Source organism: Sarcophilus harrisii, chromosome 4 (assembly GCF_902635505.1).
Source record: "Sarcophilus harrisii chromosome 4, mSarHar1.11, whole genome shotgun sequence".
NCBI lineage: Eukaryota > Metazoa > Chordata > Mammalia > Dasyuromorphia > Dasyuridae > Sarcophilus > Sarcophilus harrisii.
Window position 1 is genome coordinate 364,121,521 of NC_045429.1, and position 127,135 is coordinate 364,248,655.

The 127,135-nt window shown below is 35.9% G+C and overlaps 1 protein-coding gene across 1 annotated transcript; it reads right to left on the bottom strand.

The window, feature by feature from the left end:
* Positions 1-258: 258 nt before the first annotated feature.
* On the bottom strand, positions 259-70,645 carry TRIM67 (tripartite motif containing 67). Its single transcript, XM_031966885.1, has 10 exons — positions 68,692-70,645; positions 31,528-31,623; positions 30,486-30,608; positions 28,581-28,691; positions 26,010-26,163; positions 24,364-24,509; positions 17,871-18,009; positions 13,675-13,978; positions 3,114-3,276; positions 259-1,478 (listed from the first exon to the last, which is right to left on the bottom strand). Exons 1-10 carry the CDS (start codon positions 69,760-69,762, stop codon positions 1,413-1,415), a joined length of 2,373 nt encoding a protein of 790 aa, XP_031822745.1. The 5' UTR covers positions 69,763-70,645; the 3' UTR covers positions 259-1,412.
* Between the last annotated feature and the right edge of the window lie 56,490 nt (positions 70,646-127,135).

Here is a 127,135-nt window from a genome sequence, read left to right on the forward strand (position 1 = left end):
ACAGTGATATCTTTTTTTTTTTTTTCTTTTCTTAGTGAGGGTAGAGCACTACTGGTGATCAATCAATTATTAAGAATTTATTAAACACCTACTATGTGCTAGCCCCTGGGAGTTCCAAATGAGGAATAGAAGGATTCCTTGAGAAAGAACATGGACATCATTTTTGACTATTGGAACTGGGGATGAATTGATTGTTAAATTTTTAGTGAACATTTACACTTTAGAAATCAGCAAATGCTACAAATCAAAGCTTGATTTATCATTTTGTTGATTGTCTAGACTTAAAGTAATGGAGAAAATGTTAACAATTAAAGCTAAACTTAAAGGTGTTTTGTACATATATTTTTCCCTCCAGACAACTGCCTGTTAGACATTTACCAGCACATCATTAATTGGAATTCAGTTTTCAGGAAAGGATATGCCACTTGGGGATAGATTTTCAGGAAAACTTTAGTATTTACATTATAGCATTTAAATATATTTCTTTGTGGATGTGTATTTGTCTATTTTAAGGTAAATCTTAGTCAAGAAGGGAGAAGGGAATTGTAGGGACAGTTACAGGTACAATGAGTTAGGTATTATAAGTTCTAGGAAAGCCATTCTGTGAACTCCAGAATAAATCAATGGAAAAGTTAGAATACAGGATCAACTTTTTTTTCTATATGTTCATGTGCAGGGCATTGTGCTATGCAAACAGTAGGTGCTTAATAATTTTTTTAAAAAAAGCATGATTATATTAGACTGATACTACTAGATACCAGGCAGTAGACTCCTGAAGGAAGAAATTGGAGATATTATAAAGAATGATTTTCCTATACCAAAAGAAAAATCTAGCGACCTAGGTACTACAAAGATGTAGGGGAAAAGGCAAAAACAGCACACTCCCTTTAATACTGAGAATTAAACAGTGGTCATTTCCCTTTCTGGAAGTGCTGTTTTCAGAACCAGGAAATAGAAACCCAAAAAACTAATTCCCACTTTAAAATGAATTACAAGAAACCTACATGTACCACCGAGATTTGCTATCTCACTCCCCTGTTAAAATTCCCTTTCTTGTGACTTAGGAAAGGAACTCTGACCTCTGAGGTTCTCAGAGTAACAGCTTAATATCAAGCTACCCCAGTCTCCCATCCCATCCTAAAGAGCTCTGCTATGGAAAAGTGAGACTATGAGGATAAAATACACAGATCACACACCCACATCTGTAAATGAAAAGGGACTTGTGATGAGGAGACCCATTCCTGATTCTCCATAGGAAAAGTTTTGTATATGGTCTTCAGCGGCTACTGGTCTGCCCTCCTCATTTGACCATTTTGTGTTACTCAGGACAGATTCTGTGCTAAATTTGAAGGTAGGGATGACTGGGCTTCTCTCAGGGAAGATCTCATTGAAGATCATCGATTTCTGGAATTTCAGTTTCCAGACAGTTTTTGCTGCCTGGTATTCAATGGCACATCTAGTCCTGTGTGCAAAGTAACCTGGAGAAAGAAAAGGGGATAACTATGAGTGGAGCTGTTGCTCCAAAGAAGATATTTAAAACAGTTTAGAAACCGCATGGACAGAATTACTGTGATTTGTGATGTGAGCCCAGAGAGCATAGTAGTTCCCTCTGAAATTAATTTCCATTTATGCCATACATACATCTTGCTAGACAGTTATTTCCATGTTGTCTTCTGCATTGGAATTAGATAATGTGAATTCCTTGAGACAAGAAAAACCTTTTTTATTTTTCTTTGTTATTCCCAGATTCAATAGAGAGTAAGCATTTAATAAATGTTTGTTGGTTAATTGACTGCTGTGCGTGCCTGTGTGTGTCTGCCCCCTTTCCAAAGACAATTCTGAAGACTTGAGTATGAGAGGCAATTCTACTTTAACTACAGGCAGTATCAAAAAAATTGAGAGGTAGAAAGAATCCTATTGGTTATTCATGTAGTCCAACATGTACATTCATGAGAAGAATCCTTATCTATCCGCTTCTGCCATCCAGCCTCTGCCTAAAGACCTTTAAGATCAGCAAACTCATTACCTCTTGAAACAACCCATACCTATTTTGTACAACTCCAATTATTAGGAAGTTTTTTTTCCCCTCATATTTAGCCTAAATTTGCCTCTTCACAATGTTCAATCACCATTCCTGGTTCTGCTTCTCTCTCTCTTTTTTTTTTTTTTTTTTTTTGCTGAGGCAATTGGGCTAAGTGACTTGCCCAGAGTCACACAGCTAGAAGTGTTAAATGTCTGAGATCAAATTTGAACTCAGATCCTCCTGAATTCAGGGCTGCTATTATATCCACTTTACTACCTACCTGCCTCTTAAAAAACTATTCTTTATTTGTCCATCTAACCAGCTCTGACTCCAGCTGATTACAATATCATCTAATCCATATCTCTCTACCTTCCTCACAAAATTATCATGAAACGTAGTAGGAGCTATGTTAAATCTAGGTAAAGGTTGGACCCACACCCATACCTCCTTTGCCTTATTGATCCCTGGGGAAATGCTTCTAACCTTGTACCTGATGCACCTTGCCCTCCAAATGTCATCAACATTCACCTGAGGCTTGCATTCAACAGTGGAGGTCCCTAAAGAAAGTTTTCCTCCTATCCATGTGAAAGCCATAGGAAAAGTAGTATGGAAGGAGGCCACTAGGGAGAATCTCCATATATTCAAATAGTCTCCTATAATTATTTTTTCCTGTACATTACCCTCAAAGGGCAAGCACATGAAATAGAATATTAACACATCTGGGACATGCAATTAAAAATCAGGTCTCAGGAAGGTCTGGCTAACCAGGGGAGTAGTATGTATGGTACAGTCACAGAAGGGAAAATATTTTATCACCCTCTCCAACTTTTCCATCTCAACTTTTCAGGTCAAGAGCTGCAGTGAGCTAAAACACCACTGGGCTTCTTTTGCTCCCACCTATCCTATAGGCTAGCATCTTTAGAAATAAGTTTTTTCTTCCACTCCTAGGGTAAAAAACAGAATATGTTTTGGACATTATTCCTTCCGTTGTCAAGAACTTCCAAGAGGCAGGCTTGTTTTAGAGATCATGGGATGCAACAGTGGAGGACTTTATGATCAGACCAGTTTGGGACCCAAGAATCCACTATACCTGAACATTTCGATTGAGGCTCACAGCTGGCATGAAGACCCCATCCACATGGTCAAAGGCAGTAGGACCCTGTTGTTGCCCATTGATATAGAAGGTTAGGGTATGCTTATTCAGATCCAGAAGTACACCAACTGTAGCTCCTTTAAACACACCACCTTCAGTCCTAGGGGAAACCCAAAAAGCCCAGTTACCAAAGGTGACCTTACACTGTTGATGAAATAGGTGATCACAGGATTTATCTTAGATTTAAAGTTTAGGGACCTCAGAGTCTATCTATAACTTACTCATTTTACAGATGAGAAACTGAGGGCCAAAGTTAAGTAACTCTACATTGTTTATAAAGCAATACAGGAATGTTGTCAGTAAGTGTTTAATATTTGGGCTGCAGAAGGGGGGGAGGGGATGTACACACACACCTTCAAGTTTATATCCACATTATTAATACTTTGTTAAAATTAGACAACAAAACAGTAAATCAAACCCTGATTTGTAGCATTTACCAATTCCAAGATGTAAATGCTTACACTGAAAATTTCACCATAAACTTTAGCAAGACAGTTAGTGATGAAATCCCAGGATTAAAGATTCAGTCCTTTGGATTTATTCAAGTGAAATCAGTTTAACTGATTTGTAAGTGCTTACTGTGCATAAAGCATAGTATTAGGTAATGGGATTAAATTTTTTTTAAGTCACTGAATCTTGTTAAGGACCATGCCTAGGTGAAGGGGCAGGTCAATTCTCAGAGAGCCTGAATCTAGAAAATAGCACAGTTTAAATAACAAGGTCTAGAATTAGGGTATTGACAATGTGAGTAGAAAGAAAGGCATAAGGTATAAAAGATGTTTTAAAGCAGAGATGTCAAACTATGGGAAGCAGATTAAAATGTACTTGAGAAACATTTAACAAAATAAATTAAAATACAATACAACATAGATAATGTTAAAAATGCCATTTCTGGATTATCACTTGTTGGTAGAGGGGCTTATGTAATTCAATTAAACCATGAGTTATGCTATGCAGGGTTCCCAAGATGGACAAGTCTTAATAGAAAGTTCTGACACAAGATGATTTACTGAAGAAGAAAATAGTACATCACTCCATTAGCTTTGCCAATAATAAACGATAAAATGATTTAAAATAATAAAAGATATGACACCAGAAGATAAGCCCCTCTAGTAAGAAGGTGTCCAACATATTACTGGGGAAGAGTGGAGGACCACTACAAGTAATTCCAGAAAAAAATGAAATAGATGGGTCAAAGCCAAAAGGAAGTTCAGTTGCAAATGTGTCTGGTGACAGAGGAAAGCCTGATGATATAAAGATCAATATGGCATAGGAACCTGAAATGTAAGGGCTATAAACCAAGATAAACTGGTTAGGGCCAAAGGCAATGGAAAGCTTAAACAGTGGCATCTTGGCTGTCAGTAAACTTAATGGATGGGAATGGGTGGATTTAATTCAAATGATCCTTACTATACTACTGTGGGCAAGAATATCTTAGAAGAAATAGAGTGGCCTTCATAGTCAATTGAAAAGGTAAGAAAAGCAGTACTGGGATATAATCTTTAAAATGATAGGATGATATCTGTTTGTACCCAGCATCAGAGTAATGGAAGTTTATGCTCCAACCATTGATGCCAAAGAGGTCAAAATTGATCAGTTCTATGAAAACCCATAATATCTTCTAGAAATAACACCAAAAGAAGATGTCACATTCATCATAGTGGATCAGAATACAGAAGTAGGAAATCAAAAGATAATTGTAAAAACAGGCAAATTTGGCCTAGGAGTACAAAATGAAACAGGGCAGATACAAAGAATTTTGTTAATACAACTCACTGGTCAAAGCTAACACTCTTTTTCAACAATACAAAAAGCAATTTTATACCTGGATATCACCAGATGGTCAATATGAAATCATACACACACACACACATACACACACACACACACAATTTTCAGCCAAAGTTGGAGAAATTCTATATAGTCAGTTTAAACAAGACAAGGAGGTGACTGTGGCTGAGATTATGAGTTTCTTATTGCAAATTCAGGCTTAAATTAAATTAAAGAAATTAAATAAAGTAGGAAAAACCATCAGACCATGACCTAAATCCCATCCCTTATGAATACATGAAAGTGACGAATAGATTTAAGTGATTAGATCTGGTAGATAAGAATACCTGAAGAACTATGGACACTGGTTCAAAATATTGTACAGAAGGCAGCAACAAAGAAACATTCCAATGAAAAAATAAAAGCAAGAAAGCAAATGGCTATCTGATGAGGTTTTACAAATACTTGAGGAAAGAAGGAAGGTGAAAAATAAAGAAGAAAGAAAAAGATATACCCAACTGAATGCAGAATTCCAATAGAAAGGAGAGATAAGAAGGTTTTTAAATGAATGATGCATGGAAGTAGAAGAGAAGAAAGAAAAATAGGATGGGAAAGATGATATCTACATTTCATGCAAAAATGAGCATGATAAAAGACAAAAATGGTACGGACTTAATAGAAATAGAAGAGATTAAGAAGAGGTGGCAAGAATACACAGAAATACTGATCTTAACATCACCAATAACCATGATGGTGTGATTACTGATTTAAAGTCACACATCCTAGAGAATGAAGTCAACTGGGCCTTAGAAAGCATTACTAAATATAAAAATAGAAAAGGTAACAGATTTCCAACTGAGTTATTTAAAATCCTAAAAGATGATACTGTTAAAGTGCTGCACTCAATGTGCCAGCAAATTTGGAAAACTCAACAGTGGCCACTGGATTGGAAAAGATGCGTCCATATCCCAATCCTAAGAAGAGCAATGCCAAAGAATGTTCATTACTAAACAATTTTGCTTTTTTCACATTCCAACTTATGATTCTGCAAGCTAGGCTTCAGCAATATGTGAATTGAGAATTATCAAAGCAGGCTATTTTGGGGGGAGGGTGGAAGGAAAAGGTAGAGGAACTAGAACCAAATTGCCAAATTTCTGGATTATGGAGAAAGTAAGAGAGTTCCAAAAAAACTTCTGCTTCTTTTACCACACTAAAGCCTTTGACTGTGTGGATCACAACAAAATGTATCCTCAAAGAAATGAGAGTATCAGATCATCTTCTTTGTCTCCTGAGGAACCTGTATGTGGGCCAAAAAGCAACATGAAACAACTGATTGATTTAAGAATGAGAAAGGAGAATGACAATGACAATAACTTGTATACAGAGTACATCATGCAAGATGCCAGGTTGGATGAATTAAAAGGCAGAACTATAATTAATGAGAGAAGTATCAACAATCTGAAAAACATTTTTATGTATAGTTTCTGAGATAAAGATCTCATATCTCAAGCATTTAGAGAACTTTGTCAAATTTATAAGAATACAAGCTATTCCTCAATTGATAAGTGATCAAAAGCTATGAATAGGCAGGTTTTTTCATAAAGAAATTGAAACTGTATGTAGTAGTAATAATATCAAAACAAATACCCTAAGTCATAATTAATTGGAGAAATATAAATTAAAACAACTTTGAGATATCATCTATCAGATAAAATCTATCAGATTGGCTAAAATGATAGAAGGGAAAAATGATAAATGTTGGAGGGGATGTGGAAAAACGGGAGATACTAATACACTTTTAGTGTAACTGGATTGATCCTACCATTTTAGAGAGCAATTTGAAATTATGCTCAAAGAGTTATAAAACTGTGTATACCCTTTGACCAAGATCTGTTTCCTAAACTGATTAACAATATTGTTCAAAGAATAACTATGAATGACTAAAGTATTCTAAGTATCATAAATATTCAAAATATTCAATTATAGCTATGCTGATATTTGTTGAGAGTTGTGTTGTTGGGGTGAATGAATAAGGTAGGAGACCTAGAAGGTTAGTGGTAGCAATAAATAGGATGAGGGTTATAAGTATAAGAGCTCATGTGCGACCCAGGTTATTATATATTGTTATTATTTGTTTGGTGATGAGTCGGATAAGTCAGATTTGTAAGATTGGAATTTGATTGGGAAGTCAACGTTTAGATGTTGTGAAGATAAGACAAGGAAAAATTATAATAATTGGTAGGGTGGAAATGCCTATAATAGTAGGGCAGATGAAAGGGGCAAATAGATTTTCGTTCATTTTTTCTCTCTCAGGGGAATGGAATTTCTGGGAGTTTGAGGATTTCTTCTGGAGGATAAATATAGATTATTTCAATACCGATGAGTTGTAGTTGGAATAAGCAGAAAATATTAATGATGGTTAAGTCGGCAATGTGAAATCATGCTGATGTTTCTAATTGAGGTATAGCTTTGAGGGAGCGTTAAACTCTATAAATACTTAAGTAATATGTTGGTTTCTCAAAGATGTTTGCATTATATGCGACCAATTTTCAAAGTATGGAAGAAGTCAGCATGATAGAATAAGTAGTGGGCCTGATAAGGAATCTAAGGAGAAAGAATTGTTGTAGTTGTAACCCAAATCAGAGTTGTGATAGAATAAGGTTAAGCTTCAAATGCTAATAATAAAGCTGTGTGTAGTGGTATTAATTCATAGTCAGGATTTTTTGGAGTATCATGTTAGGGGGATAAGTATGAAGGTTGATGTGAGAATTTTTAGCATTGTAATAGATTTAAATTTTGGATGTAATCATTACCATGGGTTGTTGAGATTTTTACTAGCAGTGCAAGACCTACCCCTGCCTCACAAGCTGAGAAGACCAGTAGAATTAATGGGGTTATAGATATTGAGAATATATGGAAGTGGGTAATTAGTAGTGTTATAAGGATGAACAAGGACAATATTATCCCTTCTAAACATAGAAGGGTTGATATTAAGTGTGATCGATAGATTAAAACTCCTGTGAGAGCTAATTTTGCTCACTTTGGGGCCCTATTGGGGTGAGCTGACGGTGGCGGTATATAGACTGTTGAGCGAGAAGGGGTGAAGGTGTATCAGGGTTTATCGATTACAGAACAGGCTCCTCTAGGAGGGTCTAGGGCACCGCCAAGTCCTTTGAGTTTTAAGCAGTTGCTAGTAGTTCTCTGGCGAGTAATTTTGTTATTTAATTACCTAGGTTTACGGCTAAGCATAGTGGGGTCTTTAATCCCAGTTTGTACCTTCGCTTTAGTGTCTTCAGCATTGGTAAAGTCACGTAAGTTGCGTATTTTAATATCAACTAGGGCGTATTACAGCGTAGTTGAGTTTTAACTTTATTTGTTGGGTTATATGCTTAAACACCCTTTACGCCGTTTTTCTGTTAATTCGGGTTAATCGTATGACCGCGGTGGCTGGCACGAGATTTACCAACCCTTATTTATTATGATTTAGTCAAACTTTCGTTTATAGCTCAGTGTTAGTCACTGCTTTAACCCGTGGGGGTGTGGTTGAACAAGGTGTCATGGGCTGCTTGTTCAAGTGTGCCTGATACCAGCTCCTTTATACTCTAGGGAAGTTAAAAGGGCATACTCACTGGGTTGTGGAAACTTGCACTATAAAGGAAGATGCTATCCATCTCCAGAGAAAGAATTAATAAACAGAAGTATGTATAGTATGGTTTTACATATACTTACATATGTATATGCATATATGTCATATATATAAATATATGTAAAACCATACCCTTATATATGTATATATATGTGTGTATATCTATATCTATATTAAATGATATCTTTCTCTAGCGCAAGGGGGAAGAGGGAGGAAGACAGTTTAGAATTTTAAATAAATTTAGGAAAATTTAGGAAAAGAAAAAACAAAACAGAAAGGAATATCAACAATCCAAGATATGCAGATGATTCTACTGATGGCAAAAAGTGAAGAAGAATTAAGAAGCCCCTTAATGAGGGTGAATGAGGACAGTGTAAAAGCTGGCTTTAAACTTAATATAAAAAAATTACCCTTTAATGAGGGTGAAAGAGGAGAGTGTAAAAGCTGGCTTTAAACTTAATATAAAAAAACTACAATCTTGGCAACTTATTCCATCATTTCCTAGCAAATAAAGGGAGAAGAAATAGAAACAGTGTCAGATTTTATATTCTTGGGCTAAAAAATCACTGCAGATGGTGACTGCAACTTTGAAATTAAAAATGATTGCTCCTTGGAAAAAAGCTATGGCAAATATGCACAGCATACTAAAAAGAAGAGACATCATCTTGGTGACAAAGGTCCATATAGTCAAAGCTATGACTTTTCCAGAAACAATGTAAGGACTACAAGCATGGATGGAATTTACACTTTCAAATTGTGATGCTGGAGAAGACTTTTGAGAGTCCCTTGAATAGCAAGAAGATCAAATTAGTCAATACTTAAAGAAATTAATTCATACCATTCACTGGGAGATCAAATACTGAAAGTAAAACTTAAATACCTTGACCATATACTGAGTCTCATTGGAAAAGACTCTGATGTTGGAAAAGATCAAAGGCACAAGGAAAAGGGGAAGGAAGAGAATGAGATGGATACATAGTGTCATGGAAGCAATAAACATATACTTGGACAGACTTCAAAAGATAGTGGAAAATAGAACTGCTTGGTGTGCTAAAATCCACAAAGGGCTGGACATGACTAAATAACTGAACAACACAAATATTAATATGTGGTTTTCTAAGTTAACTCATTTTCTCAAGGGATCCTTATCTATGGTTTAGTGGCCCTCTTTTTATTTGCCTTTGACACCACTGCTATAGAGTTAATAGGACTTAGCAAGTGATTGGATTTAGAGAGGAAAAGGGAGAAAAGAATCCAAGATAATTCCCAGGTTTTGAGACTGGATTTTTGGGAGAGTGGGGAAGACATTTAGAAGTGATAAATGTTAAATTCATCTGAGGACATAAAGAGGCTGAGGTCAGGGCACATAGACACAGATGTTTCATGGAGAGCTATAAATTCAGTGTTTATCTAGTGGTTTGGTTTAAGAAATACAAAACACTTTTGTGTACATTATCTCATTTGACCTTCATAAATACCCTGTAATTTGGTGTGCAGTGGCTAAGTAAGAGTGCTGGAATTGGAGGCAGAGAATCTTTGAATCCCATTTGAATCCCTCCTCTGCTTAAGAAAGTCACAATCTCTCTTTGACTTAATTTCCTCATCTTTAAAATGAGATCTGATGATCTCTAAAGTACCTTTCAGGCCCCCTATGATGTCTATTGGCTAATAGCCTGGCATTCTCAGGGGTTCTGTTATCTTCCTTTTTTAGAAAAGGAAGTTTAGCGAGATCTTGACTTAAACTCTCTAGAGAATTTAAACTCAAGATTCTCCTGGAATAGCCAAAGATCATGTTTTATGCAATAACTAATTTTTTTCCATCAAGACTTCATTAGGATGTGTTTGTTGACTGATTTGGGTAGTTCAAAGTGAATCTTCCCACCAGCCTAATTCCCACCAATGATATCATCTAAGACTCCCACTTAGAAAAAAGATTCTGGTGCTTGAAAACATATTAAAACTATTTCAGTATTGACATCTATTAGAAATTCAAATCCAGGGACAGCTAGGTGGCACAGTGGATAGAGCACCAGCCCTGAAGTCAGGAGGACCTGAGTTCAAATCTGATTTTATCCATTTAACACTTCCTGGCTGTGTGACCCTGGGCAAGTCACTTAACCCCAATTGCCTCAGCAAGAAAAAAAAATTCAAATCCTTTCTTGAGAGGTGATACTTTAAGAATTTATATCTTTGTACAAATGACTTTATCTTTTATCTGAAAGATTTTTTAATTTGGTTGGGGTAGGAAAAGGAAAGAGGAATGAATATAGGTTAGAATGAAAGGGGAGAGAAAGCTTTGAAAGGGGAATTGGATGCACCGAAGATAATTTGTTTCATAATTATTTTTCCCCAAATATTGACTATGAAAAGACTATCAGAACTTCTGATACTGGGAATTTGGGGTCCTGCACCAAACACTGAGAACAGAATAACAAAGTCTGACCATACCACAATCAGAGCTACTGCTATTCTAGCATAGACCATAGTGTGGCACTATAGGATAGGGAAAATGTCAGGTCACTTTAGTAGATGAAGCAGCTTTTGTCCTGAATAGATTCAATCGGACCCTCCTAGTCTCCTTCCTGTTCTCAGAAAGCCTTCTTCAGCATCTTCCGTAAGCCTGTAACCCCAGCTACTGGACAAATCCCGACTGCCTCCCTCTCTCCACCTTGTAGAGTCTTTCAGTAGACCTGCTGCCAATTACTCTATTTGGCTCCATCCTCACGGTTTAAAGACCTTGAGAGGGAGGAAATTGAAATCAGTGATGCTCATGAGGTTGTTGGTTCTCTGCAAATTACAGTTCTGTAAGTTTTCCAGTTTCTATTTCCTTTCTGAAGGCTAAGGGCCTAGCTAGACAAGTCTCTCCTATCTACAGAAAACAGGGAAGAAAGTGACTTGTGCTTAAGAATCTGGGCCAGAAGATGGTTGCCCAGTTTGTGGGGCATGAGCCAGAGGGTATAGGAATAGACTGAATTGAGATAGCCCTTCCCTAAAAACGGCCCCATGCGTGCCACTAGGAAAAATGCAATTCTACCTAAAAGAGATTGGGGAGGGGGTTTCCACAGTTTTCAGTTCTTTGTTTTTTCCCCACTTAATAGTATTTTGTTTTTTCCAGTTACATGTAAAGGTAGTTTCTAACATTCATCTTTGTAAAATTTTGAGTCCCAATTTTTCCCCTTCCCTCCCTACCATCCCCAAGACAACAAGCAATCTTTGGAAGGAAAGAGGAATGAATTTAGATTAAAATGAGAGGGGAGGGAAAATTCTGAAAGGGCAATTGGACGCACTGAAGACAGACCCTGTCTGTTTCACAATTATTTTTTTCTCCCAATATTGATTATGAAAAGACTGAGTGAAGAACAAGGATGTGTCTGAAACTGGGAATTTGGCTTCTTGTACTAAATTAATTCTCTTTTCCAAGCCTAGGTTTCCCAATAAGAAAAGATGATTTTCAGATCTGAGAGGTTTATCAGAATGAGCCAAGCAAGTCAGAAGAAATCAAAGAATTTCCTTTTGAAGATTCAGTTTCCAGCCTTGCCTTTGAGATTTCTGTAACCCACTCTGTCCTTTCTGGTTGAAGAGAGAGAATCGCATATGGAAAATCTAGAAGCATAGTATGGCTCGGGGCATTCTTTTCCTTTTCTAGGTTTCTCGGCCAGAGGAGAGCACAGATGATTTCAGTGATTTTCCATCTCTTGCACACCCTGGCAGAGGGTAAAGATGAAATCTCTCCAGAGAAACAGAAAGAGGGCACTGAGTAGAGAAAGGAGGAGTTAGGTTGATGCTGTCACATTCACTGTGGTTAAGGAGAATGACCAAGGTGATCGAGAAATACTGGAGGGAGTCCAAGCATTGCAGGTATCTCTCTCTAACCAGGCTAAACAGACAACACTCTCACTTGCTGCAACCTACTTTAGGTTGATCAGGTGTTAACCCTTCCTTTACTCAGGAGGTTGCAATCAGCCTGTTAACTTAATTCACATAATCTTTTTTATTTTTATTTCTCTTTGATTAGAACACTATTTATTGAGAGCTTTCTATTTATTTTGTTCATATAGCATATAAAGAAGCATTATTCTCAGTGCTAAGGGATACATAAAGATGAATAAAACATTCATTTTAGGCCTTTTTATCTTTAGTAATTTGCTACTGTTGCCTTATTCTCAAACAAAAGTAATCGGAAGACCCCAAGATGGTACAGAAGAAAAAAAATTCTCTCCAAAATTACAAAACCTGGGTTCAAATCCTGCCTAAGACACAATCTCTGTGATCTTTGATACATCACCTAAGTAGCCTCAGTTTCCTCACATGCAAAAGGAGGTTGTAGATGGTTTTTGAAGTCCATTCCAGCACTACATCAATGATCTTATATGCAAAGTAGAGAGATGGGGAACCCTCCTCTGCTGGATAACTCATACGGCAGGAAACACAAGAATAAAGCTTAGAGGGCAATGAATATTGAGCAAGACATGAACATCTCAAAGCCAGTGAGGAAAATCATCAGAAGATAGATAGAATAATATAGAGGCATTAGATCCCAAAGAAAAGAAACCAACTAGTATCTAATGGCACTTGTTTGTGATAGTCATTAATAAAATTAATATGTTATAATAATTAAAACAAATTCAATTAAATAATTAAAAAACTGTGAATTTGGGGAAAATGGATTTTGGGTTAAAGTGGAAAAGTTTCAGGAAATGAGGAAGTTCAATTCACAAAAGACTTTTTTAAGGTCAAGGCACAAGTCCTTATCATGGCTGACTTTGGGGAGACTGAGTAGGAAAAAAATAAAGGAAGATGTATGTGGTCATTTTAGCTTTTTCTCAACTCATTTCTTGCTCCTAGTATCATTTGGTACTGAGGCAAATGATCACTTCCTCCTACTTAAGTTCTGAACCTCCACTTTTCCCTTTTGAAAATAGAAAACAAGAGTAACCAAATGTCTTCCAACATCCCAGATGATGATGATGATGATAAAACAAAAGAAGAGAATGATACAACTCAAATGGGAATGCTCATTTAGAGGGACCCCAGTGATCCCAGGTCATAAGGGAGAACTGAGTCAAAGCCAGGACCACTCACCGATTGGTGTGGGAGTTGCAGTGCATGAACCAGCTTCGGTTATTGTCCACATACATGGCCCAGGCCTTGTCATCCTTGCCCAACATCATATCTTTGACCACATTAACTCTGGCTACACCAAAAGCTGGATCCGGATGGTTATCGTATCGGTCCACGTGGAATTCCCAGTAATGGACTCCCTTGGAAAAAGCTGCTGTTCCCAATACTACCCGGTCGTCATAACTGCTACATGTAGCTGTCTGGTTGTCATTTGACAGGACGATGTCCCGGTGGCCAGAGTTGGGGTCGAATGTGAACCAGGCCACTGTACCAGGAGACAAGAGAGAGAGAGTCAAAGGGAAGGAAATTAAATAGCAGAGAGGGTGGTATAGTGGATGGAATGATGTATCTAGAATCAGAAAGATTAGTTCAAATTCAGGGCCAGATATTTACTAGCTGTGTGATCCTGAGCAATGCATGCAATCTGTTTGCCTCAATTTTCTCAATTAGGAAATGGAGTTAATAATAGCACCTACTCTAACAGGTTGTTGTGATGATCAAATGAGGTAATTTTTACAAAAGGGACTTAACACAGTGCCTGGCACACAGTACGCACTATAAACCCTTATCTCTTCTCAGGCTGATAGGAAAAGGGCTCCACATGGCTGACAAAGTGATTTTTTCTAAAATATTAATCTGACTATGTCACTTTCCTACTCAATAAACTCCAATTGCTTCCTAGAAGTCCTAGAATCAGTTTTAGGCTCCTCTGTTCATCATTCGCTAACTGGTCCCAACTCCTTGCACATTATTCTCTACCATCCAGCTATACTGGACTGTAACTTGCTGCATTGACTCTCCTCCACCTTATCTCTAAATCCTTGTTCTGGCTTATTCCTCTACTCAGAAGACATTCCTTCCTCATCTTTGTCTCTTGTAATTCCTAGTCTCCATCAAGAGTCAACTCAAATCTCTACCTTCTTCATGGCTTTTCTCAGCTCTTTCCAGGTACTAGTACTTCTGCTTTGCCTCCATCTCCAATGAGATTTATTTCCTTATTTATAAATACCTATTTATGTGCGTGTTGTTTTCCTTAGCTCAATTGTCAACTCTTTGAGGGCAAGAGTCTTTGTGTTCCCAATGCTTAGCATAGTCCTGGCACTTAATAGTAATACATAAGTATTGGAGGATTGAAAAATTTATTATAAGAGGGAAGTTGGCCTTAATTTTTAAGGGAATTGGGCTAGATGATTTCTAAGGTCCTTCTCAGGTCTAAAATGCTATGATTCTCTAAGTTATATTTAATTTTCTATGGCAAGTCAGAGACCAAAACTGACTATTCTTCAGTTCAATTCAATCCCCCAAAGCACTTATTAGATACCTATTATGGAACAGGTAGGCAGCTAAGAACTCAGTGGGCCTGAAGACAAGAAGTTTCATCTTCCTGAGTTCAAAGCCAGCCTCTGACACTTACTAGCTTTGTGACTGTGAGCAAATCCACTTAACCCTGTTTGTCTCAGTTTCTTCATCTGTAAAATGAGCTGGAGAAGGAAATGACAAATCACTCCAGTATCTTTGTCAAGAAACCCCCATGGAGTCACAAAGAGTTAGATACAACTGCAAATGACTAAGCAAACATGTAGAACAGGTATTAAACTAAGGACTAGGGATAGGAGACAAAACCAAAAGATTTCCTTTGGGAAATAACACAAAAAGAGATAAATAAATAGCAAAATATGTATGAAATAAACACAAAATAATTGGAAGTGATAGTGGTGGTGGTGGTGAGATGGGAGAAGCATTGGGGGAACAAAAAAAGACCTCTTATAGAATATGATCTTTTGAGCTGGGCCTTGAAAGTAGGTTTTTTGAGAAAGACAAAAGATAAACAGATACAAAGACACAGAGAGAAGAGAGAGACACAAAGAGAGACAGAGACAGAGTGAGAGAGACAGAAGAGAGATTGAGAACATTACAAGCTATGAGGTATACCTTGTACATCTATGTGGGAAATGGAACCTGAGGTTTAGAGCCACGAAAAAATTTGAACAAGGTTGTACAACTATTTGTCAAAGTCAGGCCTGCCTACTCAATCTATAGGACTATGAAACTTCCTAGTTATCAGAGCAACTGAGTTGTGGGTAAGTAACAATAGCTAACATTTATATAGTATCTTAATATTTGCAATATTATCTCCTTTTATCCTCCCAACAATCCTATGAGATAAATGCTGTGATAATCCTCATTCTTATTTTTTTATTAAAGCTTTTTTATTTTCAAAACATATGCATAGATAATTTTCAACATTTACCTTTGTAAAAACTTGTTTTCCAAATTTTTTTCCTCCCTTCTCTCCCTCCCTCCCCCAGACAGCAAATAATCCAATATATGTTAAACATGTGAAATTCTTCTATACAAATTTCCTCAATTATGCTGCACAAGAAAAAATAGATCAAAAAAGGAAAAAAATGAGAACGAAAACAAAATGCAAGCAAACAACAACAAAAAGAGTGAAAATATTATGTTGTGATCCATATTCAATCTCCACAGTCCTCTCTCTGGGAAGATGGGTCTCTTCATCACAAAACTATTGGAACTGGCCTGAATTGGGACTCATTTTTGAAAACAGTCAAGTCCGTCAGAATTGATCATCATATGATCTTCCTGTTGCCATTTACAATGATCCCTGGTTCTACTCACTTCACTTAGCATCAATTCATGTAAGTCTCTCCATATCCTCATTTTAAAGATTGGGGAAACTGAGACAGTCAGAGGTTAAACACTTGCCCAGAATCATTGCTACTGAGGCCAGATTTGAATTCAGTTGTTCTTGACTCCAGGCTCAGTTGACCCAGGTTAAAATCTTCCTTTAAAAGAGTGACTATACATTCACCATAGGAATATTGTCTAGCTTGGGTTATTGAGGCCCATTGCTTTGAGGTGTGCCATGCTGCTAGCATCATAGGGTTTAAAGATGCAAGGGAATCGACTCCAATCCTGCTCATTTTATAGATGAAGAAACTGAAACATAGAGAGGTTACTCTGTTTTTCCAGCTTCTCACAGTACAATATAAAACCCATAGGTAAGTGTAAGGGAGGCTGGTGAACATTTTTAGAGTTTTATAAGCTGGCATCTTTTAAATATACAGCCAGCAGGCCGATCTCCTACCTCTGACACATTCTGGCTGTGTGATCCCCAAAAGACATTTAACTCGAGCACCAGTAGACAGCTCTCTAGAGTCTAATGCTATCTATTGCAGAGAAGGTGCCAAACTTATGCACTGGTTGAGATAGTTTGTTAAAAAATACTCACTAGTTTTCCCCTTTATTGCTGCTGCTTCTTAGGTTCTTATGTTCTCCTGGGAGCTCATGCACCTGGGTTACAATCTGGAGCTCTTAATTCTTTATTAACAATAAGCAGTGAACGGGCAATAGGGAATAGGACACTGGGGCAAGGAAGGGACAGCAGCTGGGGAAGTGGGGAAACTGTGACCTTGATCTAGCAGAAGAAAAATATCCATGGATTTTGATTCTCTATCCCTGGTATTGTTTCCATCTACTGGCATGGAAAATCAAGATCTGATTATCTATAAATGTACTCACACACCACCTAAAAAACCAGATGGGTGTTTAGGCTAAATAAAGCCAGCTGTCACATCTGAGCCCTTCTCACTTTGTTTTTGATGAATGTGTTAGTGTGGAGAGAAAAGATTAAAGCCCTAGAGACTGCAACCCATTCAACTTTAGAATATCAAATGCCATTCAGAGGTCATCACATGCAGCAAGCAGCAGCAGCAATAATCACAACCTATCCCCAGGCTGCTTCACCCCTAGCCCACCAACATGGCTTGGACCTCAAGGGAAGAAAGGGTTTTTATCAACTTTCTAGGACTGCTGGACTTTTACTTTGTCTCATGCGGGTGACTAGAGAATGACTATTCTAGTTGCTACATGGGGTCAATTACAGATGTGGAAGGGGATATTTCTATGGGGGATGAGGTAGATATTATATTATGTCAGAGCAACATATTAGTTCTGCATTCTTAGCTACTGATATTGCCTTTATATTATGTGTTTGCTACTATCTGGCCATCCCACCTTCAAGATGAAAGGTAGTTCAGGTCTGCATCCTTTAGGAAATAAATATTCCATAGAAAACCAGGAACATGTGTGGTCATAACTATAATCTTTGGAAGAAAAATGTAAACAAGACTCACCATCAGAAGTCTGGAGAACAACAGTTTTGCTGTAAGGCCCAACTCCAGAGGAATTGAACGCCTTGACTCTTGCATTGTAAGTACTGTTGAAATGAAGGCCATCAATGGTGCAGAGGGTTTCCTTGCCAACATAGACTTCCTAAATGAGAGGAAAGACCATTAAGTTGTTGATTTTTCCTCCATTTGTGAATCTAACTTAGGAAATGACACAAGAGCAGTAAGTAGATAATAATTCAACAACTTAAGATTTTCCTTGGGGATGGGGAATAGGAGTAGATTTAATGATATCTAAATTCCCTTTCATTTATAAACCTTATGATCCCATAACTTTCATAGATCTCCATAGTAGCTCTCATTGGAGTAAGAATCTTAATAATAAATGATCTCTTATGGCTCTGTGACACCTCAAACCAGAGGATTAGTCCAACATTAAAGTTAGTAAATTTAGAATACTTAATAACATTAGACTAGTTCACCTACCCTGACTTTATAATCTCCTCTGGCTAATAGTATCCATTATCAAATTCAATTAAATTCAACCCAACAATAATGTATTAAACACCTACCCTGTACCAGAAACTATGGTGAGCATTAAGAATAGGACAAAATTTTACTAAAAGGTTTTGCCCTTTTCATATATAAATATGTTGGTAACTGAAAAGAACAAAAAAAGAAAACTGACAAAATCAGTTTGAAGAAGAAAACAGTCTCTCAGATAGAATATCGAAGGGAGACTCATGCTCCTGAGCATCTGAAAAGGAACTGCCTCTCAGATAAAATCTTGGTAAGAACTATTTGAAGGCAGATTCAGAGGTAACTGGATTCAGGTCATTATGGTGTATTAGTTCATTTGTACATTACTATTTTCAGGATTTTGAAAGATATAGTTGATAAATTATGAATCAAGTAACTGGGGAAGATGAGATAGTCATATGAGAGCTTCTGGAATCATAATTGAGAGAAAAAGTACAATTGTTGATATTCCTGTCATAAGTTGCAAATTGATCATTTTTATGAGTACTAAATTTGCAGATTAAAAGCTAGGAAGAAGAAGGAACTGAAAAAAGGAGAAAGACGATCAGGTAAAAATAGAAGTAGGAGAGAGAATCAGAGACAGAAGATATAGAAAGTCATAAGAGCTGCTTATCAAAAATAGAGTACAGGAGCTTATCAAGAATGATAGCAAGAATCTGCAGCTATTTTGCCGGGAACTGTGTGGATCAGAGACACTGCTTTGTTGAGAGTTGATTGGCTGAAGAAATGCAGTATTATTATCCTGTAGTGTCATCTACAATCCAAGAAAAGTGACATTTCTCAAGTGTTTGCCTGCATTGCCCTTTACTTTCCTCTGCAATTTGGTTTAAGAGAGAGAAACAGAATGGAGAAGGCAGGCTGGCAGACTTTGCAGTTTTTTGTTTTTTGATTTTTTTTTGCTTTGAAAAGAGGTGTACCTTTGTTGAGAGATGATTGGATAAAACAGAATTCCATGCTATTTGATGAGCTGGCTAGAGTAATGCTCTATAATCATCTGAAGCTTGAAAGGGAGAAACTCCACAGAGCCAAACTCGGAGAGCTTGGTCTTTCTCCAATTTAAGGCAATTGCTTGCCACTAAAAGAACATAATACTTTTTCAGCACCCTGCTAAGGTTGACTGTTGGAAGGTGGAGCTTATCACTGCTTTCACATCCTAAGAGCAGTTGAGAAGCAATTTTGTCCAGCAAGAAAGCTGTGAGGACAAGAGCAAAAGCAAATAGAGAAGCACTCTTTCCTAGAATGTGACTAGTGGCACAAGTTATTTTCCAAAGAGACCAAAAATATGGCAGACATCCCGAGTTATGAAGTGCCCTGGATACCTGGGATTTCTCTATTATTCCATGGCTTGAATTTATACAGTATCATGAAAAAAATATTGAGATTTTAGGGAGAAAGTTGAGGTCTTTAGGAACATTATGCCAATTCTAGGACTAATTCATTGTCTTTATGCAGTACCTATCCATATCCATATATATATATATATATATATATATATATATATATATTTGTTCTCATCTATATAGAGACAGACCAATAGCTTGTTAATGCAAAGCTCAAAATACTTTATATATATATATATATATATATATGGATAGGTACTGCATATAGTACCTATATATATGTATATACACCTATACACACACACATACACACAATACATACATACATACACAGTCACACACATACTAGTAGATCAGATCTATTACTTACACATCTAAATGTATATTATAGTCTGGACAATTAACTATCCACTTGTGCCCTGAATTGATGGGTCAACCCTTTTGATTGAATAAATAGGAGATTATGCAATGTTTCAGGGCTTCCTATAATCAGCACAGTGTCATCTGAAAGCACAAGAATCTGGAAGACCTCACTATCTAAGGAATGCCTCTTTAGTTTAGTCTCTTATCCGACCTCCTCCATGGCAATGGCAATAATATTTGGTGAGCATACATTTCCTGATTTTATGTTTCTTTTGCATTAATTATCAGGAAGTTACTGAACAAAGTTACCTGTTATTTTTTCTTTCTTAGAATCAAATATAATTTTGATCTATGCATGGTAGTTACCTTGTTGAAGAAGAGCTTTTAAAGTAACATTTAACTTTATAGTGTAACATTTTTTTTAATAGTCAGTCAACAATAAGTGAATAGGTCTGCCTCTACAAATGTTATTTGAAAAATTGGTGAGCCCAGAATAATGTATATCATGGCCATCTGCAATAAGTATAATGGGATAGGGTATTCTTTGCACATTTCAAGGTAGTCATTAGTAATTGATAAGATGTAGTCTAAAGTAGGTTACAATTTGTGAAAATTTACTTGTTCCCTTCTCAAGCTTTCATCAAGGATGCTCTTAACACATGTTTATTATTCTTATAAAAGCTAATTTAAAGAGTTTGGGGGGGATGGAAAAATTTTATATGATAGTAATTATTGATGCTTTCCTAGTCACTTTTTGGAAAGTAATAATAAAATAATGATTATTCACGTTGCCCAATACTGCTATTAATAATAGACAGGGAAGTTTTGATCTTTTCCTTTTTTTCCCTGAGGCAATTGGGGTTAAGTGACTGGTCCAGGGTCACACAGCTAGGATCTTTTCCATTTCTAACACTGGCTGATTTGCCTTTCCTTGGGCCATACATATGGTGTTCCTCTCCCCCTACCACCTTTCTTGGGGCGCACTAATTTTTTTTCTATAAGTTATTTATATCTGTTCTTTTTTCCAGATAGTTTAAGAATTAATTTTTCATTGTTCTCTAAACTCTGTTGTTTTCAGCACAGATCTCCTCAGTATATACTTGGTCTCATTTAGCTGTTTTTCCTTTGTTGTCTAGTGACTTCTTGTACAGGACACCATTGGCTGTGATATTTTGCTTCAAGTATGAAGACATCTGTCATTTGTGTAAAAAACAAGTTTGCTATAGAAATTCCTATTTGCAACCAGAATTCAAGCTTCCATCTATGTGACTCTGAGTTCTGATTGGTGAGCCTCATCTTGCTTGTTCTTAACCTACCACATTATTTCTTAGAATTTCTATGCCATGTTTCCATATTCTCTACCCCCAATTCTCAGGCCCATCTTCAACTCTTTTCTGTGAAAACAGTAATCAAATGAACAATATCATTCCGAGGAAACATATGCCAATCATTTGACGTTAGTTGCTAGCATCATTCTTCTGATTTCCTGGTCCAAAATATTCTTTCCTCTGTATTACCTTCTCCTATTAGAATATAAACTCCAGAGAAAGAACTTGCTTGCTTCTATTTTCAGTGCTTAACACAATGTATAGCATATAGTAAACATTTAAATTTTTTTCATTCATTCAGTTATCTTTTATTGATAGATCTTTCCCATTTTTCTTCTCTGTCTCTCTCTGTTTCTCTCTCTTTGTCTGTCTCTCACTCTTTCTCTCTGTCTCTCTCAGATCTCTAACTTGCCAAGGTTGGAAGTGCAATGATTATTTCCATTGCTCAATACCTCTATTAATAATAGACAGGGAAGCTTTAATCTTTTCCATTTCTAACATTGGTTGATTTGTCTCTCCTTGGGCTGTATGGTGTTCCTTCCCCCAACAACCTTTCTTGGGGCTCACTATATTGATGCTAGACTTAATGCAGACATCTAATCGATTTCAGCCCTACTGCAACTCAGAGCTCCAGAACTCAAGCAATCTCCTGATTTCATCCTCCTCAGCAGTGTACTAATGTACAGTGTACCCAATCTTTTGTCTATTTTCCATCTGTTCATTATCTTACATCCAATTTCATCTCTAAATGTCTTATGGATGCTGTAGCATAATTGATCGTCTGGACAAGTGATCTTTATATAAACTTTTCTTTTAATATGCAATTTCTTGATAATTTACAAGGCAATTTGGTCATAATCTTCTATTACCCTTTTCTCTAAGATTTTACAAATGAGTTCATATACCAAGCCAGGTTTTTTGGCTGCCATCTCTTGATTTGACAAGAAAATCAAATGTTTTCTGGCTTACATAGAATCTATGCTTTTAAAATTTCCTTGTTATGGCCATTGATTCATATCATTTAAACTCTCTTAGGAAATGGCAATGATCTATATAGAGATGTATTTTTAAAAATCAATTTCTTACTTAACAGCTTATTTCAATAGTTCAGGTCGGTATAGCTTCAATTGTATTACATGCTCTCTTCTTGTTGTTATCCTTTCTTCTATTTTGGAATTGATTTTGAGCTTTGCATTAACAAGCTTTTGGTCTGACTCTACATATATGAGAACAACAGCAGAAAAAATAGTTTTTATTTTGTCTCTCTTTCCCTAGTAGCCCATAGCCTTTTTGCATATAATATGCCCTTAACAAATGTTTTTTGGAGTCAAATGGATAGTGACTCTTACATTGGCAGCCAGTCATTTTATGTGTGTCAGAATATAAACAATTTCTTTTTTTACGATATTTAGGATTTATTATGTTCTAAATAGTCTGACTCTCTTATTAAGAAAGTATTCATGATATGTAGTCATAATGTTTATTTCTTTGGGACTCATGGAGTGCCAAATTCTATGTTGATTCAAATTGAAAGGTAGTAATGAATTACTTGTAGAAGCCTGGTTTCCTTATTTTCTGCAAAAAAAAAATCTTGCCACATAAACTGCAATTATCTTCATAGTAGCCCTTTTGCAAAGGCTTACCATGAGCACTGTAAAAAGAAATGCCCCAATATTCTGTGAAACATTGTTTCCTTTTGCCTTTAGATATATTTAAAAGCCCATAGTGCCTGCTTCTTCATTTGCCTTTCCAAAGAGAATTTGTGAGCTATTTTGCCACTTAGCTAAAACTTATTTTGGACATCTGGCTTGATTTGGATCAGAAATATCAACATTCCTATAATTCAGTTTCTTTATTATCATATCTACTTGTTGGTCATTGGACAAGGATCTTGTACTTTGCTAAGTTAATGTCTCTGAAGAGCTTTGAAACTTTGTTATTTTTGACAAATTTTATACTCTTTTAAGGGGCTTGCTCAAATGTGAGATTTGAACATTGTCTTCCTGATTCTGAGTCAAGCAAGCACTCTATCCATTATACCATGCTTTCTCCCCTGGGCAATATTAATAGTACATATAATAAATGCTGCAGATTCAGAAAAAGATACTATTTAAGTAGACTGGCAAAGGTGACACTCTATAGAATTAGCATTTGGAGAAATAGAGGGGAACAGAATTATATATGTGCAAATCCTCATATACCTGATACTGTTTCTGGGTTTGTGTTATCTCTTAAAAATGATATTAAACCACATACCTTATTTAGTCCTTTCCCCTGTTCTAAGCCAATTTTATTATTATTATTTTTTATTTTTATTTAATAGCCTTTTATTTACAGGTTATATGTATGGGTAACTTTACAGCATTAACAATTGCCAAACCTCTTGTTCCAATTTTTCACCTCTTACCCCCCACCCCCTCCCCGGATGGCAGGATGATCAGTAGATGTTAAATATATTAAAATATAAATTAGATACACAATAAGTATACATGACCAAACCGTTATTCTAAGCCAATTTTCAATCAGAAACTGGTTTTCCTTAGTCAGATACTGCCTTTTATTAGGATTCATCCTGTTGCTAAAATCTCAGATTAGTTCCCTTTAGATAGGATAGTATTTTTAGAGTAAGGATAGGATTATAGGCCATTGGTTTAATCTCAATTGTATAGATAAGAAAACTGAGGTTAACCAAGAGGTTAAGTAAATTGTTCAGTGTTCCAGATAGATAGTATCAGAACTGAAATGAGAACTTGAGCCTCCTGACTTCCAAAAACTGAGGTTCCTGAGGTTCCAGGGAGAAGTTTTTGGGTAAAAACCTTGTTTTGCTAGCACAAAGAGGAAAGTTATCTAGATTGTCGTCATGGTCATCATCATCATCATAACCATCAGTCTCCATGCCATTCAGAATCTAAGAAGAGATGAGCTTACCCGAAACTGCCCACCATCTCCATCATCCAGTTCCAGGATATAACCCTCCACAGGGCTATGGATAAAAGGTGGCATCCTCCAGGCCAGAGTAACACTGTTATTTCGAGTGCAGCACTTCTCCAGCTGCAGTAAGGGGACAGGTGGCACTGCGACAGGAACTGAGCACAGGTTAGTGTAACCCTATCCTTCCCCATCTGACATCCAAAGGAGGCATCCTAGAATCTGTCCCGTCTCCCCACCCAAGTTATATTTCCTACCATTGAGTCATGGCCACAGAAAGATCTGGTTGGGTTTTGAATTTCTCCTTGACAGTCTCTAAGTTAGCATCCTCAAGGAACCTATCAGGAATCTCAAATATGCATTTGCACCTTTGTCCAGGCACTTCATATTTTAAGGTTTATCTGTTCTGACATCCAAATTTTAAAGATGAGGAAATTGAGGACCAGAACAATTAAATGATTTCCTCAAAGTCAAACAAGAATTAAGTGGCACATTGAGACAAAAACTCAAGTCTTCCAACTCATAGTCCAGATCTTTCCAGTATATTATTTTGAAAGATATTAATTTAAAAAGATTTAAAATAGTCTTTTAGCAGAAACTTGGTCATAGGGTCGGTGAACTAAATATAGAAATAGCAGTCATAACTAGGAATTCTGGTGGCCAAGGCAAATTCAATCAGGATCAACAGTGATAGATTGTGGTTAGGGAACTAATTTCTAGCCTACCACTTATCCTGAGGCTGTGTAGAGAGCCCTGTTCCAAGTCTAAAACTCATTTTCTACCTTCCAGCATAGGCCTTGCTAGACCCTTGTCCTGAAGCTCTCCTCCAAAAGATGATTATGGTCAGAATGACTTCTTATCAAACAAACACTTTCCCCTGAGGCTATCTGGGAGTTGCATTGCTTTTTTGAAGTTTTTGAAGATTCCTAGAGTACCCTGCCTGTATGGAGATGGGAGGTACCCAATGAGCCCCTTTTCTCTAATAGAAAGTGGTCCAAAGAATCATCCTCTAGTCTGACATCCCCGTCTGTCTAACCTTGTGCTGACCTTGTGATTCTAGATCAGCTGATTCTAGGGATTAGCTCATTTTTTCAGGAGATGCTATCTCTGCTCAGTCCTTTTCTCAGAACTAAGCTGCTTCAGGCTTGATTTTAAGTATCAGAATATATTAGAATTGGGGATAGGAATGTGATCCCTCAAGTATGATTGAGAATATATTTTAATTCTCTTCCCCATTCTGTTAAATTGTTTTTGTTTTTAAGAAAATACATGGATTCAAATAAATTAAAGCTACTTCATTGGGAAATTGATTGACTGAAACAATAACTTCAGCTCAGTTCGGGTTTTTCAGTTGGGAGTTCATGATTTGTTTGCTTATGGCAGCTCTATTAAGGCATTCTTATTTCCTTATTAATCCAAAATAAATCTCTCCTTGGAAATGGTCTTTTGTCCTGATTGAATCTAATAGTATCTTCCTATTCCCCAGCACCTCCACACTATTTTTTTTTTTAAACAGAAGACCTTGGACCTAAGAGAACTGGGCTTGGTCACTATCATTGACTTGAATATCATTTACAATGCTGCTATAGAACAAATGTTCACTAAAAGAAGCACTGAACATATGTTCAACCAAAGCTCACCCCTACATTTCATCTGGATGAAGTCCAGCTGATGGATAGCTTGCAGCAGAGGCTCACTGTCCAAGGTCAAATCGAACTCTGCAGACACTTTGGGCTCCAAAGCTCCTTTAACCCACTGCTCTTGAGACACCTGGACACGCTTGATCAGGGCATCTGAAATCTTAAAAAAATCATTAGGTTTGGGCTATGAATCTTCAAAGAAAAGGTTAAATGGAAAATTGCGACAACAGGATTATTTATAGAGTTTAGGGTTGCAGGACAGGAAGGCATTAAATAATTTGTTTAGGCTTACACACTCAAAATACTTCAGAAATAGAAAGACAGACAGAGAGAGATGAAAACAGAAATAGACAGATGCAGAGAATGAGAGAGAGAGAGAGAGAAACAGAGACAGAGACAGAGACAAGAGACACACAGAAAGAGAGAAGAAAGAGGAGAGAGACAGAGACACAGAGTCCTGTAAGAAAATGTGGCAGTCAGTACAGTGGAAAGACTGCTGCATTTGAATTCAAATCCTACTTCAAATATTTACCAACTGTGTGACCTTGGGTAAATCAATTAATCCAATATGCCTCAGTTTCCTCATCTATAAAATTGGGATAGTAATAGAATTCACCTCACATAGTTGTTGTGAGGATCAAATGAGATAAAGCTCATCACAAACCCTAAAGTATTACATCAATGTTAACTATTTTGCAAAAATTATTTGTTATTATTTTGCAAAAAACTATTTAAAAATGGAATTAAATGTGAGATGTAAAATTTGGTATTTAAAGGAACTTTGCAGTGAATCTTATTGTGAAATTTTAAAAAATTTTATGAAAAAGATAATCCTTATTTCAAATTTTTGAACAACAATGTTTTGTCAATTAGATTTTTAAGAGCAAAAGAAAACAAACATTGAGTTACTGTTAATCTTGGTGACATTTTGTTTTATTTGTACAAAATCTTTTTATTTAGGATAATGAAATTATCCATTTTATATTTTCTTCTGCTCTCTACCAAAAGAGTGAATTTTAGAATTAGAAACATAATTACCAATGAATAGAAACATTTCAACATACAAAAAACAAAAACCAGAATTTTATGTGAAATTATGAATTTCTATATAGTTTCTTTTTTAAAGTATGTATTAAATTTTATTTGTAGTAATACATTTGTCCTGTTTGTCAAAAAAAAATCTATAAACATGAATTTATTGACTTCCTAATGAGTACTAGGTATTGTGTTCTTTTTAGAAATTCTTGTTCTATTCTGTTCTTCTGTGCACTTTAAAATGTTTTATTTATGCCATTTTCTTTTTGCATCCTTATTACCATCCATTAACTTACCTTCCCACTTCTCTATAGAAGCCTTTACTTGAAAATAAAAATAGCCAAGAAAAACAATTAAAAACATGGCCACCTCTTAAAATGTCTTGTTCCACAGTTGTAATCTATCTCTATGCGAAGAAGAGGGAGAGTCTTACCTAAGGTCAGGATAAGATTCCAGGAATCTTTGGTTCCTGGGAACATGGATAAGGCATTAGTAGCTTTTATGAACTTTCAGTTGTCTCTGCACAGCCCTTAGGGAATAATCAAGGTAATTAATTATTCTTTCTATAGAAAGAGGATTAAACTTTCATCTGCATCATTATTTTATTCCAGAAATTATACAATTCTGAGCTAGTGTACTGTGCTAGGAATCAAATTCTAAGACTGGATTACCCAAAGGACAAATGGAAAGTTGTTCTGTCTTGTATATTATTGAATGTGAGAAGAAATAACAGCATTGACTTGCCATGAGAGGACACCTTGTTAAGCAGCCTGACATCACTGGACTATGTCTAACTTGCTTTACAGAGGTCACTTTACCATGATCCTTGACTTTTCTATAGGGGATTAGGTAAAAGAATAGAAGTATGGTTACTAAAACACAAAAAAGTAGAATCACGCTATGTCAGAGCTGGGAGGAAACTTAAGACTCTTTCAGTTCAATAACCCCTTTTGTCAAGAAAACTGAGGCTCATAGAGGTTGAATAACTTTCTTAGATGCATTACTTATCAGAACAGTCAAAACAAGTACCCAGTTCATTTAATTTCTAGGCTAATGTTCTTTCCACCATTATGAAGGGAGAAAAGGGAATAAGCATTTATATAGTACCTACTATGTGCCAGGAATTATGCTAAGTACTTTACAAATATCTCATTTGATTCTTCCAACAATTCACAAAGTAAATACCATTATAATTCATATTTTACAGTTAAGGGAATTGAGACAAATAGAGTCTAAGTTGACTGAGGCAAATAGAGGCTAAGTTGTGTGCCCAGGGTGAAATAATTATTAAGTGTCTGAGACTGGATTCGAATCCAGATATTCCTGACTTCAGGCCAAATCCTCTGTCTATTTGCACCACCTAGCTACTTCTATAATTTTATAATTTAATGTTCTCCTAATAACAAGCAAAACAAAATCAACATAATTCCAAATCTATGGGAAAGGGTTTTATTTTTAAACAAATATGCATGGGGGCCATGCTAGCAGAAAAGAGAAAAAACATCCTCTTTCCCCCAGCAAAGACATGATGAAGATACTCACTTGTAAAAATCCAGAAGGGTCATTTTCTTTGATCACCTCTAGGCAGTACTCCATTAGGCCCGTTGACTGACGTAACTTTAATGTACAATGATTGATCTGGTCCCAAACCACCTGCAAAGAAGAGAAGAGTTCCCAGTGGGGCATCATCATTACTTTCTGCCTTTTGAAGAAAATTAAATAAAAGACCAGGGGCAGCCAAGTGGCAAAATAGATAGAATTCTGGATCTGAAGTCAGGAAGGCTCATCTTCCTGAGTTCAAATCTGGCCTTAGACATTTATTAGCAATATGACCCTGGGCAAGTCACTTAGCTTCTCATCTGGAGAAGTAAATAGCAAACTACTCTAGTATATTTGCCAAGAAAATCTCAAATGTAGTCACAAAGAGGAGGATGTGATTGAAACGACCTAACAACCACAAAACAAAGGCTGAAGTAGGGACAGTAATAATTAGCAAATTAAAAAAAAAAATAAGTGATGAGATCTGCTTGGAGGTCTCTTTGTACCTGAATTCTGCATGTCATCTATGGTAGGAAACAATGTTGAACCATTGTCCAGTGATCTTAGATTAGGCACTCAACTGTAACTTCCTGACCCCAAATATGGAAAATGCAGAATTGAAATGGTCCAAAGTAGTAGTGATTGGTTCCCTATGTGATCCATGGGTAGCTCAATGGACTTCATTTTTTTTTCCATCCATGTATGAAATTACAATAGATTTATAAAGCTCTAAAAAGACCTTAAAAATTATTTACTCCACTTTTTTTCCCCCCAAGTAATTTAGTCACAAGATCCTTTTGGTCTTGAAATATGTTGACAAAAGGGGCAGCTAGGTAGTGCAGTGGATAGAGAACCAGCCCTGAAGTCAGGAGGACCTGAGTTCAAATCTAGCCTCAGACACTTCTTAACACTTCCTAGCTGTGTGATCCTGGGCAAGGCATTTAACCCCAATTGCCTCAGCAAAATATATATATATGTATAGATAGATAAAGATATATAGATATCGGGAGTTACAGAATATCCCCAAAATAGAGACTTGAAATTTCTAGACCATGGTCACATGGGAAAACCAGATGTAGAACTCAGGTCTGCAATGACCAAGCAGGCCAAAGTCGAACTTACAAGAAAAAGACTTTGTCAGAACATCCTCATACTTGTATCTTTGTATATATCTTTCAAAATTTCTTATATCTTTTTCTTCTTTTGATAAAACTTTATTCTGTAATATTATATGGATTCCGTAATCTTGTGTGGATGACCGGGAAGTCAGTTGCAATCTCATATACATATATTATCCCATGTTTCCTGGTTGGAAGCTAGGAGCCAACAAAGTAAAAATATTCCCAATGGTTCCCTGACTCCTTTGTATTCTAAGTGAGTCTCCACCATAAATCCTATATACATTAAAAGTAGTCCCAGATCACACTCTTAAACAGCTTGAATTAAATAGTCAAGATGATAGCCTTCTAGTTAATTAATAGAATCACATGTAAATACAGTAACTGAAAAAAATAGTAAGAATTTTATGTATATTTATAAGACTATATAATGGGGCAGATAAGTTTGACAATAGATGAAAGCTTCCTAGATGACATGAGCCTAAAGCATGTCGGCTCTAAAAGAGAAAAGATATGCCTCTAGTATATTCATATGAATGTTCTGTAGAAAGAGCAAGTGTTTAATGTGATATTTTCTATTAGCTAAGAACATTAAATTGGAGAAAGTAATGGCAAGCCACTCTAGCATCTTTGCCAAGAAAAACCCAAATGAGGTCACAAAGAGTTGGGCATGACTGAAACAATAACAAAGAACATTAAAACGCTATTCCCTAGAGACTGTGAATGGGTACTGAAAGACAGATTATTTCTAGATGACAACTTCCAAGGAAACAGGCCTCCAGTCACTCACCTTCAATTTGTGTTCCCGCTCTTTAGTGACCTTGGTGAGTAATTTGGCTTTTTGTCGAGTTAAAGCATCAACCAGGGCATCACACTGAGCAACCAGGCAGGCCTCATAGTCCAGCCCATTTTCCTGGAGGAAATCAAGATTTATCAAGCAGAAAGGTTAAGATGTAATGCTATTACTATAAGGTTTTATTTCTCTCGATTCCATTATGCCCCTTATACCACATCTAAGTAGATTCTGACTATCTTATTTCTTTGTATTTCTTCCCCATCCTCCTTTTTAACTTATAGTCTGAAATATTTCATGACTACCTACTTCAGCTTATTAGTCTTTAATGAATCTCCAACAACTCAGTGATTTTACAGTTTATTCCTTTTTGAAAGCTTGATGGATTAATGCTTAGCAAGATTCAAGATCTAATTATATAAACATGACTATAAATATATTGGAGGAAGCTGTGATAGAGTGAAAAGATCAATGAACTCACCGGCCTCTTGACCTTAAAAAAAATCCCTTACTAGCTATGTGATCTGGTCAAGCTGCTTAACCTCTCTTAAGGAAACTGCTTTGTATAACTATATAAATACAAAACATATTATATTATGCATGTGATATATAACAAAACATATTAAAGTATCCTTTAAATGTGAATAATTATTGTGCTTTTTGTTTATTTGAACTTCTGATTTCATGGCTGTAGGGAACTATATTATGGAAACTACTTCCACTATTGTAGATTGGTGACTGATTGTAAATTGTAGTCTAAGAGAGTTTCCTTGGGTGTTATGAGATTAAGTGACTTTGGGAAGAGGGAGGCATTAGTTTTTATTTAAATAAATTTCCTTTCTTTTCTTAGCTGTCAGCTAATTGTCAATATCTTGCTTTTATCATATTTACAAGGGTCAACACTGGAGCTTAATTTTATAACTAATACAATCCTCAAAAATGAACTTGTTATTCTATTCCTGACTGATCACTTTATAATTCTCCTCTCAGAAGATGGTTTGAATGGAGTCATCCTCAAATGGCCCCAAGATATCCTTACCTGGATCTGCTGAAGTATGTTCTTGAGCTGAACTAGGAACTCTTTAGCTTCCTTTGCTTTATCAGAAACACCATTCAATGCTTGAGATAGCTGTGCCTAAACCATAATATACAGATAGGGAAGAAAAAATTAGAAAAAAAGCAGAGGGCAAAATTTACATTTAATAACAACTTCTTCCATTTAAAGAACATATCTCTGCAGACAGAGCCCAGACAATGTTATAGATAGAATCACACTAACAATAATTGATCTCTATATAGCACTTTAAGATCTGCAAAGAACTTAGCATACATTATCTCATTTAGAGTAGAGGTACTACTATTATTTTTAAAATATTTATAGATGAGGAAACTGAAGGTTGTAGAGACTATGGGACTTGCCCACAATCACACAGCTAGTGTACAGAAAAAGGCATTTGAACCAAGTACTTAAATTACCTACCTTACAAGGTAATTGGGTAGGTGGGGGAAGAAATGTGCTATAAGCCTTAAAGCTTCATAAAATACTAGTCATCATTTCTCTCATGGTCATATCAACAATGTTCACCGTTCACTGGAGGGGACATAGAGTTGAATAGGCTATGGGCCCTGCCTTCAAGGAGCTTACAATCCAATAGGAGGTATATAACATATACAAAAATGATAAATAGAAATAATAAAATTAAGTGGTTGGATATTATAAATTTAATAAAAATTTGTAGTTAGAAGAGGGAGTGGTAAGGGGACCTATTTGGATATGCTACAACTGTCCCATCTTGCTCTTTTTCACTTGTCCTTCCCCCAGGACTTTAAGAGGCACAGCTTAAACACAGTGGAAGTATGTGGCACCAGCTGCTTGTTAGTTTGCTGCCAATCTTTCTGATTCTCATTAGTCTTGAGGATGAATAAAATTTAAAATAATAGAATTTTGGTATTGGAAGGGACTAGAGGTCAGAAAGTGTAGGACCATGAGTGTTCTTTATGGTTATTTATACTGAATCCATACGTCTCTAAAATAAGTATTAGCAAAGAGCAAAATATTAATAATAATAGTTTTTGTGATACAGAGAATGGGAGGAAAAGTAAGTTTCTATAGATTGTGGAATGATAAAACAAATTGGGGCACGTGAACATAATAGAATATCATTGCATAGTAAAAAAAACATGGCAAATATGAAAAATTTAAAAGAACATGGGAAGATTCATAAATTAATGTAGTAAAGCAAGAAAGGCAAAATCAGGAAAACAACATATGGAATTACTGATTAAATCAAATATTTTATGTGTTTGTAAACTCCTTGAGGAAAGAAATTGTCTTTTGTCTCTTTTTATATTCCCAGCACTTAGACAGTACCTAGTATATATTAGGCACTTAATAAATGCTAATTGAATTGAAAATTTGAATATGAATGAGTTAGAATACTACTGTGCACTACTGTGTGCTATTGTGAAATGAGGAAATGAATGCTTTCAAAGAAGTATGGAAAAACTTGTGAATTGCTACAGAATTAAGAAGGCAGAATCAGAAAAACAATTCATATTATCAATTACTAACAATTCATGTATCAATATTATAAAAATACACAATTTAAACTTATAAATAATGAATAAATTGTATAAATTTGTTTACCTATAAATATGATAAATAGTTAAATGAACAGATTTGGAGAATAATTTTTCCAAGAACAACTTAACACTTAAAAACAGCAACTTTGAAAGCATCTCAAACTATGATCAATGCAATGATATCCAGAATTCTGGAGGACTAAGAAAGCATGATACTACCTCCTCACACAAAGATGACAGACTCATGTATAAAATAAGGCATATTTTTTGAGCACAGCTAATGAGGCAATTTATTTTACTTGATTATGCGTATTTATTGTAAGAAACTTATTTTTTCTTTTTTCAGTAGGATGGGGGATGAGAAGACGATCAAAAAGGTTTCATTTAATGAAAAAAATATAATAAATATGTATAAAAACAACACAATGTAAATTTGGGAGATGGTGGTGATAATACCCTGACAAGTGAGGACTGGCAGGACTGGAGAACAATCTTGTGGTTCAGTGGGTATTCTCCTGCTATTCATAGCTTTGCCATCTGACTTGTTAATACTATTTTGTGGCTTAAAAGTGGCTTAGGTTCTAATAAATCTGAAAACCAGTCTCTTGAATATCATAATATACATTCCCTAGACAGCTTATTCTCCTCATTGATGGTCAAGTGGAAGAGAAGTAGTAAGGGAGGGGAAGACTTTGACTGGAAGTGGGAAGATCTTAACTGTTTTTTCAGCCTGAGAAGTCATTTTATTTCTTCGTATCATTGTAGGTTCGGAAATCACAAACATGTCAGCCAATATGGTAGAGTTGTGGGGAAAACAATGGATTTAGAGTCAAAAAAGTTTGGGATTATACTCTGGTATCTATTATCTATGTGACCATGATCAAGTCATTTTACTTTTTAGGTCTCTGTTTTCTTTGAAAGTTGATTTTACTTCTAAGATCTTACACAGCTCTAAAACCTATAATAATGTCACAAAACATTAGATGCAATGAACTATGAGAACAAGGAAACAGAGAAACACAAATGAAATTTATGTGAATGAGACTGCTTTATCAAGCTGTGCTCAATAAAAGAGGACACATCTTTTCTTCACCTTCCCTGAGGCAAGTCAGGTCAAGAATTGAAATCTAACTGAGAGTCTTCAGAATAACATACAGAAGAGAGGAACTTAAAATTGTCACATGAGGTCAAACCAAGGACCTCTTTAGTTACCCCAGGCTTCAGTTTCAGGCAGGGGTCCAGAGGAACAGTTTGTTGGATAGCATGGTCTCTATCTAGCATTACAATATCCTCCTAGCTTAGCAAAAAAGACCACATAGACTAGTTTTAGGTCCCTTTTTAATAACTCTTGATCGATTAATCAACTATGGATTTTGTCATATTTTTCTGGAACTTCCTTATAGAGACTTGTCTCTTGTATAACTTCATGGTGAAATAATAGCATTTTAGACTTAAAGTCAAGAGGATCTGCATTTGAAACCTTCCTATCTGTATAACCATGGTTAGTCACCAAATCTCCCAGCCTCATTTTTCTTTATCTGTAAAACTGGGATAATTAGCAAAGTACTCACTTTGTACCAGGCACTGTCCGCAGTGCTGGAGGCACAAAAGCAGCAGTGTCTCTGCTCTTTAAGAGCTTATAGTCTGTTGCTACTGCTGCTAGTATGGAAATTGGGGAAAAACATGTAAAATGATAAAAACAATTTGGGGAGAAGAGATTCTAGAAGCTAAGAGGATTAGGAAAGGCTTCATTTGTGAACTGGAGCTGGACTTTTAAGGAAACTAAGGATTCTAGGGGGGGGGGGGAGGAGTGCCTCTCTCCCAGCCCCCAAACATAAAGAATAGTTTGTACAAAAATGGAATAGCACATATAAGATATAGCTAAAAGGTCATTTGAGCTAGATTATAGAGAGTAATATGTAATAAGCTATGAAAGATAGCTTGGAGATTTTAAATGCCAAGCAGAAAAGTTTGTATTTGTTCCTAGGTAATCAGGAGCTACTTGAGTTTATTGAACAAGGCAGTGACTATGAAAGACTTATTATAGAAGGTGGGATTTTAGGTGACACTTAAAAGAAGCCAGGGAAGGTGGGACACAGAAACCAGGAGGGTCAGTATTCTAGACAAAGGGAATAACCAGTGAATATAAGTGGAATCAGGTGATGGAGTGTTTTGTGTAAGAAATAATAAAAAAGCAACATCACTGGAGAGCAGTTATGTGGCACAGTGGATAGAATGCTGAGTATAAGTCAGGAAGACTCATTTCCTAAGTTCAAATTCAATTTCAGACATTTACTAACTGTTTTGTGATGCACAAGCCTCTTAAGCTTGTTGGCCTCAGTTTCTCATCTGTAAAATGATTTGAAGAAGAAAATGGCAAATTATTCCTGTATCTTTGCCAAATGGTGTCAAAGCATGGACATGACTGAAATGTTTGAACAACAACAAATGTCTCTGGATTTTAGATTTCATGGTAGATAGTAAAGCATAAGAAGACTAGAAAGGTAAAAAGAGAACAGGTTGTAAACAGCTTTAAAAGTCAAATAAAAATTTTTATACTTGATATTATAGATGATATAGAGTTGATGAATTTGTTTGAGTAGGAGGAGATGACATGGTCAGACTAACACTTTAGGAAGATTACTTTGGTTAGTAAAATATAGACTACAGTGGGAAGAAGCTTGAAGTAGGGAGATGACTTGGAAGACTCTTGCAATGATCTAGGTATGAAGTGATGGGAGTCTGTATTAGGGTGGTAGCAGTGGAGAAAAGGGACTGTTATAAGAGATATAAAGGTAAGACAGATAGGACTTGATGACAGATTGGATATGGGGGATGGTGATGAGAGAAGTAAAGAGTCAAAGATAACATCAAGCTTTTGAACCTGGATGTCTGGTAGGATCATGATGCCTCAACAGTAACAGAAAAGTGAAGAAGAAGGGAAGGTTTGGAGGAAAGATAATGATTTCAGTTTATAAGATTTGAGATGTCCAATAAGTAATCCAATAAGAAGCAAGTCTGGAAGCCAGGAGAGAGGTTAGAGATGGAAAAATAGACTGGAGAATCATCTACATAGAGATGATAATTAAACCCATCAAAGCTGGTAAGATCACCAAGTGAAATACTATAGAAGGAAAAAGAAAAGAGAGTCCAGAATAGAGCTTTGAGGAAAAGCAATAGTTAGGATGTTAGTAGGCTCAACCCAAATGAAAGCCCAGCAAAAGGGATTGAGAAGGAGAGGTAATATAGATAGGAGGAGAACTAAGAAAGAGCAATGTCTCAAAAACCTAAAAAAAAGAAGAGAGTATTAAGAATAGGGTGATTAACAGTGTGAGAGGTTAAGAAAGATAAGGACTGAGAAAGTCCATTAAATTTCAAAATTAAGAGACCATTGGTAATTTTTGGAAAGAGTAGTTTGATTTGAATTATGAGGTCAGAGGCCAGACTGCAGAGACTTTAGAAGAGAATGAGAAAGAAGATAATTTTCTCAAGGAGTTCAAGCATGAAAGGGAACAAAAGATTGAGAGAAAAATGCAATCTGGGTCCCTCAAAAACTATTCCTCATAAATCCATTTCCATAGTTAAGATTTTCCTTGTTGGGAAATAATGCAGGTTAATGCAGTCTCCAACAACTTAATGAGTTCATAGTCATTTAATTATATTTGTAGGGTATATTTGAGTGGAGGAAGCAAGAGTTTTATTCTTTGTAACATTTTTCATATGTTCTAAAGAATGATTGTCTTTGATTTTATAGCTCATAGGTAAAATGAGAGTTCAGATAATCTTTTCAGGAATTACTGATTTTATTTAGAAGCAACAATAATGGTATTGGAAGTAAAGAAACTTGCTTTCAGGATGTACCATCTGTTTGCGCCAGATTTTGCCTAATTAATTCCTTTGAGGTTCCATCCCTCCAAACCCTTCACACTGGACAGCATATGAATGGCCATCTGACTTCACATAATTCAACTTTTCTAGGACATGGAAAGCATGTATGGGAACAAGATTCAAGTTCTGTTGACATACAGAGAAATGTGATATGTAGAAAGATATTGAAATGGGAATCAGAAAGCTTGGATTCTAGTCCCTCTCTTCTACTAATTGGCCCTATGATCAATTGTTTAATCTCTCTTATCCTCAGACTCCTCATCTGTAAAAATAAACTGAAGATGTTAAATTAGATTAGAATCCTTAATATCCAGTCAATTCTAGAATTTTATGTTTCAATTCATAAAATCAAAGAATCATGAATTTATAACTAGAAGGAATATTAAAGATTATCTAGTCACATCCTCTCAATTTATACATGAGGAAACTGAAGTCTAGAGATGTTCAGTTAATTTAATTCTGTTCACTTTCAAGTAAATTTAATAAAATTTCATGACTGTATCACATCTTTCCTAGACTATTGTAATGGCCTCTTAACTGGTCTCTCCACTCATTATTTTTTCTTTCTCCAATCCCATCCTCTATAAAGCCACAAAAATGATATTCCTAAAGTATAGGTATTACTCAAGAAGTTTCATTGGCTCCTTATTACTTCAAAAGTCAAACTCCTCCCTTTGTTTTTTTTCTCAAATGTTCACAATCTGGTGGTAGCCTACCTCTTAGTTTTATTTCATATTATCCTTCTTCATGTAGCCTATGTTCCAGTAAAATTGATCTTTTTTCTGCTTCTTGTGCAGAATATTCTCTCTCATGTTACCATGACTTCCATATTTGGAATATAGGCCCTCCTAATCTCAGCCTATTGGAACTTCTGGTTTCTTTCAAGTCACTTCAACAAAATGAAATATTACTCAAAGGGCTATACAAAACTACATTTGACCCAGCAATATCACTATATCTCAAAGAGATTTTTTTTAAAAAAAGGAAAAGAACTGGTGTGGATAAAAATATTTATAGCAGCTCTTTTTGTAGTGACAAAGAATTAGAAATCGAGATGATACCTATCAACAGAAAAATGGCTGAACAAGTTATAGTTTATGATTGTGATAGATACTATTATGCCATAAGAAATGATGAGTAGAACCCCTTCAGAAAAACCTGGAAAGGCTTATATAACTGCTGTAAAATGAGACAAACAGAATTAGGAGAGTACACAATAACTGGCAATATTGTAAAATGATCAACTTTGATTGATTTAATTATTCTCAACAATATAAAGATCCAAGGTAATTTCAAAAGACCGATGAAAAATGCTATCCAGCTCCAGAGAAAGAACTTATGGAGTCTAAAGGCAAATGAAAGCATATGATTTCTTACTTGCATTATTAAAAATAGTTTTTGATCTTTCTGTGATCATATTTCACAGAGAGGTTGGCAATTGAATTGAGACAAAGTAAGAGAGACATTGCCTCCTCCATACCTCTACTCTACAAATATAATTAAATGACTATGACTTGAAGTTGTTGGAGACAGCTTTAACATGCATTATTTCCTAACAATGAAAATATTAACTATGAACAATGGACTTATGGATAACAGTTTTTGAAGGACCCAGATTCTACTTTTCAGTTCTTTTCCTTTTAAAAAATCTCTTTGGGATACAGACCTAGTAGTGATATTGCTGGGTCAAAGGAAGTTTTATATAGACCTTAGAGTACTGTTTCACATTGTTAAGATGACTCGAAAGTAGTCAGAGGTTCCAAGAGGGTGAGATTAGGAGGGCCTCTATTCCAAATAGGGAAGTCATGGGAACATGAGAGGGAATGACCTGTACAAGAAGCAGCAAGTAGGTCAATCTGATTGGAACATAGGGTACATGAAGGGGGATAATATGAAATAATATGGCTGAAACGCCACAAGAAGCTTATCTTCATCTCTCTGGTTATATAAGCTTTCTCTCTCAAGAACTTACTCTGCATTTATTTCATATTTCTGCATACATATGCACACATATATATTGTTTCCCTATATTAGAGTATAAGTTCCTTAAAGACAGGAGTTGTTTGCTTTTGTCTTTTCATCCTGAGTGCCTACTCACAATGCTTGGCACTTAAGAAGTACCTAATAAATGTTTGTTGAATGTTTAGTGTTACTTTTCTCTGGGTAAGGTGGGTCTGAGGACATAATTCACAGAGAGGTTGACAACTGAATTGAAACAAAGTAAGAGAGCCATTTCACTAAGAAGAGGAGATTGGGGTAAAGGAAATATAAAAGATTCATTTCAGGAAAGTGAGACAACATGGATGAGGGCAAGAAAGGAACAAAATGATTAATTTAATTTGGCTGGAATAGCTGAAGGAGATTCTATGCCTTTCAAGACCTTACGGGGGTTTATCACTCCCAGGGGAGTTTTGGGGGTTAAAAAATTCCAAGCTCAACCTTAATCCAAAGAATCTCTGTTCCCTCCTCATCCTTCACTTTAATTCATGGAACTAAATGATAAATCCTAATAATTCTCCAAAATTTCTTTTTGGGGTAACTTGCCCCAGTTAGCAAAGTTAGCAAAGCTCTTTCCCTAAGCAGTTAAGGTTTCATTTCCCAATGTCTCTCAACTGGCAAGTCAGCTGGGGAACTGATTTTTTCAGTTCCTAGTAACCAAAGAACCTAGTAACCAAAAATTACATAATTTGTTACACAAATCTTGACAGTGATCTTTTAATAGCCCTTATTACTGATGAAGACTCAATAACAGACTTCTTGGAGAGCAAAATAGTACTCTACAGGACTCATTGAAGATGGCTCACTGCAGGTAGTGGAAGCCTAGGGAAGGGGTAAGTACTGAAATCTCCATTGTTCAAATAGAAAAAAATTGAGGCACCAATGGAGTCATGATTCAGTCATACATGACATTACCAAGCCTTCCTAATTCCCAAGCTCAAGTCATTTCAGCAGCATAGCATTTTCCCTTAAGTGATCTCTCAGGTCCCCTGGGATAAGAGAGATGAGAAATTGAGAAGGAAAGTAGTTAAAGACTGTGATAGCAAAAAGAATTCATGATGATTATTGTTATCAAAAGCTCACATTTTATTGTGTGGCTGCAAGCCATGAAATACTACAGTCTTTGTAGAATTAAAGATAAATATTAGACCATTTATTGTAGGCTTCCCCTTTCTTTTCGTCATTCCCAACCCCCTTGATATCATCTCTCACTCTTGTCCTCCCTCTGCCTCCCTCATAGTTGAGAATCTTGCTTCTTTATTGAAAAAGAGGCCACTTGACAAGCTCCTTCTTTTCCCATTCTCTTCATTTCAAAACCCCTTAACATCATCTTCTACTCTCTTCTCCATTGTTCCAGTCTCTAATAAAAAAGTAGCTCTTCTTGCCAAGGTAAACTCCTCTACATATATTCTTTTTAAAATAATCACTTTTTATTTTCAAAATATATACAAAGATAGTTTTTAGCATTCACTCTTGTAAAACCTTGTGTTCCCAAATTTTTCTACTTCTGTTCCCCCAACCGCCCCCAGACAAGTAGTCCAATATATGTTAAATATGTGCAATTCTATACATATTTCCACAATTATCATGCTGCACAAAAAAAGATAAAAAAGGAAAAAAATGAAAAAGAAACAAAAAGCAAGCAAACAACAAAAGGTGAAAATACTATGTTGTGATCTATATTTAATCTACATATACTCTTGATTTTCTTTCCTCTTACCTTTATTATACTTCAATAATCTCCCCTTTTCTTATCTTCAGTCTCTCCTTTTGTACTTATTTCTTTTCTACAAATAGCTCCTAGTCTTCCCATCTTCAAAAGAAAATGACTTTACTAGACCTTATTCCCTCAAGTTACCATTCTTTGTCTTTCCTTCATTTCTCAAACTCCTAAAAAAAAAATCAGTCTATACCTCCTTTTCTCTCACTTCTCAACCCTTTGAAATTTAGCTCCTTATCACTTAGTCCTCATCACTCAACTGAAACTGCTGTGTTCAAAGTCATCTGTGATCTGTCCAAGGTATCTCTACTGTGGAGGAAGAAGAACGTTTAATCTTGGTTTAAACTTGGTATAGTTAATTTAACTAATAATAATGCTAAGCACATTTGTTTCTATGCTGCTGATGCACTACAAGTAATATCGATACTCAATCAATTTTGGTGCTTTTAGATAAAGCCTTGTCCTATTTATGGCTCTGTCAAATATTGCTTCCTGTTATTTCAAGAAACAGGATATACACCGAAAAGACCAGTATCTCCATGTTATCCTTTTCAGCAACATTTACATATCTGACTATTGCCCTTATATTTGAAAAGCATCCAAATACATATTGAATAAAAACAGTTGGAAATAATATATTGCCCATACAGAAGATATAATAATATGTAATAAGCAGTCAGACTAAAAGTTGGGTGAAGGCAAGAACATTTTGAGGTAGAATACCTGAGCCCTATTTCTTGGTCAGCTCACTATGGAACATGGGGAGGAACAGCATTGTCCCAAATCTAAAAACATTATACAAGGCAAAAGAGTTTTGGGAGGCATCAGGTCAGCTGCCCAGACTGGATATGGCATTTTATGAATGGCTGAATTGAATCTATGTTCAGAAGAAGAATATGAGTCACCTACAAGTTTGTCGAAAAGCTACTTGAAAGAATAATCTTTTGTCCATATATCCAGATGATTTTCCACCTCCCTTTGCTGAAAGGGATATATCATGTACTGGTTATATTCCCCAGTACAAAGTAAGCTTTTTGAGGGCAGAAATTGTTCTACTTTTGTCTTTATATCCCCATCTTCTTGTGTGGTTCCTTGCAAAGAGTGGTGTTCAATAAATTTTTGCTTATTAGTTTGTCATGGCTTTATTTATTATGAGGATACCCTAGGTTTTTCTTCTATAGTGTTTAGAGTTTCTCCTAAAATGAAATTTTACTAGTAGCTTTCTGCCTTAAACCTTAAGTGAAATGCTTTAGAACTTGTGAAAGGCTTTTGGAGACTCTCAGTGGGTGGTCCCAGTGATCAAAATTTTGAGAAGCTCTTGCTTTATAATATAATGGGGGACTGACCAATGAAAACCTTGTCTTTAAAACATATGCACATCTTTTTTCCTGATAAATTATATAGAGCATGTTAAATATTCTTTGTCCACTGTTAATCTAACTTATACAACTTTGGAAGCAAGTTTCTGAGCATGAGTGACTAAAAAAACAAATAATATATGATAGTTGGCTGAGAAGCCAGGAAACTAGTGATTTGGTCAAAGTTGAGCCAGAGCTGAATGTCAGTACTAAAGTTTCAAACAGCTGATCTCTTGATCTCTTTTCTGTTGGGTTTTATATGAGAAGCATCAATTAACTTCAGATAGCTTTTCTGTTACTAGAGGAGCAATAGGCCCTCTCTCCCAATCAGCCAACAAGTGTCCATGAACAAAAGGTGAATGATTGTTTTTATTTGTTTGTTTTGTATTTTTTGTATTTATCTCCTGATCTTGAATGAATATGTATGTGCCTGTAGATGGACATGATCAGGGTATATCCTTGTGAACTTCAAAATGTCAGAAGAGTCACTAGAGATCCCTCCAGCAACCAGAGTCAGTAGCAGAGACCAATAAAGCCAGTGGCAGCATTGATTACACCCAAGGAGGCACCTACGTAACAACTAAGTGACCTGAATCACCCAGTCCAACAAAGTTGGACTTAGCAGTCTAGATATCAGACTTCTGGCCTAGGGGGAGTCATAGGGACCAAACTCCTGAGGTAATAGTGATAATCTATTGGTCAATGAGAACCAAGTTCTGGGCCATAAAATTAGCATGTCAATGATAGAAAGCTGGATAAAGGTGTCTTCTCTCTCTTAACACTTTGCTAAATTCTCTTGGAATTTTGTCTGCTTGTAATATCATTACAATTGCAATAAATAAGGAAATGGATTCAAGCCTATAAATTTTTTTGAGATACCTTCCGATACCAGTCTGTAATCCCAAACTTTTGGGGTCCCTTTCCCAACCTCAACAATACCTTTCAGGATAGTGTAGCTTTCTTATTTATCTTTTAATCAAATCTACTTTTCTGAAATCAAAATGTTTACCTATGGCTTTTTTACTTTAGCATAAATATAGTAGACTTTTCTTTAGCTTCTCATTTTAACACTGCATGAATCTTTATGCTTCAAGTATATTTTTTGCAAATTGTATTTTGTTACATTCTGCTTTCTAATTCATTCTGCTATCCTCTTAATTCCATTCATTTTTCAAAATTAGTATCATTAATTGAATGTTTCCCTCCAACCTATTCTGCTGTATTTTTCTTCCTGTTGATTTCTTCTTCCTCTTTATAAAGAAGGATTGGGTAATAATGAGAAGTGTACTTAATATTAGTATTGATGCAATCTGCTTCCACTCCTCTGACCCTCTTGTCTTTTTAAAACTCAGAGCCCAATCATATGTTCTTTCCTTTTTTTCTTTTAAATCTTTACAGGTGATCCATTCTTTATGAGTATTTTTCTCTGCTTATGATGATTACTTTCCTGAATATCCCTCCCTCTTATTTTCCCCTTCTGGCTCTTTATCTATTTCCTCTTATTTTCTTGTTGAAAGAAAGATATTTTTTTCATTTAATTATGTACACATACACATATTTTAGTCACCTTTGACAAGTTCAGATGAAAGTAAGGCTTGAGTGTTACCTACTTCCCCAACCCTATCTCCTTGTCAGTCAGTCAATTAACACTTATTAAATGCCTATAATGTGTCATACATCATGGTATTTGTTGGGGATACCAAAAAGTAAAAAGGCAAAAACCATTATTGCTCTCAGGAAACTTAGTCTAATGGAAGAGAGAATATTCTTATTTTTACAGTCTTCCACTTTTCTGGTTCTAACTCAGTCTGGTCCTTTTCTAGGTCATTATGAAGTAGTTATCAGGATGGGGCAGGAAAGTGAATGAACTGTATTATTTCTTCTTACTTCACCACTCTGTCAGGTCTTTCCTCTAATGCTTTTATTTTAAAAATAAGGAAACTGAGTCCAGAAAAGCTATCCAAGCTTTGACATAAGATCATAATGTAACACATAACAGAGTCAGAATTCAAACATAGGTGCCCTGATTCTAAATATAGCATTCTTCCCACAGTACCCCTTCCAGATCCAGCTCCTAGGAATGTGCCTGTTTTATCCCCTGGGATCTATCACCTAATTCTTATAGGGTTTTCTTGGGTGTAGTTTTGTCTTTCTCTGAGGACTCACTGGGGGAAGATAAAGAAGAAATGTTTTGGAAAGCCCATGTACAAGTATGACTACTCAATATTCTCCCATAGCAAACCCCTTCCCATATTATTCAATGGGAGCAATTCACTGTAGCGAGTTTGACCAAGGCAAGAACGGGTCAATGAAAACTAAGTCTGAGAGATAAGTAGAAAAGGATACACAAAAATAGAGGACCAGAGAACTCATTACTTGGGCTCAATCAATAACTAACCTTTATTAAGCACCTATGTGCCAGCCATAATGCTTGGCTGTATGGATCCAAGGACAAGTTTGACATAGTCCTTTTCTTCAAGAAGCTTACATTCTAGTGGAAGACCTAGCTTTTTGTTCTTACTATGACACTGAATGACTGAGTTATCTTGAGCAAGTCACTCCATCCTTCTAAGGCTTAATTACTCTTAGGGATTATATAATATTTGTCTTTAAGTATTTAAAGGAAAAATCAAATGGAAGGGGGATTAAAATTGTTCTATTTGGCCTCTGATTGTGTACTTGGGAACAAAAACAATAAGTCCTAAGGAGAGGTAGATTTAGATTCCCTTAAGGGAGCTGTACAATAGTGCAATAGCGTGCCTTGAGAGATAGTGGATTCCTCATTTTTGAAGGTATTTGAGTAAAAAGTAGATGACAATGGGTTAGCAATATTATTGAAAGTCTTCCTATTCATAAAAGTGTTAGATTCAATGTCTGCTGCTTAACTGGATTTGAGTGATAAAAAATAATTGTCCAAAAGGTACACTCATTCTCTAGACCAGTGGTTCTTAAAGATCCAGAGAATCCTGGGCTCTCTGAAATCTTTCAGAGGACCCAAAAATTCAAAATTCATTTTTATTTCTAATATTGTAAATTATCAATAAATATAACCCACATAAACAAAACCTCCTTGGACAGATCCTCAATAATTTTTAATACTATAACGATAGTAAGAACAAAAGTTTGATTACTCCTGCTCTAGACCTTCCTAAGTTACAAAGAAGGAAATAAGTAAAAGATATGAATATCTACATGGGGGAGGGAAGAAGAAATGTACAAAAAGAAACATGAAAGAACTTGCTTTCAGCTATGAATGGCACAGCCAATAATAACTTGTTCAGTTGAATTCCCTTAATTTTTTAATCCCTACTGATTTTCAATTTGGAAGTATTAAGTACTTGTCTGCATGAAGTACTACATAAAATGTGCTAGTCTGCAGGGGGTTTCCAACTAAGATGAATGATAAAAAATTTCAGAAAAAGGATTCAAACACTTAAACAAATGTTAACAAATATAGAAAGTAAGACAAGTATATAATATTACACAGAAATATAAGGGGAAATACTTATCAAGGTGTGGTGAGTAAAGAGAATCTTTCTAGTTGGGTTGGAGCCTCTGAGACTTTCTCCCAACCCTTTTATCCAAGGGGTTTTCAATAATTATCAACAAAATATAATAATAGCTCACATTGGCAAAGCACATTACATGCAGTGTCTCAGTTGATCCTCTTTTAAAATAGATATTACTATTATCCTATTTTTATAGATGAGGAAACCAAAAATTAGAACAGTTAAGAGCCTTGCCTACAGTCACACAGTTAAGTATCCAAGGCAGAATCCAAATCTGGATTCCTCATTGTAAATCCAGTGCTCTATTTTTCTACATCACCTTGTTTTATAAATAGTGGTGGGACATTTTTTTTAAAGTATCAACTGATTGCAAATTCCTATCTGAATCTCTTAATAGAATTAGAATGTGTTTTTTCATTTACAGAATTGCACCTTGTATTCCCAGTATGTAGCACTGTGTTCCATATATATTTTTTTAAATCCTGATTTGTGACTTCATTTGTGCATTAAGCATCAGATAAGGAAATCCCTTAATTAATGCATATTTCTAAGAGTTCTGTAACCTATTTTCTTAGACAGTTGCCTTGGGCATTGAAAGATTAGTGACTTGCCTAAGGTCACACAGCTGGCATGTGTCAGTAATGGGTATTGAATCCAGGTCTACCTGATTTTGAAGCTGGTGTTCTATCCAATACACTATGCTGACTCTGATTTCCATGTGATAAATTTTCAAAGAACTTATTGTTTGTTGAATGAGATGATGGGGATGGGGGTGGGGATCATGTATGAAGAACAATAGTAATTCCTAGAGATGTTTTCCACCCACCTACTGTGACTATTTATTCCCAAAGAATAACAACAAATACCATTGTTGAAAAACTGTAAGGTGCTGACCTAGGTTACTACTTCATCTCCCTGCTGAAAACCAAATAATCCTGGCATAAAGGATTTACTTTTGTGTGTGTTTCTCTGTTTGGCATTGGGGGTGGGTGGGTGAAGGGAAATGGTGGGAATAGAGAATTGGAAAGCTTTTATCATCCTCCTTCCCAGTGAACTACATATGCCTTGGGGAGGCAGAGGTAGGGCCACAGCAGTTTTCTTTCTTGAATTCCAATTTAGGGCCCCTCCTGCAGTGTAGGAGATGGGGAACTCAGCAGCTAAAACATGAACAATAAGCACAGCTGGGATCCCCTCCCCACTGTCTGGCTGCCTGGGCAGCCTCTGGGCTTTCTGTTTTGAGATTTATCTTCTGTTTGTGATTTATATATCATGAAAGATTAGCATCCTTCATAGCCTAAAAACTCTATATAGATTAGAGACCATGGGTGTTATGGAAATATATAGATTAAAAAGACTTCAGCAGGATAGACACAATTCAAAGAAAGAGTATGAACATTTATGTTTCTTCACCCAAGTCTTTTTTTCATGTTCTTGGTTCATCTTTTTTTGTATCCCTAGTGTTTAGCACAGTGCCTGGAACACAGTAGGTGTTTAATAAATGTTTATTGACTGATTTGACTATTAAGAAGTGAGAAATCACGTGAGAACATTTGAATTCTAAGAGGTCCGATTCAAATACTTTCATTCCTTGAACATGATCTCAGGGCAGAAGTTAAAGAAAAATGAGCAGATGTTCTAAAGAATGAATAAACCTTGAATTTTATTTCCTATATGTTTGGCATTGTGGTCTCTCATTAATCACTTTGTCTTCACTAGAATATATTACTGTCATTTCTATTCCCTAATTTCTTCCTTTCCCACACTGGAGTTATGGGGCTGTAATTCCTACATATCAATTTTGTATTATAATATGTTATAAGAGGGTGATATTTGAAAACAGGGATCATAAATGGAGATTGGAGACTCAGTTTCTTGGTAGTACTTTCTATAACATTCGGACTTCGACTGTTTTCAGGATTTGGGCATAAGTCACAGCTTTAATAAATATATTTTTATATATACATATGTTTCCCTGATATCTATACACTTTAAATATATACATGTAGTAAACAAATTATCTATGGCATATGTGTGTGTTGTTGTTTTTCAGTAATTTGAGGTATATCCAAGTCTTCATCTCCCCATTTGGAGTTTTCTCGGCAAAGTTACTGAAATGGCTTGCCTTTTCCTTCTCCTGCTTACTTTACAGATGAGGAAACTTAGGGAAACATGCTTAAGTGTCTTATCCAAGGTCACACAGCAAGTAAGTGCCTCAGGTAAATTTTGAACTCAGGAAGATGAGTCTTCTCATCTGTTTCTCTAATTATCAGCATCAAGCAAAGCATAAATCAGAGGAAAGACTTCCCAGAAGTATACATCACTGCCATTGAGAATGTCCTGAGTAGAGTTCAAATGGGAGAAAAATTCCTTGTAGGTAGCAAAGTCTTCTAGATGCTAATTTTTTAGCATTAAAAATTAGTGCTTATTATACCAATGTCCAATATACTGCAGCACTTTTAAATTGAGAGCTATGGCTATGCAGAAAAGGTTGGCCATGATGGAAAATCTCAAAGGATAAAGAATGCATATTGTCCATACTCTGACATATATTTGAATGGGCAACCCATTGAATTAATACATCAGTACATTTATTCTGGACAAGCACTGCAGATAGACAATGCATAGAGCTTACAATTGAATAAAAGAGTAAGCTAGACTGCATTTAGGAAATTTAGTGTCTTCAGCAATTCTAAGCTTTTAAAACTGCATGTTGAAACAGTATTTTACACCATTTGCCAATAGTCAACTAAAATAGAATATTAATGGTCACCCCATGAAAGAATTAAAAGAAATTCAAATAAGTTAACTTTTGCAACTATGATTAGATGAAGAAATAAGGGATAAAAGTTACCACAAAAAAGAAAATAGATCATTTTGATTACGTAATTTAAAAATTTTTTTGCAAAAATAAAATCAACACAACTAGAAAAGTGACCAATTAAAAAATATTCACATCAAATATCTTTAACAAGACTCTAGAACCAAAGATATGCAAGGAATAATTAATAAATCAACAAGCATTTATTAAGTGCTTATCAAATGCCAGGAATTGTGCTATTTGCTTGAAAACTAAACTAACATAAACTATAGGAACAAAGTGATTTTCTAATAGATAGATAAAGGGTTTTGATTAAAACTTCCAAAATGACTTTGGATTGTTAACAACCATATGAAATATTATTTCTAGTTTCTTCTAAGAGAAATAAAAATCAAAATAATTATGATATTTTAACCTGCACTCAACAAATTGGCAGAGATGACAAAAGATGGAAATAATCAAGGCTGAACAGTTGTGGAAAGACTAAAACACTGATACACTGTTGGCAGAATCATGATTTAGTCATTCCAGAAAGAAATGTAGAATTGTGTTAAGAAAATGACTAATATATCCATATACTTTGTTTTGGAGATTTTGTGGTTAGACAGACATCCCAAGAAGGTCAGTTATGGAAAAAAATGGTCTTATATAACCAAATATTAACAGCATCACTTTTGTAGTACTAAAGAACTGAAAACAAAGTAAATACCCAGCAATTGGAAAAACAAATTGTGGTTTGTGAATGTAATAGGTATTATTATACCACAAGAAATTATCAAAATGATGAAAGCCTGGAAAAACCTATATAAATTAATGTAAAGTGAAGTAAGAAGAACCAGGAAATAACATACACAATGATGTTGTTATTGTTCTGTTATTCCAGTCATATTTGATTCTTTGTGACTTCATTTGGGATTTTCTTGGCAAAGATACTGGAGTGATTTACCATTTCTTTCTGCAACTCATTTTACAGATGAAGAAACTAAGAAAAAGAGGGTTAAGTGACATGCCCAGGATCACATAGCTTGTAAATGTCTGAGGTGAGATTTTAACTCAGGAAGAGAAGTTTTCTGATTCGAGGTCCAGAACTCTATCCATTACATTAACTAGTATGCAAATGGAGGAATAGCTATAATAAAACAATAAAAATTAGTATGTTGAATAATCACTAAATTTGACCTTCAAGAAGATATATTAAAATGTAACTTCCATTTTCTTTACAGAGGTAATGATCCATGGAAGTGGAACAATGAAAATAATTTCATATGTGGTTATTGTTGACTACTTTTGGCAAACTGATTTAAAATATTTTTATTCTTAATTATATGGGATGACATTTGGAAGGAAGAGAAAAGTGAATATGTTGAGAAATATAAGTAATATTTTTAAAGAATGTCAAGAAAAGTAAATAAAAATAAAGCCCATTAGGTCAAAAAAGAGCTGCATGTTGCTATAATATTTATGAATGACCTACAAATATATCAAAAGCATCTCTCATGTTGTCTGACACAAAAACCCATTTAAAAATCAATACTCTACAAACAATATTATACAGTTATGAGTAAAGAAACACAAAAATTACCAAAGAATTAAAATAATTAAAATATTTGCCAAAAGAAAATGGAGGGACTGACTCTCCAAAAATAAGGGTTCTCATTTGAAACAGTGGGAAGGGGGGAGGAGAGGGAGAGACAATAAGCTATATTTCATATACATTCACACACCATCTTCAATTACTAATGTATGAGAAGTGATTTGAAAAATATCATTCAGGAAATATATTATGAGAAAAGTGATGGTCATTTGGTGAGAATGAGGGATAACAAAAAAAGAGTCTGAATGCTACTCTTGTGATGCCAAAAGATTAAAAGACCAAGAGGAAGACTTCCTGCAAACTGAGTAGATCCTTTATGGAAAATTGATGTTGGCATATTAACAAGAAGTGAACAGAATGAAAAAGGTGTGTATGGGCTTTGATTTGTACTGATGTAGAGAATATATATGTTGATTAAATCAAATATCCATCAATGCTTTAAAGTATTCATTCTATCAAGTCAAATGCACTTTTTTGGTAGTAAAAAAGAGGGAAATTTGGACTCATTTATTCCCCACATTGCTGTGCTAGGTATTGCAGTAGATAGCGTGCTGGGCTTGGAGTCAGAAAGACATCTTCCTAAGTTCAAATTTGCCCTCAGACACTTAGGAGCTGTGTGATTTTGGAGAAGTCACTTAACCCTGTTTGCCTCATCTGTAAAATGAACTGAAGAAGAAAATGACAAACTTTGCAAGAAAACCCAAATGGAGTTACAAAAAATCAGATACGACTAAAACAACTGAACAAAAAAATGAACAAAATTCCCTAGGCCTCTCTGACAATTTGTGTGACTGTGAAGATTGCTCTACTGTAGAGAATCATATGGGAAAGCCTGCAGGTTCCCATCAATAATTTCATCAAAGAAACCCTCACTATGTGTATAGACTAGTCTCATAAAAGATTTATAGTAATGAGAAAAAAATCATACCAACGAATAGTTAGTTATTTCTTCCTCTTTGTTATTGTGGGAGGTGGGCATGGGGAAGGGCAATAATATTATCCACAAACTCTTCTGTTGTTTTGGAATGTTTCCCCAGCTTGAAATATGTTGAAAACTAAATGTATTGCCCTATCTTTCTCTATTAGATTGTAATCCACTACCTTGAGTTTTTTTTTAGCATACTATCTGACACCTAGAATGCACTTAATCAGTGTTTTTCATTCATTCATTCATTTTTGTCACATCAAGTTTAAATTTCCCATATTACAACTTATGCCTTGTTTTCCTAGTGCTGACCTCTGGCTCCCAGAAGAACAAGTCCAATTCCTCTTTCCTATAGCAATCCTTCAAACCCTTGAAGAGATTTTATATTTCCTAAATCTTCTCTCTTCAAGAAGCAACATCCCTTATTCCTTCAGATGATCTTCATATGATACAATCTTTAGTTGTTTAGTTCTCTCCAATTATGTATCAATTATTATTGAGGTAGGAGAACATCATTATACCCTGTACCATTTAGATTTGCTTTTTTGACTTTACCAGCTGATTGCTACTAGAGGGCATAGAAGCCACATCTAGTATTTCTTCTCCCCAAAAGCTTCCAAGTCAGTGGCAATTTCACCTAATAATTCAGGCTCTTATTTCAGAAGAAATTGCTGCATCCTCACATCTGTTTTGCTGCATTCCCTTATTCACTTTCCAGAGAGGTTGCCATTGAGAATACAGCCCTTCCCAGTATTTATAAGCCCCAAAACTCAGGGAGTAAAGGAACAGCTGTATCATACTTCTTGTTTATTGTTGACCCTTTAAAGCTACAGCTCTTGAAATATCCCTGTGGAGATAGAAAATGGTAAGAATAAATCTCTTGTTTTCCTATTCATTACTCAGTAGAGGATCTCCTGGGTCTTCTCCAGTTCTAATTTCTGTGATTTTCAGAATTGCTGTCCCCAATAAATTGTTGCCCTCCACATGTGCATGGTGACAGCCTGATCTGACAATATTTATTTTCAAGTTGTTAATATTGATGTATCAGAGCCAACAACTATTCTCAGTTTCAACTTAATAGTGGGGTAGAAAATGAAAGTAGACAAGCCTAACAAGAACTACAGGCAGGAACTAGCTTCTCATCTTTAGACAAAACACACACACTAGGGCACTCTGATCCTCCGATCTGGAGGCAATTATTGCTAATTGTACAAAGCACCTGGTTGATGGCAGGGGCCATCTCATTTTTATTTTTTATTTTTTCCCTTTTGTCTTCTCCAAACTCTTAGCCTAGTACTTGCATATAACAGCTGCTAAATAAATGATTATCGAATGAATGTGTACAATTATATACAGAGCAAATAAACAAAATCTCATCTTTAGAACTTAAACCACATATAAATATGTATGTGTGTGTGTGTGTGTGTGTGTGTATGTAGGTATGTATATATGTATGATCCCTATATTCTACATAGCTAATTGCTTATTCTGCCACCACAAAAAAGGCTAGCTCCAAGCTGGTTCTGTGGCAAGGTCAAGGTGCTATATCATTTAAAGAGAGGTCTAACCTTCCCAAAGATAATTTTTTGAGCCTTTCCATTTGAGGGAAGTGCAATTGCTCCATGACAAATGGGGAATGCTCCTGAAGGTAATTGAAATTAAGACTATTCTGAGATAGGGTTTTTTGCACGTTTATCCCAGACTGATCATATCTAGAGAAAATATTTATTTTGATCACAGCAGGATTTGGAAATTCAGGGCTAGTACCCTAGTACTTCAACTTTAATTCAAATTTTCCTTTTTCTAGTGCTGCTTTCTAACACATTAGAAACTTTATTTTTCCTTATCTAGTGAAATGTTACCTAATTTATTCCACAGACAAGCACTGGGTAAGATACTAGTAATGTTCCTATGCTGTTTTGAGTATAAACTGGAGTCTAAGTCTAAATAAAATCCATTGCTATTTATTCCACCACTTCATAAATGATATGATCAAAACAGTCAATAGTTATGGTTTTTGTTTTTCATCCTTTGTTTTTGAAAAGCACTGATGTCGCCACATAGTGAAGTCTTGATATGCATAAGAATTGGACTTAAGTGAGACAGAGTTGCAGAGTCATCAATCTCATTTTCTTTTTCAAAGTCATGGTAGTTTAATGGTAAGACAAAAATAGGTATAACTGACAATAGACTAGGATGCAGTGAATGACTTTTGTATTTTGGATGTCTGACCAAGCTTTAGGCGCTCCACAGTGCCTGCTTCAGCTACTTTCATGGCTATCAGAATTACTTGTTTTCATCTATCCATTCTTCTGGGGGAAATCTTCATATGTTTGGGATAGCATGGGATTACCCTAAATCACGGATGGATTTGAGGCCTGTTAGTTACCTTCAACTAGGTTTAGCCCTTCTGCCAAGACTTTTCTTTTTTTCTTTCTTTCTTTCTTTTCTTTCTTTTTCTTTTTTTTTTATTTGCTGAGGCAGTTGGGGTTAAGTGACTTGCCCAGGGTCACACAGCTAGGAAGTATTAAGTGTCTGAGGTCAGATTTGAACTTAGGTTCTCCTGACTTCAGAGCAGCCCATGAGAACCAAAATAAAAAATGCTTTCCTTATTCTTCTTTCTTTTGCTACTGTGCTGCTTCTTACGCTTTTCTACTTATCATAATCCTTTCTGATTTCAAAGTAAATGTAATTTCATTTATCACCTTGTCCTTAACTTCATTACCAAAACACTTATGAAAATTCAAAATGAATAAGGCATTGAACAGACATGATACTAGAAAGCCCTCTCTCCCCAAGAATATAGTAGATGTTGAGCTAGCAGGGACTTCCAAGGTCATCTTATTTTCTGTTAACTTATGAATGAAAAAACTGAAGCCCAGAGAGGCAGGGTGATTTGTTGAAGGTTAAAGAGATAAAAGGCACAAAACCAGAACTTGAACTCATGCCATTTAACTCTAGATCCAGCATTTATTTCTATATACCAAAGATCATCTATCTCTGTGTCTACTCAGTTTATTCTTATGAAGATTAGCCATTTTTCAACAATAGCCTTAAACATCCTAATCCAAACTGGAACTTTAAAAACTCTACCTTCCAGAGGAGCAGTTTTGTTTAGCAAAAACGACTTGAGAAGCGACCTGGCCTTCCTATAATGTCTTATTAGGATCTTCTTTTCCAATTTGTCTACTTCCTCCAATCTTTCCTGTTTTCAGTCCATCCTCCACATTGTTCTCAAATTACTCTTCCGAACATGAATGTCTGATGATGTCATCCTTCCTGCTCAAGTAACTGCATTATCTCTTTACTTCCTCCAGGATTCATTTGGTTTTTCAAAATCATTTATGATCTGAATTCTTTCTGCCTTTCCAGTGTTATACTAATTCCTGCCATCTGCATTGATTTAATAACACTGTTCTACTTGCTGTTCCTCATGTCATTTCCGTCTCCTGCTTCTGTATTTTTTCATTGAGTTTACTTTATATCCTGGATTCTTTGCTTTTTCTAGACTCAGTTCAAGTCCCATCATTTACAAGAGGTTTTTCTCATACCCTTTTGATGGCTTCCTTCCAAGATTACCCATCTTTTGCACTGTATACATATTTTATTATAAATAAAATTATTATTATATATAAACATATATTCTACTAAAATCATTATATTATTATAGGTGATTGTATGTTGTCTTCTTCATTAAGGTATGAATTTGCTGAAGTCAGAGACCCTATTTTTTATTTTCTTTGCATCCTCAGGTATTAGCATATTGCTTGATACCAAGTAAATATTTAATAAATACTAATTGATTGTGTCTTCTTTTCAGCAATCTTAAATTTTTGACATTTTTATAGTGGACACATATTATAAGGATAGAATTTTGTGGAGGGTGAACAATTTGTTAATGTCAGTATGTCAACTTAAATAAGAAGTTTAAAGAAACTAATATCAAGGACTTGTCTAATCACACCCTACAGCTTCTTGATTGGGATGATAGGATGTGATTGGTATGGTCATAAAAAATCCTTCGCTCTCTTGTCCTATCTTCCCCTTGCCAAACTCCAACCTTGAATTGCTACCACCATCTGTATTCATCACTCTTATTCCCCTTATTCAGCAGGGCTGGAGGAAATCACAAAACAATGCTGACTGAGTTCATTGTAAATTTATATTGTTTAATCTCAACTGGGCCCTCATCACAGCAAAGCAAACACTCTATTTCCCCTTAATCAATTTGCTTTCCCAATCTCCAAAGCCTTGTCCCAAACTAATCTTTCATTAAGCCTTCCCCAGTACTCCTTCTCACCCTCCTAGCTGAAGACTTTATGTATGTGCTTTACTGGGAAAAAAATAGAAGCCATTTCCTAAGAGTTTCCCTATTTCTCTTTCCCTCATCCCCCATTACTCATATAACATCATTCATCACTAGTTCTTCTTTTGCATCTAATCTTACCTGAAGAGGTAGTTCTTCTAGGTAACGTCAACTCATTCCAATGCATTCTTGATCTCATCCTTCCTGACTTTTCTAATAGATTGTCCTATCATTTCTATTCTTGCTTATCTTCAATCTTTCCCTTTCTTCTGGTCCTGTCTACAAATATGCCTATGTTTTTCCCATCTTCAAAAAATCTGCACTTGATTATACCATTCCTACTAGCTAATGTCCTAATATCTACTTCTTTTCCTGACCAAATTTAAAAGAACCATCTATAGGTATTTTCACTTGCTCTTCTAATATTTTCTTTTAAATCCTCTACATCCTGATTTCTGACCCCATTATTAAAATGAGCATTATCTTCAGATTTGAGTGATTTCTTAACTACCAAATCTGATGACTTTAGAATTCCTCATCCATCCTAAACCTCTCTACACAGAATCTGCTGTTTCTCCTCCAGGATACTACCTCCTCACTGGGCTTTTGTGATGCTATTTTTTCCTGATTTTGCTTCTATCTCTTCAATCACTCCTCAGTCTCCATGGATGATTCTTTATCTGTCATACCCAATGACTGTGGGTATCTTCTAAGGCTCTATCCTGGGCCTACTTTTCTTCTCTCTATATACTCTCTTGCTTGCTGATTTCATCAGTCTCCACAGATTCAATTATCATCTATTTGTAAATTATTTCCATCTTTTTCTATATGGCTCTAGTCTCTCTCCTAAGTCACAGGTACACATCTCCAATTGCTTTTTGGAAATCTCAAACTGGATAACCCATAAGCATTTCAATTTCAACATGTTCAAAACAAGAGGTCATTAGCTTTTCTCCCTTTTTCTGCCATTGTTGATGGCATCACTATCTTCTCAGTGAACCATGTTTGCAGTTTTGGTGTCATCCTTGACTCCTTGCTTTCATTTATCTCCTATTTTCAATCTGTTTATCTAATCTTGTCATTTCTATCTTAACACATCCATCCATCCATCCATCCATCCATCTAATTTTTACTTTTTTTTAACCTTTTTAATCTATCTATCTCTTTCTCTTTCTATTCATAAACCACCACTCTTGTTGAGACCTTTATCATCTCTTTACCACATTCCTAAAATAGCTGTTTTCCCTATCTCAAGTATTTTCACTAACAAGTATCACACTAATCATCCTTCATTCAGCTGCCAATTTTCTAAAGTATAGATCTTCCCATCTCCCTGTCAATATCTCTGTCTTTTTATCTCTGTCTCTGTCTCTCTCTTTCTCTGTCTCTCTCTCTCTCTCTCTCTCTCTCTCTCTCTCTCTCTCACACACACACACACACACATACACAAACACAAACACATATGCACGAGCACAGTAAACTCTAGTAGCTCCTTATTGCCTCCAGGATCAAAATCAAATTTAAACTACTTCAGAATTTAAAAGTCTTCATAATTTATTCTCTTCCCATCTTTCCAGTCTTATACTTCTTATATACACATTGCATTCCAGCAATGCTGGCTTATTTGTAGTTCTGTACAGGCTATCTGCCATACTTTCATCTCTACCTCATAGTTTCCCGAACTTCCTTCAAGATTTAGCTCAAATCCCATCTATTGTAAAAGGTTATCCCTGCTCCTCTGTCTTCTAATGCCTTTTTTTTCAGATTGCCTATTATCTACATTCTATAGTATATATGTATATATATATATATATATATATATATATATATATATATATATAAACCTAGTTGTTTACATGTTCTCTTCCCAATTAAAATGTAAGAACCTTCAGTTTTTATATTTCTTTGTATCCCTAATGCTTTAGTGTAGTCCCCAGAAGACTATGCATATTTAATAGCTTGAAAAAGAGACAATGGCATGGTTATCTGAATTGGATAAAGTCTTATCTTCATCTTATTAGATATATAGGAATGATCAGATCATTAGTACACCTTAACATCATTTCTTGAGGGATTGGATTCTCTTGAGGGATTGGATTCTCTTGAGAGATTAGATGTTTTAGATGAGTTTGAAATTGTTTGGGGATATGCAATTTAGGATGTCCAAGAGGCAGTTGGAGATAATGTGGTTGTAGCTCAGGAGAGAGACTTGGAATGAATATGTAGATCAGGGAATCTCTTAGATGGACATTATAATTGAACCCTTGGAAGGTGATAAGATCAACAACTCAGGAGGTTCTATACCCTAGTCAGATCATTTCAGAATAGGACGCTATTACAATAATTAGGGGCTATGCCTCTTACTACCTGTGTATCCTTAGGAAAGTAACTTCACTTCTCACCTCAGTGTACTCATTTGACAATTTAGCCCTGGAAGAAATTTTGTATATGTCACTATGTCATTTTTTTTTCTTTTTTTTCAGGGAGTTCAACATCTGGATCACTATTTTTCCTCTCACCAATTTTTGCTCTTATACTAAGAGTCTTCAACATCCACGGTGATGTTTTTTCATACTCTCTACCCTCCCATTTCCTCAATCTTTAAACCCATTGTGATACCCTAATAGGATTAGAAAAAGAGCTTCATTTTAATATACATTGTTAATATGTCTATATGAAAAAATGGCTTTTAGATGGTATTCAGACAGGAAATAATGTAGTATAGATGAGAAAACTTAAATCCTTTTCTCAACAATATATAGTGATGTAAGATTGTACTGACATAGTTTAATGTTATAAAGAGGGAGAGAAAGATATTTTTATTGATTTTTAAAAACTAGAAAAATTTAAATGTAAAGAAATATAGTTTCAAGGGCACTAAAGTGGTAAAGAAACCTATTCAATTGCAGAGCTGCAAAGGATAATGAGCAGTAACTAATTTGTATACATTGTTTTATGATGAAAGTGAGTAAAACTAAAAGTGAGAAATTATAAGGGAAAAAAAGTAGACTAAAGTATGATTTTTTTAAAAGGACCTTTGATTTGATGGGAAAATTTGGGGAGTGGTGAGTTTTAAAGTAAAAAATAAATAAGTAAAGGTGAGTCCCTGAGAATCAGAAGACTCTCATTTAAGTATAGTTATTTAAGAAGAAATATTAGAGAAAACTGAAAAAAAGAATCTAAACAGAAGAAAAAAGGATGAAAAGGGGAAAGAGACATAAAAGAAAGCTTTGTCAGAGTTGTGGCAATTAAAAACTTTCAGCTGATAAATATCAAGTAAGCTACTCTTGATTGGTAAGAGAGAGAACTGACTTCACTGACTCCAGTAATCACCACATAGAACAAGATATATAACTTTTCATAAGGACTCTGCTACCTTGTTTGGCTTAAGAAGGAAAGGCAGAGGTGTCTTTGCAATTGCTTTGGTATCCTGGTGGGTTTGCTTAAAGAGTCAACCTAAACAATATAGTTGTTCCCTACCAATTGAACAAGACAAACCAAATGAATGAATGACTAACTGTGTTGGGACTGGCTTAATAGCAAAAAAGAGTCAGTTTGATGAACTTTTCAGTTATCTCACTTAAAAATAATTTCAATTTACATTAAAAGCTAAGACTTCAATATTCTTTTAAGAGTAATGGTTAATGAAAGATATTATAAATGCTATGTTATAGTATGGAAGATAATTTCCCCAGATAAAAGATGACAAGAAGTCAAGTGGTAAGTAGTGAAGCGGTTTCAAATAATACAGATATTCTTGAATGGACTGATAACATTGAAACCTGTAATTCAGAGTTATGTTATTCTAAACACATAAGCCTTTCTCCCTCCTATGTTTTCCTGTTGGTTTCCTGTAGGTGTATGCTTGCACATCACCATAGATGATCCTGAGTGCATTGGTGAGAGAATGTGATCTGCGTTATGATGAATTTTATCATTTATTTGCATAATATATTAATGTAAATAATTTTGTTAAGAAAATAATAATATTTAAGATCTATGAGTGACTATGTAAATATCACAGAATATAGATGCATTACCTTTTGAGTGACTAATTATATACATAGAAAAGCTCACAAGCACTTTATTAATTCTTTACGATGTCAGATGGAATAGTGTTAAATAGGAAAAAATGAATATCTGTTAAACAGAGTTACCTCTAGGATCCTTAGAGGACTTAAATATAATTGTGGAGGTTGCCTATAAATGAAAACTTAATGGACTGAATGAATCAAACTCAGAAAGTGGGGTTTGGAGTTACTCTATTTGAGGAGTGATAGAAATAGACATCTCTTATATAGCATTGTAAAGATGTTTATATTCCAAAATATTGAGCCTCAATATTTTACACTCTATTGCTATGTTAGGACACTTTTGATCTACATCAAGGGCAGGGGATGAGCATTTACTAAGTGCCTGTAATGTACCAGGCATTACACTAAGTGCTTTACAAATATCTTATATGATCTTCACAACAACTTTAAAAAGAAAGTGCTGTTATCCCTATTTTACTGTTGGAACAATTGAGACAGAGATTAAGTGATTTGTTAAAAGTCATACAGCTAGAAAATATCTGAGACCAAATTTGAATTCATGTCTTCCTGGCTGCAGGTCCAAAGCTCTAACCACTGCAACATCTGGCTACTTGTAATTATCAGACTCCTAGAAATTGTCATACCCTGAATATCATTATTTCCATAAGTGTTCTGTGGTGATCTTCTTCTTTAAAATATAACACTTTGTAAAGATTACAACAGTGTTCCATTCCTTCATTAGAAACTGCAACATTCCTACATCTGACCATCATCTTTTATCATTCTGTCTCTCTCTGCCTCATCTCTCCTAAATGTATTCTCTACCTTCATTTAATCTTCTCATTTCTCTACCATTTAGCATGTTCTCAGCCCTGTTCTGACTCACTTTCCTCCTTCCCCTATTGTTAGTCAAAACTCTATAATGTCATCTACTCCCGAACTGCTGGTCCTGTTCTTCCATTAAGGTTTATACTTTGCCAATTTACCCCAAATTTTTCCTCATGCATCATTTCCAATGCTACCCACATGCTAGTGAATAGATCTGTAGGAAGTCACACAAGTATGCTGTCTAGTTTCACCACAAATTCACATTATATAACCTCAACTAGGATCTTTTTTTTTTTTTTTTTTTTTAATTTAATAGCCTTTTATTTACAGGATATATACATGGGTAACTTTACAGCATTAACAATTGCCAAACCTCTTGTTCCAATTTTTCACCTCTTACCCCCCCACCCCCTCCCCTAAATGGCAGGATGACCAGTAGATGTTAAACATACCAAAATATAACTTAGATACATAATAAGTATACATGACCAAAACATTATTTTGCTGTACAAAAAGAATCAGACTCTGAATTATTGTACAATTAGCTTGTGAAGGAAATCAAAAATGCAGGTGTGCATAAATATAGGGATTGGGAATTCAATGTAATGGTTTTTAGTCATCTCCCAGAGTTCTTCCTCTGGGTATAGCTGGTTCAGTTCATTACTGCTCCATTAGAAATGATTTGGCTGATCTCGTTGCTGAGGATGGCCCGATCCATCAGAACTGGTCATCATCCAGTATTGTTGAAGTATACAATGATCTCCTGGTCCTGCTCATTTCACTCAGCATCAGTTCGTGTAAGTCTCTCCAGGCCTTTCTGAAATCATCCTCTCAACTAGGATCTTACTGCAACAAAGCAATCCTTTTATTCCTCCATCATTGATTTCTTATCTGATTCTCTGTGGAAAACTATTTCAAATCTTTTCTTCTCACCTCAAGCTTCCCACACCTCTGTTTCTCACACTGTCTCAGAGGAAGACCTCACCTCTTACTTTTCTGAGAAAATTGAGACTATGTGCTATTAACTCCTTCTTCTCCCTTTCTCTTCATCTTGAAACCCCTTGACACCATCCCCAACTCTTTCCTCCTTATTTCTGGTCTCTGACAAAAGATGGCCCTTCTCCTTAATAAGGTTAGCCTCTTTACATGTGCCTTTGATCTCATCCTCTCTTGCCTTTTCCAAAAGACTACTCCTTTTTCTAACCACTAATCTCTTTCAATTTGCTAATTTCTTCAAATGTGCCTTCACATATGACCCAGTCTCACCCCTCTAAAAAACTTGAAGACTTTTAAGATCCTGCCATCCCCTCAAGTTATTGTCCTCCATATTTGCTCCCTTTCTCAGATATATTTAGAAAAAGTCTATACTCACTGACTCTATTTCCTCTCATATCACTCTTCAGTCCTTTATAATCTTTCAGCCCTATTATTCAACTGAAACTGTACTATTCAAAGTTAGCAATGAACTCTAGGTAGCCATATCTGATATTTTTTTCCTCAGTTCTCTTTCTCTTTTAGCTTTGGACTATATTTGATATTTTTGACCACCATTTCTGCTGGATAATCTTTCTTCTTTAAGTTTTTGGGACCCCAGTTTCTCCTAATTTCCTTCCTAATTACCTGACAGTTCCCTCTCATTTTCTTTTGCTGGTCCATCATCTATAGTATATCCCTTAACAGTAGATGTCCCCTAAAGCTCTGTCCTAGACCTCCTACTCTTCTCTTTTATATACACTGTCTTAGTGACCTAATCATTTCCTATAGGTTTTAATTATAATCTCTAAGCAGATGATTGCCAGATCTAGATATTCAGTTCCAGTGTCCTCTGAGCTTCATTCCACACAACCATTTACCTATTAGACATTTCAAGTTGAATATCTGTTGGTGTCTCTAACTCAGTGTGTCTAAAACAGAAACAAATTAGCTATCCTCCTAACCCCATTCTTCCACCAAACTTCTGTATTTCTATTTTAGGTAAAAATTATTCTTTTAAACTTTCAGATTTGTAGATTTGGCATTTTCCTCAACTCTTTACTCTCCCTCATCTCACATATTCAATCAATTGCCAATTCATATTTTCTACTTTCTTTACAATATTTTTCACAATCATTCTCTTTTTTCTACTTATAAAGTTACCATCTGGGTTTAGACCTTCATTATTTCTTGCCTAGATTATTGAAATGGTCACTTAATTGACCCCCCTTCCAAGTCTCTACCAACTTCAGTCCATCTTCCACATTGCTGTTGCCAAAGTGATTTTCCTGAAGTGCAGATCTGACCATAATACTTATATAGTCAATAAATTCCAGGGGGATCCTATTGCCTCTGTGAAAAGGTATAAACTCCTATGTGTAGTTTTTACAATCTATTCCTGGCTCAATTTTCCAGCCTCATTGTACATTACTCTATCTTCTGTAGTCTGAGATATAGAACTGGTCTTCTCATTGTTCCTCATAAATGATACTTCATTTCCTTCTTTTGCACTGGCCATCTCCCATAATTAAAAAATATTCATCATATCTGCCTCATAGAATCCCTGTCTTCCTTCAAGATACAGCCCAAATATCATCTTTCTACATGAAGCACAGTAAATAGGAGGAGGAAGAAGAGAAGGAAGAGGAGGAAGAAGAAGAGGAGGAAAAAGAAAAATAATAAAAGAAAAGAAAGTAAATTTTAAAAACCATCACAACTTAGCCCATAATTGTTTATTCAATTCATCTTTAGCTAATTTAGCCTTAACTCTCAATCAATGACAAATTGAACAGAAGCTATTTTGAGCATTCTGCTTCCCAGAATACACAGAATATACACAGAATACACGATATCAGCCTCACACTTCTTCAAGCTCTCAGATAAACAAAAAAAATGGATTATCCTTAAATCTGCCCTGCCACATGCTCTGCAAGTCCAGACAGGTTTCTGCCCAATTTTATGGTACTTGTAGCTGACTTCTGAGGTAACATGAAGCAATCAGCGTGGCAGGTTAAAATCCCAAATCTCTCAGCAAAATTGTACAATGAATATATCTTTTTCTTCCCCTGAGAAGTATCCATTGCTGTATGCCTAAAGTTTCAATTTTTTCATAGATCTGTAAGACCTACAAGTGCTGTCAGAGAGTAATTTTGTCCATGGAAAGAAATTTCATGTGGTTCCTGAGAATCTGACCCAAGCACTGGTAAACCCAGGAGTCCAGATATAAATTAATAACTTCACTGTGGCTCATAAAAGTTTTCTCATGGAATTTAAAGATTATTGCCATATTCCTTTTAATAGAGAAGGCAACAGAAGTGCAGAGGCCAAATGCCCCTGGGCAGAGTATCGAAACAAGTCTGTGGCAGAGGTCCTGTCTCTCCAGATCCTGTTTTCTAGGACATACACTCTTTTGTATCTGTGCTGGCTCATTGGGAGCAGTAGTCTCAGAGCTATGAGACGGCAATTAAAAATATACCATCTGCTATTCTCAATTTATTCCAAAGAGCTCCCAAAGAAGCATTCATCTAGAATTTTGTAACTATGTTTCAAATATCAATTCCTATCTCTTTCAATTCAGGGTCAAAGTAATTTTACTTAGCAGACCAGGCACAAAGCCAAGCTGTGAAGTGTCTGGGTGAATTATAAAGAAATTTATGATATTCTATGAAATATCACAACAGGGCTGGAAGTTTCTAAGTACCTCTCCTGAACCCCTTGGTTCCTAGAGCTATCCTGGTGTTGATGAAATAACTTTAATGTTATTTATATTTGTTTCTATGTGTCCACATTCTCTCTCCCCAACTCCTTCCTTCCCCATCTCCATTAGAATGCAAGTTCCTTGAAGTCTGGGATTTTTTTAATCTTGACAGTACCTATCAGAGTGCTTGGTTTAAAGTTGTTATTTAATAAATGCTTGTTGTATAAATAAATCATTGCTCATCTTTACCACCATAAAAGTGGGGTTCCATGTCTAAATGTGCTCTAAAGTGGTTTGTCCCTTCATTCCTAAATTTTTTTCAATTTTAATTTTATTCAAGTCAGAAGTGTTCATTGGAATTGCTAGGTGTTTGTTGACATCAGCAGCTTTTTTCCACTCCTTTGGAAAAATGTGCTAATCAATCTCTCCTCAAAATAGATACAAGTGCCAAATATGGGCCTCATCTGTAACCTCAGGATTATACTTAGCAGAATCAAGTAAGTGAAATTTGAGTAGTACTTGAGCCAAAGTCTGATGAAAGTTTTGTATGACAGACAATTGAGGCCTGCCAGGATTTTAATCTTCCATTCCTTAAATTTATAGAAGCACATATGAAATAACTATGTTTAATATAATTTTAGTAGTGACTCTGAAGGTTTTTATCAGATTGTGGGAGGAGATGGCACCTGCTAGAGGAAATTAAGTTTTTCTAATGAACTCAGCTTTCACAATGGATATTTGGTTAAAATTCTGTCTTCTAGTATGCAAGAGAAGACATCCTTAGAGTTAAGAGCTAAATTATGTACACTTATATTTAAAGCAAATAAAGCCAGTTGTGAAAGGATCTAGGAATGTTTTCATTATGGAAAAGGTATGCTTTCCTTAATGCAATTAATTAGCTCAATGAGGTAAGACATCAAAGCATTATTTCCTTGCCCTCTCAAGTGTCTCATGTTATGGAAATGACCTTGGGCTCTTTTAAAAATTTTTTATTTTATTTTCTTGCTGAGGCAGTTGGGGTTAAGTGACTTGCCCAGGGTCTTAGTGATAGCTAGGAAGTGTTATCTTCAAGGCCAGATTTGAACTCAAGTCCTCCTGACTTCACGGTGGGTGCTCTATCCACTGCACCACCTAGCTGCCCCAACCTTGCACTCTTTTAAAGAAGAACTTAAGCTCTAGAAGGTTATCAGAATGGAAAGATTTTTACAAATATGGCAAAGGACCATATATCAATCATCCAATGACCTATCACAATGACCTCTCATCACAGTATATTGGCCACCAGGTACTGAATTTATAGGCATTGAAATAACTTTCCCCAAGTCATAGAAGCCTCTCAAGCCATGTCCTTTGAAATACTTCATGAACTTATTTAAAGAGCTTGAAGCCTTTGTAAAGTATAACGCTCTTTTGATCACATTGTTACTCTTTCTCTCCCACCATTCTTTTTAGAAGACAGCACTCAGATTTACTTTTAGAGGGAAGTATGAATTTTACACTCTCCAAGAGAAGATGGATTTAGAACTCAAAATTTCTTGGGCTACTAAATCTAGAAAGCCTACCTATTTAATCATGTCATCTGATCATAGTTTTATCTGCTTGTTGTTTCTTATTTGTAATACAGAGAAGAGAATTTCAGCCACTTGTGTTCAAACAGATGGATATATTTTTAAAATAGTGATTGTTGGTTCCATTCCAGAGCATGCATAACATACATAACTCTTTTCTTTTTCATTTGCCTCCTGATTCTCCATTCTACTCTTCCTCTAACTCTACTTTCTCTTCTTTTCCCCTTTGTTTTTCTATTCCAACTCTTCATGTCTTTCCTCTCTGTCATTCTCCTTTTATTTTGTTCTCTTCTCATATACTTCTCTCCTATGCCAGTGCTATTCAACGGCACATGCAGACAGTTTTAACTCTGTTTGCTGAACAAATAAATGTTACTGTCTAGACTAAATATATAAGTAAAATGAAGACCAGAAGATCAGTTCAGAAAAGTTAGTAATTAAAAAGTAGTAATTAGTAACAATTACAGTAAAGTATTCTGTGTCTAAAACACAAATTCACTATAGTTTAGATGTTTTACCCAACACAAAGCTATTTTAACATTTCTCAAATAAGTATGCTAAGCTTACCAACTTGTTCTTTCCCTGTGCTAAATGATCAATTAAAGAAACATTTTTGCCTCTGATTCATGGTTATTTTTAAGTCTGGCACTATCATCTTTGGGAATGCCATTGATATAATTAAACCAGATATTAACAAAATATTTAACAAAATTTCTCGAGGACATTGAGATTACAAAAACAAAAGATTATACTTGTGAAAAAGATGGAAAGAAGTAGGCAAGATATTAATATAGTTAGGTGGATTCACAACTTGTTGGATGATTGCTAATTCAAAAAAACCTCATTTCTACAATTTTAAGGAATTCTTTAGACGAGTGCTTGGCTCTACTCTATTTAATATTAATAGCTTGGATAAAAGCATAAATCACATACTTGTCAAATTTCAAGATGGCATAAAGCTGGGAAGGATAAATTAAGTGACAGAATGAAGATGCCAAATGATCTTAGGCTAAATCACTGCTGTGATTCAAATAAGATGAATTTTAATAGAAATAAATGTAAAGTCTTAATTTGAGTGTAATCAATTTCACAAGCATACCATAGGAAGGTGTGGTTAGAGGCAATCTGAATATATATGGAGCTGAATGTTATAGTAGAAAGAATTCTGGATCTAGAGTAAGGGAATCTGGGTTGAAATCCCATTTCTGATACTTCCTGTGTGATGTTGAGTAAGTCATTTTTTTTAGGCTTTATATTCCTCATCTGTAAAATGATGGACTTAGATAAGAGGACTTTTGTGGTCTGTTATATCTCTAAATCTATGATCTTTGTGTGCTTTGTAGTAAATCACAAGCTCAATAAGAGTTAACATGTGATATGGAAAACAAAAGATTATGACAATATCAGGTTGCATTGGTAGATATGGAGGGAATAATTTCATTATACTCCTCCTCCTCCAATCTGACTCACCAAATCCTGAAAGCAATCTTGTTTGGGCTGGTCATGGGATTTGTAGGAGAAACCTGGAGAAAGTCTTTTTAATAAATGTTATGAGATCTAATTTTTTTTTTTAAGAAGGCATTTCCCTGACTGGTTTCAACTGATTGAAAAAAAATGTAATTGAAAAAGCATTAATTATGCATACCTTCTATGTACCAAGCACTAAACAGTGCTTGAGGAAAACACAAAATTTAAATAAGACATGGTTGATTCTGTCCTCATAGAACTTATAATCTAGTGGGAGGCTGAAACAGAGATAACAATAGTATTATATCCTGTATGATACTGAATTAGAAAGTTAAAAAAAACAAAATGCTATGTGAATTGTGAGTAGTAAGGTAAATAACTCAACAGAATGATGAAGGGAGGGTTCATGGAAGTGGCTTTTAGGAAGTATGAAATTGGAGTTTTTAAAAGTCTTTAATTTTTTTTTTTACTGCTATCTTCCCTTTCTCATTGAACAGTAAAGTTTTTTTTTTTTTTAATAGTCTGCATCTGTGATTTTATCACAGTATAGAAAATTCCTGGTATATAAATTTTCTTCACTACTGTATATTGGCAATTAATCTACATTTTACTCTTGGAGAATTGACTGGAACCATGAGAGGTTAAAAACTCCACATATTATAGAATTATTATGTTTTAAAGGTAGGGCTTGAACTCTATTCTTATTTTTTTCTTTTTGTTATTTATTTTATTTAATATTCTATTTTTCCCAGTTACATGTAAAGATAATTTTTAACATTTGTTTTTAAAACTTTGAGTTCCAAATTCTCTCCCTTTTCCCCTTTCCCCCTCCCCTCCTCCATTAAGAAGATAAGCAATTCAATACAGATGATATATGTCTAGTCATGCAAAACATTTCCAATATAGAGTGTGAAAGAAAGCATAGACCACACCTTTCCCCCAAAATACCTCCCTTAAGAAAAACAAAGAAAGTTTAAAAGTATGCGTCACTCTGTATTCAGACATCATCACTTCTTTTTCTGAATAAAGAGAGCATTTTTTTAAACCATAAATTATTTCAAGTTGTTTTGGATCATTGTATTACTAAGAATAGCTAAGTCATTAACAGCTGATCTACTCTTTCGAACTCTACAAGTTGGTCCTTTATCCACTAAATAACTGATACTTTTTGAGCTCATCATTGATTAAAACATTTTATCCTCTCCCTTTAGATGTCTGAAATGTCATCATTTGATACTTTCCCTTTATCTGTGTGTTGTGAGAGCCACATATCACCCAATTAGGATTCTCTTTAGAAAGGCAGTGAGGAATTAGCTATCCTCTTTTATTTCCTTTATCATTGTCCAGAATTACTAGGATGAAGAAATGAGTACTACTTGAGAAACTTAACATTCCACAGAAGAAAGGATTAGACATTCAAATTTCCATAATTGCAGCACATGACTTTCCAAGAGTCATAAGAAAATGACTTTTCAGAGAGTCTAGGATAAGAAATTTACTAGTACAAGTACTAGTAATGAAATATGTAAAGCAAGTTTAAGATGAAGGTAAAAACTTTATAGGGAGCAAGTTGGAAGGTAGTGTTCTACAGGTAGGAAAAAGAGTTAACTCTATGGGTCTATAGTTTGAGGAAAAACTAAGGAATATTTTTTCCCCCAGGGGAGCAAGGAAAAGTTAGGCATTTTCTTGGTGTTATATGAGGAAATTTGAATTCGGTGACCCCACTTCAGAAATTTAGAGATCAGATTTAGCCCTTTCTTTGTGGAAACTAGCTTTCTGTGGATACCACGAATCTCTGCCCTCACTCCTTATTTCATTCTTGCAAGTAAGAAGTGAAGAAATTCCTCTTAGCATTCCACCCCCATCCCCAAACTCTCCTTTTCATAACCGTTCATCTCTCAGTTCTATATTGGCCCCTATTTCGACTTGCTGCTTACCTTGTGCAGTTTCCACATGGCTCCTAGAGGTTTGACTTCATGCTTGCCGTGCCTGCCTTCCTCCAGACACTGGAAGCAGACTGGGGTCCGACAGCTCACACAGTACATACTGTAGTTTTCCAGCTCATGATCTGTGCACGTGGGAAACTTACGGACCCCAGTACCCCCTGCTGCTCCTGCCCCCGGGCCTGGGCTTTTGCTGCTGCTGCCGCCGCCGCCGCCGCCGCCGCTGCTGCCGCTGGGGGCTCCTTGAGCAGCACCTAGAGGTGCAGAGGCCGCCGGCTGTGGCGGAGGCGGTTGCACCAAGCGGTGCTTGGCAAACGGTCCCCTGGACGGATGGCATTTGATCTGGCAGGCAGAGCAATAGAGTACATCGCATTGCTCACAGAGCGTGACTGCTGGCTCTGGAGGGGTGCGGTCACAGAGCTGGCAATGGGCAACTAGAGCTGCTGCAGTTGCTCCAGTACCACAACCCCGGCTCTGCTGATAGCGATGTACAATGGCCTCCAGTAGCCGGTTGCGCTGGAAGCCACGGAGGCCGCGGTGGTCCAAAGAGGCGCTGCGGTGGCATTGAGGGCAGGTGATGGAGCTGGAGGAAGAAGAGGATAGGGAGGAACAGGCGGCTCCCCGGGCAGCTGCGGCTGAGGAGCCGGGGGGTGCGGGCACCATGGGCAGTACACGCACTCCATTAGGGGACTTAAGGCTGGGAGTGTAGGAGCCATAACCGCTGTCCGTCTCGCTGTGCAGGCTTAGCTTATCAGCGTGATCCCCTCCCCCAACGACACCACCTACCCCGCCGCCGCCGCCGCCGCCGCCACTACTGCTGGTGCCTCCACCACTACAGGCTGGTCCGGTCCCAGTTTCATATTCTGGTGGAGGACCTGCGGTTGAGCCGGTGGGCAACGAAGGGCCCCGAGAATGCAAGAGCGGCGGAGGCAGGTGTTGCTCGCTGTCGGGAGTCTGTACAGCTATGGTGCGGGCACAGGGCAAGCAGACATTGTGAGAACAGGGCAAGATGATGGGTTCTCGGAACAGAGACCCGCATACCGGGCACTTCAGCTCTTCTTCCATAGCGGTTCGGGCGGCGTCAGTTGCTCAGAGGCTGGCGGGAAGGCTCGAAGCCCTGGGAGTTTGAGGGGGGCGGGATGATGATTAGCACTGTGTAGCCACGAAGGTAGCTGACATCAAAGAGGCATGGTTTCCCGCCCCGCCCCCACTTTGGGGTCCACACTTCTTTCTATTCTTTTGCAGTGACCGCCCTTAGTAGGGCTCCTGCACCCCGCTACTTTCAATCCCACTGCCCGGGCCTGGAATGAGTACCTCGCTGTTCTCGGGGGAAAAGCCTCGAAGTAATATGCGATGAATCAGCAAGAGCGCCTCCCAGAGTTGCAGAGCGTTCTCTTTAACAACCCGACTAGGGAAGCAGGCAGCCTGCCTCTCTTCACTCTCCCTCTTTTGCTGCAGCCCCTTGACTCTTGTAGGTAGCTGTCAAGGCCCCTTCACCGAGAGAAAGAAGTGGAAGGCATAGGGAAAGAGTTAGACTTGCCTTGAGGCAGAGCTGGATTCAGCACCAGGACCCTGTTGGACAGCGCCCTACTAGCAGACAACGCTTCTATCCTTTGGAGATAAACGAGGCGCGGTCTGGGAGGTGGGTGGCGGGTGGAATTGCTGCTGTTGCTGCTGTTTTTGACTGATAGATCGCTGCTTGGGTGGGGATGATCCGGCTACGCCTCCTAGGGTTGCTGCCGCCGCCACTGCTGTTGCCGTCAATCCCAGTTTGGGCAATCCAAGCTCTCTTGGTTTTCCACCGTTACTCCCGAAGCGCCGCTGACCTTGATCTAGCCGAGGATGGCAGCCGGCAGGCTGAGGGCGTGATCCCAGATTGCACGGGAATTCCCCCCCTTCCGCCTCCTCCCTCCTCTTGGTCTAGGTGCTGGTGCATAGTGGAGTTGTAATTTTCGTAGCAGAGCGTAATAGGGAGGGGGGGGGGGGAGGAGGGAAGAGAGAATCTGCTTAGCAAATAAGTACTTGCTTCACATGGCCGACAGGGCAAAGAGAAAATTTAAAGGGATTCGCGGAAATTGGATCATTACAAATTACAATCCGTTATTTAGAGAGGGAGCACATTTGGGAAAGAGCACCGCCCTATCCTCCCATCATCCTCACACCTTCCCTACTTCCTCCCCCAAAATAAACAAATGAGGAAAAATAGAGCTGTCAAAAATGTGTAGTTTAAAAATGTATTAAAAGCACAGGAAGAGGATTTCTTTTCAAATCTGTGATGGAGTTAAAACGTTGGTCACAAAATGTCGGACAGCATTAAACCAAAGGATGAAGCTTTATAAAAATATTTAGTATGAGACGTTTTGTTTCTATTATACACACAGCTTCTCAGCCATGGCCTGATAACATAGAAATAGCATGGATCTCGGATTAAAAGGGAGGAAGTCCCAGTGACCAGTGAAATGTAAGAAAACATTGTATTAGCACGTACCACTGTCAAGAATTAAACACCAAGATCACGTATAGGTTGTGATGGAGGGGGAACCAAGGAGACTAAAGGTGTCCAAGGAGAGCAGGGAGCAGGATTTTAAGTTTTGTGAATGGAAAATTCATCACACCCTCAAATGCAAGCCACTAGCAGGGGGGACAGCCTACCCACGCAACCCTCGAATCTGTCTGCTTTGCAGATCTTTCAGATTTCTATGTATTGTGCTGCAGACAGAAGGAAAGAGATCACAAATAGGAAGCAGTCTGCCTACGGAAGTTTCTCAGTTGCATGAATCAGAAAAATATTTAGATACTATTTATTTAGAAGCTACACGAATATCCAATTCCCTCCTTCCCATTGCTTCTGAGAATGAGGAAACAAAAGGCTATAAAGACAGAGTAATTGCATATAGCATCTAAATCATCAATACCTTAGTGTCGGTGGCAAAGGTGATTGTGTTTTTTCAGCTGGTCAGCAGAAAAAGGAATCAGTTTCTTCAGCTATCAGTATGGCATTCCAGTCTCCTGCCAACCACCCCACCCTCTTTCCCCTTTGGCTTTCCAAAAAAGACAGATCGTTTAGGAAAAGAGGAAAATCTGAGGATAAATGAGTAGAGAGCAGGTAGATGGCATCTCTTCCCAAACCTCACTTCAGTGGTTTTTTTAAACTACTTCTGTGCATTAATTATCAATTAATTATTTGAGACCTGACATTTGAAAGCTCTGTTTTGTTCATTGTTTATCTTGTCTGCTTCCAGTTTGCTTGACACATCTGTTATAGGAAGAGAAATGGTAGAGGATACCTTTATGGACTTCATACAATTATCAACAAACATGAGTCTAAGCTATGTTCAGAGCAAAGTGTTAGGCTAAGTACTAGGAGGGGGAGGAGAAAGAGATGAATTTAATTAAGAGAGCATATAAGTAAATAACTATGATATACAGTGTGTCTTACCAAGATGCCTTAACAATGATACTTAAAAATCAGAGGAGGTGGTTGTTCCTTACAGAAAATATTAAAAAAAAAAAGGCTTCTTGAAACAGATTTTTTTTTTTTTACTTAAAGAATAAGTAGGAATTTGTCAATCAATGAGTGAGGACTTTCCAGTTGCAAAGAAAATGTGAGCAAAAGCAAAGAAATAGAAAAGAAAAGAGTTAGTGGTATCTACACCAGTGAGAATCCAAGTTTCTTTGGAGCCTTTCAAATATGGAGGGGAGTGATATGAGAGAGGACTGGAAAGTAGTACCAGATTGTGGAGAGATTTGAAGACCAGGCAAAGGAATCTGAGTGTGAAATTAACTCACAAGTCAATAAGAAGCCATAGAAATTTTTTTGAGCAAGAAAGTCCAAGGTCAGATTCTGACAATGTCTGACAATGATATACAATATTTATTGGGAAGTGAGGTCAGGGAAGCCTATACAAGTCAGGAACCGAATCTTGGAATCTATTTCCTTTTTTGCTTCCATTAGGTGATTTATTCCCATCACTTTAACCAGACTTCAGCAGGGAAGAGTTTACTTACACTGACTCTGGAGTCAAAAGATCTGAGTTCAAATCCTAGATACTATTTACAAGCTATGTGCTTTTGAGCAAGTTACTTAATATTTTGAATTTAACTTTCTTTATCTGTAAAATGAAAGTGATAATGTCTGCATTATTTGCTTTACAAGGTTGTAGTAAGAAAAATATAGTATTACATAAATGTGAATTATTGACTGACAACTTTTCTTAGCGAAAGATAAAGCCTGAATCAATTGGATTCTGTCTGGAGAAACTAGATCATCCTCCCCAAAACTTGCCCACAGCAACCTATTCAGTGTTTTCACACATGATGTTCTGTCTTTTGTCTCTATGTCCTTACTTACACTACTTTTTGACTATTTCTGGAATGCTCTACCTCCTTATTTTGGGGTTACTCTTGGAATCTCTAGTTTTCTTTAGTACTTAGTTCAGGTACCATCTTCTGTGAGAAGCATTTTCCAGTCCTGCCAGATGCTATTGTTTTTCTCATAAGGCTACTTTTTAATTATATTGCATATATGTTGTAAATACCTATGTTTATATGCATTGACTTTCTTATTAAAATGTGAGCTCCTTAAGATCAGGAACTTTATTTTTACCTTGCATCTTCAGCACTTAGCACAGTGTGTGGCATATTGTCAACAATTTATAAATGCTTGTTTATTAAATAACTAATATAAGAGACTTGGTAGCATTTAATTAAATTTCCTTAAAGATGTATTTCAGGATTATTGACTAAGGGCCTTCTCTTTTCCCCCCTTTTCCAATACCTTTCCTCTTCCCAGTACACAAAATTTTCATTTTTATTCTGTTGCTGTGGCAGATGCCTGAGGCTGATGATATGAAATCTTTGAACAACATTCCAGATTTAACAAAATTTCAGTATTAGAAGGGACATTAAAAGCCATCTAGTCCAACATGTACCAGAACAAGAATTTCCTCTATTCCTCCCTGTCTCCTAACCATTGCTTGAAGATGAATGTTTCCTCTCATAATAAATCTGACTCCTCAATATACACCCAATGTTCCAACTTTGTCCTCTGAATCAAGAAGAACAAGGATAATTTCTCCTCTACACAACAGAGAGCTCTTCAGACTCTGGAAGACAGTTATCATGCTCTCCCTTAAAATTTTTTTTCTTGGTAATATATCCCTGATTTTCATATGTTCTGATCTCAAGGCCCTGTAGCATCCATATGATTTTGTAGCTCTCTAGTTTGTTGATGTTCTCCTAAAATGTAGTGCTTAGAATTGAACATATTACTCCAAATAGAGTGGAGGGTGTTCTAGGTCCTAGCAGTATGTCTCTTATTGTAACCTAAGTTCACGTTAGTTTTTTTCGACTAATGCTTGCAGTATACTCAAATCTCAAGATATTTTTCCATATGAACTGCTTTACAGTCATAATTCTTAATCTAACCCAGGTTGTATTCACATTGATTTGCTGGTTTGTATTTAGCCTGGAAGGAAATGAAATCATATACAGAGGGAGGTGTGATTTCTGATTGGCAAAGAGACATGTAACACTGAATTTAGTGTGTAAAAAATGACTTTGGATTGGTGAATTTTAAAGCAGGAGAGAGAGAGACATAGAGAGGCAGAGATAGAGCAACACACATACACACACACACACACACACACACACAGTCACACACAGGGTGGGGGGGGTGGAGGAGGGAGAGAGAGAATGAATTTAGAATGGAGAATTTCCCAATGCCATACTCATTTGAAGGGAAAGCTTTCCAATATGTCCATAAATTTTCATTACCTTCTTTTGGTTAGAAGATGAGTCAGAATTGAGAGCGTTTGAGACAGGCCCAAGTGAAACATTCAGTTTCTTTCCTTCCTGTTGGCCATGAAGTATAAAGAAAGAAGAATTTCTAAGTTTCAGAGGACCAATGGGGGAGAATGTCACAATAGGCCAGGGAGCACATGGCACTACAATCAATCTGTGTCTAGGGCAGGGATATTATCTACTTTTTGTGTTTCTTTCTTTTAGTAAAGGGTCATGTGAGATTTTTAAGAATCCAAAAACTAGCATTCATAAGAGAATTTTCAGACAACCAAGTCCAGCCAGGATCAGAGTCATGAAGACTGTTCTATGGAACTCAGCCAAGAAGCAGTCAAGACAAAGTATTCTACAAGCATGATTTTTTCCCCCTTCAATAGTGTTTTATTTTTCCAAATACATGAAAAAATAATTTTCAACATGGAATTTTGTAAGATTTTGTGTTCCAAATATTTTTCTCCCTCAGATATAGATTATACCTGTACAATACTTTTAATCATATTTCCATATTTGTCATGTTGTGCAAGAAAAATTAGACTATAAGGGAAAAAAAAAACCTATGAGGAAGAAAAAACAAACAAAAAGGTGAAAATAACTATGCTTCACCATTCCACATTAAGTCTCTGTATTCTGATGACATTTTCTATCCCAAGTCTATTGAAATTGTCTTGAATCATTGTATTGCTGAGAAGAGCTAAGTGTTGATCATCACATAATCTTGTAGTTATTGTGTACAATGTTTTCCTGGTTTTGCTCACTTCACTCAGTCTCAGTTCATGTAAATCTCTGCTCATTATTTCTTATAGAACAATATTACATTTACATACCATAACTAATTTAGCCATTCCTCAACTAATACATCCACTCATTTTCTAATTCCTTGCCACTACAAAAAGAGCAGATACAAACACTTTTACAAGTGGATTCTTTTCCCTCTTATTTGATCTCTGGGATACATACCCAGTAGTGACAATTCTGTATCAAAGGGTATGCACAGTTTTATACATGCAAGAATGATTATGCCATATTTGGAAATGAACTTGGTGAGATCAATATTTTGCAGCAACTACTTTAAATTTGTGCCCATTTTTTTTTTCCTGTGGTGGACTGAAGTGGCAGAAGGGAGAGTATGTTCCCTCAGTTTTGGGGAAGGATGTGCTTATATTCTTTTTCTTGTTTTATCTTCTCAACAAATAGCCCTTTGTAAAAGCTAATTGATATTAATTGGCTAAATGTTTTATTAAAGTGCTAATGAATGAGTCTATCAATGATATAGAAAAGTTTCTAACTATAATTGGTGACTGAAATTAGGGAAAACAGTAAATTGGGGACTTGTGTCAATAACATTAGAAGAATAACTGCTTTCCAGACATTCAGAATTTCCCTTAGAACTTTGAGAAGGAAAGTGGTTATTTGTCTCCTGGGGACATGACTTACTATAAGTGAGTACAAGGTATCAGTACAAGGACTCCCGAAGTTTCTATGGGCTTTAGTGGTTTACTTAACTAGAGAGAATATTAAGCAAAGATACAGTATTGTTTCAGTTGTTTTCCTGGTTCAGCATTTGTCATAGTGGATCACTAGTAGAAGCCTGTGTTAAGCCTAAAGTAACTAACTTCTTGTGCACTCGCTGGATTTTCTGCTCAGGTGACCAGGAAACTATGTCAATGATTATCAACTTAAAAAAATTTACTAATATCCTTTTTTGTTGCTGTTTATTTTACCAGAATTTCTCCCAGGATTCTTCCTTGCTTACTTTCTAGTGAGCAATTTCATATAATAAACAAGTTTATAAAAGAAAAATAGGAGAAGAAAAAATAATCAAAATTGAGCAACATGCTTAGGAAAATGTTTGAAAATATGTGGAATGCATAATACCTACAGGTCTCTCACCTTTGCAAAGTAGGTGGGACTGTTTTTTTTCAAACCTCTCAAACAGAGCCATGCTAGTTCTTCTTAGCTTTTCAACATATATTTTTCATTAGTTTGTGCTTATTTTTCCATTTATATTGTTGTAGCCATTGTATGTAGTTTACATAGCTTGCTTTATCTCAGTCTTCATCAGATTATGTAAATCTTTTCATATTTCTCTGTATCCACAATATTAATTATTTATTACAGCACATTATTATTCCATTGCATTCATGAGTTGCAATGGTTGTGCTTCACATGTAACATGGAAATATTATTGTATGACTAAAAGGGAAGCAGAATAGACAGTTCTAGGCTCTCTCTCTCCATTCTCCTCCAAAAGAGACTAACTCTTCTCAGAAGAGAAACGGGAGGTTTGGGTCAGAAGTTTGGCTACTATGTTCTTCTTAGTAAGAAGGAGAATAGACTAGAACTATACACACACATGTCTATGTATGTATATATGTAAATATATGTATATATAAAATCTGTTCCCTTAAATTTTGTTAGTCTGAGGTATATATAATTTTTGATCACTGTTCATTTAGTGGGGGGAAAGAGATGGATCTCAAGCTTTAAATCTAAGGCTTTACTCCCAAAGACCAGTTTCACAATGAACACATATAGGAATTATCAAAGAAATTCAATTATTCAATTTAATAGCAAAACAGAAATCAGAGAAAGTATGTATGAGAATACCAGATAATGCATAGTAAGGGACTTCTCACCTCAATCAAGTGACAGTATCCTAGATTTTACCCAAGGAGATTATTTTGAGTAAAATTGAACGAAAGGGTAAAGTGAGGCAAATTTCTGAACAAGGTAACATTTATTAACAGAGGTGTGCTTGTCTCCATTTGTGCTAAAATCCTTGAGAAGGCAGAAAACTTGTCTTTTATAAAGTTTACAGATTGCTGAACAAAGAGTAAAATAGGGTAGTGACATCATAGGGTTGAGGGCAACATGATTGATTACAGAGCTGAGGTATAGAGAACAACATGATTAGATATAAGTTTGGTAATAAGGTTACTAATGACTCCTTCCTTCTCTACTGAGACTAAGAAGTGCTCATTGTTTGAGACCAAGTAAAAGATAGTTAGCCAATTGTTTTTTGGATAGCAAACCAGACAGATTTGAAAGATAGCTTGGTGGTACAAAGAGATTAGATTGGCCTCCCTTGTATGTTTATACAGCGTCCCACAATGTCAGCTAAATTCTTTGAGGCAAGAATATATCAGTAATTGGCAGGAAAGCTAGATTTTTAAACTTAACCCATTAAAAGTCAGTTGAATTCTGAACCAAATTCAGAGAAAGAGAACCATGCCTTAAGAAGTTACAGGACTAAAGCAATTAAGTGTAAATAAGATCAATAAGAAAATGATACAGAATTTTTCTGTATAACAGAAATACAGAATTAATACAAAAATACAGAATTAATATTGTTCATACAAATTCTCCCTTTGATTAATAAAATAAAGTGAAATAAAGCAAAGTCTAAAAAAAGTTTAAAAAAACTAATTAATTATGACACATACCATACTAAATTATGGATTAAATTCAGAGAGGAGATTTACAAGTCTCAAAGTAACTAAGAAAATTCAGCACATGGATATGATATAACAAAAGCAGGACAATAACATTAGCTAACATCAAGTCTCCTAGTTTCCCACTTCCCAATTTCCATTTAATGAGCATGCTTCATCTTGAGTCCCAGATGTCCCATATAGCCATTTGGCCTTGGAATAGGACTTGTTCTCAGGTACCTCTGATGTAATCTTCTCTCTAGGAGTTTTGCTTTTTCTAATTCCATGTTGCTTGTAGAAATTCTTAAATGTACCTGCTAAAATCTTTCACAAAACAGATATCAATTCACTTGAGTACACTATTATAATATTTTTACCTGGTAAAAAAATCAGGTGAAACCTGATTCTGATCTTATTAATAGAGCTACAAAAAGTATTAAATTAGGAACCCATAGTTTAGTTAAAACTTCAGAGAATTTAAATTCTTAAATAACTCCTTCTTGTTTCTATCTTTATCTAAACCTTAGACTTGCTATAATTACTGTCAACAACAGACTGTAGAATATTAAAAAACATGAGAATGTGACCTATAAAATGAGCCTTTCTAGTTCAAGATTTAATATTTACCAAACTAGGCATATAAACTAGGGTTAAGAATGCTTTTCTAAATTATCTTTCACTTCATTATCATTTAACTCCCTGTGATGTGACTTAGCAAACTGTTGCAGTGATACATTTATAAAATTCAAATTCCAACTGAAAAGTCAAAAGCTAAATACTTTTACAATATCCCAAAAGATAAAATTCCTAAAACCTTTGAAATTTCTGAAAACCTTTTAAATTACACAAGTAATCACTTGATTTTGTTACTTTCATTAAAATTTTTACTCAATTTTTTTTTACTGGAATTATTTAGAACTTCATTTAAAAAAAATTAATTACAATTCAATTTCTCCCTTAGGAGAAATAGGATATAATCCTTACATGAAAGCATAGACAAAAATATTTTTTGCAAGTAGGTGACTTCTATTACACAAATGAATTTACTTAAAAGTTGCATATTCTGGTTGTAGCAAAAGATCTGGAATGAAAAGGGTAAATATACTAAACAATCAATTTCAAATTGTATATATAGTATATATCAGATAAGTTGACTACAGTAAAACATGTTTTCACTTAAGAACATGCTTAAAACTCAGGTGGTAATTCCAAATTAAATCATACACCTTAAAAAATTGGATTTCTCTTAAAGTAGCATAAGATAGTCCACAAATTACTCTTCACAAAGATAATTGGTGACAACGATATTTTCTTCTTTAAAAAACACCAGAAGATATTTCTGACAATTTTACTAATTAATTTGCATCTGCAATAGTCGAATTACTTCCATATCATTTTTAAAAAATTAGGAACTTTATTTAATACATGAATATAACTATAAACAGGCAGATGACAAGCCCAAATACCCATCTCCCAGGTGTTCAGGATATGGAAATGACAACAATCTCAGAGTAAAATAGTAAGAGGTGCTAAGGTATTGAACTAATAAGATTCATAATAAAAAGCATAGCTTAATTTGCCCTGGTTAGAGAGATTTATCATGAAAAGAAAAAATCAGGACATGCTTATAACAATATCAATACTGTTCCTTCAGGCCTAAGACCAAGGGCACAGAGTGCCTATACATAAGTATAATATGACAAATTACCTTAGTTTCATTTCATTTCAGGTAAGAAATGGTATCAACTGCTAAGTATATGACAGAATACCACAGCCATATAGAATTAGCCATATGGAAAGATTTCTTGTATGAGAAACTGAGTCAAGAGGGTCTTACATTAGTTTTCCCAAAGTTGCCCTCACCCCCAAACTTTTCTCCAGAGACAAATATTTTCTGGACAAGGATCACAGACTTTGAGCTTCCATCGAGCTAGAAGCATTGTTCTTGAAGTGGTAAAACCTTAGCTCAAGGACACAAAGAATCTGAAAATGAAGCTCAAAAAGAAAAATCATGGTCTCAAAAGGTTTCAATTCAAACATCAGAGTCTCACTGATCACAATAGAACTGAACATAATTATTATAAATTGTTCTTATGTTGTTGCAATAATTTAACTAGCAAATAAAAAGTTATCAGTTCATCTTAAAACATACACACAAAATTTTACTTAAAATACTTTTCTTTTATTGCTTTTCTTTTTCAAATACAACTTAAAATTCACCCTGATTTAAAGGGTAAACATCAGACTTTAACAAAACAATACTATTACATAAATTCACTAAATACATAATAGTTTACTCAAAAAGAGGCTTTCAGAATACACTAGTTACTAGTTTCTAGACTGACAATTATCAGTCTTCTGAGGTACTTTATATTAACCTCTAAAACAAAAATAACACCTTTAAGTATAGGGACAAAGATGTAACTTTAGTACAGACTATTCCAGATATAACTTCATAATTCACAAAAATTAGTTCAATAATATAAATAAATTCTTAATTACTTCCCCTTTACATTGAGGAGTGTTTACAATGAGGGGGTGGAGATCCTGTTCTCTAAACAAACTAATTTACAAATTCTTTCACAGGGCTGATAAGGTTTTCATGACCTTGCTCAAGAAACTTTGCAAATTAGCAAATAAGACTTTTTTTAACAAGATTTTTTCTTACCCTCCTTTTATTTTTGCAAACAGTAAGCAATTATTGTTCTTTCCTTTTAAAACATAGCCAATTAAGTGCTTCACAGATCTTAGCATGCTGACAAGAGCCTCTAAGAATTCAATCAATATCCTACAGAATACAAATTTAAAAAGAATTAAATTTCCCAATGTTACATTACTATTTCCTTAAAAATATTTCTTAATCAATGATTTCCCATAATTTACAATACTGGAAAATTTATAAAAATGACAATAACATTCACAATACCATGAATTTAAAATATGAAACAAGCCTCTGAACTAAGAAGATTTTAATTCAATCAGATGCCTGTCCAAATTATATTTATGTGGAAAATCATTTATGTTACTACAAGTAGCTTTTAAATTCACAATCCTCATAGTTTGGAAGAGGGATCAGTTCAAAACACATTTCATTATAGACCCAGTTAGCAAAAATGATAAAATATACATATGCCAAATGAGATCTTATAAGAGAAATGAATATCACTGTAAAATTATTAGGAGGTACATAATAAGACTTTACTGATTTAAATTTACAAGTTACTGTTACATCAGTTCAAAACATGCATTAGAAGCCATTGTTGTTTAAATTTCTTGCTGTACTTCAAGAGTTTGTAAAATCTTAGAACTCTTCATTTTACAAATGAGGACATCTTAAATAAATTTCTTCTTTAAAAATTCACAGCAAAAACATTATTATTACCTATTACACTACTCAATGAATAGTTTTAAACAATTTAAATCATTCTTTTAACAATTGAATCTATAACCCTAAAGAATACAGATTAAAAAGAATTATTTTTTTTGGTAAAAAAATTATCATTTTAATAATATTTCTAATACCATGAATTAGTTATAATTCATTGTATTATAATACAATGTTAATTATATTAATATTGTATAAGTTATAATATTATTGTAATATTGTACTAAGTTAATGTTAGGTATTATCTTTACCCACATTACAGATTGATAATTTGAGGTAATTTGTTTTAAGATCACACAATTAACAAATTTTTTGACTCATGAATTTTTCCAACACTTTGTCTTTATACCAAGTAGTAGAATAAATTCTAACTTACCATAAGTATTTTATTAGGAGAGACATATCTTAGTTAAAATGAGACCAAAATAAGTATAATTACACCTGGCTCCATTTTTCCTAATGGTATCACACAAAATCTCAATTTTATAAAATCCATTTATTCCAAGCATTTCATATTATTGGGGGCACTATTTCCAGTGAATCCACTACCAAAGATTTGAAAGTGAGTCTGATATTAAATTCTGCTCTATCCCAGTTATCCTGAAAGGGAAGAACATTTAAGAGCATATTTTTTTTCTGGTGTTAGAAGTGGGATTAGCTGGAACTGGGTCAGATGGACATTCTGTACTAGGTGCCACCAGAGATTTCTTCAGAATCTGGCTCCCCATCCCCTCTTCTGGAAAATGTACTGTACTTTCTTAGCACCAATCCTGCGCTCATTCTTTGGTTGAATTCACCTTCATGAAGAAAATTTCAGGTCTCATCCCTTGACCAGGTTCATCTCAGATCACTCTGATAAAGGTATCTTTTCTTAAATGCTCATCTCTGTTAATTAGCCTCTCTGCACACATCTCTAAATTTGTGACCTCATACCATAATTCTGATCATTCAGCATGACATGGCTCCATGGAGGGTTGGCAGGAGGCACAGCACAAGGAGGGAGATATTCAGACCATGACCATTATCACTGTGATTCCTGTTGGAGATGTCCCCTTGTTCATATAAGGGCAGGAGGTGACCACCTTTGTTGATGCTAGTGCCATACTCTTGTTGGTTTGTTTTTTTAATCTCCTGCCTTCCCCACTCTCCTCTCCCAGAATCATGAGTGTATCTCAGTTGAGGAAATTGCTAACACAACCATTATAGGCCATGTTTCAGAGTCCCTTTCCATTTTTTATTAGAGGGTTTAGCATCTTTTCATGCTAGTCTCTGAGACCCCTAGTTATTAAAAAGGCATTATCTGATACCTAAAGGGAACCCCTTCCTTTTACCTTTTGTCCCAGATACTCTTCAGCTCTGAAAGTAGAATGATGGTTTCCTCTATAACTCCCCCAACAGAGACCCTCTTCTTCTTTCTCTGCTAACTCTTCTTATCTCATACCAGATTCCTGAATACAGTTGTTAAAAGAGAGAGTGTTGAGGAATGTAAGAAACACTGAATTAGGTTCCACTTGAGCCTCTGGGCATTGCTTGGATCCCACCTGGGGGAGGCCATGCAGCAGCCACTCCTCCATATAACTAGCAGTGACCTGTCTCAGACTGGGGCTACAGTTGCTAGGGCAGAGTGAGCAGGATGTACTATTCTGTCTCAGAGCAAGTCTAGCTCTTGATAAGACCTGTCCATCTGCTGCCTGGGAAAGTCCTAGTGCCCCTGGTCATGTCTAGCATAGAAATACAAGATAGGAGGAAGGGTCTGCCAATCTCAGATCTGGGTGAGTCCAGTATTCTCTGTTACAGAAATTTATGGTTTGTAAAGAGAAAAATAATGATACCCATCTCCCAGATTGTTGTGGGGATCAAAATAACATAATGATTGTAAAGTCTTAGCACAGTGACTGGCATATACCAAGTATTATATTATTTCTTTAATTGAATGTAATTGTCCCATGCCTGATAACTCTAAAGAGGTTTTAAAATACCAAAGGTAATAAGATCAATGATTTTTATGGGATAATTTGTAAATGCAACTGATGATATCATCTTAAGTTTATTGTATTATTTTTGTATTTCTTAATTGTCATATTGTGAAAGTTGAGAGACCATTGTAATAGAAATGCTGTTAGACAAAACAACTTTTTAATCTGGATGCTGTTACACATGAATTGGGCTTTTAAAAGAATGTGATAAAAGAGAGATATTTGAAAGTAATTAAAGATTTAAGGAGGTATATTTTGTTATAAAACAAATGACACGATTAATCATGCTTACTATAATTCTGTAATAACTTCATTATTAGAGAGAATTTTCATTTGAAAATTTTTGGCTATCATGAAAATGAAAAGAATGCTTTAAAGATGTAGCTTTACCATATTAATGATTATGAATTATCAGGTATTTGCTGTATGTCTGAAGCCAAGAATGGGTGATTTCAATTTATAAATAAAAAAGATTAATGAAATGTTAATTATTAGAAAAAGTCAGGGAAGATAGTCAAGGCTTGAGTTATTTAAGGTAAAAATTCCTGGGAAGGTAATTTACAATTGTTTTGAGCTTTGATTACAGTGATAGTTGTGTAAACTGTCAAGAAGCCAATAGTAGAAAATGGTATGTGCAGTCTGGGAACTGGATATCCATGCCTAAAAATGTTTGGGGGATGACCTTGGACATAGCCTATGTAGGATATTGTGATATGGGAGCCACCTGCCAGTGGTTGCTGGAGGTCTAACTCAGACCTGTAGAATGGATCTCTTCATGTTAGAGGACAATGATGATACAAGGAGACTAAGAAGCACTTGCATTCTCTGACCTCTCTCCTCTTCCCTTTTGCCTCCAATTTATTTCATTTCCAATCCATAAGCAATATCTGTGTCAGTAAAGGCTGCTTTGCAACTCCTTCAAGTGTTATGATTCACAGCTGTGGAGGCTCTCAGAGAATTGACCTGCCCCTTCACTTAAGCATGGTCCTTAACAATTCCCCATTTTTTGTTTTATGGAAACATGATTGTTTTCCCCTCATAGCATGGTCATAAGTTTGCGCCTTAGCTATTATCTGAGTCCACACACTGAGGAGTGCAAACAGCACTATCAACTCTGGATGGTTGTAGGATGAGATATTATAGCAGGTGTTGAATCTTGTGAGATGTCATGGAGGCAAATCAAACAAAGAAGAGGATTATAGTCAGAACAGGCATTTTCCATAAGTCTCTCACCAGTCTCCTGGTTCGGCCTTTTGATATATTGGCCCATTTAATTACCCCTACTGAAAGTCTTACTAAGTCTCTTCTTCCTTTCCTTCCCCATGGGTTACCGAAGGAACTCTGGGAGGAGCTACTCACGAACAGCTCTCAAGCAGTGCTGCTTCTTTGTTTTTTATATTTCTTGTGTCTCATGTTCGGGTGCTAATAAGATCCTCCTGATTTTATTTCCATATTATTCTATTTCCTTTTTGCAAAGGGAAATTCCCCCTGGTTAATCATGAGCCTTGTTTTTAATACTCTGTGCCTACATGATTGCCTCTCAGATATGACTCATGGCAAGAATCAAACAGAGCTAAGAGAGATTTTCTTCTTTGTATGGTTATATGACATTGATATAACTGTACTCATCTTTTTCCCTTTATAGCAAATTTTATATTAAATTTATAGCAAATTTCTATAATCAAGAAATTTTGTTATGTTCTTTTCAAAATCAAGAAGCTTTGTAAAAATGATATTAAATATATTAAATAACAACTAGAAAATTCAAGTTACTATTATAGAATGTAAGTATGAACATCTTACAATTTTAGCCTATATCTGTACACAAATTTTAATACAGAGATCCTCCAAATTGGGAATTGATTAGAGAAGGTAATAATAAGACAAAGATGCAATATAAAATTTTTCTAGTTAAATGGAAAGTGATTTTTGAGAAAAGCAACAAGATCAGGTTATTTTGTCTAAGAATTATATTTAGATGTATATGATTGACTTCCAAATTTATCTATCATGAATTTTCAGACTTTGAGTATGTTTTAGTAAAAAAATTCTCAAAATTGGACTAAGGATTTATTATAAATCCTTAAGTGGTTAATTAAGGGTTAAGAATCTTACGCTAATTTTATTGATAATGATAAAATGAAATTATTTTCCCATTTTAAAAAATCTGATAATTTTTTTAAAAAGCAGACTAGGCCATAAATGAACTGCCTAAGAAAAAAGCATTAGAACAAATGAATCCTATCAAATATTTAAAGATATTTGAAATATTATTCCTTCTGTGCCTATTATTCCAAATAATTTATTTAATATTATAATTAGTTGATCTTTAAATATTCACAATAATATTTCATTTAGGAAATGAATATAATACTAACACCTAAAATCAGGAAGAGTTTTTAAAAAAAGGAAATTACAGACCAATTTCATTGATGAATATGGATGTAAAAATCCTCAATAAAATACTATCTAAAACATCACAACAATATATTACAAAGATTATACATTCTGACCAAGTGGATTTTATATCAAGAATGCAGGGATGACTTAACATATAAAAGTTATTAATAAAATTGATTATATTAACAATAATTTGTAAAATTATATATTAGTATCAATAGATGTGGAAAAAAATCTTTTGATAAAGAACAACATAAATTCCCATTAAAATCATTTTGAAAATATAGGTATAAATAGGTTTTTTCCTTAAACTGATAAAAAACATGTATATATAAAACCATCAGCAAGCATTATTTGTAATGGGGATAAGTTAGAAGTCTTCCTACTAAGATCAGGTGTGAAACAAGGATGACTACTATCACAATATTATTCAATATTATATTGAAAATTTTTGCCAAAAATCACAAGTCCCTCTTCTCAAGGAAAATTCAGTTTGCAAACCTGTTTTTATTACTTTGAAATTAAATTTCTGTTTGATTCCTGACAATTTTGGCTGCAACCTGCTTTGTTTGACTCTGGCCACCCACAGATTGGAGGCTAATGCTAGAATGGTTGACACAGGTGAAGTTGTAGTTATCCATCAGTAAAAAGTAAAAAGTAAAACATTTACTTTTACTGCTAATTTACCTCCTCTGCACAAAGACATATTTTACTGGTTCAATTTAACTAAATGCCAATGACCATCTTTACATATTCCCTTATTAGTTTGAGTGATTCTCTCTCTCTCTCTCTCTCTTTCTCTCTCTCTCTCTCTCTCTCTCTCTCTCTCTCTCTCTCTCTCTCTCTCTCTCTCTCTCTCTCTCTCTGTTTCTCTCTCTCTTTCTCTCTCTGTCTCTCTCTATCTGATTGTTTGTCTCTGTGTATGTGTGTGTGTGTGTGTGTGTGTGTGTGTGTCTGTCTGTCTCTTGCTTACACACTCACACCTCATTTTGGCAATAAATTTGTTTTAATTCAAGATTCTAAAGTATCACCAACTAAAGTCCAGTTTTATTAGAACCAAAGTTTTCAATGATGTCAGATTGGAGAGACATCAAAGGAATTGTATAAGATTAGTGCCTGATTTCTAATTTCAGTCCCTACTATGATCACTGTGTCAAGGACTTTGTGTACAATTTTTGTTGTTCCCCATCCTATTTCAAAGAATCTTTCTCTCTAACTTTATATCTAAATAATTTCCAGATTCAAAAACTGTAATTATTTATACAAATAGAAACAACCAAAACATAAATAAAACATACAATACTTACCTTTCCGGAGATCTGACTTTTGTAAATAGGGAAAGAGCCTATCCACAGCCATAGAACTCCTAACAGAAGCTCTTTCTTTGTGACAAATTGTTTCATGTAGGCCCAATTAAACAGGGAAGATTTTGATAAGGGTATGAGGGAAGCTGTTATTCCTATTTCACTATTGCCACCAAATTTTCACAAGTGAAATTGAAGAGGGTAAACTGAGGCAATTTTTTTGAGCAAGATAACATTTATTTTTTTTCCAAATATATGCAAAGATCATTTTAAACATTTATCTTTGCAAAACCTTGTGTTCCGAATTTTTCTCTCTCTCCCCCAAGATACCAAGCAATCTGATATAGATTAAATATATGCAATTCTTCTAAACATATTTCTATATTTATCATTCTGCACAAGAAAAATAAGCTCAAAAGGGAAAAAAAACATAAGGAGAAAAAACAAGCAAACAAACAACAACAACAATATAAAGGTGAAAATACTATGCTTTGATCCACATTCAGTCTACAAAGCTCTCTCTCTCTGCTTGTGGATGGCACATTCTATCACAAGTTTATAGGAATTGCCTTGAATCACCTCATTGTTGAAAAGAGCCAATTTCATCACAGTTGATCATCACATAATCATTTTGTTACTGTGCATCATGTTCTCTTAGTTCTGCTCACTTCACTTAGCATCAGTTCTTGTAAATCTCTCCAGGCATTTCTGAAATCAGTCTGCTCATCATTTTTTATAGAACAATAATATTCTATTACATTCATATACCGTGACTTATTCAGCCATTCCCCAATTGAAGGACATCCACTCAATTTCCAGTTCCTTGCCACTATGAAAATGGCTGCTATAAACATTTTGGCACATGTGGATCTCTCCCCTCTTTTATGATCTCTTTGGGTTACAGACTCAATAGAGACACTGCTAGATCAAAAGGTATACACAGAGTCATAGTACCAAATTGCTCTCCAGAATGGTAGGATCGTTTCATAACTCTCTCAGCAATGCATTAGTATCCTAATTTTCCTACATTTCCCCCAACATTTATCATTTTCTTTTCCTGTCATCTTAGCCAATCTGAGAGATGTGAAATGATACCTCAGACTTGTCTTCATTTGCATTTCTGTAACCACAGTGATTTAGAGCATTTTTTCATATGACTAGAAATAGCTTTAATTTAATCTGAAAATTGTCTACTCATCTTTTGACCATTTACAGAATAGCATTTATTAACAGTAACATGTTGCCTGTCAATGCATAGGTCAATGGATTGTTTCCATTTATACTAAAGACCTTGAGATAATAGAAAGCTCCCCTTTTATAGGTTTTGGGGAGTACAGGACACAGAGAAGAATAGAGTAGATGACATGATAGAATTGAGGGCAAATGATTGGTTAAATAGGTGAGGTAAAGAAATATATGTTTGGTTAGAAGTTTGGTGATGAGAACTACCAAAGATTCCCTCCTTGTAATGGGCTGAAGCTTGAATTGATGCACTGAGGTCCCAAGCATGTGAGGCTAAATAGTAATTGGACCATACTCTATTAATATATATGCTTGGAGAAAGAATCCCCCCCCCCCCCACTCTTTGTGCAAGTCCTGATATGTTGTATAGGAAATGACGATTTTGGTGGGTAGAGTCAGAGGGGAGGAAGAGAGGCGGGGAGAGACTGGTGGTTGGCTTCCTGTCGCAGCTGCACACATTGCGATGGTGAACCCCCTTCACCTCTGATCCTTCTTCACTTCCACTAAGAATAAAGATTGAAGATTTTCCCTTAACCTGAATTCTTTATTCTGGCTGATTTTAAATACACGGTCATCACATTTGGTGCCTAAGCGTGGGAACCAAGAACCCTACTTTCAATGAAGAAATTTTCAGTGACCAGGAACTTGGGTGAGTATTGTAATAGACAAACAGGGAATTTATTTTCTTAAAGACTAAACTAGTAACCTTTTTTGGCTGAAATGGGACAGATGCTAGCTAAAGATTCTCCATCCCCTCCCCCAATGCCCCCACCTCCCACCCAGGAGTGGCGCTATAGAAAGCATGCTTAAACTGATAGAAGACCAAGGCCTACTTATAACTTGGGAACAGATAGCTAGACTTCTGGGTACATTAAAACGCACCTCCCCTTGGTTCTTAAAGGAAGAGCAAATCTCTTGAGATAATTGGACATTAATTGGGCAACAGCTCTCTGCATATTACTACGAAAACAGTCCTCATTCAATTTCCATTGAGGCATTCTATTTATACAATATAATTCAGTTGGCCTTAAAGAACCCTATGATTTATAGAAGAAAGAAAAAAAAAGCTCTAGGAATAGCCAAATGAGGAAGCCAGAGATAAAGGAGGAAGACAAAGAACAGATTAATGACCATATCCCCACAGGGCATGGAGACTTAAGTGAGGCTCAAGAGTGTGGTGAATCTGAGGCAGCTTCAGCCCCACCTAAGGAGCAGGTAATTGACTCTCTTCCATCAACTCCACCCTCCGGGATGGAAGGAGGAGGGGTAGTGGGGGGGGGCAGTGACAGCAACAGCACCTCCCCCCAGCATCCAACTATTCCCATGACTAGATTGCAAACAGGACTAATTTGAGATTAAGAAATGTTCATTGTTTGAGTCCAGTTAAAAGACAGTGAGTCAGATTTTTGGACAGCACACAGCTGTTCCCCTTTTGTTCACACAGCATTCCCCTTGCTAAATTCCTTCAGGCATAAATAGAATGATGGTAAGGAGGAGAGATAGATTTTTAAATTTAACATATTACAGATCAGATAAATCCTGAATCAAATTTAGAGACAGAGAACAATGACTTAAGCACTTACAGAACAAAAGCAGTTAATTATAAATAGTATCAATAAGAAAATGATACAAAATTAATATTGGTCATTTCAAGATATTCCCCAAAGTCTCTAGTATAGCCATCTTAGGATAGGGACATAATAGATACCGTTAGCTTCTTTACTGTCAGTTTGTTCCCAAAATCTTTTCCTTTAGCAACCTGAAGTGGGGTTGGTATCATCCATCTTTTCTCTTGAATATGGAAGCCAAAAGTACCTGAAGCCTGAAGAGATTGAAGAGATATAAAGAGACTCTTGACCTTAAAGAGACTGACTCTCTCTTTTCTACTCTGCCAACTCTACCTTGTTCCTCACACAGGCTCAGGGTACCGATGGTATATTGGTATATTGAACACCATCATTGAGGAGAATCCTATGCCAATGAACTTTGGGACTCAGGTTTCACATATTTGATAATTTGTTCAGCTATTCCTCAATCAATAAGTATCTACTTTATTTCCAATTCTTTACTTTCATTATATTTTCAGGAGTAAATGTTTTTTAAAGGGGTAAATGTTGCTTTTATGACATCCTACACCTTGGTGGGAAAAATCCCAAAGGTCTTCTAGAAGATCTTTTTAATTAGCCACTTAATGACCTCGGGCAATTACAAAACAGCCTTGACCTTGGGGATGTGAGAAACTTGGTGTAGGTATACTGAAGGAGGTTAAGAAAAAGAAAATCAGAAACATATTAACAAAGACACTAAACAATTTAACAACTGCAGATTATGGAATAGAATGAAAACCTGAAATTCCAAATTTTGCCTCTTTGCTTCAAAAGGATTAAGTGTAGCTAAGGTAGCTGATGTTAAATCTTTGTAATTACCTCTATGTCTCCCAAGACAATATGGTGATAATGAGCAGGAGCACCATAAGGACTATTAGGGTCAGAATATAAATAATGGCACTTCCAGAACAGTCATTGATCCTTATCATGGATCAGGGGTACCTGTAGTAAAATAACTAAGAGGTCATTACCCTCTTGCATGTAGCTTTTTCTGTTGCCCAGATCAATGCTAAGACTTGTCCTATACCTAAGGTTTGCTAAAGCAAGTTCAACATCATATTTGATTGTTAAAATTTCAGTGTGAGCATTTATACATTGGAAATTGGCAAATACTACACATCTAGGGCTTAATTTATTGTATTATTGATTTCTACTCTTAATAAAATGATGGGGAAAATGTTAAAAACACCAAATTAAACTCAAAAGTGTTTATCTTCCCTTCATTATTAGAAAGTAAAGCACCTTGCAACAATTCCAACACCTGGCCATCCAAACCCTATTTGAGAAGGTATTCTCTGAAGATTGAGTACTACACGGAAATCAATGTGTAGGAGCCCCATCAGTTCCAGATTATACTAAGAAGAAGCCTACCATGGACATGGTACATGCAGCTCATTCTGCTAAGACCCATTGCTGCTGCTCATTCTACTGTTGTTGGATTCTAGGTGTTGCTCTCCCATGTGAGAGGGCTGAATCCTCTTCTAGCTGAATTCTCCTTGTCTTATTCCATGCTAGGACCTGTGAGTTTCTCCAGGGGTTGAGAATGCCCCTAATGTTCTAATTAATTTATGGGATTATTAAATGAGGGCAGGCATGATTGATTTTTTTGGGTACTTAGTAGGAAACATCATGATGGTAGTGGAGAGTAATGCCTTGATCACACATGCCTTGTTAGGCACAGAAGGTACAGGGACAAATGACACAGAAAGTCCAGAGACAAATGGCACAACAGGGGCAGATGTACAGAGTCAGACAATATTGAGATGGGATGGTGAAGAAAGACAGGTAGGATAGGGAAGAACATGAAGATAGGAATAGTCACTTATATAACCACAGATCAGAATTAGGAGAAATCAAAAAGCATGGACCTGAGGAGATGGAAGATTTTTTTTTGGAGGGACAGGAATTTGGGATCTCATTTTCATAGAGTTTTAGTGGGGGATAGAGTAATTCTTTAGGGTCAATTCATTACCATATCCAAATCTCCTCAAGGTTATCAGTAAAACTTTAGCATTAGTTGGTTAACATAAACACATTTATAGCATCTAAAAGTTGTCAACAATATTTGGTGTTCTCTTGGTCTGCAGCTTATTAGAAGCTTGCATAGTATGGACAGTTATCAAAACTAAAAAACCCTTACAGCAAGGACCATTTGACTTTACCTGATTTAACATATATGGTCTGGCAATGAACTGCCATGTTCCCTTGATCTATGGGACAGTCTGTAAGTGATTTCTAGGTTACCCTTTGCAATCTAACTTCCTGCTATTGTTACTTTATACTGCAACTTATTAACTTTTACTGTTCTAACTAGAGTGGGAAGTGGTCAGGGACCAAAACAAAATACAATTTCTTTTAACATTGTCACCTTTCTATGCCTGAGTGTAAGCACTGCAACCTCCTGGTTGGGCTAGGATCCAAGCCCCACTAAGCTGAGGCTGTGCCAAATCAAACACTTCTACAGTTATTACTACTCAAGCTCGATGCAGCCTTTGACACTGTTGATTATCCTCTTCTCCTTACTCTCTTCTAAGTTTTTGGAAGACCATTCTCTTGGTTTTTCTTGTACCTCTCATGTCCCTTCTTCTTAGTCACCTTTGCTGAATCCTCATCCAGGTCAAGCTTTCTCACTGTAGGTGTTCTATAAGGCTCTGCCCTGAACTTTCTTCTATTCTTTCCCTATATTTCTTTTCTTGATGATCTCATCAGTTCCTGTGAATTTATCTGTGCACTGATGATTCTCAGATTTACCTATCCTGCCTTAACTTTTCTGTTGACTTCTAGCTTTATATCTCCATCTGCCTTTTAGATAGCTCAAACTAGATGTCTAACAGACATCCAGTTAAACTCACTATCTTAATATTAAGTCTATTAAACCTTCCTCACTGTGCTTTCTTCCTTCGTCTTCTAAAGGGCAACACCCCCCGCCCCAGACCTCCAATTTTTCAACCTAGTCTAATTCTCATCTCTCCATTTTCTCTCATTCTCCACATCCAAATCGTTTCCAAGGCCTTTTAATTTCATCTTTGTAACATCTCTTAAATATTCAATCTTTTCTCTTCTGATACTTTTGCCATTCTATTGCAGGCTCTTATCACTTCACACTTATACCATTTCAATAACCTACTGGCAAAAGTCTCTCCCCTAATTTAATATATCCTCCATTCAGCTGCCAAAAAGATTTTCCTGAAGCATATGTCTACCATAGTCCCTCTTACTTCTTCATACTCAATAATTCTAGTAGTTCCCTATCACCTTCAAAATCAATACACAAATCTCTGTTTGGCATTCAAAACCTCGGTTTTCCTTTAGTCTCAGCCTTTTTACTCTTTATTCCAAGGCACATGCTTTAAAAAAAAATTTATGTAGTATTTTATTTTTCACCAATTACATGTAAAACAGTTTTTGACAGTTTTTAAAAAATTCTTGAGTTCCACATTCTCTCCCTTTCTCTCTCCCTACCTTCTTTATTGAGAAAGCAATAAATTTGATATAGGTTATCTATGTGCAGGCATGCAAAACATTTCCATATTAGTCATGTTGTGAAAGAAAACATAAACCCCCAAAAAACCTCCCAAGAAAAATAAAGTAAAAAAATATGCTTCAATCTGTATTCAGATATCATCAGGTCTTTTGTCTAGGAATGGTTGGCATTTTTCATCATAAGTCCATCAGAGTTATCTTGGATTATTGTATTCCTGAGAATAGATAAATCATTCACAGTTGATCATCTTACAATATTGTTGTTACTTTGTGCAGCCTACATTTCACTCTGCATCAGCTCATGTAAGTCTTCATAGGATTTTCTGAGAGCATCCTACTTATCATTTGTTAAAACATAATACTATTCTATCAAATCACATACCACAATTTGTTCAGCCATTCCCCAATTTATGGTTATCCTTTCATTTTCCAATTCCCTACCACCAGAAAAGAACTGTTATAAATATTTTTGTACATATTGGCCCTTTTTCTTTTTTTAAAAAAATCTCTTTTTTTGTATACAGATCTACTAGTAGCACTGCTAGGTCAAAGGTATGCACAGTTCCATATGCCCTTTGTCTCATTTTCTCCCATATCCCCTCCAACATTTATCATTATCCTTTTCTGTCCTATTTGCCAACCTAATAGGTATGAGGTAGTATCTCAGAATTGTTTCATTTGCATTCCTCCAATTAATAGTAATTCTTCCAATTTAAAGTAACTTCTCATATGGCTACAGATCATTTGATTATTCATCTGAAAACTGTTCATGTCTCTTGATCATTTATCAATTGGGAAATGCAAGTCATATACTCTTAAATTCAGTAACAGTAGCTTTCTTGATGTTCCTTAGACAGAATCCTCCATCTCTCAGTATTAGGCAATTTTTCTAGCTTTCCACCATGCTTGGAATGCTTGTCCTTTTCATCTCTACCTACTGGCTTTCTTTTAAGTACCAACTAAAGTCCCATATTTTACAATCCATGTAAATTCTGGTGCCTTTCCTTTGAAACTATTTATCCTGTATAAGGCACACACACACACACACACACACACACACACACACACACACACACTTGCTATCTATTGCTTCCCTTTCCAGATTATGAGCTTCTTGAAGGTTTTTTGTCCTTGTAAAAATATATTCCCTAAGTTTAGCACAGCATCTGATTCATGGTAGGTATTTAATAAGTACTTATTGACTAAGAAACTGCTTCTGTCCCTTTGCAATGAGCCATAAGACCTGCCCCTTCTTCTGGGGTCAAGCTATCCTCTCTTGTGCCAGGACCTGAGTGCTGTTATCAAGACTTAATGTTGCTAAACAATCACTAAGCACTTTCTGTGTGCTAAGATCTGAGGGAAAAAATGATCCTTGCTCTTAAGGAGCTCACATTTTATTGAAGGAGAAAACATGTAAAATGTTGTATATAAGACACATATAATATAAATGAAATGTAATCTCAGAGGAAAAGCACTAGAGAATAATTAGGCTTTGAGAAAATATAGAAATGTAGAATTGTAGGAAATAGAATTTGAGCTGAATCTTCAAGTTAGTCAGTGAAGCCAGGAGGCTGAGGTGAAAAGAAAGGGCATTCTAGATATGGGAGAAAAACAGTGAGAAGATATGAAGTCAGAGATAGAGTTTCATGTGTGAGAAATAGCAAGAAGGACAGTATTGCTAAATTGTAAAGCATATAGAAGGGAGTAAAGTATAAAAAGATTAGAAATGTAGAAAAGGGTCTGGTTATCAAAGCTAGCATCTTGGGGTCACTATTCATTTATTTATGCTCAGCAAAAGAGATAAAAAGATGGTCAGACAAGATAGGCCATCATGGCTCTTGGTACCATATGTGAATAGTTGCTATTTCCACTGAGTTAGGACAAAGTACCTTCAGTCTGCATTGGAACCCTTTCAGATAAGGAATCTCACCTACTTCTCACTTTAAATTTCAGAAAGAAAAAGATATAGTTCCCAGTTTTAGAATAAAAAAGAAAGCTGTCTTTCCTTTTAGCCTGAGACTATAGTTCTTTAAAAGTTTGATAGAATTCTCCTATGAATCCATTCGAATCAGGATTATTTTTCCTTTGTAGCTCCTTTACAATTAGTTTTATTTCCTTTTCTGAGATTGGATAAGTTAAAATCTCTGTTTGGTCCTTTGTCATGGTGTATTTTTTTTTTTTGAAGGTATTGCTTTATATCTGTTCTATTCCTAAATTTGTTAGCACATTACTTTACATAGTAGGTTCTAATTACCCACTTCTTTTATGTGCTTTGTAAATCCCTGTCTCATGACAAAATATGTCATTACAGCTGGTGTTCAATGCAAAAAATGAATTCCATGGAGCTTTTACATTATTCAAATTCATACTAATTATTGCCATTGGATTAGAACCAATTACCCTATTTATAACTTTGAATAATGCAGATTGAATCATGTTTTACTTTATGAAATTCATTATTTGCACTAATTGAGACTTAGGTATATTGATTTTTTCCACTTCTGTATTGACATTTACTGCAAAATGTTCCTTATGTCCATTATTGGAACTAATTCCTAAGCTGAGATCAGATCCTTGGTTGGGCTCTAGGAAGAGAGAGTGACTCATTGATCCTTTGTTTTTGAGAAGCAGTGAGGTACAATAGAAAGTATATCAGATTGGGAATCTGAAGTCTTTGTTTCTAATCCTGGCTCCAATAATTTAGGCTTTCGTTTCCTAGTCTGTAATCTCCTATAAAAGGTGGGTGTGAGACTCACATGAGCTTGTAGATATGAAAATATATTGAAATCATAAAGTACCACATTCAAGTCACTGAGGGCTCTGGAAGAGAGCCATAAATTTTGTGAAAATAAGTAGGGGATTAATCTCTATTAGTACTAAATGTTACTGATAGTGATGAAACTGCCCAAAATTCAAGGAACTCCATCTTCCTATAAACATATACACTCCTTCTCCTTCTCCTCCCTTTCCTTCTCCTTTACCTTTTCCTTTTCCTTCTCCTTTTTATCTTGCTTCTGACCTATTATTGTTGTTCATCCTTCATTTTTGAAAGGACCAATCACATCATAATGTGATGGGTAATGTCTTGACTTGCATGTGAGTTGGATTTAAGTAAGGCAGAATTACACAAAGTCTTCAGCCTCACTCTCTCTTCCACAGTCATCAAAGTCCAATAGCAGTACAAAAGTCAAGATGACTGGTAATGTCCCTGGATGCAGTGGATGAACTTGATGCTTTTGTTGTCTGACCAAGTTCCAAGCAATGCTCCATAGTACCTGCTTTAGCAGTCTTCATAGCTTTTTGAAACAAATTGTTCTCATTCATTAATTCCACAGCAGGGGAAGTCTTCACATGGTAGAAGTAGGAATCTCCTAACTCACTGATAGGTCTGAGGCCTATCAGTTACCACCAATGTGCTTAAGCCCATTTGCTGAGACAGTTTACTAGGGTGTAGTTGTTGCATATTCAGTGTCTTAGAGTCACAAGCGAATATATGGAATGTTCATAAGAGAACCAGTGCCTCTGGTGTGAAGGCTTCCTAAACCCCTTTCAGAGCTGTTTATCCACCTTTGGTGTCCAGCTTCTGACTTATAGTGGACATATAATCCCCTCATATTTCTCAGTGTTTCAGGGATCTCTCTAAAACTATAAAATAGAAAAAAAAATTGAGTTGCTTCTTGCCTCAGGCTTCATGTATAATAGCAAAGCCAACAATAAAATTTCTACATTCTTAATCCCATTGTTTTTCTAGTACTCTACACTTCCTCTTACTCTATTGCTCCTTAGTATTCTATATGGTACTAATCTAATTACTTTATTGATATTGGTCTGTTTTACTACTTACCTCCTTGACTTATCCCTTAATTGGATTCTAACACAAGCTTTGAGTCATCTTCTGACATTTAGATCCTTGTGGCTTTTCCAGCTGCAGACTGAACTGGTTTTTCAGTCTATTGTCCTTGCTTTGCTTTTTTTTTTTTCCTGCCTTTAATCTTACTGATTCTAATGGGCTATTCATTCTCATCTATTTATTTTGTCATCTTATTTATTTTGTTTTCTTTCCTTGGCCACTTTATTAGCCATCTCTCCACAATGTCTCACTCAATATTTTATTCTATTCCATTCAATATCTTATTTGATTGTAAAAACAAGAAACTGTTAGGTTATAGATAGCAATAATACTTCCAGAATTTTTTCTGTTGTGTATCCTGGGCCATTCTGTTTACAAGAAAGTAACATCTTCTTCCTTTTTGTAATCAGATAAAAATGTTCTGATCTAGATTTGCTGTATTCTTCTTGTTGTTTTGAAATCCCAGTTTTGTGCATTTAGGGAAAAAGTATTTCCTGCCTGAAAAAGCAAAGCATTAGACAATAACATTTATATAGCACTTTAAGAATTGAAAAGCACTTTACAATATTATCCCATTTGATCCTTACAACAACCCTGAGAGTTAAGTACCATTATTATCCCCACTTTACAGATGGAGGAATTGCCACTTATAATTATCTTAATGTTCATATGCAAAACAGCTTTGGTCTCAGGAAAAAGTTTGTTGAGCTCACAGAAAAGGAATAGAAAGTCTGTATATGACCCAGTCAACGAAGGGTAACAAACCAAGACTTTCTTCTAACATTAAAAACTGACAAAATGAAATATTGATAATGCAAGTGGTATCCGCATTTCTCTAACTCATTAATTTATTTTACTTTATTTTTTTATTAAAGGTTTTTATTTTTCAAAACATATGTATGGATAATTCTGCAACATTATTCCTTGCAAAACTTTGTATTCCTCCCCTTCTCTCATCTCCCTTCTCTAGATGGCAAGTAGTCCAATATATATTAAACATGGCAAAAATATATGTTGAATCCAATATATACATACATATTTATACAATTTTCTTGCTGTACAAGAAAAATCAAATCAAACCAGAAAAAAATGATGAAAATAAAATGTAAGCAAACAACAACAAAAAGAATGAGAATGCTATGTTGTGAATCACACTCAGTTCCCACAGTTCTCACTCTGGGTATAGATGATTCTTTTGATCACTAGATCATTGGAATTGGTCTGAATCATCTCATTGTTGAAGACAGTCACTCTGTCAGAATTGATCATCATATAATATTGCTGTTGCTGTGTACAATGATCTCCTGTTTCTGCTCATTTCATATAGCATCAGATCATGCAAGTCTCTCCAGGACTCTGAAATCATCCTGTTTATCATTTCTTATAGAAAAATAATATTCCATAGCACCCATATACCATAACTTATTCAGCCATTCTCCAACTGATGGGCATCTACTCAGTTTCCAATTTCTTGCCATCACTAATTTATTTTTTTAAAAATCTCTTCAAGCACTTGAGTCTCACATATAGTGTTATACCACTGAGAATTCATCAGTAAGCCTCTGAAAGGCTTTGGGTTAGAGAATTCAAACCTACAGGAGTATTTTGCTTCCCAAAAGAACATAACAGAGTTGGTGCTGCTCAATTTTTTTTTCATCAAAATGAGTACTAATACTCCAAGATGGTCCCAAAAATAATTTGACACACTTTGTTCTGACAAGCAAAGCCAGGGACTTATTTTAGGGAAAAAAGACACAATGTCTGGGCCGAGATGATATTGACCATCGATTCTTAAAAAGCCTTTTTAAAAAGCTCTGCCTTAGTCTTAAGTTTGTAAATATTTAATCTTAACTATTAGCTTTAAAACAATCTGTGACTCATTTCATACAATATAGGCATATCTTTCAATAACCCTGATAGAATATTAAAAATAATAATTAAAAAAAATCTATCCTACAAAATTGGGACAAAGCATTTATGTGCCCAAGGCAAAGTTTGAAAATTGTGTTCCTTCTCTACCTTCTTAATGAAAGACAGAGACTTGTTATATAGTCATCTCTTCTAACAGTCCATGCATCCTGTTGTATATTCCTGAAGGTATGCTAGTTTCTACTGAAAGCTTTGAGGCTTCTGTAATACATTACACTTGCAATATTGTAATACATACAAGATGATTCATCACAAAATAAATGTGCCATGGAGAATCAAGACAAATCAACAAGCATTTATTAATGTGCCAAGCATTATGCTAAAGGTTATAAAATAGAATAGCTCCAAAGCATGGAATACATAGCTGACTTTAAATCCAAGAAAATTCAAGTTCAGATTATATCTTTTACATAAATTGATTGGTTCAGGATAGGAAGAATATAATGAGACTTTGATGCATGCCCAAACTACCTAAAAGAGAAGGATCCAAGTGGAAAATAACAGGGAAGACTTTCTTTATTGCCCTGCTATGAGTGGGGGTAATTATTTCTATTGGCTTTGTAGCCAGAAAGGTTGTAGCTTTAAAATTCCTAAACTGGACTAGTCTTTATGGCATCACCCTAAAGGTGTGAAGATTCTGCTCACCCACAACATGACCTCTATGAAGTAATCTAATTGCAGAAGAGGAGAGGACTACCTTACCTTCTCCCTTTTTTAGGTCCCGCGGCTCTAAGAATCAGACTCTTGGGGTTTAGTCTATTTGTCCTTTTCACTTCTAGGCTCCCAGACTTAGAAGATCTAATTATGATGGATTAATCCTTAAAGGCAGGATTCCAGGCTGGATGTTTCCAGTCTAGCAGGAATACCCTGAATGGCAAAGGTCCTAGGGTATAAGTCCAAGGAGCTTTTGTACTTGGAATATGGTGGGACCAAGCTTTGTAGGACAGCAACCAGGAACCCAAAGTAATTCAAATAAATATTTCTCAGAGCCAGAGCAGAAAATGGTTTATTCAATTTCTGCAAAAACAAACAAAAAAGGCATCACCTCCATTAGCATATCTAATGGAGTGAGGCAAAGGACAGGCAATAGAGAACAGATTTTATACCCTAAAACAGTTTTTTAAAATTCCATCTTGGGCCCCAGCTGTCCCTAACTTAGTATCAAGGCTCACAATCTGTCATGGAAATCCACTCGACCCTCAAGATATAAGAACAGAGGGACTATAGATTACAAAGCGGTTTGTGTGAGATTAAGCAAGGGTACAAGGAAGGTTTTTTTTTTTTTTAAACTGGAACTATAGCCCTAAATTATGGCAGGGATCAGTTCTCTGAGAAAGATTCATGTCCAGCCCACGTAAAACTAAATCTCTTTTTATGTCCCAGAAACTGAGGTGGTACTAGAGAGAATTCTGCTCCTCCAAGGTATTAGGATAGAGTAAAGTTGTTCTTGCTCTACTTTTGAAGTAAATGCTCTTTTACAAAAGCTAATTTGATTCTTAAGTGGTTAAAAAAGATACAGAAGACCCTCTAAAATTGGAGGAATACCATGGATTGGAACTTGAGCCAATGTCAAAGGGACCAGACTGCCTAAGCATTAAGGAACTGGTAAAATACAACATATCTGACCTTCAGATAGTGAGGGTCTGGTTAGTCATTGTAAGAATAAAAACATTGTAAGGACAACAATCTTCGAAAAATTTAAGACCTCTGCTGAACAAAATAACCAACTAGGAAGTAAGCATGCTATGTACTGAGAGACAGAGACAGAGACAGAGACAAAGAGAAACAGAGATAGGAAGACACAGAAACAGAGACACAGACAGAGAGAGACAGGCAGAGAGAGAAAAACAAACAGACAGAGACAGATCCACAGAGAGAGTGAACAGACTCAGGGCAAAAAAAAGAGACCAACATACAACAACAAAAAACAACCCAAAATAGATTTTTTTGGATCTTCTCTGAGCTATATTCAGTACTTTTCCCAACATCTCATAGCTCTTCATACTGAAACCTCACTCTAGCTCTGGAACGTATCCATCATAAGTAACCTTCCACTGCTTCAGCCTTCTCTCTCTGTCTGTCTCTATCTATGTCTCTCTTTATTTCTTCCTCTGATTCAATGACTCCTTCCCAAACCCCCATTTAAGATGGTTACTCATATATTGGATTACTTGCCATCTAGGGGAGGGGGGAGGGGAAAGGAGGAAAAAATTTGGAACAGAAGGTTTTGTAAGGGTCAGTGTTGAAAATTATCCATGCATATGTTCTGAAAATAAAAAAAAAAAACTTTAATTAAAAAAAAAAAAGATGGTTACACAGACCAGCTATGTCTTTCATTCCTATCTAGATTGCAACCAGTAAGTTCTCTCTCAGCCTCCTTTCCTCTTTTAGCTTACTTTTATGGATGTCTTCCTCCATAAGAATGTAAGCTTCTTGAGAACAGTTCTTCCTTTCTACTTGTATTTATATTCCTTAGCACAGAGCCTAGCATGTAGCACCCCATTTAATAAAGGCAATTGACTGACTGACTAACAATCTCCTTTTTATCATATACTTTAAAATACCTAATTGAATTCTATCTATCCTTCAAAGCCCAGCTCAAGTCTCACTTTCTATTTGACTCTTGCTGCCTACTCTAAATTTTTGTAGTATATACTATTCGGTGTGGCAAATGTAGTGATTGGTTCTTGTCCTTCATTTTCAAAGACAACCAAAATGTCATCACAATGTTAGAGTCGAGTTATAATGTGTCCGATTGTGACCGATCAGACCAATACGAACTTGGAATGTTCTGTCACAGGTTGGACACAAATAGTTCCCATGAACATTTAGAGTGGACTCTTTAATTTTGTGCATCTCATGTTTCTTCTGAGCTAATTCAATTCTGCTTTGCTCAAAGAGCACAGCACCTTCTCTGCTGAGGGCTCACCACACTGAGTGGTCCTGCGCTAGTGTCTCCCATGTCATACAATCAAATCTGAAGTTCTTAAGAGAAACCTTGAGACTGTTCTTGTATTGCTTTTTCCTTAGAGTTTTTATTTTATTTTAGGGTCTTTTTCAAAAGGTGTTCAATGAATTCTTTCAATGCCTATTTTCCCTCTGATTCTATTACCTCTGGACAGTTCTCTTTGATGATTTCCTGTAAAATAGTATCTAGGCTCTTTTTTTCATCATAATTTTCAGAAAGTCCAATAATCCTCAGATTTCTCTCCTAGATCTATTTTCTAGGTCTGTCATTTTTCCAAGTAGATATTCCATGTTTTTTTTTTCCAATTTATCATTTTTTTGGTTTTGCTTGACTGATTTCTTGCTGTCTCAATGAATCATTGGTTTCTATTTGTTCAGTTCTGATTTTTAATGAGTTATTTTCTTTATTAACTTTTTTTTACTTCTTTTTGTATATGTCCAATTGAGTTTTTAAATGAGTTGTTTTGCTCTATGGAATTTTTTTTTTCCATTTCACTAATTTTTTTTTAGTGAATTATTTTCTTTTTCCAATTCACAAATCCTACTTTCTTGCGAATTCTTTGTCTTTTCCAATTCACAAATCCTACTTTCTAGTGAATTCTTTATCTTTTCCAATTCACAAATCTTACTTTCCTGAGATTTTTTTACTTTTTCCAATTCACAAATTATATTTCCCTGTACTTCCTGGGAATTTTTTTACCTTTTCCAATTCATATTTCAAAGCTTCTCTTTCCTTTCTCTAGTTTTCTTCTAACTCTCTTTTGAGACTTTTAATGGTCACTTCTATGAGAGTGTTATGTAAAAGGGGACAGATAACATTTCTCTTTGGGATATTGTCTGGAGACTGTTTGCTATTAGTCTCTTTGGGGTTGCAGACCTGCTCTTTTTCTGTATAGAAGCTATCAATTGTCCTTTTGATTTTTTTACTCATTTTTTAAAGCCTTTAGGGTCTGCCTTCAGGGAAGGGGGTTACCAGCTTCCTCCACAAAGCAGGCTTCAGATCGAGGTAAGGGAGTGCTCTGGTAAAAGTTCCCCCTCCCCCAACCAGAAGTGATTCATCACGGCAGAGCTACGGAAGTGCCCAGTGGAGAACCTCGCTGTGTGGTTTAGCGACTGCTCTAAGGCTAGAGACTAAGCAGTGAAAGTGTCACTACCTGAGGTCAAAGGCCTTTGGGGTTGTGGGATTAGCAGCTGATCATCTAATAGCCCTGCTCATACTGGAAGTGTCTCTGCCCTGAAGCAAATCAAGCTAAGAAAATTCTATTGCCATTAGAGGCTGTCCCAGCTGTGCCCCTCTGCCATGCAGGTATGCAACAGCCCCAAGGAAAAGCCCCTTACTGTGGGTTGGGGCTGCAAGGCTATGTTGTGATCTGTGCTGTCACTTCCCATTGGTTTTGGGTGGGTACAGCCAGATCCTGTTAGGCTCTGGCTTTTTTTTTTTTTTTTTTTTTTAAGAGTGGCTGTTTTACTGTTTTGCAGAGCAATCAGTCTATGCCAGCATCATCTTTGTAATTTTCTAACCACAGAGACCACTCCCACCTGATCTGCACAATATGCTAGCCTTTAGTTCTCTCCCTGCTTGTGCTGACCTATAAAGGAAAATGCTATCTACCTCCAGAGAAAGAACTGATAGGTAGAAGTATGCATAGTATAGTTTTACATATGTGTGAGAAATGGTGACCTCCTTAAGTGCAAAGAGAGGAAGGAGGGTAGAAAGGAGAAAAGGGAAACAATTGGGAACTTAAAATATAGCCCAAAAAGAAATTTTATTTAATTAAAAAAAAGTCTTCCTTGCAACAACCTTGAGAGGCACGTTATTATGCCAATTTTACTGATGAAAAAACTAAGGCAAGCAGGGGTTTAAGAATTGCTCAGTCAGGACCAGGAGATCATTATATAGTTCAACAACAATACTATATGATGACCAGTTCTGATGGACCTGGCCATCCTCAGCAATGAGATCAACCAAATCATTTCCAATGGAGTAGTAATGAACTGAACCAGCTACACCCAGAGAAAGAACTCTGGGAGATGACTAAAAGCCATTACATTGAATTCCCAATCGCTATATTTATGCCCACCTGCATTTTTGATTTCCTTCACAAGCTAATTGTATAATATTTCAGAGTCTGATTCTTTTTGTACAGCAAAATAACGGTTTGGTCATGTATACTTATTGTGTATCTAATTTATATTTTAATATATTTAACATCTACTGGTCATCCTGCCATCTGGGGGAGGGGGTGGGGGGTAAGAGGTGAAAAATTGGAACAAGAGGTTTGGCAATTGTTAATGCTGTAAAGTTACCCATACATATAACCTGTAAATAAAAGGCTATTAAATAAAAAATAAAAAAAATAATAAAAAAAAAGAATTGCTCAGTGTTCCACAGCATTTAAATGATTGGTATATGACTTGAATTTAGAGCTTCCCAACTCCTGGTCTAATGTTCCATTCTATTTTCCACCTATTTGGCAAGCAGCTATAAATTTTAGATTTTAGTAATATAAAAGCCCAAAGCCCTTGATATAAATTTGTTTAATAGTAAAGATGGAAAGGCCTCCTTTTTGCCCTTTCTCTGCAACAAAAGAGAAGGAAAACTGTGCTCTGTGAGATGTTTTCTAACTAGGAAAATCAGAGGTACAGATTGGTTAAGCAGCTTGCCTCCAGTCACACACATGGCAGGGATTAGAACTCACAGCTGCCTTGTGCTAACTAAGCAGCTTAGCTCCTCCAGAGCCCAGCCACAGTTGCTGCCTTCTCAAACTCACTGGCATTACAGTGTGTTCTGCTCCAGCCCTGGTACAATGGCCTCCTGTAACTTGAAACAAAATAAAAGCTTCTTTACTGTACTCGTGTGTGCTACAGGCTGTGCGTTTTTAAAACATGGCCACAGTCTGTCCTAGAACTGACTGCATTTCAGAGATGAAATGATTCTAATATTTATAGTTCCATTGAAGGCTTGGGGGTTATTGGTATGGAAAATATTATGTAAACTACTGCTCTTGGAGTAAAATTCCATTTTAACATTCCTGCATACAAAGTGCATTTTATGGGAAATCCTGACCCAAAGCCCATGTGCAAAGTTTCTTTCTGTGGCCCTTTATGAAGTTTATTCCCCTAAAAAGCATTCAAAGAAGCTTCTTAGAATTTATCCTCTAAGTTTCATCTTATTAGGGATAAATTCGCAGCAGTAATACTCTTTAAAACTCACCTTTTACAGTGCTTTAGGGTTACAAAACATTTTATCTGATTCTTTCATTTTTTTCCCGGTAACTTTTGTTGTTGTTGTTTAGTCCTGTCTGACTCTATGTGATCTCATGGACATTATTTTTGAGTTTTTCTTGGCAAAGATACCAGAGTAGTTTGCTATTTCCTTTTCTAGCTTATTTTACATATGAAGAAATGGAGGCAATCAGGGTTAAGTGATTTTCCCTGGGTCAGACAGTTTGTAAGTATCTGAGACTAGATTTGAACTCAAATTTTTCTGATTCCAACTCTGGTGCTTTATCCACTGTATCACTCAGCTGCCCAAACATAATTTTACTAAGTATTACAAAGAGAATATTTTCTATTCTAATTTTACAGATAGGGAAACTGAGTCTCAGAGAGGTTAAGTGCTAATAAGAAGCAGAGCCAGATATTAAAACGTGTCCTGAATCTGAGTCCAATGTTTTCTTTTAATTAAAGACAAGATTTCTGTATGGTAATATTCTAATAGTGTTTTTTCCTCCCACCTTTTAATCCCTAATAGTGTTTTTCTAAGAAGCTATGAAAACATTTCTTAATCTTCCTGAAACTCAGTTATCTTGTCTATAAGATCAACCTAGAAATTACTTCCTAATAGCACTGGGTTTCACTAATGGATAGGAAATGGTTCATTCTAAGTGGTAAACAATTTCTCCTGCAATGGCTCATTTGTTGCATGAGGACAAAAGAAAATCAGAAGAATTCATTGAAGGTGTTGAGACTGATAAAAGAGACCAAGATGGCAAACAGTCTTTGAAATGGTTGGAACTGAAAATGTTTGATATAGAAAGAACTTTTAAAAAAATATATAGTCGAAAGGAAATAAAAAGTTTTTTGGTAGTTGGAAAATAAGGTCACAGAACAGTGAGCTAAAGGCATTGATGCTTTAACATGCGTGCATTTAAGGAAGAGAAAATAATGATTCGTTTGGCTAATGAGTGCTTCTACCCAAGATTGCAGAAGAAGGAATGACTGAGATAGAAAACATTCAGAACATAAAATATTATTGTAGTAAACTTGTGGTAGTGACTTCCTGGATACTTAGAATTAATTCAAAGCTTATACTTTGAGAATCAGCACAATTTAAGATTGGTTTTGTCTTTTGAGGATTTTGTCTGGTCAGGGAATAGCTCCAGGGATCACAGGTATCTTGGATATACGAATAATAGTTGAGAATTTCAGGTGTAGTTCAGATTTTACTGATAAAGGGGGGTGGAAAATCTCCTAGTATAGCCAGACATCAGAAGTACTCCCAGCAGCAAGTAGTTTTCTAAACTAAGCAATCAAATCTTATCTGTCCCAGAGGAAATGCAAATCACAGAATTTAGATAGATTCATAATTGAAGGAGATCATTTAGTTGGATTCTCATTTTATAGATTAGAAAACTGAAGCTACGAGAGGTTAAGTAATTTGCTCATGATTATACTAAGAGTAAATAAAAATGTCAGGATTTGAATGTAAATTGATTCCAAAACTTGTATCTTTTCTCCCCTCTTTGGTTTCTAACAGAGAGTTCAGGTACTTAACCTGAACATCCAATAGAAGACAATGGGACGTTATCATACAATGGAAGATGAAAGCTCAGATAATTTTATTATTCATTTCATTTATTACTCATTTTTATGATGTATGTTCTTTAATATTACATCTGAAACTTGATGACTCTCACCTAATATTAAGTCAAAAGAAGCTTATTTGAAAACAGAACTACCTCCAAAGAAAACCCATTGAGAGAAAAGGGTGGGAGAATTGAGAAAAGCCACCACTATTTTTATTATCTTCATGATTTCCTGGGAGGATTTATTTATTTTTAAAAATATTATTTATATATTTTAATATTCTTTTCTTTTAAAAATTTTACTTCCAAATTCTCTCTCTTTCCTATAACCTTCCCCACCCAATAGGAAGGCAAACAATATGATATAAATTACACATGTGAAATCATGCAAAACATATTTCTACATTAGCCATATTGCAAAAAAAAGACCCCAAGAAAAATAAAGAAAGTAAAAACCCTACATACTTCAATTTGCACTCAGAGTTCATAATTTTTCTCTCTGGAGGTGAATAGGATAGCATTTTTTCATTATGAGTCCTTTGGAATTATCTAATATTTTTGTATTGATCAGAGTAGCCAAGTTTTTCACATTTGATCATCATTATAATACTTCTGTTATTATGCACAATAATGCCCTTGTTTTTTTCATTTTACTTTGCAACAGATCATATAGTTCTTGTCATGTTTTTCTGAATATAGCTTCCTTGTCATTCCCCACGACACAATAGTATTCCTTCACAATCATATGCTACAACTTGTTTAGCCATTCCCTAAATGATGATCATTCCCTCAATTTCTGACTCTTTACCACCACAAAAAGTCTTTTAACTTTTTCTTGGATCACTTTGGGATACAGACCTAGTAGAGGTCATATTGCTGGGTCAAAGATTCTGCATAGTTTTATATTCCCTTCAGCCTAAATCCAAATTGTTCTTCAGAATGATTGAATCAGTTCATTACTCCACCAACAATTCATGAGTATACCTATTTTTCCCTTATCTTTTCCAGCATTTGCTATTTTTGAAAGGTGTTATTTCTGAAAGAGTAATTTTTATCTACTTTTTTCTAATCAATATGATTTAGAGTACTTTTCATAATACTACACATAACTTTGACTTCTTTTTCTAAAAATTGCCTGTTTATATTCATTCTTTCACTATTTGTCAATTGTGGAATAGCTCTTATTTTTATAAATTGGATCCAGTTCTATACTCAACACTTGATTGAGAAATGAGATCTTTATTAGAAAATCTTCCTGCATTTATATTTTTTATATTTCTTCATTATCTATGATACCTTCTTACAAATGTAGTTTCCCTAATTATTCTTTTTAATGAGGTCTATTTTTGCTTTTGGTTTGTTGAGATCATGATTGCTACCCTTACCTTTTTTTTTTTTAAGTTTAGCTGAAGCATATAATATTTTGTGTAGTGCCAGAGAAATTGAGGCAAAGCAGAGATTAGAAGTTTTCAATATTTTATTAATGGAGAGCTTGGACCAGTCAGCTGAATCAGACTCTTGTCTCAAAACATTCAGACGAACAAGGGATTCCAGAGACTCTTATAGGGCTCCAGCAATCAGGGGAAACAGAGGCAAGGGTGGGGCAGAGCACTGTGGGGAATAGAAGTTCCAGGATAGGACCATAAATTCAGTTCTGACAGGTTGGGGGTCCGGAGAAAGGATCATAAATTCTAATAAGTGATGAAGCTAGAGACAGGAAGTCTGAGACCAGAAAGATAAGGAGGTCATCTAGGTATTAGAGCTAAGCCATCTACAATTTTATGGCTCTTTTGAATGTAGAGTAGCCAGAATTCTGAGGCCCAATTCTCTCAGTCCTAATGGCCAAGAAAGGAGTAGGGTTTGGATTTTCATACTAACTCAGGGAAGCTGAGATATTATAATTCAGGGAAACCAATGCAAGGAAACTGAGGTAGGACATTTCAGGGAAACTGAGGCATCACATCTGCTCCAGCTATTTATTTTTAAGTCTGTTTGTGTCTTTTTGTCTCAGGTGGATCTCTTATAAGTAATATATTATTGGATTCTGGTTTCTAATCCATTCTCCTATCTGTTTTATGGGTGGGTTTATACAACTTATATTCACAGTTATGATTATTAACTGTATATTTCCCTCTATCCCATTTCCTTTTCTCACTCTTTTTATCCTGTTCCTCCTCAAAAGTGTATTTTTCTTCTAACCACTGCCTTCCTTAATCTGACCATTCTTTTAATATCCTTCCTTTCTCTTCTTTCTTTCCTATTTTCTTACTAAGCAAGTTACATTTCTCTATGTAACTAAGTACATATATATATATATATATATATATATATTATATATATACCTTCACATATACCCATACCCATACCCATATGCTTTGAATCAATTCCAATGAAAGTGAGGTTCAAGGATTATGTCATTTCCCCCTCCACTTAAAAATTTTTCCTTGCATGTCTCTTTTATGTTAAAAAAAAAAAAATTCCTACTCAACCTCTCCCTTCCTCTTCCACTAGTGCATCCCTTATTCTCAGTCTTTCATTGGCTTCAGAGATTCTTCCAACATAATCCACTCATATCCATGTCCTCTGTTTAAGTAAACTTTTTTTTTCAGAGGCAATTGGGGATAAGTGACTTGCCCAGGGTCACACAGATAGGAAGGTAAGGGTAGCAATCATGATCTCAACAAACCAAAAGCAAAAATAAACCTCATTAAAAAGAATAATTAGGGAAACTACATTTGTAAGAAGGTATCACCTAGCTGCCCCTAAGTAAATTCTTTTTAAGTGCTCTAATAATGATAAAGTTTTTAGGAGTTGCATGTATCAACTTCCTGTATAAGAAGGTCAACAGTTTAACTTTATTGAGATCCTTATGATTGATCTTTCTTATTTAACTGTTATGCTTCTCTTGGATCTTGTGTTTGAATATTTAAATTTTTTCCATTCAGCTCTGGTCTTTTCATCAAGAATGTTATTTCATTAAATATCCATTTTTCCCTTGAAGGATTTACCCAGTTTTTCTGGGTAGGTTATTCTCGATTGTAATCCAGCACTTTTTGACTTGAAACTGAGACCAGGGTCCCTGCTACCTTGGAACCAATTCTCGGTGTTCCTCTCAACCCTGGAATTGGGACCCAGAACTGTGTAGGGGCAGTAGAGTTGCCAATCAGTGCCAGCTGTCCCTAGTGCCAGTAACAGGTCCCCTGTTATCGCTTTCAGACCAGTTGTCTGACCCTCTTACTGTCTCTGAGCTGAGAAGCTACTGTTGCTGCTGTGTGGACTCCTGATAAACTTCCAGACAAACTTCTCTTGCCAGCTTCCTAATTCTTGGACCAGAAAAATGTCTCACTCTGGCATTTTGCTAGTTCTGTCGCTCTAAAATTTGATCTGAGTCTTTATTTTAAAGTTGTTTGAAGGGGAATTTTGTGGGGGTTGATCTGGGTTGCCTCTAACCTGCCACCTTTGAATTGAATCAACATGATTCTAAGAACAGTTCAGGGATGACTGAGTGTACTTTGGATTACATCTATCTATCTATCTATCTATAGTACTTTGGATTACATATATATATGCATGTATGTATGTATTTTTTTTTTTTTTACTTTGCAACCCAGAGAACATTCTGCAAAGCAATCATTTTCAGTGGTGATTGATGGTCCATGATCATTGGTATTATGAGGCCAGGATAAGTGCAAAACAACTCTCAGGCAGGTGATTTAAAGGTTTATGGACTATGGGATCTAATTTTATGTTATATCTCAAAATAGGAGATTGGATGTGGGGTCCTGTATTTGAGTGTTTGTACCAGTTGGAGTTTATATTGGATGGGATTTCAAAAGAATTTAGCTCCCTTAAGGAAGATAGCAAAGAAAGGTATTAAATCTTCTGTTTTCTTATATGGAGAAAGGAGGAATCTAAGAGTTAGAACAATTTTTCCCACAGTCCTCTCTCTGGGTGTAGATGGCTCTCTTCAACACAAGATCATTGGAACTGGCAGCAGTCATCTCATTGTTGGAAAGAGTCACATCCATCAGAATTAACCATTGTATAATCTTGTTGTTGCCATGTATAATCTCCTGGTTCTGCTCATTTCACTTAGCATCAGTTCATGTAAGTCTCTCCAAGCCTCTCTAAAATCATCCTCCTGATCATTTCTTATAGAATGGGCCAGTGTTTTTTAATGCAGGATATGTCTTTAGACTTCAGCAATTTTGATGGTGAAGGGAAACACAATGACAAATGTGAAACTTGAAAATGAAAAATAGTAAGAAAGCAGTCCATAGATCATTTACCCAAAGTAAAGACTGATCTCAGTGCCTTATTTTCCCATTGATTATTTACTTAGACCAACAGAACTTTGGGGTTACTAGTTGGACACCCAGAACTCCAGACCTGTTTTGAGATTATTGGAGAAATGTAAATTTCCTTATTGTGGCTTAACCAGCAGAGATGAGGATTTGTGATGTATTAATTAGTCACTATAAGTAAAATTTCTCACTAAAAACTAGGAAGGATGGGTCTAAGAAAGACTTAGAGTCTGATGAAGGAAAGGTTATACTCTCTGTACTGCCACCTGATATTTGAAAGAGATGGTTGATGTAATAGGCAAAGCAAGAAGAACCTTAAAATTCTGATCCCAGGCTCTAGTTTAGAATCAGGGATCAACTGAGAAGCATGCCTTTTTAAAACAGAGAAAGCAAGATTGACAGGTTCCTTTAAAACTTGGTGCCACACTGGCCCAAGCACTGGACCACAGAAATCCAACCAGGAGGTCAGAGGGCCACCAGAAGCCTCCTGGGATCTGGGGGCAAAGAAGGAGCTGGAAGGCAATAAGGAGAAGGGAGCTCCACCAGCCACCCAGCCCCGGGAAGGAGTACTTAGTAATGTCCTCCACCACTTGATGGGGAGCTGGGCCTGGGCAGGGCTGCCTATGGCAGAAGGGGATGCCTAAAGGAGGCTCCGGGGGCACAGGGAGCACTCCCTACCTCAAAGACTGCCCTGGGGAACTGAGCCAGCCAAGTTTTGGCTTCTCACACAGCCCACTGTGGGGCCAGCTCCACAGGAGAGCCTTTTGAGTCCCTGGGACCCCACACAAGCCGGGAATACTTTTTACGAGGGGGTCCCTGGTACCCAGGGTTACACCCCTTCACCCACTGGGTAAGTCATAGAAGGCTGCTGGTTCTAGAATGGAGGCCATGACACCAGATCAAAGGCTGTCCGTGTCACCATGGTTCTAGAATGGAGGTTGTTGGCACCAGGGCTCCAGAGTGGAGGTTGTCTGTGATCCAGAGTGGAAGCCATCCGTGGCACCAGGGATCCAGAGTAGAAGCCGTCCATACCACCATGGCTTTAGAGTGAAGGCTGTCTGTGGCACCATGGCTCCAGAGTGGAGGCTGCTTGCGGCTCCAGAGTGGAGGCCTTCCATGGCAACATGGCTTTAGAATGGAGGCCGGCCGTGGCACCAGAGTGGAGGCCATCCAGATGTCTCGTCTTCCATAGCCTCATGATCCAGATGTCTTGTCTTCTGTGGCCTCATAGTCTGGATGTCTCACCTTCCATGGCCTGGTGGTCCAGATGTCTTGTCTTCCATGGCCTTGTAGTCCGGATATCTTGCCTTTTGTGGTCTTGTGGTCTAGATAATTTCTCGTGTCTTCGTGTTTCAGATGTCTTGCCTTCCATGGCCTTTCTCACATCTTGGTGTTCCAGATGTCTTGCCTTCTGTGGCCTGTGGTCCAGATGTCTCCTCTTCCATGGCCTGGTGCTCTAGATCATTTCCCACATCTTGGTGGTACAGATGGCTTGCCTTTCATGGCCTCATGTTCTAGATAATTTCTCGTGTCTTCATGTTCCAGATGTCTTGGCTTCTGTGTTCTCATAGTCTAGATCATTTCCTGCATCTTGGTGTTCCAGATGTCTCACCTTCCGTAGCCTTGTGGTCTAGATCATTTCTTGTGTCTTCACGTTCCAGATGTCTCATCTTCCATGTCCTCATGATCTAGATAATATTTTATGTCCAGATGTCTCGCCTTCTGTGGCCTCGTGGTCTAGATGATTTCCCGTGTCTTGGTGGTCCAGATCTCTCGCCTTCCTTGGCCTGGTGGTCCAGATGTCTCGGCTTCTGTGTCCTTGTGGTCTAGATCATTTCTTGTGTCTTCGTGTTCCAGATGTCTTGCCTTCCATGACCTTGTGAGCTATATGATTTCCCATGTCTTGGTGGTCTAGATGTCTTGCCTTCCATGTCTTGGTGGTCCAGATGTCTCGTCTTCCATGACCTCATGATCTGGATGTCTTGCCTTCCATGGCCTCATGATCTAGATAATATTTCATGTCCAGATGTCTCGCCTTCTGTGGCCTCATGGTCTAAATCATTTCCCACATCTTGGTGTTCCAGATGTCTCAGCTTCCATGGCCTGGTAGTGCAGATGTCTTGTCTTCTGTGGCCTCATAGTCCGGATGTCTCACCTTTTGTGGCCTTGTGGTCTAGATAATTTCTCGGGTCTTTGTCTTTTAGATGTCTTGCCTTCCATGGTCTGGTGGTCTAGATCATTTCCCATGTCTTGTTGTTCCAGATGTCTCGCCTTCTGTGGCCTCATAGTCTAGATCATTTCCCATGTCTTGGTATTCCAGATATTTTGCCTTCCGTGGCTGGTCATTCAGATGTCTCACCTTCCATGGCCTCATGGTCTAGATGATTTCCCATGTCTTGGTGGTCCAGATGTCTTGCCTTCCATGGTCTGGTGTTCCAGTTGTCTCGTCTTCAGTGTCCTCATGGTCTAGATGATTTCCTATGCCTTGGTGGTTTAGATGTCTTGCCTTCTGTGGCCTGGTGGGTCCAGATGTCTTGTCTTCCATGGCCTCATGGTCTAGATAATTTCTCATGTCTTCATTTTCCAGATGTCTCACCTTTTCTATATTTTTCTAGAGACCCAATCCAGAAAAATTGCTTTCTAGATTTTCTAGAGTTCCAATGTAGAAAAACGCTTTTCTAGCTTTTCTAGAGCTTCAATCCAGAAAATTCTTTTCTAGAGCCCCAATGCACAAAAAAACTTTTCTAGATTTTTCATTCAGAAAACATTTTTCTGGAGCCCCAATCCAGAAAAACACCTTTCTAGGTTTTTCTAGAGCCTCAATCCAGAAAATTCTTTTTAGAGCCCCAATCCAGAAAAAACCCTTTTCTAGATTTTTGTGGAGCCTCAATCCAGAAAATTCTTTTCTAGAACCTTAATCCAGAATAACTCTTTTCTAGATTTTTTTCTAGAGCCTCAATCCAGAAAAAAAAAATTTCTAAAGCCTCAATCCAGAAAATTCTTTTCTAGATTTTTCTAGAGCGTCAATCCAGAAAAATTCTCTTCTAGGTTTTTCTAGAGCCTCAATCCAGAAAAATTCTCTTTTAGGTTTTTCTAGAGCCTCAATCCAGAAAAAAACCTTTTCTAGATTTTTCTAGAGTTCCAATCCAGAAAAAAAGATTTTCTAGATTTTTTTCTAGAGTCTTAATCCAGAAAAAAATTTTCTAGAGCCCCAATACAGAAAAACCCTTTTCTAGATTTTTCTAGAGCTCCAATCCATAAAAAACATTTTCTAGATTTATCTAGAGCCTCAATCCAGAAAATCTTTTCTAGATTTTTCTATAGCCTCAATCCAGAAAAAAAATTTTCTAGAGCCTCAATCCAGAAAATTCTTTTCCAAAGCCTCAATCCAGAAAAAATTTTTTCTAGATTTTTCTAGAGCCTTAATCCAGAAAAACCCCTTTCTAGATTTTTCTAGAGCCTTAATCCAGAAAAAAAAAATTTCTAGAGCCGCAATCCACGAAATTCATTTTTAGATTTTTCTAGAGCCTTAATCCCGAAAAATCCTTTCTAGATTTTTCTAGAGCCTCAATCTAGAAAAATTGCTTTCTAGAGTTCCAATCCAGAAAACCCTTTTCTAGATTTTTCATCCAGAAAACATTTTTCTGGAGCCTCAATCCAGAAAAAACCCTTTCTAGATTTTTCTAGAGCCTCAATCCAGAAAAATTGCTTTCTAGATTTTCTAGAGCCCCAATGCAGAAAAACCCTTTTCTAGGTTTTTCTAGAGACTCAATCCAGAAAATTCTTTTCTAAAGCCTCAATCCAGAAAAATTCTTTTCTAGATTTTTCTAGAGCCCCAATCCAGAAAAATTGCTTTCTAACTTTTCTAGAGCCCCAATGCAGAAAAACCCTTTTCTACATTTTTCTAGAGCCTCAATCCAGAAAAATTGTTTTCTAGATTTTCTAGAGCCTCAATCCAGAAAAATTCTTTTCTAGATTTTTCTAGAGCCCCAATCCAGAAAAATTGCTTTCTAACTTTTCTAGAGCTCCAATGCAGAAAAACCCTTTTCTAGATTTTTTTCACCCAGAAAACATTTTTCTGGAGCCTCAATCCAGAAAAACCCTTTTCTACATTTTTCTAGAGCCCCAATCCAGAAAATTCTTTTCTAGACCCTCAATCCAGAAAAATTCTTTTCTGTATTTTTCTAGAACCTCAATCCAGAAAATTCTTTTCTAAAGCCTCAATCCAGAAAAATTCTTTTCTAGATTTTTCTAGAGCCCCAATCCAGAAAAATTGCTTTCTAACTTTTCTAGAGCCCCAATGCAGAAAAACCCTTTTCTACATTTTTCTAGAGCCTCAATCCAGAAAATTCTTTTCTAGAGCCTCAATCCAGAAAAATTATTTTCTAGATTTTCTAGAGCCCTAATCCAGAAAAACCCTTTTCTAGATTTTCTAGAGCCTCAATCCAGAAAATTCTTTTCTAAAGCCTCAATCCAGAAAAATTCTTTTCTAGATTTTTCTAGAGCCCCAATCCAGAAAAATTGCTTTCTAACTTTTCTAGAGCCCCAATTCAGAAAAACCCTTTTCTAGATTTTTTCATCCAGAAAACATTTTTCTGGAGCCTCAATCCAGAAAAACCCTTTTCTACATTTTTCTAGAGCCCCAATCCAGAAAATTCTTTTCTAAACCCTCAATTCAGAAAAAATTCTTTTCTAGATTTTCTAGAGCCTCAATCCAGAAAAATTATTTTCTAGATTTTCTAGAGCCCCAATCCAGAAAAACCCTTTTCTAGATTTTTCTAGAGCATCAACCCACAAAACATTTTCTAGATGTTTTTCTAGAGTCTCAATCAAGAAAAACCCTTTTCTAGATTCTTCTAGAGCCTCAATCCAGAAAAATTCTTTTATAGATATTTCTAGAGCCTCAGTCCAGAAATATTCTTTTCTAGATTTTTCTAGAGCCTCAATCCAGAAAAAACCTTTTTTTCGAGCCTCAGTCCAGAAAATTCTTTTGTAAAGAGTCTTAATCCAGAAAAACTCTTTTCTAGATTTTTTTCTAGTGTCTCAATCCAGAAAACATTTTTCTAAATATTTTTCTAGAGCCTCAATCCAGAAAAACCTCTTCCTAGATTCTTTTTTAGATCCTCAATCCAGAAAAACCCTTTTCTAGATTCTTCTAGAGCCTCAATCCAGAAAAATTCTTTTGATGCTATCCATGGCACCAGAGCTCCAGAGCAAAGGCTTTCTGTGGTACCATTGCTCCTGAGTGGAGGCTGTCCATGGCACCATGGCTTCTGAGCGAAGGCTGCTCATGGCTCCAGAGCAGAGGCTGTCTGTGGCACCACAAGGTAAGGAGTACTTTTTTTTTCTGATGGAGATTACAGGATAGGACTTGAAAGAAGAAGGTCTGTGTTTGAGTACCACCTCTGCCATTTAGTGTTTGTGTGACAGGGGACAAACCATTTAATGTCTGGAATTCTGTCTTATCATCTGTAAAAAGGAACTAATAATACTTGCACAATCTACCTTGAAGAGTTGTTTTTAAGGAAAATACTTTATAATCTATGAAATGCATTATAAATGTGAATTGTGATTACTATTATGGCTTTCTCTATCAAAGTTCTATCATCTTATGGAGGTGCCCTTTGGTTTCTGAAAGCCGTGCTAGGTGATTGCAAGTTCTAGGAGGTTCTAGAACAGTTTCATATATGATCTTAGAAACACACTATATGCCTGTTTTCTGAGAATCAGTCCAGCTAAATTTAAGGAGGCCAGATAGCTGGCCATAGAGGCTTATAAAACTGTCTACTAAGATGTAGAGGCATTGAAATCTGTATGAATGGAGGGAGTATTACATAAATAGTAATAAAGTAATTTATTATACTTTAGGTCTTTTTTATAACCATCTGGGAACCACCATTTTGGGTGTCTTCCTAATTGCCCAGAGCTAGTAGAGTTCCTGCACCTTCAAAGAACAGAATTCACAGTCACCCTCTGTACTACAGGAATGACTCTGTCTTCTCACAAACTTTATGAACAGTGATTTCTCTTCATCTTAAAAATTCTTGTATTATCTATCTCATTGAACTTGGGGAAACATTTAGCAGGATTATTTTAAGTTTTTAATGACTACTAAAAAGTACCATCAAGCCAGCTCTTTCCTCCAAGTCATCCTTGACTATAGCCAGGTGCTGTGACAATATAGACACAAATAGAGAAAATGGTCTTTATTCAAGTAAAAACCCAGATTCAGAATGCAATAAGAAGCTGGTGTACTTGGGAATCTGCCTGCAAATGGACTTATGTGGCTGTGGACAAGTCTCTCTGTAGGGGTCTCAATTTCTTTATGTATGAAATATTTGGGTTAGACTCAATGATCTTAAAAGTCCTTTTCACCTGGATGGGTAAGCTTGTTCCCCTGGCATTTTCTGGAGATATGGTTACTGTATTCCTGGTGCTTCAGGTTATATTTTTGTGTATGTAAGCCATTACAGTCTGTCCCTAGCTGAGCATTAAAAAATTAATACTCAAGATATTACTGGTAAATCTGGGAAGGGTGCCCCTGGGTGCTGAGACAAAATAACAACAATAATAATTAACTGGAATAATTCTTCATTAGGTACTTAAAGCATACCATCAAATAAAACATTCTCTAGAAATTGAAGCAAAGAGCACATCTAGAACGATGTTCTGGATAAACCTGGAGACTTATTTATCACATAGAAGAAAAATCAAATGTATCTGGTAAATCTTACCTTAACTTTAGGTTCTAGGATTTTGAAACTATTCTCTAAAATCCCACCCCTGCCCCTTTTAAAAATTTTTTTCAGCATTTTAGAAATGTACATTATGAAAGCATCATTTATTTTTTGATAACCTTCTACATTTTTAGATATAGCTAGGGCATCAGAGCCATTCCCTGGATAAGAGTCTAACTCAATGAATCTGAAGTCATTCTTCTCTATTGACCTCCACAACTTGAATCATTTCAGACTTTTCCCCAAATCCCTCATACCCCAGTGCACACAGAGACCAGAAACCTCCTGCCAGAAATCCATATGCTCTCATAGACACAAAAGATGAAATAATGTTTGATTGAAAAGAAATCTTTACTCTCTCCTTCCCTCCTTCTCTTCCTCCTTTCCTTTCTCTGCCCCCTCCCTCTCTCTTTCTCCCCTCCTCCTCCCTCCCTCTCTCTTTCCTTTCCTCCCCTCCTTTCTTTCCTCACTCCCTCTTTCCCTCCTATCTTTCCTTTCTCTCTCCCTCATTCCCAGCCTCCTCCAAGGGATGGGTAGTACTGATCCCTGGACAAAATCTAGAATACCCAAATGAAAAATGACTAGCTTAGAGATCCCTGTGCTGAATAATGAGAAACTATAGGAGGGGCATCTTCTGTTAGGGTATGGATACAGTCAAAATATAAATAATCTATTGCTTGGTTCTCAAGACTCACAAAAATCTGGTGCCAGTACCTTTCCAACCATTTCTTACCTTATTCTTCTCCATTTATCCTGTATTCTGGTTAAACTTGACCACTTTCTTTCCCCTTAAATGACCTGTGCTTTACTTCTTCCCTATTTTTATTCAGCTAAGTGGCACAGTAGTTAAGGTCCTAGAACTGGAGTCATGAAGAACTGACTTCAAATTCTGTTTCAGATCCTTAATAGCTGTATGAAAATGGACAAATCATTTCATCTGCCTACCTCAGTTTTCTACTTTGTAAAATGGGCATAATAACAGCACCTATTTCCTAGAGTTATTCTGAGAATAAGATGAAATAATATTTCTAAATACTTTGAAAATCTTAATGAACTGTATAAATTATCCCGGCTTTAAAAGCCAAACAGAAATCTACTTTCTCTATTAAGTTTACCTGACTTCCACCAAGATAAATGCGTTTATTTTATTATGATTAGGATGCTTATGTTATTTTGGAACATAAGTACCCGAGTATGTGTGATATCCTCCACTAGGCTATAAATTCCACAAAATGAAGGAACAGTGTCTTTGGGTCTTTCCTTTGTGTCAGCCTCAGCATCTAGCACAGTGCTCTCCATCCAGTAGGCAATACATATGTGTCAAATTGAATTCACTTAGTTCCATTACCAGAATAAGGACTCTCACTTAGATAAGGGGAAATAAGAGCAAAATATTAATCCACTTAGTTGTTCATAATGCACTGCAATATACAAATCTTGGATCTGCCTTCATCCTCCAAAAATCCCCTGTTTTCATGTGCTGTGTTCCAAGAATGGTAAATAACCATTAAAAAGTATATCATGTACCAGTCTCCAGTGGCTAAATGTCCATTTTAACCTAGATTTAATCAAAATATAGAAGAAACTATTCTATCAGCTGGTCTATAAGCAGAGTCAAAGGAGCAAAGCCAAAACAGAAATATAATTTGAAGTTTAAATAGCATTCTTGATCTGTAAATTCCTTTAAACTTTTTTCCTGCTGGAGGTTTTGACAAGACAGGTGCAAATACAACTGCCATAAGGGAATTTTGGGGAAGGGGAGAAGTGGAAGAGAGTAGTGAAGCTTCTTGGAAACCGTGTACAAAGCTGTCCTCTAGTATCACAGAAGGACCAAACCCAAAGCAAAAATGGCAGTGAATCAAAGGAAATAAATCATGCATACTCCATAATGATCTAATTAAAAAGCCACTCTATCTGCTGCCATTTTCTATTTATAGCTAGAATATGAGCATTCCTGACAGGAAATATGAAATATAATAAGCTAAGTGTTTCAAGTCAGTAGGATTCAGTCCTCCAAATGTCTAATAAAATCACCATCAGGTTCACAGTACTGGGAGCCTCTTGTAAGGTTATTTTCTTCTTCAATACCAGTTCAGTTATGTGGTTGTAATCCTTGTTGCTAGGTGAGAAGGTAGGTCTATAAAGTAAACATTTGATATTCAGGAACTTGGGGGTGTGGGAGGAAGGGGTTGCTATTGTAGGAAGGCATTTTGCTAACTCTATAGCACCTTTCCTCTCCCCCTTTATGTACAATAGCACCAGGAAGGTTTTTTTTTAAACATCTGTTCATGTAGGTGTTTTTGTTTGGAGATTATTATTATTAGAATGCTATTTTCACAAATGACAAGAGAGGCTTTATGATGTGCTCCTGCAATCTCCACAAAATCATCCCAACAGGTAGAAGTGTTTTAACTTTTTTTCTGTTTTTCTTTTTCCTTCTCCCTTCACTAGAAACATACCACCATATCCTTCAAACCCCTCACTTAAAGAGGAAAGCATTTTATGATCATAATGGTAACTCAAAAGATGATGCTTTAGTAATCTGCACCAGAAAAATCAAGTGGATGAAAAATGCTTATTACCCATATTATGACATAGAGTTGGAACATAAAGTTCTCCATCTTTATAAAATCTTTACAAGATGCCATGGTTGCATTAAGGATATCTTCCATGAGGTTATTAGTAGGGAATAGTTGAGGTGCTCATAAGAGATATTAGCCAATAGTGCCCATCTATACCATTTCATAGTTGGTTGAAAGATACATAAAATACAAGATCCATCACTCTATTTAATATTTGTTGATCATGAAAAATCATCTTATTTGGTAGGGCAACCTTAAGGGCTTACATCTTAAAGGTTCTCTTACAACATGGTATTTCCCATTCATATATTATTCAAAATTCATTGAAAAATAGAACTATATAACTAAATCTATAACCCTTTAATCAGAGACATCATGCAAAACATAAAATTGGGAGACATATGCTCACCACAATTGTTCAAACTGAATTGGAGGAAATCCAGAGCAGAATCCAAGTTGAAAAGCATTTCCTTATAGATAGTGACATACTCCAGATACATCTGTGGGCAGATGACATTTTGCACATTCTCGACCTGGCACTTAATTTTTGTTGGTTGATTGCTCAACTCACCAAACCTTGAAATATTTCTTCTCCTAGAAGAGATATAAAACTACTCCAAAGAGTTTATATCTAATGTCTTGCATTTTTGTGAGCTTCATGGGAGCTTTCTGGAAGAACAAAGGATAATCGCAAACCCCTGCTGTTCCAGAATAGTGGCTTACCATTTGGGGTCCTGATTCCTATACTTGTGATTCACAATCATTGTACTTTAAATTTGTATCCCTTTCTCTGTCTCCTCATAGATTTTATGTGTAGTTAGGAGAGATTGGGTCCAAGATTTTGGAGAAAATGCTTTGCTTTGCCATACATATTTTCAAAAAAAAAATAATAAAATACGATTTTGCCAAATTGTTACAGGGAAAACATACCGGCAGGAACTTTTATTATAATCAGATAATTATTATGATATTAGGAGGATAGCTATCCACAAGGTTATCCAGTTATAAGAGAAGATAGCATTTGTCTCTCTGGTGACCCAACAGGCAGTTTAAGTTCCAGTTCAATCATTACCTCTAGTTAGGGGTTTGAGCTGGGAGTGAGATGCTACTCTTATTGGAACTTAGATCTGGGAGTAGGGGAAAAGAAATATGAGGGGGTGATTGGATATCTTCTTAAAGAACTGAATCCAAGGGGGCAGTTAAATGATAAAGTGGATAGAGCACCAGCCCTTGAGTCAGGAGGACCTGAGTTCAAATCTGACCTCACCCACTTAAAACTGTAAGCCACTTAACTTCAATTGCCTCACACACACATACCCCCCCCCCCAAAAAAAAACACAAAAACAAAAACAAAGAAAGAATTGAATAGAGTATTGAGTTTAAGAGATTTATACATGGTCACATAGCCAGATGTGTCAGAACAGGATTTGAATCCTTGCGATTCTTACTCCAAGATTAAAGATTACATCAGATTGCCTACTTCTCAATTCAACATTCATTTATTTTGCTGTGCTAGGCAATACAGCTATAGATTATCTCAGATTATTACCTCAGATTATAAAAGGAAGTTCACAGAATTGAATGCAGACCATCTTGTTCAGAGTAGAAGGATCTAGGAATCTAAGACTGTACATCTAAAGTATGAGTTGTGTTTAAATTTGTATAGTGATTTGAAGTTTATAAAGTAATTTTATATACATTGTTTCATATAATTTAAAATCACGCTTTTAAAATCATTCCTTCTTGGGATCTCTAAATTATGGAAGGACCCAGTCATGACAGATTTCATTTCCATTCTGGTTCTGATACTGATATCTAAACTTTGAAATTGTGCTCTTATACTAAGTATCTTTCTTTTTCCCACGCACATACCATTTAAAAACTCTCTTGTATGTATTTTCTTCTTCCAGCAGAATGTGAGCACTTTGAGGATAGGAACTGATTTCTTTTTGCTTATATTTGTATCTTTTTCCCTTTCTTTCTTCCATTCTCTTCTTCCCTCTTTTCTTTCCTTCTTCCCTCTTTTCTTTCCTTTTTCCTTTCCTTTCTTCTTCCCTCTTTTCTTTCCTTCTTCCTTTTCTTTCTTCCTTCCTTCCTTCCTTCCTTCCTTCCTTCCTTCCTTCCTTCCTTCCTTTCTTCCTTCCTTCCTTCCTTCCTTCCTTCCTTCCTTCCTTCCTTCCTTTTTCCCTCTTTCTCTCCCTCCCTCCCTTCCTTTCTCCCTCCCTCCCTTCTTTCCTTGTTATTAGGTAGTGATCACTGTTAATGTTCAGAGAAAAAAGAACAGCATATTTATTGATTGCCATGAGGAAATATTGTGTCATAAACATTAAGAAGCTACATAAATGTTTTGTTGTTGTTATATTATCTTCATTAAGAAAACTGAGATTTAGAAAGGTTAAGTGACTTGCCTAATTTTTTCCCCCAGTTTTGATGTCTTTTTTGTACTGTAATGATTCCATTCAACCATTTTATTTCTCCAAATTGAATACTTTTTTGTAACAAAGAAAAATGTTTAAGCAAACCCCAGAAATCTAGTAACAACATTTGGCAGTTTTCCTCACTGAAAACCTAGATGACCATTATGCATTGATAAACTGAGCTAACTTGTTTAGGCAAACACTATAATATTATTATAGGGGTATATAAGTACCAAAATAAATATTGATTGATTAACGAATACATATAGACTAAACACATTTTAGCAGGGATTTCCACACATATAGTCTTCTCCTCTGAATTAATTTCAATTATTTAGTTTGAACTTACTGAAGTTTCTAATAATAGATTTAACAAGTTAACTATTTTACCAAATATTAAAGCTACTTATTTAACTCAGCAGTTGTCTACATTGTAGAATAAATGTGAGTTATTACCTTGTAAATGTGAAAAATGTTTCCTTAGCTCCCTCAGGATCCAGCTCTGTTCATTTTGAACCAGCTTGAAAACCTCAATGAACAAAGCAGAAAGCAATAGATCAACAAGGAGTCATGTGGTGAGAACACTATTCCTCGGGAAATAACTGCAGGGGCATCCCTACACAGACAGCATGGGTCAAGCAAAACAACTTTTCATGCTTTCTGCATGACATCAGATGTCTTAGATTTTTCCCTTCCAAGTTAGAGTTATTTCATTCCATTCCCAACACATACATTAAGAGACCTGATGGAATGCTTGGCAATCATAGAAACAAGATGGTATCTTTTGAAATTCTGAGTTAGCAGTATAATAAAGAATAATTAAAAAAATTATTTTGAACATAACTAAATAATAACAAATTTGCTTAAAACACACGTGTAACTATTAAATCTTTTTTGTAACTTAATACTTTATTTTCCACCAATTACATATAAAAAACTATTTTTAAACATTTGTTTTTTAAATTTTTGAGTTCCAAATTCTTTCCCTTTCTCCCTCCCCTATCCTTTCATTGAGAAAACAAGAAATTTCATATGGGTTATATATATGCAGTCATGCAAAATATATTTCCATATTAGTAATGTTGTACAAGAAAATAGACCAAAATGAACAAGAAAAATAAAGAAAAAATTTTTTAAATATGCTTCAGTCTGCATACAGACTCTATCAACTCCTTCTTTGGAGTGTACAGCACTTTTTCATCAAAAGTCCTTCAGAAAGAGAGCCATCTGCCCCCAAGAAAGGACTATGGAGACTGAGCGTGAATTACGACATAGTATTTTCACTTTTTTGTTGTTATTTGCTTGCATTTTATTTTTTCTCATTTTTTCCTCTTTGATCTGATGATTTTTATGCATGATAATGATGGAAATATATATATGTTTATTTATGTTTAATATATATTGGATTAGTTGCCATCTAGGTGAGGGAGTGGGGAAAAGGGAGGGAGGGAAAAAATTTGGAACACAAGGTTTTACAAGGGTGAATGTTGAAAAGCTTTTTTAAAAAAACATCTTTCAGAATTGTCTTGGATCATTATATTATTAAGAATAGCCAAGTCATTCACAATTGGTCATCATACTGTTAACAATGTTTTCCTGGTTCCACTTCAGTATTTTTTTGTGCTTCTTTTACCAAGCTGTTGACTCTTCTTTTATTATTTTCTTGCAGCACTCTCATCTATTTTCTCAATTTTTCTTCCTCCTCTCTTATTTGAATTTTAAAATCTTTTTTGAGGTCTTCTAAGAATTTGGGGAAGGGAGCACTGAGACAAATTCACATTTTTCTTTAAAGTTTTGAATATAGCAGTTTTGACACTCTTGTCTTCTACCAACTTTACATTTTGATCTTCCCTGTCATTATAGTAATTTTCTGTGGTCAGGTTCTTTATTATTGTTGTGGTTTGCTCAATCTTGACTTTTAGCTTTATGTTAAAGCTGGTCTCTGTTCCAGGGGTGGAAGGAGTACTGTCTCAAGCTTCATGGGTTTTGTGCAGCAGTTTTCCAAGCTAGTTCTGAGGATCTATAAGTTTTTGGTTCTTCCAAGGTAGTATGATCCAAGGAATATAGGATGCTCTATTGTATTAATGCTCTTACTGACTCTGGAACTGTGACCTAAGATTGTGACGCGGATCCCATATGGGCAAAGCAACAGAGTCCTGCATCTAATTCCAGCAAAGGATTCCTTGTAATCTCCTTCCAACATGTCTGCCCCCTTAATGTCTGTAGACTGAAAGCTCTAGAAGCTGCTACCCAATTTAGTTGCTCCTAGTACATCTGCTGAATTGCTGGGTACCTACATTAGACTGGATTCTACTCTCACCCTAGTGCAACTGATCTTTCCTGCTGACATTCAAAGTTATCTTGAGTTGGAAAATCATTTCACCCCATCCTTTTGTGGGCTCTGCTACTCTACTATTTTTTGAAGTATTATTCTAAAATTCTTTGGAGGAATTTGGGAGAGCTAGAGTGAGATTCTCCCATCTTAGCTTTTCCCCACTATGGTCATTTCATCATTTAAATTTTAAAAACTATCTTCAGCACCAGTCAAGGCATCAAGATGACCTGAGTTTAAATCTGGCCTCAGACACCTGAGACTTATTAGCTGTATGACAACCCCAATTGCCTCATAACAAAAGCCCCCAATCAAAAACAAAATAAATAAAAATTACCTTTAGTTTATAGATATTTATAATAATTTAACCAATGACTCCCTCTATTTGTATCAGCTTCCATTGTCTTTTTTGGCCTATTTATTTCTTTTTTATGTAGATCTGTGACCTCATCAATAAAAGGTCTATTCATCACAACCATGTTATTCAGGTTGTATACAACTCTTCATGATCCCATTTGAAATTTTTGTGGCAAAGATACTAGAGTGGTTTGCCATTTCCTTTTCCAGTTCATTTTATAGATGAGGAAATGGAGGCAAAAAGAGTTAAGTTACCCTTACCTAAGATAACACAGCTATTAAATATCTGAGGTCATGGATGAACTCAGGAAGATGTCTTCCTGACTCTACTCCTCTAGGTACTATGCCACCTAGCTATTTTCAATCCATTCATATCTTTTCTTTATATGCAAGTGGTATATGTGTATATACCTATCACCTACAGAATTTAGATCCTATAAATCTCTTAATGTATAACTACCAGAAGAGAACACAGGCAGGCAGTCCATCAGAGATCTCTCATTCTTACTGTATGACCTGTTCTGGAATGTATCTTTAAGATACCACCACTTTTGCATGTTGACAAAAAAAATAAAAGAACAAAAAAAAATTAAAAGTTCATTATAGGAGACATGCTATTTGAAGCAGGTCTCAATACTTGAGAGAAAACAGGCCCTCAGATAAATGTGCTAAACAACCTGTTGGAAACAACTGAGCAAAAGAATTGACTGAAGGCAAGAATATCTGTATTGTATGAGTGTCTATCAGTTAATTTACTTCTGACTTTTCAGTTTTGGAGGCTATCGGTAATAAAATTTAAATTAAGGCATTGTCCAAGAATTGTGGGGAAGTTGTATATTATTTATTTGTGCTATACAGAATAAAATTGTAGATGTTGAGTTCCTCCACCTAAATTGGATATAGGTCACTTGTGAGGAGACACTTATTTGCCCACCACAGTTAAATATAAGGACAAGTAGGAAAAATGTGTTGTAGAATTCTCTTTAGAGGAAACTGACAGAAGGGAAATAACATGCACCAACTCCTGCTAATTGGAAAGAGAAGGGAAGAACCAATGTTTCATAATAGCAACTTGAGTAAGAGTTACCTGATAGCTGACTCCAGGCATTCAAGATCTGCAGATGCTAGATCATTGGAAAAACTGCTGCAAGTACCAAGAATTCATTCAATGAAACAACATTCTGTGGTGTGAAGAGTTGGTTGCAGATATCTTTATCACTCATTTAACACTTATTTATAGTGAGAACTGGGGACCATTTAAAATGCTATAGCTGATTTGGGAGCTGTTTTCATTGGACTAGAGCTTTGTTGCTAATGGGAGCTCATCAGATAAAACAGAATTCTATTTAAAGAGCTGAGTTTGGTCTATCATATTCTCTAATAGCAACTACATTAGGAAGATTAGAAATTCCTCATTTGTTTGATTGTTTTTTCCTTTGTTTTTCTCTCTTGTTTAAGAAAGAATTTGGTTTGAGGGGACTACTTATCACTAAATAGTTTATATCACTTCAATATTCCTCCAACTGAG

Excerpts from the sequence above, each read along its gene's own strand:
- TRIM67 (XM_031966885.1), bottom strand. The coding sequence starts at position 69,762 with ATGGAAGAAGAGCTGAAGTGCCCGGTATGCGGGTCTCTGTTCCGAGAA. Across the intron at positions 28,692-30,485 it reads AGCGGGAACACAAATTGAAG|GTGGTTTGGGACCAGATCAA; the intron begins GTGAGTGACTGG and ends TCTTCTTTGCAG. Across the intron at positions 1,479-3,113 it reads GCCTCAATCGAAATGTTCAG|GTTACTTTGCACACAGGACT; the intron begins GTATAGTGGATT and ends TTCTTTCTCCAG.